Source organism: Aulonocara stuartgranti (genome assembly GCF_965226115.1).
Source record: "Aulonocara stuartgranti genome assembly, chromosome: 12".
NCBI lineage: Eukaryota > Metazoa > Chordata > Actinopteri > Cichliformes > Cichlidae > Aulonocara > Aulonocara stuartgranti.
This window is the reverse complement of record NC_138948.1, coordinates 11,805,529-11,923,632: the sequence shown is the minus strand read 5'-3', so window position 1 is coordinate 11,923,632 and position 118,104 is coordinate 11,805,529. Positions and strand designations below refer to the sequence as shown.

The following is a 118,104-nucleotide window of genomic DNA, read 5'->3' as shown; positions in this document are numbered from 1 at the left end:
GAGAGAAATATCTCAGAAGAGCTCAGTTATTATATTATTATTTTATTATTAAGTGTCACAGTGGAAAATAAGGGTGTTTTAATAAAGGTAAAAGCACTCGTTATTGTGATAATGTTGAATGCTTGTGGTGACAGAGTGAATTTTAGCTGCTTTAGTCAGCTCAGTAGCATGAAATGTCTTTTCTTAACCTAAAATAATTCAAAAGAATTCACAATCTAATCATTTGTTTGTTAATTGTGTTTTGTCGTACTGATTTGTATCTGCAAACTAATTGGAGTAAAATTGCAATTTGCTTCTCCGAAGGGCTGTATGAACATAAAACAGAAATATCCAAGATCACTACAACTTCCTCAGATTTGTTTTTAAGCATATAAACACCCCAAAGTCAAACTGGGGTTTCACTGCTCAGAGAGACTACAACAAGCGCGAGACTTACATCTCAGAATCTACACGCCTCAGTTAGCATGTCAATGTTGAAGTTCATGACAGTACAATTAGAAAAAGACTGAACGAGCATGGTCTTGGTTGGAAAGGCTGCCAGGAGAAAGCCTCTTCTCTCAGGAAAGAACGTGGCACAGCTCAGATGTGCAAAGCTGCATCCGAACAAATGACAAGTTCTCGGTGATGGAGGTGTGATGATTTAGGCTTGGTTTGCAGCCACGGGACCTGGGCACTTTGCACTCATTGAGTCAGTCATGAACTCCCCTAATATCAAAAGTACTCTAGAGTTGAACTGAAGCTTGGCTGAAAATGGGTCATACGACAGAAGAATAAAGGTGTTGTAAAGGTGCAGTGAAAGTCCAGAAATGCTGTGGGAGCTAAGAAAGCTGTGCATAAACGAACGCTCTATGAACTGAAACTGTGTTGTAAAGAAGAGTGGGCCAAAATTCCTCAACAACACTGAGTCCTACGAATATCTTTATTTGCACATGACTGTACGTAACCGCTGTCAGACAGTTTAAAACAGAAGAAAAAAAATATGTTTTTGATTTTTCAGCATTTATGTGCTCCTTATTGGCTCCTTATGGAATATTTAATATTAGACTTAATACATGCCATGTCTGGCGTGCATTAAGACACATAAACTATAAAATTATAAAAGTAGATTATAAAGAATTGTACACTTCAAATTATTACACATATTTAATACATGTTTGTAGTTTGCTATACAGAACTAGGAAGAGTCTAGAGGGTCGTGGGGTGGAGTGAAAATAAGTCATTAAAAACTTTATTGTCCTCACATTAAATTCTCCATTTATGTCATGATGGGAAAAAAATTGTCACGGTCTGGGTGTGTGGCTGTAAAATTCCGCTGAAGGTCTGGACCTCCCTGGTATCCACCCATGGGCAGGGCCTACAGCCTCCCTCACCTGAAGCTGATTGAAGCAATTAGGTTGGAGATTTAAGCTGCTTGCTGACACTGCTTCCTCGCCATTTCATCAACTAGCCTATTTACTCCTGGGAATTCCATCACACTGAACAACTCATCTTGGAAATCTGGTTAACCCGCCTGCTTTCAGAATCATCTCCTTGCCTCACCTGCCTGCCCTTACACCACCACAGGACCTTCACCGCTCAGGACAGCTGACACACACCACCAAACCCACCCGGGCTGCACCACCTCTCCTTCAACGCTTCCATCTCCCACCTGCACATGCGTACCTAATCACCAGCCAGCTGCCGTTGCTTTCTTGGGCCTGTCTCCTTGCTTTATCCCTCTCTCCTGGCCAAGACCCTCACGCCCCATGTGTCAAGCCTTAAGCCAAGTGCCATTGTAAACATCATCCTTGTGTTAGTTAATAAAACTTTGTTAAACCCTTTCCTCAGCCTCCGCTTTGGGTTCTCTGCATGTGGGTTTGATCTTTGGTACTCAGCCTCCGGCCGTTTTGTGACAAAAACATTTCTAGCCTCATGTGATCTCAATAAAAGGCCGACAATCGATTACTGTGTGAAAATACTCAAACTTTAAAAATAAAGAAAATCTTTTTACAGCTCTTTTTAGAACTTTATTAGGATTTAAATCATCAAAACATAGCGGGTGGCATGTTTTCCACATTGGTGTGCATGTTCTGTGCGTGCATGTGCACAGGCGTGTGCATGCCTGAGCTCATAATTTGACAGCGGTCTTTATCAGTGAGAGCCAGCTGGCAGTAGCACACACTCTGAGAGCAACTGTAAAAAACAGAGTCATCTCCCGAAGACGCGACGCACTGAAGGTAAAAGACTCTCCTCAGACCTTGTTTAGACTTTTCAGGTCTGCTGTGACATCATCAGTTTAATTTATTCCTCTCAAAGTTAAAGTTGATAGTTGATGTAATTACTGTGTTCTGTTTTCATTTACTCTACAGTGTAATGTACTTAGTATAAATGTGTGAAAACAGCAATGGGGTTGTGCAGCTTGTCATCAGCAGGGAGGTGTTTCCTGTAAATGTCAATGCAATTGACTAAAATTATCCAAAATTAATAATTTATCCTGTAAAACGTACAAATTTGTTATTTATGAGTCCACATGATGACCTCATTATTACCATATTCTAAACATATGTGGTCATTTTGTATTGTTTATGTGTTAAATTTGTTCAAATAAATTATGCCCTAGTTTTAGATCATGTATACATCACATGCAGTTTTACATGTTTTATAAAGTCTGCATGAAATTTACTGCTAATGTCATATTAATCAGGACAAACTGCTCAAACAATGTATGATCAAATACAAAGCAGATACTGTGACCAGTAAAATGAAAACACCTGCACACATGAATGCATTTTTAGCTACAACAACACAAAACTGCAGCCTCACAACAGAACCGAGACTTTGTGTTTTCTGATCATTTACGTTGAGATATGAGTTTGCAGTGGACACTTGTTTGTGACACACAAACAATTACAGGCAGAGGTAACTCTAGTTTTCGAATCATTATCTCAAAATGTTGAGTTCCTTCTGAGTAAGATCGAGTTTTTAAGACGCAATTTCAAGATATTTAAACCAAAACCTTCCGCACTCATCCACGCCTCGTTTCTGTTACCTTGTGTCCTTTCCTGATTTTCTCTTCACCGATTGGCTCCTGTTTTCTTTTGTCTTTTAACTGAACTCAGTTTGCACACATTATACAAGGACTACACTCCTCCATGGGGCAGCAGCTCAGAGTTTTTTCGGTTCATGTGCGTCTCCTTGTGCAGTTAAATAACCTTTGGTCTGAAGTAAAATAAACCATAAGTACTGATTGCTGGCTCTGTTTTTGCTGATAATCCTTTTCTTTGAACTTCCAAATTACATTTATGTTATATAGAAAAAAAACCCATAAGCTCATGTATGTCTGATTTTTTCCCTCTGGCACTGGTGTGGGCATCAGATCTAAAGATCCATCATCAGTCCAACCCTTTAGATCTGAGCAGCTCTTATGCAGGCTTTACTGCCTTAAGTTAGAAGAGTTTATCTTTTTGCACAATGTGGATTTTTGACTTTTTTTTATGTCAGCGCATGATGAGTTTTGCATAAACACACTAATGATCTTCATGGCTTCAATAATATACAGTGAAGAGATTGTTTCACACGATACATACAAAGGGCAGTTTTACAGTTCACCTCACTCTAATTAACCCTTGATTCCTCCTCTCTCCTCTGCAGTGATTAGGAACCATGAAGGAGTTTCTGCTCATGTGTCTGCTCCTCTTGTTTGGAGGTCAAAGGTCCTCCGCCTGTCCCCATCTCTGCTCCTGTCACGGCAGCCAGGTGGACTGCAGCAGCAGATCTCTCACAGCTTCTTCGCTGCCTTCCAGTTTCTCTGCTGGGACCTCCGAGCTCCGTCTCCACAATAACCTGCTGACCACCCTCCCTAACGGGCTCCTGGACGATCTGACCTCCCTCCGCTCCGTCTCTCTTCACGGTAACCCCTGGGCGTGTGACTGTGGCGTCCTCTATCTGCGAGCCTGGCTGCTGCGCCAACCTGCTGGCAGCACATCACACGTGGGCGTCAACTGCAGCTCCCCACCCAAACTGAGAGGTCGGCTGGTGGCGTATTTAACTGAGCAGGAGGTGCTGGACTCCTGCCACTACTGGTACTGTGACCTGGCTTTGGCCTCGCAGGTGTGTCTGCTTGTATTTGTGGTCGTGCAGGCGGCTCTGCTCGTGGCTCTCGTCTTCTTCCTCAAGAGGTTCGAGAAGGTGTCTAAAGAAGCAAAGAGAATAACAGAGGAGAGCTTTAACCCCGTGGATGGTCAGAGGGAGAACGAGTACATGCCTTTATAGCCGTGATGTGCGAAGGGCTGATCAGCATTTGAACACCAGGGATGAAACCTCTGTCACTGTGATTTTAAGTTTAGGTGTCAAGTTGAAGGAGTAACCTGAAAATAAATATATTCAGATATGTAGAAACATAAATATATTAAACACACCAAGTTTCAGCTTCGTTTCAGGAGAGAACTCGTGAGGAAGATTTTAGATCTGAAAGGCTTGGATACAGTTTTCCCCCTTTAATTTGTCACATGTCCAGTTGCAGACCACAGTAGACCACTGTAAAATGAACTAAACAAAAACAAAGATTATTTTATCTGAGAGTAAATAAACTAACGTGTTAATAATATCATTGTGTTTGCTCTTTACACGTATCTGATCAAATGATGTATGAAACCTGATTTATCTACAAAATGTTATTTAAAAATCATATTTTATGATTTTTAAATAAAATAATAATCCATGTGTTGTTATTATCTGGATTTAAGCATAATTGAAGACCAAATGAAGGGCAGATATGTTATTTGTATCTGTTTAGGGCAATTTCAAGTTGTTTATTCTTTTGAGCTTTATTTTAGGGCAAATCTCATGATGTCTTTTGCCATTTTGCATTCATACATTGTGTAATTTGTAAGAAAACAAAGCAAAAGAAATTATTCTGATTGATGTTTTGTCATATTTGTGTAACTTTTAAGCACAAAACAAATGGTTTGATTAAATTTTTTTCTAATTGTTTCAAAACATTGTACACTTTTTTCACAATTGTATTACAAATTTCATTGCTTCCTTAGCATCCTTATTTATTATACCAACCCTCTACATGTCCTCTGTCATTACATACATGAACCTCCTCTGAGGTTTTCCGTTTTTCCTCATGCCTGGCTCCATCTTCAGCATCTTTTGTCCAGTATATCCACTATCCCCCCTCTGAATATGTCCAAACCATCTCAGCCATATCTCTCTAACCCTTGTCTCATAATCTCTCAACCTGAGTTGTTCCATCTCTTGTGTTTTTCTCAGTTTCACAGTCTCCAAACCAAAAATCACAGCAGGTCTCACTACCATCTCTTAAGCCCTCCCTTTCACTCTTGTTGCTATCCTTCTTTGACAAATACCCCCTGAAACTAGCCTTCACCCTGCGATCTCAACAGAGTCCTCATACACGTCCTGTTTCTCTCTTGGCACCCATGTTTTCTCTAGAGCCACCAAAATACAGCTTTAAAATGTGCCATCAGAAGAACTTCAAATGTGTTACATCACAATTTGGAAGATTTTTGCATTCGTACGTCAAATAAACATCAATCGGACCAAATCATTATCATCAAAATAAGCTTTTTGCCATCTGATATTGGCTGACCCCATAAGACAAAAAGGACCCTTATACGTCATTTAAATGTAAGTATTTTGAGTTGATTAAATAAAAATCAATAAATAAAAAATATTATAGGTTATACAGTTTAGGTTATAAACAATATTTTTAGTTAGGATCACTAAACAACGGGACGTCGAACTTTTTCTATAGCGGAACGTTCCTACGGAGTCAATTTTTAGCGACGGACCGGTTTGGTTGATGAACACTTAAATGTTTACACGTGAGGTTAGTGCACTGCTTCAGTTTTTGGATCCAGGTGTTTAAAGTCAAATGCAGCTGTTCAGATAAGAAGGTTTGTATTTGGAGGTGTTCACAAACTTTTAATCGGTTCTGTTAATAACAATTTTAGGCTAACGATAAAGTTACCTTGTTAGCTGTCGATGTTTAGCAAGCAGTGTTTCAGACTTTTTTGGTCTTTCTCATTATAACCGGTGGCTTTGGGTTCATAGCTTTTTATTCACTGACCTACAGACTTAAGTTTAAAATGGGAAAACTAAGGAAAAAACACAACTGGAAGGGGCGACAGCAAAGTGACCCTCCGCCATCTGCAGATGAAGAGAAGACAGAAGTTGTTGTGGAACTCAAAGGTAGCAGGAAAATATCAAGAGGAGAAAACATCTTTGACACTTTGCATGTCGTGCATTCTGTGACCCTGACTCTTCTGTTTGTATAAATCAGATGGGTCCATACTGAAAGGTGTAGATGAGAGCAACGCCTTGGTCCTCCCATCCAGCAAATCCAAGAAGAATAAATCCTCGCTGCCACCAATCTCCAAGAAGAAGCCCCTCACCAAGAAGCAGAAGAAGGAGCTGCAGAAGGTCCTGGAGCGCAAGGAGAAGAAAGCTCAGGTTAGGAATCTTCGTACGTTTAGTTCTCTGTGAGGTTTTTCTATTTCATGTCGACATTAATAACTAGACTGATTACTTTAGTGACAGTGATCCATTGTTTCTAAAGTCCTGAAAGAAAGTTAATGATTTGGTTTTTAAAATGATCAAAGTGAAGTCAAAGTTGATCCTGAAGATGTGAAAATGTTTGATTTTCCTCAGTAAAGTGGAGCAGATATGTGTTATGTGCCGATAAGTACTCTGACTCTAGATATAGAAGCTGAGTATTGAGCACAGTACGATGTTGTCCTTATATTTACTGTAGCTTGTAGCTTAGCTTGTTCTCTAAAGTAATTTGAGCTATATGCTTGAAAGATTTGAATCATGTGAAAGTTTGTTGTTATCGTTGTTTTGTTATCAGCACTGAAACATGGATGTTTTTATTGTGTTGTAGTGATATTTTATTATAATAGTGATATTTTATATTACTCTCTGCTCTTTGAGGGCTGAATTTTAACAGTCAAGCTCACATGCCGTTTACATGTTGCTCTCTCTTCTGTCCAGAGAGCAGAGATCCTGGCCAAACTCGCTGAGGTGCAGCTTCCAGAATCCGAACTGAAGCTGCTGTACACCACTTCCAAACTGGGAACAGGAGAAAAGCTCTACCAGGCTAAACGGTAAGAGCACAACACAACGTGTTAATCAAGACGGAGAACATGTGTGATTGTTTCTCGGTGGAGAAGGTGGAGTAAAAGCATCTTGTCTTCTTTTTTTTTATTCAGGTCAGCAGATGAAGTAAAGAATGAAGACTCTGGCCCAAAGATCAGCAGCGTCAGCGGAGCAAACAGGAAGAGAAAATGGGAGGAAGATGATGATGATGAAGAAGAAGAACAAAAGGCAGAAGAGAGCAGTGATGTGGACACATCATCTGATGAGGATGAAGATGAGCAGGAGGATGAAGTTAGTAACACCACAGATATGAGTGAATGTAAGGAAACCAGCTCTGTCTGTCAGGAGACCAAACATGAAGTGAAGGTGGAGCAAGATGGAGAGAAAGAGAAGAAGATTTCAGATCAGGAGAAAGTTCAGAAGAAGCCGTCTGAACCAGCTATTTTCATTCCTGTTGATAGATCACCAGAAGTACAGGTGAGCACCTGAGACCGTAAAAGCATCCTGCAAACTAGAACTTAGAAAGGTGTTTTTGTGCATTTTCATCAATTCTGCATTACGATGATGCTGCAGGAGGCTCGTCTAAAGCTGCCCGTTCTGGCAGAGGAGCAGGTCATCATGGAGGCCGTGAGAGAAAATCCCAGTATCGTCATCTGTGGAGAGACGGGGAGTGGAAAAACCACTCAGGTGCCTCAGTTTCTGTATGAAGCCGGCTATGCCAGGTAGTTTGTCCAGTTTATGGTGTTGCCTTTGTAAATGTTTCATTGGAGGAAAAAAAGTGTGTGTAGTTCGCGTCATCCTGCTCACTCTTGATTCCTGCAGTGGCGGGAGGATGATCGGCATCACAGAGCCGAGGAGAGTAGCAGCAGTGAGCATGTCCCACAGAGTGGCCAAAGAGATGAACCTGCCCACACAGTAAATTAACCATTCTGTCTTCAGAGTAATTAAAAAAAACAAAACAAAACAAAACATACAGTTTAAAAGTATAACTTTGTGTTGTTAATTATATGTTTGTGTGTCTGTTATCAGGGTTGTGTCGTACCAGATTCGATACGAAGGGAACGTGACGAGTGACACAAAGATAAAGTTCATGACAGACGGTGTTCTGCTGAAGGAGATTCAGAAGGTATCATCTGCTTTCTACTGGGTCACCTAATAAATAATATGACAACAGGATGGAGGTGGAGGATCAGCCAGGTGGATGACTCGGCCTTTTTCATTTTTCACAAACGATTTCATCAGTTTGGACCAATTAAATCAGTTCTAATGAGGAAAGTTAATGCCTCACTTCCATGTGATTTGTATTAACCAGTAGTAACAAATAGTTTTTGAATTGTGTTCTGAATTAAAGGTCAAAAAATATTTGCAGTATGTTATTTTTCCCCATCTTTGAAGAAGCAGTAAAGGGATAAACAAGCATGGATTTAGTGTTACTTCAATTGTCTCCAGTTTTGTCACAGACTATTTTGTGTTGCAGGATTTTCTGCTCCAGAAATACAGCGCAATCATCATCGACGAAGCACACGAAAGGAGCGTCTACACCGACATCCTCATCGGATTATTGTCTCGTATCGTCCCCCTCAGAAACAAGGTGGGAATATCTTAACGTTTCCAATTTACGGGAAAAAAAGGGGGTTGTTTCTATAAAAACCTCTCCGTTTCTCCTCCATCTGTCTGCAGAAAGGTATGCCTATGAAGCTCCTGATCATGTCCGCTACTCTGCGGGTTGAAGACTTCACAGAAAACCAGCGGCTGTTTCGGACGCCTCCTCCCGTCATCAAGGTGGATGCTCGTCAGTTCCCGGTAACTATCCACTTCAACAAACGCACCCCGCTGGAGGATTACACTGGAGAGGCTTTTCACAAGACCTGCAAAATCCACCGGATGCTGCCTCCAGGTAGGTTTTAGAGTTTATATTTATTTACTACAGAAAGCGGTGAACAAAGAGGGGGATTTTGATGAAAGTAAAACTGAGGATATGGGTGATGGGGCGCCTCTTTAAGGGGCTGACCATGCGACTCACGTAAGGCCATCTCAAAGCCCTGGGTTCAAATCTACCCAAGGTGGTTTTCTGTATTTGCCTGTAAAAATGACTTGTGGTGTGTCTCATTCGGGTAAACTGCAGTTAGAGTTCAGTCTTTCCACAGATACAGTCTCCACTTCTTTTATAACATGTTTTGCATTTTAGGTGGTATCCTGGTGTTTCTGACTGGTCAGGCTGAAGTTCACAGTCTCTGCAGAAGACTGAGGAAAGCTTTCCCCTTCAGGAAGGGTGACACAGCTACAGGTGAGCGGTCGGCCTCCTCACACTCTGACGTATATCTGAGCTGGGACTGTGGTTCTGTGTATTTACTTGAGTTTTGTATCCAGCTGAAGATGAGGAAGCCGAAACCTCAGAGGCAATGAGGAAGTTCAAAAAGGCCAAACAGAAGAAGACTGTTGTAAGTCAGCTTTTTAAAAAATATATTCTGTCCACCTCAGTCCTCAACAGATATTGAACAGAAGTGTTTTAACTGTTGTCTCCAGTCTCTACCCCGAATCGACTTGGATAACTACTCCGCCCTGCCAGTGGATGAAGGTGATGAGGACAGAGAGGCAGGGATCGGAGACGAGGAGGATGGAGACTCCGATCTTGACCTTGGAGATGATCCTGCTGATGCAGGTAAGCCACTCTGAATAAATCTCCAGTCCAGGTGGATGCGTTTCAGATGAGCAACATTACAAATTCTGCCCTGTTTCCTCTCTGTAGAGGAAAAGGCGGACGCGTCCATACCGCTCTATGTCCTCCCACTCTACTCTCTGCTGGCCCCAGAGCAGCAGGCTAAGGTGAGATTAATATCTTATCACAGAACAAACTGATAAAAAAAAAAAATCATACATGACAAGAGAAGTGCCGGTGCTTGTGCGATAAAGTAAAATAAACGTTTTGGTTTTGCTTCTGATCAGTCAGACTCATCATAAAACAATACTTTAAAGAAATCTTTACTTCCCAGCAGATTTCTGTAGTTTTATTTTGAACTGAGTTTAAAATTTAAAGTCTAAACTTTCTGATTTAAAGTGCATGTCACTATAATTTCTAATAGCAGCCACTCAGTAGCTTCTGCTTTTAGTAAATAGCCATCACAGTTTTATTTATAGTGTAGGGATAAGTGCTTTTTGCTCATTTGGTTTATGTGCAAAATGAAGGGTTTAGGAAAACTAAAAGCTCCAGTTTACTGACTTTTCTAAACAAAATGTAGCTTTATACACCCTTTGAGTTCTTTTTCAGACTTTTTTCAGTAGTTTTGGAGTCACATGATGCTTTTATGATGACATCATGTATATGCGTTCTTTTTGGCTGCAGGTGTTCAGGCCTCCTCCTCCCGGCACTCGTCTTTGTGTCATCGCCACCAACGTGGCAGAGACGTCCTTGACCATTCCGGGGATCAAGTATGTGGTGGACTGCGGTCGAGTTAAGAAGCGTTTCTACGACAAAGTGACCGGAGTGTCATCCTTTAAAGTCACATGGACCTCACAGGCTTCAGCCAATCAGAGGGCTGGCAGAGCGGGACGAACCGAGCCAGGACACTGCTACCGGTCAGTGCTGTTAAACTACGTAACCCTAAAACCCTAATTAGAGAGGGTTGTTTTGTTTTTTGAGGGTTTTTTTTTTTACACAACAAGGATTTTCACCACAGTTTCTCCTTGTTTCTGCAGGTTGTACTCCTCTGCAGTGTTTGGAGACTTCGCTTTGTTCTCAGAGGCGGAGATCACTCGCAGGCCTGTGGAGGACCTGGTTTTACAGATGAAAGATCTCAACATAGAAAAAGTCAGTAAAATCTGAAATGCTGTCTTAAAGGGGAACAAAATTGTGATAACAGGGTTTTAACCAGAGTCATATTTTGTGTTTTCTGCAGGTGGTCAATTTTCCTTTTCCCACACCTCCCTCTACTGAGGTTCTTGTTGCAGCAGAGCAGTTATTAGTGTCGCTGGGAGCTCTGGAAGAGCCTCCGTGTACTGGAAGGTAAATTTTTACTGTTCCATTTAAGTGTAATTGATGAGTCCCCTTTTTTTCTTGGAACACAAAATATATTTATTAAAAGGGTGGTTTTACTTCAAAGATGGCTCCTGCATAGAGACATGGAAAAAATTAAAATGAAATCTATACTGGGCAGAATCCTGCAGGTATTGATATTGTACGTTTCAGTTTACTTTCATGCGTTTTAGCTCCTAGCTGGTGGCTCCTAGCCTTCACTGTCTAGAGCAGCTGTAGTGAGTCATAATGTTGTTTAAATGGACACTTGAGCATTATCAGGATTTCTGCTTTAATAAAAGCATAAAATTCAGTTTTATTCAGTTTTATTTAAATCAAATCACAACAACCGTCGCCTCAAGAAACTCTAAATTGTAAGGAAAAGCCTGTGTGTATATTGTGAGAGAAAACCCCAACAATCACACAACCGCCTTATAGCAAGCGCTTGGCAACAGTGGGAAAGAAAAACTCCCTTTTAACAGGAAGAAACTTTCTTGAACACACTGAGTAATCACTCACTACAGTTTAGAAAAAGTGAAAAGGTATAAAACAGTCTTGTGCAAACTTGTAAACTGTTTATTTCTTATAAGGTTGAAAGACATGCAGCGAGCGAAGCTGAGCTGTCCCATCACCCCTCTGGGCAGAGCGATGGCGTCGTTCCCCGTGGCGCCGCGTTACGCTAAAATGTTAGCGCTCGGGAAGCAGCAGGATTGTCTGCCATACGTCATCGCTGTGGTAGCAGCCATGACAGTTCGGGAAATTTTTGAAGACCTCGACAGGTGAGAAAAGTGTAAAAATTGATGCTTTGGAGGAGCAGATCACCACATATAGATGAGACTAACTTTAAATGTAGGATGAAATCTTGAAATACCCTTCAAGCTCAGTCTGTTTTCGAGCCGTATATATATGATTTTTTTTATTTATTTTTAATAGCTATAATTTTTTTTCCTTTTCCTCTGTTTCTCTCCTCAGACCTGCTCGTAGTGAAGATGAGAGCTCCAAGCTCAACCAACGTCGAGCTCGGCTGACCCAAATGAGGAGGTTGTGGGCTGGGCAAGGAGCCTCGCTCCTGCTGGGGGACCTCATGATTATGCTGGGTGAGCTTACTCTTTGTTCAAGTTGCACTAGTGGTCAGTATTGTACAACAGTGTTTTAGGCAGTCTGTTAGATTGCATGCTTAGTGTGTTGTATGGCTCCAAAACCATAAATTCCTTAAAGGTTTTAGCAACAAGCCGAATTTTGAGGTGAAGCTGAAACAGCAGGAGGCTCTTCATTAGAATAATTTTTACAGAGACAGATTTAACTGGGGTCCATGAAGCCTTTTAAAAAAATGTACTGCTTGAATATATTACATATGTTAATGACTTGCATTCCTGTGTCTCCAGGTGCTGTTGGTGCTTGTGAATTTGCTGGCTGCACTCCCAGGTTTTGTGAGAACAGTGGGCTGAGGTATAAAGCTATGGTGGAGATCAGAAAGCTCAGAGGACAACTTACCAATGCAGGTACATGCACACAGCAAACTCAGATAATCAACATGTCTGCCTCTGAAACACAGCTGCAAGTCATTTTTCTTCCCTCCTCCCAGTGAACGCTGTGTGTCCAGAGGTGGGGGTCTTTGTGGATCCCAAGATGACTCCACCGACGGAGCACCAGGTGGTTTGCTTGCGGCAGATTGTTCTGGCAGGTCTCGGAGACCATCTTGCGAGGCGTGCCCAGGGAGAGGATTTGGTGGACCCGAAATGGAAGAATGCATACAAGGTCTGTAATTGAACATTAGAAGTATATACTGTGTTATGGGTCTCTTCACATCCTCATCTTTATCCATTTTTGCTCATAGACGCCACTTATGGATGAGCCTGTGTTCATTCATCCAAATTCTGCGTTGTTCAAAACGCTGCCAGAGTTTGTGGTCTACCAGGAGGTCATGGAGACCAGCAAGATGTACATGAGAGGTAAATGAGACTGAAAGGGAATAAAATCACGTGTCCTCTTAATTCATGTAGAACTGACTGCCCGGATGTGTCTGATTCCTACGTGTGTGACAACCTTTTATAGTTGAATATATAAAAGGGACTACCTTGTGATTAAAAGGTTGTTACTGCATGAATCTGCAGGTCCATCTTTTATAGTCTGTGGCACAGTCCTGATTGTATGGCTGCTTACATGCTTGTTTTTAATCATTTTTACCTATTTTCTAAATATCTTCCTTCTTTAATCCCTAATTAAAGGACAAAGTGGCGCTGGGTTACTGAAACAAGATTTGCAGACTGATGCCTTTCCTTTATTCCTGTCAGGTGTTTCAGCTGTTGAAGCAGAGTGGGTCCCACAGTTTCTCCCGCAGTACTGTCACTTTGGCTCTCCGCTAGAGTCACCGTCCCCGTGGTTCTGTTCTTCTACCGGCACCATCAGATGCCACCGTTCAAGCACCTTCTGTGAGTTCTCCACAGCTGAGCACTAGAGCTGAAACCTCTTTCTGCCTACAGTGGATTAACTGCTGTGTTCCTCCTGTAGTCCGTGTGGGTTGGCAGTTGCCTGCAGTGGAGATGGAGTATCCAGAGGGCCTGGAGCGCTACAAGCTGTTTGCCAAGTTTCTTCTGGAGGGACAGGTACTGGTTTTTGTTTATCCTGAGCAATCCTTCCTGTAGTTCATCCATCCATTTTCTTCCGCTTATCCGGGGCCGGGTCGCGAGGGCAGCAGCCTAAGTAGAGAAGCCAGACATCTCCCCCGCCACCTCCTCCAGCTTATCCGGCGGAACACCAAGGCGTTCCCAGGCTAGCCGAGAGATATAATCTCTCCTGGTTCTGCCCGGTTTCGTCCTCCTGGTGGGACATGCTTTACTCTGAACCCCTCCCAGATGGCTGAACTCCTCAGCATATCTCTAAGAGGGAGGCCGGCCACCCTTCTAAGAAAGCTAATTTCTGCCGCTTGTATCCACAATCTCGTTCTTTCAGTCACTACCCAAAGTTTGTGATCACAGGTGAGGATAGGGACGTAAATCCATTTGGTTTGCATAATTATCCTTGTGACAAAAACAGTAATAGATCAATTAAAAACACGGGAAACCTTGCAAGGGCTGCACAATTAATAAACCTGCCAGGAGCAGTTATCTCACTCACTGTAATGTGTACTTTGTATGGTTAACAGGTTTGTCCTGCACTAAAGAAACACAGCAGTCACCTGCTCTCAAACCCCTCCATCATGCTGAAAACATGGGCAAAGTAAGTTGGTGCTCTCACACACACTTTTAATCCCTTTTTACTGCATTTCTTAATTCATTTACTCCATAAACCAGCGCATCTCGAGGAGTTTTTTTTTCCCCTCTTACTGTCACGTCTTTGCTGTTTTTAGGTTGCAGCCCAGGACAGAGGCTTTCCTGGGAGTACTGGTGTCAAAGAAAGTTGACTGCAGAGATGCACTCCACTCTGTCTGGAAGACTGAAGAGAAATGTAAGCATTAATGTTGTTAGTTTGCTTCTGATTTGGTTAGTTGTTTTGTCATCTAATTGTAGAATTTTTTTTCTCCTCCTCCAGTTCTGCTTACTGCATACTGCCAGTGGTTACCTGAATCTGTGCACCAGGAAGTAGCTAAAAGTTGGCCTCCTCTATAAAAGCCTGCGTCTAAACAACCGAGATAATACAACAGACTCTTGACCGGAGACATCACATGGAGCTACATTTTGGCAGAGCCTAAATCTTTTGACTGTGGTGTCTGTTTTTTATGGTTAATCAAAGGGTGTTTACAATATCACAACACTGCCTTAGTATTAGTTTTATATTTTATTTACTGTACCACTTGTAAAGAAGATATACAGGCACAGTTGAAATGTCTTTTAACTTGTAATCAGTGTGCTGCTGTTTATGTGTCTGATTTGGTCTTCATAAGACTTATAAACACTGACTGTGAGAGGCTGGCATTTGACCTTTTTTCATGCTTATTAATACGTGTGCTTGAAGGTTAAAGGTCAACTGAACCAATTTTGCACTGTATGGCATTTTATTTGTCATGAGGATTATTACCAGCTTATGAAGAAAATAAGACTTGATGTCAGCTTGGGCTACTCTAACTCTAGGATGGAGTCAGAGTCAACAAACTGTTAAAGCAAGTGGATGTTTACTAGGTGGGAGTGGTTGAGAATGAAAGCGCTGAATAAGCTTTGTGTAAAATAACTTGAAAAAAAGAGCACTACCAGGGGTGGATCTAGAAGGGTGGTGTGGGGTGGCATGTGCCACCCTAAAATGTTCCCTTGCCACCTTAACTGCCACCCTAGTTTTGTATATGACAGTGTTTATTAAAATAAGACAACATTAACACTTTGAGCCTAGCTACAGTTAACCCTGAATATAAATTCTAAAAGTGAATATATTGCATAGTGTTACCCTCCTCCCACTCACCATTAACAAATGGTTCAGCCCAAAGTGCAGACCGGCTTTTTTTCTTGTTGTCAGTAGGAAGCGATGCCTATGACTGTGCCAGAGCACATTTTAAATCAACACCATGGGCATTTCAGATTTTACACAAAAAAAAACAACAGTGTGAAACTTAATAATAATAATAATAATAATGGATTGGATTTATATAGCGCTTTTCAAGGCACCCAAAGCACTTTACAATGCCACTATTCATTCACTCTCACATTCACACACTGGTGGAGGCAAGCTACGGTTGTAGCCACAGCTGCCCTGGGGCAGACTGACAGAAGCGAGGCTGCCATATCACGCCATTGGCCCCTCTGGCCAACACCAGTAGGCGGTAGGGTAAAGTGTCTTGCCCAAGGACACAACGACCAGGACAGAGAGCCCGGGGATCGAACTTAAGTAAGACTTGTGTTTGTGTTGCTTTCTGGATTTTATACTTATTGAGCTACATATTTATTAATTATGCAGGCTATAAAGTACATAAATGATAAATGGCCTGTATTTGTATAGCGCTTTTACTAGTCCCGCTTAGGGACCCCAAAGTGCTTTACACACCCAGTCATCCACCCATTCGTGGAGGCAAGCTACAGTTGTAGCCACAGCTGCCCTGGGGCAGACTGACAGAAGCGAGGCTGCTATATCGCACCATCGACCCTTCTGGCCAACACCAGTAGGCAGTAGGTGAAGTGTCTTGCCCAAGGACACAACGACCGAAACTGTCCGAGCCGGGGCTCGAACCAGCAACCTTCCGATTACAAGGCGAACTCCTAACTCTTGAGCCACGGTCGTCCCACATAACATCAAAATTCACATATTTTATCTAATGGAAATCTTCAACTATGTGGGCTACAGAAAATAATTAAGTTATAGACGATATTTATATGAAATATATGTATACTTAGTGCATTTGAATCATTTTAACCATATGTAACACCTGCATATGTTTTTTAAAGGCTTTGATTTTGCCACCCCATTTGATTTCCATGCTACCCTAACAAAATTTCTCTCACTCTGAGTGCTACAGATGTGATGTTTGCTTAGAGAGTGTTGATGGAGAAGTATAAAGAAGGTCAGGAGTTGCATTGTGTCAGTTGTGCATTGTGTGTGTGGAGCGAGAGAAAGCATAAGGAACTGTAGTCAGGTATACCAGAGAACTACGTGAGGGTGGAGCAGGACATGTATGAAGGCAGTGAGACAGTTTTGAAGGTCTTTGTAATAGTTACAAAGTAGCACAGGAACAGAGCCGGAGGGAGAAAGAGAGCCAGGGACAACAATCATCCACAACTATTTTCAGTTGTGGATGATAAAGGATTCAGAAAGTTTATTCATGCATGCCCATATGACAGAGAATATGCATCTTCTTTTTGTTTTCATATTTTAATTTATATTTAATTGTGTTGTGGTTTGAAGAGTTTTGTGTTGTTTCACTTTAAATTTGTTTAATAAAAGGAAAAAGCTGGAAATTTAAATAGTTAAAAGTTGAAATGTGAATAGCTGGTTTTTGTATTATATGATTTATTTATTACATTTTATGTGGAGTGAATAAATAAAAGTATTTTTACGGTGGCCCCTAGAGACAAAGCACGTACAAACTTCAAAACACGTATGAACTCTGAAGCACGTAAAAACTGCTCCAGTGCTCCAGAATGCTAGGCGCAGTGTTGAGCTTTTGTTACCTAGTGGCTACACAAGCCAGCAAGTACCAATGACCTGATTTGGTGTGTGGTAATAACAGGTAAATGAACTTTTTTTTTTTTTAATTATTTGAATATATATGAGTGCTTGTGTATAAATACACAAACCATACACATATGCTTTCAATTGTGTAATTTAAGTGATCTAGATAGCTCTGTTTTGGACGTTCAGTTAACTCTAGGAATGTGTTTTGGAGTTTGTACGTGCTTTTTGGAGTTTGTATGTGCTTTGTCTCTAGGGGCCACCACATATATTTATATATAAACATATATAAATAAAACCACTTTTTTTTACATTAGTAATTCCTTTTGTGCATAATTTTATATTATTGTTAATAATAAATTAATTAAAGCAACAAAACAACCTGAAGAGCCGGTTCGGAGCCGAAAGAGCCGGCTCTTTTTAGTGAGCCAAAACGAAAGAGCCGGTTCTCTAAAAAGATCCGGAAATCCCATCACTAGTGGCCTTTTGCACATGCGTGGTATCGATCGGGTTTCCGGTACGGATCTGGTAGTGACTACAATTTCAGTTGTTTACAACGTTGGAAATTGTAAATTTTTCTGTAAATTAGAAAACTGAAGCAAACATCATTAAGCGGGCGTTTAGCAGCGAGGAACAGAAACAGTCAACATGGTGAGCACTGTGGTTTTTCTCGCCGGTGACGTTGTATCAAAACAAATCGTAGTTGCTCCAGTTTTAGTTAGCTAGCGGCTAGCAACAGGACTACAGCACAGCATAAAGATTCCCTGTCCTGAACAATTAAATTGTTATCTATTTGCTCTGAAGTATACACGTGACCTGAGTTTGACTGACAATCCTGATGTTTGTTCCACAGTTTTCCTTCCATGTGTTTGACCACCAGTTGGCCCGGGGCTTTCAGAACCGCTTCTCCACTCAGTACCGATGCTATTCGGTGTCCATGCTGGCTGGACCCAACGACCGCTCCGATGTTGAGAAAGGAGGCAAAAGTGAGTCTCATTAAAAGAATGGTCATGTTGGTTCAGACAGTCACTCAGTTCAAGGTTTCTGAACAAAAGATATTGAAGTACAGTATTTTCTCCCATACCACTCGTTCAAATCAAAGTATGTATGGGTGAAGAATTAAATGAAGACCTTAATCTTTGACCTTTGCAAATGCAGGATCTGGTGATTCTGTTTTGCTTGTTGGCATAGTTTGGGTCCACTGTTGCTTTTTAGAGGGAAAGGTCACTAGAAACCAATTTGCTCTGACTGATCACTTTTATCTTGTGATCAAACATTTTAATCCTGATGGGAGAAAATGAAACTCCCATCCTTAATCCTCAAGAGGTCACTATGAACATGTTGTTTTAGTTCAGTATGCTAGACAGTGCTCTCCACCATCAATATTAAAATATCAAAAAAGGGAATGTGTTTTGGAAGATTGGTGCATCATCAGTCCTCTACATTTCAGAGACTGGGGGAAATGAGTTTCCTTTGTAGGGTGTCTAGGCTCTCATTTAGAGATAAGGTGGGGAACTTAGTCATTGGGAAGGACCTCAGGGTAGGCCTTCTACTTCATCACATCAGTTTAGGTCGTTCATAGAGTTTGATGAGCAATGGTGTGATGTATGGCAGATTTACATGTAGCTAATTTTCTGCATTCACCACTGTATTGTGGGTGTAATCTGTGCCAACATCCACATGGTGTAACCAGCTCCCTTGTCCAAACATACATCCAGTACCGCAAACATATCTGAAGTTATTTAACTATTTATTGCTTTGTGGTACTTGTTAGAAAACACAACTGTAAAAAAAATATCCTCAAAATGTCCAAGTTTATGTTAATATGTATAAGGTGAAAGTTACATATCATATTTCTTTATATTTATTTTATGAAAACACATATTTTCCTTAAAATAACTGTTATTTTTCTTTTCTTTTCAGTAATAATGCCACCTTCTGCTCTCGACCAGCTCAGTAAGCGCATGTTAATTCAAAACCTTCTTACTAAATGTCCTTTTTACATCCTGTTTTTAGCATTGCTCTATATTCCTCTGTTCAGGCAGGCTTAACATTACCTATCCAATGCTGTTCAAGCTGACCAACAAGAACTCAGACAGAATGACACACTGTGGTGTCCTGGAGTTTGTGGCAGACGAGGGAATCTGTTACCTGCCTCACTGGGTGAGAAACAGTAATGAGTGTCTCGTGTCAGCAGTGGAGGAGCACTTACATATTCTTCTTGTGTGGAAGTGGATAACAATGTTTTAGAAGTATGGGTTTAAAAATTCAAATTTGTTGGTATACTCCAGCTTCCTTCCACAGTGAAAGTATTTGCATGTTAGGTTAATTGGTGATTCTGGTTGTCTGTCTCTGTGTCTTAGCCCTGTGATGGTGACCTGTCTAGAGTGTACCCCGCCTTGCACTCTTTCCCCCATGACCTGATAGATGGATGGAAATAGAAAAAAAAAAAAAGGCTGGAGTGACATTTGCTGTATTTTGTTCACTGCAGATGATGCAGAATCTCCTGTTAGAGGAAGGCGGTCTTGTTCAAGTGGAAAGTGTTAACCTCATGGTGGCCACTTACTCAAAGTTCCAGCCTCAGAGCCCCGACTTCCTGGACATTACAAACCCCAAGGCAGTGTAAGGAGTACAGGCTGAAATGTTTATTTCAACTTTAAATTTTTATTTTTTTGACACTTCATGTTTTAACATAAGTGGTTAACATTCATTACAGACTGGAGAACGCACTGAGAAACTTTGCATGCTTGACAACTGGTGATGTCATAGCCATTAACTACAACGAAAAGGTGAATCAGTTTCTTTAAGTCATTGTTGGGATTATATGTGACCAAGGGTTGTTCTTGGAGAGTTTCCTGGAAGATTAAACATAAAAATGCCATCTGGTAATCTGTGGGTTTCAGATATATGAGCTGCGAGTCATGGAGACCAAACCAGATAAAGCAGTATCCATCATCGAGTGTGATATGAATGTAAGATCCTGGACTTCACCACAGTCACAGTGAATTGTTCTGTTGCTTTATTCGCTCACGTGCTGTTACTTTGCTGTTCAGGTGGATTTTGATGCTCCCTTGGGTTACAAAGAGCCTGAACGACGGCCTAATCACCAGGATGAACCGACAGTAAGGAGCAAACCATCGTGGTAACTGTACGTTTTCTCCTTTGAACAATGTAATAAAACTGTTTTTCTGACAGGAGGAAGAAACAGATCCCAGCAGTTACGCTGACATGGACACAGGCTTCAGAGTGAGTTCAAGTTAATGTGTACTTACTGCTACTAAAAGTACTTGAATAACATAATCTGATTTAATCTCTAATCTGTGCTTTATTTTCAGGCTTTCACTGGTTCTGGTAATCGTTTGGATGGTAAAACTAAAGGGATTGAACCCAGCCCTGCTCCCCTTGCCCCAAGTGACATTAAAAGGTGAAAAGATGTTGTTTCTTACACATTCCCATAAAAATAACTCAACTGTTAAGTGGCCTAACAGACAAGCTATTTTTACAGGGAATGTTACACCTTTATTTAACAGCGTATTGCAAATTGATGAGGAGAGGGATGACAGTCAACTCAAACTGCTGTTCAGTATATGAAAGCCCCCAAGCAGGAGCTATTATATCTATTAGGCTATGTTAGATATCTCAGACTTGAGTTGAGACATAGAATGTGACACCTTGAGGCACATGAGTTTGTCACGTGATATATTTAAATAAAGTTCTGAGCAGTTTATGTATTTTTTATGCTTCATAAAAACAGAGAGGAATACCGGATTTATGCTCTAAGGCAACTGGGTACCCTGGTCTTAACCCTGAAGCCTAAAGCCTGAACCATAACAGAATTGTCAGAAAATTCTTTGCTTACCTTTTTAAAAAAAAAAAAAAAAAATTGGAGTGGTTATTGAACTTTCTGAATGGTCCACACGGCGTTGCACATCTGTGGTGAGTCTTTGTCTCTACAAAGATGTACTGAACACCAACGAAGTATAAAATATAGCGATGTAACTATACATTGGTGTTGTCCCACATATTTTTTTAAAGCTGTGACAGCACACAGCCACACCACGCAGACAATGGTTTTCCAAGCTGTTGTGTGTCTAATGTTTCGTCACACAGAGGGATTCCCAACTATGACTTCAAAATTGGCAGGATTACCTTCATTCGAAACTCCAGACCTCTGCCCAGGAAAATTGTGGATGATGTAAGTAATGCAAACAGTTCTCTTTCCTGGCTATTTTTAAAGTCCTACATTTAGTTCTCAAGCCATATTTTTCAATTTTCTTCTGAATCTTCTCAGGATGATGCCATAAACAGATTCATCGCCTTCTCTGGACAAGGGCAGTCACTACGCAAGAAGGGCCGAAAACCTTGAAGAGTTACAAACGAGGAGTCTGACTCATGTGCACAGAGCTAGCTTATTCTTTTCACCTTCAGCAGCAAAGTAAAATATTGGTTTTCAGATGCGTTGGTTTTGCCCCTCTGCCCCTTTTTAAATGGAGGTTTTGCTGTTGATTATAGCGTGTAATTAAAAGTCTGACAGTAATATTTTGCTCAAAAGAATCTGAGCAGCCTAAAATACTGTCTGCTCTAATTTGGTATTCACAAATTCAGAGTGACTGATTTTCTGCCAATATCTTATCAAGAACATGAAAAAATGACAGCAAACATCTTTCTTATATCAGATTGAATGACCTCTGACTCTGCGCAGACCCATCTTTTCCATAATTCTTTTTTTATTTTTACAATCCACTTTAAAATGGCTGTTATCCACAATCCCAGTGTTACTGTAAAATGGGAGCTTTTTGTTTTGATTATACTAAGAAAATTTTTATGTTTGAGGGTTTTTTTTCCAGACTTTTAGGAATTTTTTCTTTTGCTTTATTTATCAACAAATAAAATTGTTTTGAAATGAATTACACTCAGACCTATTTTTGAGGTATTATGCTCTTTCTGTGACATCACCTGAGTTGAGTATTTATATTCGAAGAAGATGATCATTGGATAAACTATTGGAATTGGTGAGTTTACATAAATGTGTAAAATAATGAATGGTTGAGCTCTCAATCAGCAAAAGTACCTACAAATTCAGATTTGAGAAAACCAACATTTTTATCGTTTCAGAAAAAATATTGTTGCAAATAATATATACTTTTAGTTCCAGTAAAAGCAGAATATCTTTAAACAAACTGTGAATTCACAATGACGTTCTTCAGCCATGCACACATTTTTTCGTTTTGATGCTTTGTGGCCTCGTGTATATTCAAAATAAGTGATACAGAAATGTGCCAAGAGCTTTTGTTGTGAAAAATAAAACCGGAAGAAGTACAGTTGCTAAAGCTGTCGCAGCTAGCGATGGACAGGGCTGTGGGAGAAATCGCATGGAGGGTAATTAAACCAGATATTAGGTTATTAATTTCGTTAATGATAACTTTTCCTTAGTTAATTTGATTTGCCTTGTTTATGAGAAGACTCAAAATAATCAAAGTCAAATCCTGATGACGTAGGTCGCAAGGTGATTAGCTTTAGATGCTAAACCGCAAATGTACCCTTCTGTACCATCTAGCAAAGTCAGACAAAGAAGATCCGAGGAGGCGACGTATATTTTTTTGATTCACGAAATGCACTAATATCTGGGCTTGCTGATCAAATTTAAAAACAGCATGTGTGTAGTTGGAAAGTCAAATGAGCCACTGACCAAACTGAGGGTCAGCCCATTCTTAATACGACCGCAGAGAGGCGCTGTTTAAATGTTGAACACTTCAGAGACTCAGGTTAAAACTCACCGGCCATTATATTGGGAACGTCATGCTTGTACTGGGTTGGACTCTCGTTGCCTTCGGACCTGTGTTAACACTTCGTGGCTCAGATTCAACAAGGTGTTGAAAACATTCTTTAGAGATTTCCAGTTTGGCACGACAGCATCACTCAGTTGCTGCTGACAGAGATGTGAGACGAACATCAATAAACTGCTCACCATAGCAGCCAAATGTTGCTGTAGAAATTTGAACTCATCAGATCAGGCAGTGTTTTTCCAGTGCTCTTTTGCGCTGCATAGGTGAACCTGTGCAAACTGTAGCCTCAGTTTCCTGTTCTTGGGGAGCGGCACTCAGTGTGGTCTTCTGTTGCTTCAAGGTTTGACATGCCGTGAATTTAGAGATGGTCTTCTGCATATCTTGGTGGTACTTTTGATAGTCACTGTTGATTTCCTGTCAGTTCGAGTCAGTGTGGCTATTCTCCTTTGACGTCAACAAGGTATTTTTGCTTAGAGAACTGCCCCTCACTGTATATTTCCTCCTTTTCAGTTGCTGCCAGTTGATTGGCTGATTATTTTATTAATAACAAGTAGTTAGACAGGCGTACCCAACAAAGTGTCTGATGTCAGTCACCAGAATCCCAACAGAAGTTTAAAATTTTATTCTGATTTTTGTTTGCTTTGTCGCCACAGCCACCACGGGCATGTGAAGACTACTGGAGCGAGTTTAGACACTGCAAAAGTTTTAAAAACTGGTTTCACCACTACTACACTTACGGTACCGTGCCATCCTGCCAGCAGTGGAAAGAGGACTACCATAACTGCAGAGAGTGGGAGAAACACAGAGGCACCGAGGCTAAGGTGGAACAGCAAGAAATTAAAATTTTAAAGTCCTAAACGGGTGACCTCTGTGATCCGCTCCAGGCTGTATAAATACACTCACTCTGTCTGTCTTGCAGGAGGCGTTGCGGAGAAGTGAGAAAATCAGAGTGGCAGAGCAAAGAAACTTCATTCCAGTGTGGCAGCTGAGGCAGGAGCCTCCTAGAGACTGGCACGTGCCACTGAACCAGGAGAAGCCTCAGGACTCCTGAACATCGAGTTTTGACAACATGCTTAGTTTCAGTTTAAGAGCCTGGACATTCTCATGATCACGAGATGTCATCAGTTGTATTCAGAGAACTGCTGTATGTAAAATGATATATATACAGTATGTCTAACAATGCTGGCAGCAGCTAGTGCTCAGCGATAAGGATTAGCTGTTTTATCAGTAAATATGATCCGTTTCCAGACAGGCTGGTGTCTCATAGGTACTAATTCTGCAAAGCTTGTGTAAACTTAAGCACAAAGACCGACTGCACTCAGAGAAAATTAGCTCTATATTATCCTTATGTTGACAGAATATATAGTCAGTACAGGTAATCAGTGATCTGCTTCATTCTCCTTGAAAAAGGTGAAGAGCCAGGTGTTTGCATGGTACCTGTAGGCCTATCTGTATTTGTCAGCTGCTCAGCAAATGAATTGACTTTAAGAAAGGTTAATGATGTAGGTATATGGGATGTTTAATCCTACTGAAAAATCGAGATGACAGAATTCAGAGTTGTGTAGCAGTTTTCTGCCTTATAACATGACATGTTCAAAAAGATTCTGAACACTGGATCAATAAAAAGATTTATTCCATTATTATAGACAAATATTAACGTGACACAAACTCACTGTAACTCTCACACAATGAATGACAATGAAGGAATAAAGACAGTGTGCTTAAAAGCTGCATTTTTGCTTAGTGAATAACAGACACACTAAACTACACACAGCTATTCCTCATTTATCACTGCGTGTAAACTTTAGTGATATCGTTGTATTTCCCATCAGGGGCGTCATAATTGGGTATTGCTGGCGTATATGCGGGACCTTCGTGAACAAAGGGAATAAGAAGCGGGTCAGGCTTCAGCGCTGCCCGGTACAGCTCCTCGGACTCCAGCTTCAGCTCCTCCAGTGCCTCCCTCTGTGCTTCCAAAGCCAGTTCAACAGCTTCCACTTCAGCCATGTGCTGCTTCTGCAAGAACAGCAGACAGATACAACCCACTAAGTGCATGAGATGTAGAGCCGGGGTCAGATGTAACATTTTCCATAAAAGCTTTAGTGACGCAGGTGCGATAGGTAAGTGGTAACCTGTTTGTATCGACACCACTCCTTCAGCAGCAGGGCTCGACCCTCACTTTCTTCAAATGACAGCCTTGGAGCAGTGCGTTCCCTTAGACAGAGAATTATGAACATCAATTTAAAGGACTTAAAAGCCCTATATCCAAGAAAGGTATTCAAATGAGCAATTTAAAAGTTTCAAAGCTGTTTTAACGTCCCAGAGCTTCACTGCAAAAAGACTGATAAAACCAACAACACATCAGATAACAATCACGTCTCAGAACTTCAGCCACCTTTTGCAAAGGCAATTTCTCTGCGAAAATGAGCTGTGGCTGAGGTGGTCGAACTGGTCATCTAGCAAAGCAGGCAAAGAAGTCTGTGATTCCTCCTGCCAGCAAAATGTTCTTGGCAAATTGCCCCTAATGCACCTATTGGAGTGTGTACGAATGATGAAAAATGCTTCGGGGTAGATAAAACTGCGTCTGATGGGTTAAATGAGACTTGTAGAATTGTAGTATAGTAGTATTTACATTATCTTGACATAAATAAGGTTTGTGTTAACACTCCTGGGGCATTATTGTCAAATCCATTCTTGACCAGTGAGATGTCATGAATAATAAAAATTCAAAAAAAGCACACAATAAGTGCTTTTGACTTTCTTTTTTTTCCATTTGTTTGTGTGATCCAACAAAGCTGATTTTAACACATGATATTAAAATAGTTCTTAACTCTGATGTGGAAAACAGAGTTGACATCAGCTCAGATTTTCTTCATTGGCTGTGGAGGACAGCGTTCTCAAAGGACGCCGTGGGCTGAGCCACGACACATTAATTTTACACCTTGGACTTATAGAGCTGCTTGATCTGTTGCCTGTTTATTTAGGAATAAAAACACATTTCTTTTCCCATCCATTGGTCTTAAAAAATGCCTCTGCATGCTTATGATGATCCATACCTGCCCAGTAGCTTTAGTTCATTTGCTGACAAGAAGAAATTTGAATGTGTGTTATCACACTGAGCACTATACATTAATGTTTCAATACAAATTTGACCTCATTATTTCAAACGACATTTATGCACATAGACTGAAATGAGCTCCACCTTGTTTCATCCAAGCATTTGGTTGGAGTGATGAAGTCCTCTATGGGTATAAGCTCTGGTGGAACTTTCTCCAGTTTCTTCAGCTTCTTTTTCAGACGCTCTCTCAACATCTGTTCCCTTCTCGGGTCCACTTTCTTCTTCTTTTTTGGCTCAGCTCTTGAATAACACAGATCAAACCTCTATGTTAATATATTCAGCCACAAGATAGAGCTTGCTGAGAAATACTGTTAGCACCACGAACCACCATAACATTGGTGGACTAAGTTGTTCAATTTAAAATATTGATGAAATGACAATTGTGGTAAACCTCGGTCATGACTTGGTTTGTGAGCCTGAGCCTGAATCATACCTCAGTGGAGCAGATGTCTTCAGGGTCATCACTGGTGCAAACCAAGGACTCTGTACAAGATGGTGATGTTCTCCGTACAGAGAGCTGCAAAATAGAGTACAGGTCATTTCTCAAGTTCTCATTTCTCTCAAGTTTGTGTATTCTTTGAAGAAGACAGTCTTAAGAGTGCTACTTTTTTTTTTTTACTCCCAGTAAAAATCTTAACATCTTCATCTCTGCCACCTTCGGCTCAGTCGCCTGTCTTTTTATTGGTGCCACCCTCTAACTACCATCTTGTAAACTTTCCCTTTCACTTCTGTCACAAATCACCCCTGATGCTCATCGCCACTCTGCCTGCACTGTCTTCTTTATCTCTTTTGTGCACTGTCATTTGCTTTGGATGTTTAACCCCAGGTATTTAACCATCCACCGTCACAATTTTTGGCTCCTTTCAGCATCACGAGCACAGCTGTCTGCCTCTCACGTGTTCTGTCTTGCTTTTGACTTTCATTTCTCATCTATCAAAGCATACATTCACCTCTCCAGGCTCTCTACTTTTGGTACAGATCACAATATCGTCTGGAAATATTATGGTCCACAGAGACTACTCACTGATCTAATCTGTCCATCTTCATTGCAAACAAGAAGGGGCACAGAGCAGATCCCTGATGCTGATCCAGGTCCAACCCATCTGTCACTCCTACCGCACACTTCACCACTGCTTCTCTGTCCTCATGCATGTCCTGCACCACCCTCATACTTCTCTTGGCACCCCATCATATGCTTTATCTAGATGCACAAGTGCACAGTTCAACTCCTTCTGACCTTCTCTATACTTCTCCATCAACAGGCTCAAAGCAAACATCGCATCTGTACTCTTTCTCAGCATGAAACCATACTCTCAACAACTACATCCCTCTGTAGTCACAACAGCTCTGCTCATCACCCTTGTTATTGAAAATCGCTATAAGCACCGAATAACCTTAGCTATATTAGCTCCACGCAGCTAACGCACTTCGTTCACATCGTACATCAATCACTCACCTCGACGGCATGGCCTGCCGCGATAAAACCCTGCAAAGACATCGCGAAAGAGCCAAAGACATGTTTTAATTACGTTTCTGTTTCCTCCTTTAACTCAGTTTTGGGTCCAGGACAACAAAAATTCACATGTCGTCCCCTGGAGTGACAGCCCCCCCCCACACACGTCGCTGAAAGATGACGTTTCAAACAAGCGGCCGCACACTTCAACGTGCGCACTTTCGCTTATTTAAAAATCCTGGAAATAAAATCAAAGACAGATATTGGGTATATTATAATCCGTTAATATATTACTTAATAAAACAATAAGATAAACAGTAAAAAAAATTGTAACATTGCGTTGTGTAGATATTTATGTGTAGATATTTTGTTGAATCTTCATGGAGGAGTAAAACGTTACCGGGCTGCAGTATTTGGGGGAAAGGTCACAGTGGTCCGAGGCTTTTATATGCTCCACGCAGCGAGATATCAGCCTAAAACTTTGATCCGGTCATCGCTGGATTGTTGAGTCTGCGCCATGGCACTTCTCAGAGGTAAACAAACACCATTCATTTCATTTCAGCAGTAAGACTGCTGGGACGGGATTTTCTGATGGGGCGTTTGAAAGTATCTGGGTCACACTGCTGTGCAACAGCGCTTTAAAAATCTACCTTTTTATTTATTTTATATGCAAAGAAGTCTCGTTTCCACATAATTTAACTGCAATGTAGGCGAAAGGTGACAAGATGGTGGCAGTATTATTTAAACAGCTGCTCCTTGCTGCTACTCAACTCAAAGCTGTAAATATGTATTTGAACATTTAATCAGAAACCTTTCACAACTTTGAGGACACCAGTTTGCTTTTGTTATGCCCACACTTTTTTGGTTTAGAAAATTACAGCTTTCAGCTGTAATATTCATGTGTGCGAATATTATAGCTATAAGTATATGCTATAGCATATGCTGTGATGCATTTACTTAAGCGAAGGTGAAACCGTGCTTTAAACCTGTTTTAATTATATGTTTAATAGATTACAAATATACATTTGTGCCTCATACATTAGTTAATTTGCATTATTGTGTTTCCTGATTTTGCTATTCATATTTCTCCATATTATGTGTTTATATATGATCGAGGACAGAACATCAAAAAAGTTGGGTAACAGTATTTAATTTGAGTTATTCTTCATATGGCAATTACATCATGAATATGGAGTAAATGTTTAAAGAAATTATCTATAAGGACTTTGGATTACTGGTCATTGAGCCATTTTATATGCATCATATCAGCAGCTCCCAACATTTTTTTCCCCATCTTACATGCACAGCCATTCAATCACTCCCTTGAGTTATTATTCCGTTTAAACACTAAGTAATTATCCACAAAAGTATTGCTAACCAAAGAGTTTCAACAGCTTATCACTATTTACAAAAATTTATCTGAAAGTCACAGCAACATTTTTGAGAGGGAAAAAAAATTGGTTTAAAGTTCACAGTACCTTAATAGGAATGATCTCTATTTTGAAATGTTGCACTGAGGGACCTTTTTCAGTTTTAGAGGGACACTGAACTATCGACTAATGTCTGCTACGTGTCAGGAAACGCAGGATGCTTTGACCTGGAATCGAGTTTGCAAATATTATAGTAACACCTGACGCATACAGCTGGAGTCTGTTTAATGTTGAGTAATATGTTCCCTCCACTCTGAATGGGGGCACTGGACCAAACTCACAGAAGAGCGCAGAGATTTGTGAATCAATAAAACTGTATTTATTTATAAATCCACTATAAAGCTTTTCTGACTAGTCATTTTGTTTACATTTTTTAAATTGATAGGTTTAATCAGAAAAGTTAAACATAAACTAAACGTAATGAATTTGCAGCAGAAAGTATTAAAGAGGACTGCATAAGTGATTCATTAGACAACAGTGTCTAATGAATCACTTATGCAGTCCTCTTTAATACTTTCTGCTGCAAATTCATTACGTTTAGTTAAACCTATCAATTTAAAAAATGTAAACAAAATGACTAGTCAGAAAAGCTTTATAGTGGATTTATAAATAAATACAATTTTATTGATTCACAAATCTCTGCGCTCTTCTGTGAGTTTGGTCCAGTGCCCCCATTCAGAGTGGAGGGAACATATTACTCAACATTAAACAGACTCCAGCTGTATGCGTCAGGTGTTACTATAATATTTGCAAACTCGATTCCAGGTCAAAGCATCCTGCGTTTCCTGACACGTAGCAGACATTAGTCGATAGTTCAGTGTCCCTCTAAAACTGAAAAAGGTCCCTCAGTGCAACATTTCAAAATAGAGATCATTCCTATTAAGGTACTGTGAACTTTAAACCAATTTTTTTTCCCTCTCAAAAATGTTGCTGTGACTTTCAGATAAATTTTTGGCAGATTATCAATCAGGCCCCAAATGCAGAAACAGGGAATTTAAAAAAAGAAAAACAAAGAATTGCCAAAGTAGCTCCTGAAAACCTGCTTCAGATTAGAGGACAGGTATGAAATGAAATGGCATCACTATTCCTGGAAGATTTCTCAGATCCCTGTGTGCAGATGGGTCTAAATTCCGAGTTTCAGTTTATTCCAAATTTGAATTCTGTTTAAATTTACTCTTTACTTGCTTTCAGACTGTTAAAACCTCACCCGGGCTCCAGCTGTAGTAAGTAAATATTACCTTGAATTAATGTTTCAGAGACAGTTTTAGATTTTCTTTCAGCTGCTGCTTCAGAGGCATTTAGTCTGAGAGCAAGTTAAAATGAAAGAAACAGAATTCAAACGTAGGCTTTCTCTAGATACAAATTTGAAATGCACTTAGCAAGTAGGCGACAAATAGGCGAACTGTTTTAGAATCATTCATTACTATAAAACAAATGTTCTACATGCAAGAATAAGTTACCAGCAGCCAACATGAAGAAATAACAAAGTTGCATCTAATAATTTATATTTCTTACTGATCCACATGGAAATGGATCACATCTTGGAGAAGCTCGCGGCTCTCCAACGGGAGATTGAGAGACCAGTGTTGGACTGTTAGAACAGCTTTGAAATTCATATGAGTTGTTCGCACTAAAGTAAAAACCACCATCACTTCATGCAGATACCCCTTTGGCGCCAGCTGCGGTCTCAAGGCTGGAGCTGAACAACAACACCTTGATAACGACTGTGTTTAGACTGTTCTTCCCATTCTATGCAAGGCCACCTGGGTTGGCTGGTAGACTGTTTACTTAACCTGGCAGGGCGAAGGACACTGTGTCAGCTGAACTCTGGACACGCACACACATACATATACACTAATGTGCACACACTCATCCCCCTCCCTTTCCAAACGCCTTCGACGCTTGTTCCCTCCTGGGGAACACGGCGGGTCTGAGCCCGCGCTGGAATGGTAGCGTTGGACAGGATGGCTGCTGTGTTTGCTTCGGATTACTCCTCACCCCCCACCCGACCCTGTGACTTGTCACGTGTTCCACAATGTTGTGCTGTGGACATTTATGTGCTTTTATGTGCAGAGGAGTTTTTTTGCTTCCTGTTCTCATGCTGTCCTCCCAGGAGCCCAGCATGAGTAGAGGTCTCTTTTTTTCCTCTTGTACTTTCCCATTGTAGTGTATATTTCAGTGTTTTTTCTGTAACACTACTGATCTCCGACCTGTATCCCCATGTGATGTCTGTGTTGTGTGTGTAAGGTCGGGGCGGGGGGGTCCCATTTCACTGCAGGGCAACCTGCACGTGGTGAATAAAGCCTTGATTGATTTATTGATTGATTGATTGATTGAAACAGAAGGACCAGGTTTCAGGAATGATGAGCAGCAAATAGAAACACGGGGAAGACCATGGCTACATGTACTCATCATAAAACTAAACATCAGAAAATACAAATAACAAATCCATACACAGCAATGAAGCAATAAATCAAAGTCACTGTCAGGAAATAAAAAACAGAAACATTATAGGAGAAAACCTAAACAGGAACTTTAATTTGAATACATCAATAAAGAATTGAAAACAAGAAATCAGGCGCAGCTTTATTTCAACACCCTGTAAATCATGTCGCTTTAGTGCTAATTATCCCTTCACAAATCTTCTCTCTCTGTTCGTGCTACAATCTGGCTGTAGCTCAGTGGTGGGTGGTGTTAACTCCAAACTAAAATGCTCTTTTTTCCTAGGTGTATTTATTGTAGCTGCCAAGCGTACTCCATTTGGTACCTATGGTGGAGTACTGAAGGATCACAGTGCAACAGACTTGGCTGAACATGCAGCCAAAGCTGCCCTCGCTGCAGGGGGTGTGGTCCCAGAGCTTGTAAACAGCATCATCATGGGAAATGTCATGCAGGTACTGATCACACATACAACACTGAAAGGATTCATTATAAATGATCTGACTATTGTATCTTACATTTTGTTTCTGATCCATTTCCCTACGTTCAGAGCTCAGCTGATGCACCCTACATTGCTCGTCATGTGGGTCTGAGGTGTGGCGTACCCATCCCAGTGCCCGCTCTCACCGTGAACAGACTGTGTGGATCTGGTTTCCAGTCCATCATTAATGGCGCTCAGGTAAGCACTAAACTAACGAAAATAAATCTATCAGACCCATAAAAGAGGAATTAGCCAAAGCAGAAAACAGTGTATTGAATGTTTTCCTATCAACATACAAACAAGGAAATTGATTTTAAAAAGTAATAACAGTGACACTACGAAGACAAACGGGAAAGTGAAGCCAAAATAGCAGAAGAATGGAAAGGTCAGAGTGGAAAACTGCAGTTTCACGTATGTGGACGGAATTTGGGTGGAAAAATGCAAAGTTTTTTTAATTACAGAAAGACATTAAGGTGTAGGAACAAATTGTTGGAGGTTTGGTGGATCATCAGTAGCTTATCATTACCATTTCCTTTGGGAATGTCCAGAACTTTAAAACTATTTTGGAGTGAAATCCACAAACATTTGAGTGCTGGTTGACGTGGTGAGTTAGTGAGATCCTCAGTACAGCACATTCATACTAAGGAAGAGAAATACTTAATGAGAGTACTACTTTTTGCGGGGAAAAGAAGCTCTGCAGCTTCTCTGTAAGGAGAAGAGTGAGTAAGATAAAGCAAAATGTAAGAGGTGGTTTCACATCAGCCCGGTTTTATGATAACTCCAGGAATCTATCGTATACGTTTCTTACTAGGAGTAGAGATAAGTGAAGTTGGAGGGTGGGGCACTGGTTGTGGACAGGCAGGTAACACGAGATGGAAAGGAATCCTTGTGGTGAATGCTTGTTTGAAGGTAGCAGGTGAGCAAGCTTAGGGAAGCCTTTTATTCAGCACACAATCACAGAGTTGAGAACACTGGAAAAACTCAGTAGGCATAACCAAAAACAAGCCTGTCTACTACTTTATGATGGCAAACATTTCAGGTGCCCCTTAAATACCAGCCACTGATGAGACCAATGAGCCACTGGTGTGCTCAGTGAGCAGCAGGAACCCGTGCTCTACCCATAGGGCACAGCCTGCATAACCCATCCAAGACCAGAGAAAGACAGAAACGACCCAAAAACAACAACCCAGTGCTGCACTATGACAACTGAAATTCATTGGATGAATTATATGCTGATGTATTTTCGTTCTGTACTGTATCTCCCCAAATGAAAAGGAAGATTAAAAGTTTCTGATCTTTTCCTGTCATGTATATAAGTGGAAAGTAATTGAAGTGATATTTTTAAGTCAGCAATGTGTGCAAAAACCATCAGTAAAATGATCATTATGTATCTTACCCTTTTTCTGCTGGTCTAAAAACAAAAAACCTGTTCCCCTTTGTGTTTGTAGGAGATTTGTCTCAGGGATTCAGAGGTGGTCCTGTGTGGAGGTTCAGAGAGTATGAGCCAGGCTCCCTATGCTGTCCGTAACATCCGATTTGGTACAAAGTTTGGCGTCGATCTGAAGGTTGGTAGATCAGATCTGTGAACACTTGATATAAATGTACATCACCATAACTACAATGATTTGGTATTAAACCTGCCTTCATCTGCCTACCAGCTAGAGGATACCTTGTGGGCGGGGCTGACTGACCTGCATATTAAAACCCCGATGGGCATCACAGCAGAGAACCTGGCAGAGAAATACCAGATCACCCGAGAGGACTGTGACAACTACGCACATAAGACTCAACAAAGGTGGAAGGCAGGTAAGGCAGACCCTGTTTTTTGATTTCTTTTCATGGTCTGCCTTTTAATTCACCCTCATACTCAGTTACTGTTTTAAACTCTAAGCTTTTACTGCTTTCTGTTTACAGCTCATGAGGGTGGTTATTTCACAGCAGAAATTGCTCCCATTGAGGTGAAAGCTAAGAAAGGCAAAGTGCCCATGACTCATGATGAGCACCCTCGGCCTCAGACCACTCTGGAACAGATGGCCAAACTACCTCCTGTCTTTAAGAAGGGAGGAACCGTTACTGCTGCTAACGCTTCAGTGAGTTTATGCTAGAGGTGCCGGCTGTTCTCAACAATCTGACATGATCGGGTTTTCTTAGTCTAAGTAAGACGGTCCGTGGTCACTGGGAAAAACAGACCACCTTTTTTTTTTTTAATGCATTCGAGTCCCTTTTGTATTGTGTGATATCACTCCAGCATGTTTTTGTACACTCACACTTAAAATACATTTAAATATAGTTCATTATAAATTTTATCCAACCTCCTCCTCTTTCCTGATTGTACCTATTATTTCTATCCCCAGGGTGTATCTGATGGTGCTGCTGCTTTGGTGATTTCAAGTGAGGATGCTCTGAAGGAACACAAGCTCACTCCTCTGGCCAGAATTGTGGCCTATCACGTGTCAGGCTGTGACCCAAGCATTATGGGAATAGGTTAGCAACACTGCTCTCTTAAAGGTATAATCTGGGCACCTTTGGATAAAAAGTAATGATTACCTAACCTTTCTTTTTACTTTATTTATTTTAGGTCCTGTTCCAGCAATCACGGGAGCACTTAAGAAAGCTGGTCTGACTCTCAAAGACATGGATCTTGCGGAGGTTTGTTCCCATACAGTGAAACAAATACTTACATGCTTTTTTGTCATATACAAAGCAGTAATGCAACAACTTAAAAATACTCCATTATAATTAATTAAGGAAACTGAAAATAATATGTTGGTGAAAGTGCACACAGCTGTTTTTGCCTGCTTCCTTATTGACAAGAGGTCACCAGCACATGTTTGATTTGTGTCTCTTCCTGCCGCAGCCACAAAGAGATCTGTGTCTCTTCCTGGGTTTGAACCAGAATCTTTCATTTGTTAGGCAAATATATAAACCACTATTATGAGTAAAATTTACATAACAACAGTTAGGCCCGTATGTATTTGGGCAGTCACATATTCTTTGTAGTTTTGCCTTTGTACAATGGATATGAAATCAAACCATTAAGTTGTGATTAAATGTTGACATTAGACATTGAGCTATAAAACCCCACATAATCCCACACTTTCAGAGGCTTGAAATTCATTGGACAAACTAACATCATTTAAACTAATTATTATTTTTTAATACTCAAATATTACTTTAATATTAATATTTTTTAATACTTGAAAGTTGCTTTTTTAAAATATAACAGCAACCAGCCTGTTGTGATTTATGGTGTTTGTGATTTATTTAGGAAGTGAATACTCAGGTGTTTTTGTTGTTTTGCACAGGTCAATGAGGCTTTTGCTTCTCAGTATCTGGCTGTTTCCAAGGCTCTAGGACTCGACCCGGAGAAAAGCAATGTTAACGGTGGAGCTATTGCCATCGGACATCCTCTCGGTGCTTCTGGAGCTCGCATCACTGCTCACCTGGTGCATGAGCTCAGGTAGCGTAGTCATTTAATAGTGCACGGTATCTTATATAATGAGAAGTGTTCTGCACGTTATTTAAAGTGACTTTGAATAATTATTTACTTTCTGACAGGCGGCGAGGAGGCAAGTATGCCATCGGGTCTGCCTGTATTGGCGGTGGTCAGGGTATCGCCATCATCATTGAAAAATGCTGAGAGAAGAACCTGCCAGCTGCTAGGTTTCCTGCAGAAGAATGACCTACACTCAACCCCACAGTCCGCTAATGCTAAATAAAATGCAAATGATACATTGTAAAAGGGATATTTTCCCACATTTTCACATCAGAACATGTGTGCTAAATGTTTCATTCTTGAGTTGGCTTGGAAGTCCAGTAAAGACTGAGTGCTAATTGCTCACTGACATGCCTGTTCCTGTTTCACATAAGTGCAAAAGACTTTTCAAGCACGTGCCTAAAATGATGGTACAGTGTGTAGCATATAATAACAGTGAAGTTTGTGGTACGACAGAGTGAGACTTGATGGAACTGGAATTTGCCTTAATAGCAGAGAGATTGAGAACATGTTAAGTTTTAATGCTAGAAAATTACCTGTGATGGCTCCAGCAAAAAATGATTTTGTACTTCTGTGTCAGAGAATCTCAAATTAAAAGAAAGAAAGAAAAAATGTGTTTTCATGATCAGTCTTTTATTGCAGCTGCAACTTTTTTTCAAACCCATTGGTGTCAAGGGCAATGTTCCCTCTAATTTTTCATGTGTCGAACACACAAACTCCCTGAGCGGTCCCTTGGACCACTGTGAGCAACAGCAGACGTGTGCACAGTGGGTCACGCTAGCATCAAATACATCCAAGTCACATGGTTTATTAAAATAATCAAATTACAGCATTTACATTTAAGTTAGACTACTTTTAATTAACTGCTTTAGCCCACTTACAGTGAAGATTTAAAAAAATCATGTTCATGACCTGTGTAGTATGTTAACACTATTGGAAATAAAAATAACTTGGACCCCAATTTTGAAAACGTGTTTTTTAAAAACAAAAAAAGAAGTTTTACAGCTTTGGGGTTTTTTTGTTTTTATAAAGCTCTGACTGGTATTATGAGTATAAGTCTGTGGTCTGGGAGAGAGTCCTGTAACTCTCTGTCTGCAAAATACAGTATATAATGACCAATGTTGGGCAATTAATTATATAGTTACTTCTTCAAAAAAGTAACTGAGTTTTGCAAAAAACAAAGCTTTTTGCAGCTGTTTACCTAAAAATGCAGCCGAGGCAGTTTTTTAAATAAACATTTCACACTATTTACAGAACAATCAGCTGTTCTGCATCAAATTTGATGCCACACAAATTATTTGTGCCGCTCCAAAAAATAATTTCTGTCCACTATGAGATAAAGGAGAACAACAACTTGATACCTGCAGGCCTGACAACAGGAGATGTATCACTCCTGTAACACCTGTAACATTCAGCAGTCGCTTCATTGTTCTGACACACAAAACAAAACTATTGTCTACACTACACACTAACTACACAAGATTTGCGCTAAACGTTGCAAATCTGTCACATCTCAAAACACCTCTGTCACTCCTAAAACTTCCCCCTTCCTAAACAACTAAATGCCATGTTGCCATATCATTTTTTTTATTGGTCCACATGGTACATGTTTCCACCAATAGGAAAGGCTGGGGGGCGCGGGGGAGGAGGGGGGGGGGTTGTTTTTGCTCACAGGCTGAGAGTGCTTTCCAGCGCTTTCCTTATAAAACGCCTTTTTTACTGTTTCTTCTTGCAGTATAAATATAAACAAGATAGGATTCAGGAAAAAAACCAAACATTACATATATTTTTATCATAACTCTGGTTTTACGTGGCCTATCAACACAATTTAAAAACTGGTATAAAGTCCACACTTTTGTTCACACAGTTGTTCCATCTGTCCTGCTCACATCTCCAATGGTTGTACACGTTGTCATTAACGTGGCTTCACTCCACATCAGCCACGCCGCTTTGCTAGATAAAACACCGGTGTCGGCACATAAGGATGCTGTCATAGCCTGTCAACGACGTTGATTAGCTATACGAATGTGAATCGCATCATTGGCTGGACTATGGGATAAGGTGGCATCGTTCTAATCCCATACTGGAGCAGCCAGTCACTTACTGACTAACACTGCAAAACAGAATGAATTGTTAACGTATTTATCTTAATTTCAATTCAGGTTAGATTTTTTTTTGGGTACGCAACGCAGATTTTCTGTGCACAGAGACCTTGCCAGCAGTGTGCAATTGCGGCAAGGTCTCTGTTGGTCAAGGGATTTATGTCCCTACCCTCACCTATGGTCATGAGCTGTAGGTAGTGACCGAAAGAATGAGAGCAGAAGCTTCATCTGAAAGGTGGCATCTGAAAGCCTCTCCCTTAGAGATAGGGTAAGGAGTTTGGCCATCCGGAAGGGGCACAGAATAGAGCCGCTGCTCCTCCACATCAAAAGGAGACAGTTGTGGTGGTTTGGGCATCTAACAAGGATGCCTCCTGGGTGAATATTCAGGCATGTCCCACTGAGAGGAAGCCTGAAGCTGGTCTGGGAACGCTTTGGTGTCCCCCTGGAGAAACTGGAGGAGGTCCAAGCCTCAGTATTCTACTGTCAGATGTGAAGCCTTCACACTGAAACTGGTTCATGCAACAGGACAAACTACCGGTACAACAGACTGGCAGAAAAAATCAAGTTGTTGGAATGGTTCAGTAAAAGTCCATATGTCAACCAGACTGAATTAATAGGGCTGTGCATTCAATGAAGTTAAGTGATAAATTAAAGAAGGGTAGAGAACGTTTTTTCCACAGGTATCTGACACGGGAGACTGAATATGTCATACTTAAAAGAAGATTATTTCAAATTATTACTCTTAAAGGAGATTCTGCAAGCTATTGAATCATGGACACTGGACAATCACCAGTCTATAGACCTGTACATGAAGCAAACTGGTAATAGAGTTGCTTTTTATTAAAGTTTTTGAATTTATACAAACACTTCCTTTAGTATGCAGTCTCAGAACACAGCATCGTGTACCCCAATTTTACTAGTGGAGAATAGATTTGTAGTCCGTCATATCAATGTAATGGCAGCCATCCTTTATGAGACATGTTTAGAGTGAAAAAATGCCATTGTTTATATCAACATGCTCTGTTTACAACGTCCACTGACTTTTTTTTTCTTTCTTTCTTTTGCTACTGAACATCCTTGAAATACACAAAGAATTAGTGTATATTTTTTAAATATACACTAATTCTATAAATATATATTTTTTCACCTAACTTTACTACCTGCTCTCTCCTTCTTCCTGTTCTTCTACAACAGGGGTGTCAAACTCAAATACACAGTGGGCCAAAATTCAAAACTGAAACAAAGTCGCGGGCTAACGTTAATATTTATTGAAATATATTTATTCCTCCAGATATAAGAATGAATCTTTTCTTATGGACTCAAACACGTTTTGCCGAAAAACTGAATCTGGAACAAGCAAAGCTTAATACTAAACAATATATATATTAGCTGTATAATACCAGTAGGCCAGCTCTAATAGTAATTTGGTATGGCCAAATTTGGCCCGCGGGCCAGAGTTTGACACCTATGTTCTACAACATCTCTCTCTTCTTCCTCACCACTCAACTAGAATTATATTCACAGGAAAAAAGAAAAATATAATCTTATAATAATTATTATAAGAGCAGGTTAGGGATCCATAATTGATAACAGTACAGCACACTACTTAGTTATGTGAAATCATCATCAATGAATGTAGAAAAATGGAAGCTACAGCTTTATCATTTTTGGTGAATTTCACCACAAGTCCATTCTTACCCGTTTCTTTTTGCTCTCTCTCTTTGCCGTTTTCATCTTGCTCTCTCATTCTCTATTCCCTTGTGCTGTCACCCAAAAGTTAAATGTTACAGTTAATAAAAGGTATAAACTGATCCATATCAATTTACAGCAATATTCAAACTGAATACAGACTGCTGCTGGACACTGACTTACAAACACTGAAGCCAAATTCAGCCAAAAGAGGAATAGAAATGTTTAACTAAAATAATAATAAAGTCAGGCCTTGCTAATAAACTCTAGTGATTTAAGCTACAACAGCATGTTTTGGACCCTATTTAGAGAAAAAAATAAAATTAAGCAGACGCTTTATAAGTCACAGCAATGTCCTCGCTTTACCAGAACCGTTTGGACTTTTGGTATATTTCAGTTAAAGTGTGTTTTAAATCTGTATCATGGATTTGTGACATTACTTCCTTATTGTCATAGTAGACTATGTGGCAGGCAAGGGTAGGATCCAAGCGCAGGACTCAGAGGCGGGAGAAATAAAACAAAAGAGGCAGCTTTCGTGCTGTGATACAAAAATGAGCAATGAGCAGAGGGAGATTGAGGATTTAAATACACACAGGATAACGAAAGAATGGGCGACAGGTGGGAACACAGGAGGAACAAATCACACATAATAAGACAGGGGAGGCAAAACTGAACATGCAGAACACAGGACGAGACACTGTTAAAATAAAACAAAACACACTGAGAGGTAGACTAAGACACACAGGCTTGACACTGGGGCCAGGGGAGAAACAGACATGGGGACGTGATTGACACTAAATAGACACAAAAGAACCACCAATCACTGAGATGAAAAAAAAACCAAACAAATGTAAAAACAAGACTGACTAACCACAGGAGGAGACGAGACACTAAGGGAAAGAAACATAAAAATCACAAGGAACTGAAGACTAACTCAAACATACTTATTAAAAGACTTAAAAGTTATCATGAACCTTGGAAGAACAAAAAAGTTTTCAATATTAAGCAACAAACTACACAAACTAGAAAACACTGGGTCATAGTATGTTATAGTTTCTTGGAATTTACTGGTGCTTAGACCAGCAGCACTACAGCTTAGAGTTTGAGATCTTGAAACATTGCTATTCTGCTGTAGTTGGTGCTGGAGTCCTGCTGCTAAAAACCAGTGTTAGAAGAATAATAAACCTAGGAACTTAATCCCATAACATCACTGTGGTGCAATAAACCATTGCTCATCTGAGACTCTACCAAACATCTACCTTCTTTTTACTTTGTGTCAGATGGCAGAGGGAGACAAAGCTGCCAAGAAGAAGAAGCACGGGAGCCGGAACCCGGTTCTGGCCCGGGGCATCGGTCGCTACTTCTGGTCTGCTCGCAGGGCTATATATAAGAAAAAGACCAAGACCACTGAGACCAAGAGGCAGACCTGTGGTGCCATACAATTTTTTTAATATTGATCAAAGACATGCCACTTTTTCTTTGTCACTTTTTTAGATGATAATTTTTTTTGCTCCAGGTGGAGGATAAGAGTAAGGCTAGACCTAAGGCAAGTCATCAAGACTGTTAGAAGAGACAACAGTTTGGGAGGCCAGTCGCAAGGCCAGCATTGGACATGATGGTGATCTGGAAGATGACAAAGCAGGCAAAGCAGGCCTAGGGTTCAACCATTACAGCGAAGACTAATGGGTAACAGCACTGGAAACCGACAACAGAATCCTTCAGGTGGCTTAGTTGGTGGCTTGCAGCGATTGACAGGTGGCCTGCTGGAGCGTGGATTCATTGGTGGCTGGCAGCAATTGAGATGGAGACCCTTGGGATATCCTTGGCAGGTGGAATCCACTCCGGCGTTGTGGCAGGCAGTGGCATGGAGACCATGGCAGGTACTGGCATGTAGTCTGTGGCATGCAGCAGAGAGGGACCAACAGGTTTGGTCCAAGAAGCAGCGGGTGGTGTGGCATCCGAGCGTCCCACAATGCAATTAACATGCAACATGAATGCTACAACAAAGGCGGACGTCGAGGCAAGAATATACTTGTTGTTCTGTTTGTGTCTTTTCGTCAGAATCGGGGAACACGGGATTGTTTTTCGTAGCCATTTCCCTCTTTTCCGGGTTTCGGAAATGGCGGTGTTGATATTTGTGAACAAAATGCTCTCATGAATCATCGAGTATCACAATTTAAGACCTTCTCGGACCGCTTGGAACTGTGGCCGAGCAGGTACTAAAAAAGTATCTGGTACCAGGTACTATGACCAAATGGAAAACCCTGAAAACTGAGGCAAACCGAACTGAGTTGATCCGCAGAGGTATTTATGGAAAAGGGGCTAGAGCAACAGAAAATCAATATTTGGACTACAAGTACCATCACATCCTGTAAACTTAACGTAAACGTAACGTAACGACGCTGGGCAACACCCTTCCCCAGCGTCCTTATATACATCACACGCCTGGATGTCGATCTTTTGGTCTTCGGAAAGGTAAGACAGCCGTGCCTTCGTGTTGCTGTAGGAAAAAAATCTGCTTTCATCCATGATACAGAATAAAAAACACTCTCCAATTATCATGAGATGATTCTTTATGTTTAGACGATACAGTACATAGCATTATTTCATAGAGAAATGTCTGGTTGGCCGGGAAAGTTGTAACAAGTTGCTAATGGCTAGCTAGCGATACTTGTCGTGTCCAGATTCATGGGCTGCATCCTCCTGAGGCAGCATTTGTAGACCGATTACGTCACAGCGACGCACCGAAGGCTGTCCAAATTTGTAGACTCCTCCGAATGCAGCCAACAAATGCGTCCTCCTTTTCCCCGAATTTGAAGGATGGGTCGGGTGTGTCCTTCGTGGCCTATCATATCCTAGAATTCATAGCGCGGCCCAGCCAAACTCCATTTTCCAACAATGGCGGGCTCTACTAAGTTTTAAAATTACTCTTACTAATCTTTCTGGGTCACAAAATAAACTTTTAACATATTTTCAGGCGAGAAAGTAGCTGTGTAAACATCAAATATCTGCTCGGTTTATCAAGATATCGCATATTTGCAAAAGTGCTTCGACGTTTTCAGAGACGTCTGCTACCCACCAGCTCGACAGCTAGCCAGGAGCTCGAGGGTCACTGAAGCCGCCGAGAACGGCACAACTCCCGGCACATCATTTTCAGATCACCGCGGACTACTCGGGTTAAACGTAATATATAAGTCACTTAGACAACCTAAAAATGTTATTGTTGGGCTTTTTTCAGTGTTTTGTTTGTTTGTGAGTAAATCGGTTTGGCTGAGATTAAAGTTATTAGATTAGATTAGATAAAATAAAACTTTATTAATCCCCCGGGTGGGTTCCTCCTTGGTTTTTACACAGCTGACTAAACGTCAAACAGAAAACTGATTAAACAGAAGTATGAGACGGTCGAGAATTTACGGCAGTGTCCTGTTATATTTTAGATAGCAAGGAGCAGACGGCTGAGTTCATTAAACTCCACCGAGACAGCGGCGACGCTAATCTGAAGGCTAGACCGTCCAATTTCCCCAGCCGTTTACTTCTGGCCTACCCGACCTTCTGAGGACCCGGCCCACGTAGACCGCGAAGGCCAGGTCCTCAGGAGGATGCAGCCCATGAATTTGGACACAGGGTTGTCAATTTAGCAACTTTTTTCTTTTTTTTCTTTTTTCAACTTTTCTTTGCCACTTGTTTTGATGATAATTTGTTCTGCTTCAGGTGAAGAAGAAGAATATTAATGCTAGAACAAACACCACTGTCCTCAAGACTGTTGGAAGAGACAACTGTTCAGGAGGTTGGTCACGAGGCCACCGGCAGACGCAATTGTGATCTGGAAGCCGACAAAGAAAGCGCAGCAGGTCTAGGGGTCAACCATTACAGCGAAGACCCATGGACGACAGGACCAGAGGTCAACGACGGGGCGAAGGCGGGACCTTTCAAGTGGCTTGGATTGTGGCAATTAGCAGGCGGCCAGCGGTGGCGTGGCTTGGCAGGTGGTCTGCTGCAGTGTGGATTAGCTGGTGGCTGGCACCCTTTGGAGGATTGGCAGGTGGACTCCACGGTGGTGTCCGCGGCAGGTGGCGGCGTGGAATCCGGGGCAGGTGTCGTGGAGTCCGTGGCAGGCAGCGGAGAGGGACCAACTGATTTGGAGTGGAGTCCACTGCAGGTGACTCTGGTGACACTGTTCTTTCTAATGCAGTCTTATAAGGATATTAATGACAAGCCACACTGTTGAAGTAGCAATGCCTCTGTAAGCACACTGTAACATCATGACATCAACAATACTGTACATAAAACCTGTCTTCATTCTGTCCTGTACTGTTGCCAGCAGACAAGTTAGGAAAATATAACATTTGAAGACAGTCAGAAAAGAATATTAAAATATGCGATCATAACTAGTTTAAATATAGTTATTTTTGTGGTGCTCTTATGGAGAAGGGTCTAAACTCGCCTATGCTACATAAGCTCCTTTTCCATTCGAACCTATTTGGGCCGACTCGCCACTAGACTTGGATCAAATGATTTTCTATTACAGTGTAGTACCTCGAAATGTGCATGGTCTCGAGACAAGGCAAGATGAATGCTACAACAAAGGTGGACGTCCAGTCAAGAATATACCTGCTGCTCTGTCTGTGTCTTTTCGTCAGACTCTGGGAACATGGGATTGTTTTTGTAGCCATTTCCCTCATTGCAGGATTTCAAAAATGGCGGTGTTGAACGAAATGCTCTTATTAATCATTGAGTAACGCCTGTGACCCAGCCAATCGGTGGCATGCAGTCTGACAATGTCACAATTTATGAACTGCTCAGATGGCTTGGAACTTTGGCAGAACAGGTACTAAATAATACCTGGTACCAGGTGCTATGACCTAATGAAAAACCCTAAAAACCGTGACGAACCGTGCCGAGTCGATCCGAGGAGGTATTTATGGAAATGGGACTAGAGCAACAGAAAATCATTATGTGGACTACAAGTACCATCACGTCATGTAAACAACGTAATTACGTCAACGCCATTGCCCAGCGTCCTTATATACGTCACATGCCCGGATGTCGGTCTTTTTTTCATAGCAAAGGTAAGACAGCCTTGCCTTCGTGTTACTGTGGGAAAGAAATCTGCTTTCATCCGTGTTAGAGAATAAAAAATACTCTCTCCAACTATCATGAGACGATTCATTATGTTTAGACTATACGGTAGACATCATTATTGCCATGATTTATTCTTCATGTTACTGTAGATATGCTTAGATGTGCAGGTTTAGGCCGCCGGCTAGCCTCCGTACAGCCTGTAACGTTAGCAAGGCTGGTGGTTGAAACGTGTCGTCTTTCTTCAGTCTTCGGTTTTATTCATTCCACTTATTCGCTGTCGTTGTTTGGGTATTTCATTTAAACTTGGAAATGTTAAGAAATCAATTTTGTCTAATTGTAAATGAAGACGAGAAATGGCTGGTTAGCCCGGAAAGTTGCTAACGGCTAGCCAGCGTTACTTGTCATGCTTCTGCATTTATGATGGCTCTTTGGTAGTAACCAGCCAAATCATTTTCATAGTACTTTATAGTTTATTAGTGTTTACTGGTGCTTACTAATAGTTTGTGCAGAAATGCAAGCAGCACAACAGCTTAGAGTTTAAGGTCTTAATACATTGCTGTTCTGCTGTTGTTAGTGCAATAAACCTAGGAACACATTCCAATAACATCACTGTGGTATCATAAATCATTGCTCATCTGAGACCCTAACAAACATCTACCTTCTTTTTACTTTGTGTCAGATGGCAGAGGGAGACAAAGCTGCCAAGAAGAAGAAGCACGGGAGCCGGAACCCGGTTCTGGCCCGGGGCATCGGTCGCTACTCCCGGTCCGCTATGTATGCTCGCAGGGCCATGTACAAGAGGAAGACCAAAACCACTGAGACCAAGGTAAGGGCAGACCTTTGACACCACACAAATTGTTTAATAATGGTCAAAGGCATGCCACTTTTTCTTTGCCACTTGTTTTGATGGTAATTTGTTCTCCTTCAGGTGGAAAAGAAGATCCAGGCTAGACCCAAGGCCACTGTCGTCAAAACCGTTGGAGGAGACAAGAACGGAGGCACTCGTGTTGTCAAACTGCGCAAGATGGTGAGTAATGCATATACATTTGTCCTTTCTATTAAGATTTGTTTTATGTAGGTAAAATTTGGAATTCTGTCTGTTCAAACACAGACACAGTTAATGCACAGTGTTTTTAATAGAGTATGTTTATTGCCTTGTGGTCATGTTGTGGTTTTTTGGAGGCAAACATTTGTCCATAAAGTTTATATATTGACAACAACATACAACAGCAATCTAAAGTTTTATTTTCTACTCCGACAGCCCCGCTACTACCCCACAGAGGACGTGCCCCGTAAACTGAAGAGCCATGGGATCAAGCCCTTCTCCCAGCACAAGAGGAACCTGCGTGCCTCCATCACACCAGGAACTGTCCTCATTCTGCTCACTGGGCGCCACCGTGGAAAGGTGACAACAGTTTCTGGCATATGCCTCAATAATGAGTCAGTCTCATCAATTAGCAGGAGCACTTGCAGCTTCACACAGGCTGACTTTTTCAGGCTGTAGCATCAGTTGATGATGTCACATTACAGATGAATATTCTGTTTCAATGTCACCTGGTTTATCTTTAGTGGAAAGTCCACTCTGGGTGTCATAAGAGCAAGGATCTTGCTTTAGGACCAAATCAGCTCTGCTTGCCATAAGTTAAAACTTGCTGGAATCACGAGGTGTTATATTTATTTATTTATTTTTAGGTATTATGTAATCAAAAAACAAAACAAAAACTGTCACCCATAGAAGACTTAGTCAACCCCAAAGGGCATAGTCATGAGTTTTGTTAATGTTGGTCTTGTATACTGAACCATAATGGACACTTTTGTTTTTCAAATGGACAGAAATGTCACTGGAAGTTAGATTGGTACCTATTTGTGGTTCCCTCTAAGGCCCATTCTGAGCCATGAAAAATTTAATATCGTGTAAATCTGTTGGCTTTGTTACTCTAGAAGAGCAAAAACAAATCCTCCACAGTTGGAAACTGCCTTCATGCCATATGAAGGATCCATAGCAGTGATAGCTTTGGTGTCGGTCATGTTTTGTTTGCAATTCATAGTTTAGTTCATTATAGAAGAATTTTCATAGTAATATTAATGAGTTAGTTTTATAGGGCTAGCAGGCAGTTCATGTCAAATATAAACTACATTGAACGTGAACTGCGTCACTGCATGAACACGCCAGTGAAGCACTCAGTCTACAGTTAATGGACTTTGCCAAAAGAACCCAAGCTGAGGCATATTTCAGCAGTTTGCTAATGATCTGTTGAGCATTATTTTCTGCCATGAATTATCATAGAACTTTAATTTAAAAAAACAAACAAACCAGTGAATAGATGCAAAACACATGGTATCAGATACATTTTTCCTGAAAATAAACCTGCTGAAGGTTGCTTATCAAACACACTGGGTACATCACCATAATCACACCCTCACTACCACAGACATTGTCGCTCCTACTCTTGAATGCTGCATGGGCGAGTTATGGAAGCGAGCGTTCCCACACACTTCAAACTGCGGCTGACCTAAATAATGCTTCAGCTGTGGAACTGAGAGGCAGAGAGGCCCTTCATTAAAATTAGGAGAGCACGTCAAAAAGATTACTTTTCTCCAATCTTAATAACTTGGCATTAAAGCCGACTGAGGTTATTAAACTGGTCTACCCACTACCATAGTTAAAATGGTCTTATTCATGTTGACACAGGATATATGGAGCAATGGATGCCGTAATGTTAATTCTTAATTCTTTAATGCTTAAATTGCACTTTTTATTTCAGCGCGTGGTCTTCCTGAAGCAGCTCTCCAGTGGTCTCCTGCTCGTCACTGGTAAGGATGGGTTTTGTTCTTCTTTAAATACTGTCATTACTTCACAGTTATGCACATGGCAGTAGAACCTGTAATAAATTAAATTACAAAAAAGATGTTGAGCATCTATTAAACTCTTGTAATCTTTGTTTCCTTTGCACAGGCCCTCTTGCCCTGAACAGAGTCCCCGTGCGCAGGGCCCACCAGAAGTTTGTGATTGCCACAAACACCAAAATTGACATCTCTGGTATGAAGATCCCCAAAACCCTCAACGATGCCTACTTCAAGAAGAAGAAGCTGAGGAGGCCACGTCACCAGGAGGGAGAAATCTTTGATACAGAAAAAGAGGAATATATATATATATATATATATATATATATATATATATATATATATATATATATTCTGAATTTTTACTGTACTGAAAATGAGCTTTTGGATTAAAAACGACTGACTCGTTGGTTTTCTTCACGTACAGAAATTCCAGCTGACAGAGCAGAGGAAGGAGGACCAGAAAGCCGTTGATTCTCAGCTGTTGCCCCTTATCAAGAAAGTACCTCAGCTGCAAGGGTACCTGCGCTCTTCCTTCTTCCTGTCTAATGGCGTCTACCCTCACAAGCTGGTTTTCTAAATGTGTTGAAATAAACAGTGACCGCTTCATGCCATGTCTCATCTGGTTTTTACTTAAATTCTTTGCATATGGTCCTTAATAATTAACCTGGCCAATTCAGTAGCACATTGTAATATACATGTCCATCTATATGGGTCAACTATCCAAAGCAACAAAGGGTGGAGAAGTATCAGAAGTGATGTGATTTTAAAAACATAGTAGCAACAATGAAAGCGAATGTTTACCAAGGTGGTTGAGGCCAGCTATGTTTGTGGTTTGGAGACTGAAACAAACACTGAAGACAGGAGATGAGGTTGATGAATAGGATTAGGGGTGAGTTCAACCTATGGACAACTCATGTTGATTGGCTATGAGGTGAGATCAAGATGATATGGATGAGCAGAGAAGTGTTCTAGCTGTACTCTTAAGGGGTCACTACAGTGGATAATCTCTCCATATAGCCTTTTGCCTTTTTGTTTTGTGTGCACTTTTCATCCTCCTTGGTCTCATGTTTGGCACAAATTTAACAATATATTCTCTCTCTCCTGGCATTAATGTCTTGCCTCTTATGTTCTCCAAACTATTCACCCTGTCTTGTATATGATACACCCCTCCTTCAATCTTCTGGTTGCTCTCCTGACCAGGAAAAAATCTTCACCTGCAACTCACCAGAATTTGAAGCTTGAGCCTACAGGGGTGTGGAAACTCCAGACCACAAGGGCTGGTGTCGTACAGGTTTTAGATCTCAACACATTTGAATCAAATGATTAGTTCATTACCAGGCCTCTGGGGAACTTCGAGACATGTTGAGGAGGTGATTTTACCATTTAAATCAGCTGTGTTGGATCAAGGACACGTCTAAAACCTGCAGGACACAGACCCTAAAGGCCTGGAGTTTGACACCTGTGAGCTACCAGGTGAGTGGAAGGACAAAGAGGTCAATGAAAAGGGAGGATTCAGGATCAACTGATTAAGCCATACTAAGAGCTTTATGAAGAAGATACGTTTTAAGCCTAATCTAAAAAGTAAAGATGGTGTTTGTCTTTCTAATTCCAAACTAAGTTGGTTCCACAGAAGAGAGAGCTGAAGGCTCTATTTGGGATGCTGAACAAATGTTAAAAAGCAATTCTACATATGAACATTTGAGGACATAATGATCAAAGTCATGGGTGCGGTCAAGGTAATGTTACTTAAAGTAAATGTAGACATTTCTAAGACTTTTTATGACTTAGTACAATAGCCTCACTTTTGTGTCAATTTAGAATAAAACCCTAAAAACACATGTACTTCAATTTGAAACATCTGGCTTTATGATTAAAGCTAGGCGTCACCTGAATAGTAATGGATATATATGCAATGTTTTCCCGCTTTATCCAAGGATAATGCATTGGAACAGAACCCTGTGACTCATCATTTAATGGATTTAATGAACTGAAAGACGCTTTGTCATATCAAGACCTGAGGAAGCACAGATTGGAAACCGCTCATCCTGTACAAATGTAACCCCATTACACCATCCTGGAAAGAGACTGGGAGTGGCACAAGTCATGATCATCTTGTTGATGGCGGGGTTATAGATGTGGCCTCAGTATGCAAGATAGTCACATTAACCAATCTGAAAACTGAAATTGAGTGAAATGACCACAGCAGGCATTGGACCCAAACAGCTTAACAGCTATACTTTAATTAAAAAAATGACATGTCTAATGTAACAAGACAAAAATAAATACAAGTGTTTCATCTCTTTAACATGGCCACGTTTTAGTTTTTAGTTTGTTTTTTTTGTTTTAAATCTTCAAAAACAACAAAGTAGAAAGCAGCACAGAAAAAGGCAGCGGCCCCTTGCCAAGGAATGATAAGTGCCTTTTGTGGAGTCAGTCCGTATTGTATATGGTCAGCTGGTGTCGGGAAAACGCTTTCCCCTCCCCTCTCAGCCAGACTTAAACAGCAGAATGGCCACCTGACCCAAGTAGAAGTAAATGAAATGCTTCGTCTCATGAGTCACGTAACTGCCAAAGTTCCTCCCAACGATGCAGTGCCAGGTTGGGTTATACTTCTTGTCAAACTCCTGAGTGGAACAAAAAAAAAAAAAAAAATTTTTTTTAAAAAAGTGCACAAATGTTAAGCGGGTAAGACAATGCCTGCAAATCCTATATAAGACAAGGTGATGGTCAAAAGTCTTGTTTTTTCCCCCCCCTCTCAAACAGGTGAAGATTTCTTGCACTGATTACATTGTAGTAAAAATTATCTGACCAGATCATGAACCATATTTTCAGATTATTCTTTAAAAAAAAAATAATCAAGAAATCCAATTTAAGCCTCCCCCCCAATCATTGGGCAGGGGTAACGGAAAGCACTGAATTTGGAGAAATACACTGGGTGGCCTAGTGTGACAGCTAAGTTTAGATGACATTTTCCACCCATTCAAGGTAAAATATCTGGTCAGATACAAACATATACAAAAAGAGCTGCAAGAAATCACTGATCCCAAATTCCTTATGATATTGGTTTCTTTCCCTACACCACAGAGCTAAAGAATGTGGGCATGAGGCTTCTGAAGGACAGACAGTTCGAGAGGAACAGGTTTCCTCAGGAAGAGAGGAAACAATTGCAAATACCAGGCAGGGTATGTAACTTGCAATGATGCACAGGATGGTTGAGTGCAAAAATAGCCTCAGTCTTCCAGATTTTGCCTGCATGCTTAAGTACAGCCTAGTTTGTGCTTTTTAAAAATGTTTTCTGTTTAGCTTTACCTTTTTAATATATGCAGCGATGTCTTTCTCGATATTGTACTTCTCCAGGGCCTGAGTGGCACACTCCACGGCGTCCTGCTGCATGTCCTCCGACATGTCGGCATTTTTGATCACTGCCTTTCTGTCAGACATGGTTGCCCTGGGAAACCAAAACACAGCGGTGAATTCATCATCCTCACAGGCACACTGGCACGCACACAATACCGCTGACTGGAGAGCCTGAGCATCCTAAGAGTCCTCATCATTGTCTGACTCAAGCCTTTAACTGCTTCAAGACTAGCGACAGAATAAGAAGGGGAAAAACGCCTATTTTAGTGACGACGCCGGTATTACATAATACCTGATACATAATATTTGAGCTAGCTTTTTCTACGAGTGTTGCATAACTTCAATCAGCTGCAGGCTCGCTGGACGCGCGCTCTGCGTAGTTTCTATGGATACGCAGGACATTGCGATTATATAGTCTCACATTTTCCGAGATTTCAGCCACAAGCCTGTGAAATCAGACTGCACAAATTAAACCACATTGCTTCAACTGCCCTACGTTAGAAAACAGTGAGAATGGACGCCTGTCGCTATCTACTTCGGGGCATAAGTTATCAAAATAATACATCCACAGCTCCCGTTAAAACGTAACGTTTGTCAAAAACAGTACTTAATCTGAAGTAAGGTGTCAACAGGAGAGTGGTTTCCTAGCAAACACATGGCCACATGCACAAGCGATGATGATGCGTTAATTAGCTCAAGCACCATAACTAGCTGATCATTCATCCCGAATAAGAAAAAAGGAACAAACATCAGTTAACGTTACACGCAAACATCACGGCTTCAGTAACATTTGCAAGATATTTAATTAAAATCAAATTTCTGCATGCGAATTGGTTGATTTACCTACTAGTCTCTCGTATACTGTTTCTCTAGTTTTAAAGAGATGACCGCTCCTGAAGTGACAACTCCCGCGAAGTGGTTGACACAAAAGTAACGTGGGTGTGTAGCAGTAAGAGACTGCTGGCTCGACGAGTTCCGATTGGCAGATATTAATGCACAAAGCGCCATCATTGGCTGACTCGGGCCTATCTTGCTGGTATTTCTGCTTGCATTTTATTTCAACCCATCATGCCTTGCGGTTGCTGCTGTTGCCGTGGCAATCGTTGTAAATAACTTATACCACTATTAGGATGTACAACAAATTAATTTACCTCTTTTACAAAAAAAATTCACAATTAAGTTAAAAAGTTGTATTTTTCTGTCGTTTAAATTAATTGTTTTGTAAGAGAAATAAAAAACAAACCAAAAAACTTAATGCCAGAGTACTTGAAATTTCTTTCTAGTCGTCTTATCGTCGTTACATTATTTTTAATGCCAGAGTAGCATAAGAAAAATAATATATCTCTAAATTATTCACTCATATTTACATTAACATAATTTAACTTAAAACCTACGAAATAAAAACAAACAAAAAAACAAAAACAAACCTGTTGTATATAAGGGGGAAAAACAAACGAACACAAATAGCCCATAGAAACAGTTTTTGGTAAATGCGACGTACCTGGAAAAAGTTGCCTGCAGTAAACAAACCATAATCGTTGAAAATATGGCTTTCAGCTTATATCCCAAGGGTTATGTCATGAATATGGTATATGAACTATTACCTAGTGATTTACATTAGATTTTAAATGTTATAATAAATATAAATAAATAAAAATACAAATATGGTTTTTGTATTGCATTTACTACACTCATACATACAGAAAATGAACAATTTGCATTAACCTCACAGATCCTTTTTTTCTTAAATATTTTCTGACACGTTTGCGTAAACATGTAAAACATATTGTAAGTTGTTAAGTTTTATCTTAATTCAAATATTCAAGTTTTGCATCTTTAGTCTATCCCCTTTCAAAAACAAAGCGTTGAAGATATGATTGTGGTAACCTTCACTACATAGATTTGTTTCACACAAAATAGATTACTCAACTCTACCAGTGCAGTCACACAGCAATGGAGTAAAACAAATATACAAACGAAAACCCCACCAAAACAACTAATTTGTCAAAAGATTTCAATGCCAATTTTGTCCCAAACCAGTTGTATTTGTAAATAACCAGCCTAGCCTGTGAATCATAAATTCCTTGCATGTTCCCTTATAATTTCCAATTGGTCTGCCCAAAGTAGAAAACAAAAATACAATAATATATAAAAAACTATAATTTAAAAACCTTGCACAACTAAAGCAAAGTGTTAAAGAGCACTGTTGTCGAGGGGAATGCTCTGATGACCACAGTCTTCATCGTTTGTGATGCTGAACAAATGTAACAGGAGCCAGTCAACAGTAATTACTTCTTGCAGGTCATTATCCTTTTTTTGGCTTATCAAAAATTAAAAGGTACATATGAGGTAAAATAAAGACATAATAAATTACTAATGAAGATGATTTTAAAAATCTGTTTAAAAACTGATGCAAATGCCTGACTGTGAAGAATTAAACCTCAGGTAATTTTTCTTTCAAAGCATTGTCATGTTTATATCATAATATCATGACTGGGGAAGAAAATTAAAACAAATTAAAATTGTTTCACATTATTTTCTATAAATGTCATGGCTAAGCAGGGATAAGAGTAACACACCAGGAAACATTTATTTTTTTTAGTTCTTTTCTTTTAGGAGAATTGTGGCTTTAATTCCAGATCTAACTGTAAAGCTGTCCTTTGCTTCACTCGCTGCGATCCTTCGGCTCTCTGTATTTGTACTGGATGTAATCAAAGATGTCTTTCTCACTATTCACCAACAGAGGCTCCCCTGCCATACCTACAACAGAAGCACAAAGGAAAACAGCTCATGTTAAAAGCTTATAGTATGAATCACTGGTTGGTGATGAATGATATATATGTTGCTCAGAGCTAGAGAAGAGTTCAGGAAATTCCGTTTTTTTCCTGTTGTTTTAGTCGTTGTTGTTGTTTTTTTGGAACTAACACTCACCAGTGACCCCCAGTGGTCGTATAGTGTACTCGTTGAGAGTGAAGCCCTTCTCCAGTGCGTGGGTCCTCATATTTTTGTTGAAGATGTCACTGCCAGTAAAATACAAAACTCCACAGTAGTACTGATCCTTGGGAATTAACCTTTGAGAATAAATAAAAGACTGTCAGTGAGCAGGAACAAACTACATGTTAAAATATCAAATACAAAAATAGGGTTGCCTCTTTACTGTCTGTGCTGAATAACTGGGAATGCCTGGTACTTGAAAAACAGTACTGGCATTGTTTTAATTACAGCATCACAAATAGATCCCATAAATACACAAAATTAAACATAAGAGCATAGTGCTTAATTATGATTACACATAATCTTGACAAAGAATCCTGAAGCAACAAAATGAATCCCATGAGCCTGTATAAATGTTTCAAATGTAAATGACCAATTTAAAGAAGGGCACCTAATGTCAATACGTCTGTGAAGGTATTCCTCGTCATCCTCATCATTCTGCTGCAGCTGGCAGACTCCCTAGAAAAACAAGATCCAAAACATCATGACCACAGTCATGCGCTACAGCGACTGGGTGCAGTTACAGTACTAACTACATTACAAATCAGTACCTCCTTCAGTAAGACAGAAAATAAACAAGATGCCTCACCATGAACTTGGTGTCTCCTTTGGACAGTGTGTCAGTCACAAACCCGATGGACTCCAAATGCTCAACCACAGCATGAAGGAGTTTTGGCTGCAAAACAGAAACAGAAGAAAAAATAAGATTAAAAAGACATGTCACCCTGTAATTAAACTGAGTGATGGAGTTAAGTCTTACCTGCTTCTCAGTCTGAGAGGTGTAGTTTGGATGGGTCAGCAAAATATCAATATCACCACTCGATGCAGCACCTGGAAGTTATGAACAGTATTAAAAAGGCTCAAGTGGTATTGCAACCTAAAACCTATGGACCAGTAACTTGATACGAATACCTCTCCTGTAGCTTCCACAGATTGTTCCAATATATTCTTGATCAACTTTCTCCAACTCTCCAAGAATAAGAGTCTGGGTAAATACAAGAAATCACAGTGTAAGGGCAGTCTGTATGAAAAAAAAGCATGTAAAGATATTAGAAATATAAAAATCTTGATCACCTCCATCTTTTCCATTTCAGCTCTTGGAATCCTTTTCTCAAACTCTTCAAAGTACCTAAAGACAGCAAAAAACAACTTTAATATCTGAAACATTTTTTCAAAATATTTAAAATACATCAAACCATGATCTGGATGACCAAGAACCTACAAGACAACATCTGGAGAACATTTAGTCACACTTACTTCAGGCCAATCTGTTGATGATGGTTTAGCTTGCGCTCGATCTTTTTCAAATCTAAAAAACAAACAAAAAAACAAAATCAAGAATCCTTCTCATTGAAATTTATTCTATATTTACTTATTTTTTGGTCTTTGCCTTTTTTTCTGGATTGTAAGTAGAGAGGACAGGAAATTAGAGAGAAAGAGAGGGAAAGAAATGCAGCAAAGGGCCACAGGTCAGCTTGAACCTTGCCTGCTGCGTTCTAGCCATGTGGCGTGTGGTTGCCTGCTCACGGCACTAAGCTAAAAAAAGAAAAAATTATACTAACCACACAAAATATGTATCAATTTTAATTTGAGGCAAATGCTACACAAACCTTCTAAAGTCTTCACCCCTTCTTCAACAAACTTCCTTGCAGCAGCAGGTCTGAAGTGAACATAAAGCACATACAATGTTACAACAGAAAGTGAATAATATACTTGGTATATTTTAATTCTGAATATGAACATATAATTTTTTTTATCATAAGTACAGACTGAACATCCAAACAACATACCCAATTCCAGTAACTCTGGTGAGGAAATTGATGGAAGAGCTAGTGTCATCGTTTCGGATCTGTTGGAAGATATAAATGTAGCGCATCAGTCAGTGTAATAACTCAGTACATATACATAAAAATAACTATTAAAAAAATATTTTTACAGTGTGACATCAGTAATGTGATCTCACATTCTTAGACTCACCTTTTCCAGTTTCCTAAGTTTGCCAGTTTGCAGAAACTCATCAATCTTCTCTGCTATTTTAGCTCCAACACCATCCTGTTGAAATGTGACAACAATCATGAGGCTGCTGCTCAGCAGTGTGATCTGCAGTGATTATGTAAGATGTGCAGAGAAGCTGTTGACAAACAGGCTACAACAGAGGCCATCACATAAACAGCAGCATGAGCACATTAGTGGTAGACAAGATAAATAATGACGGGGGTGCTGCCAGGTTTAACAATGTCATTGTGACAGTGAAAGTCACAGATTTTAAAGCACATGGAGAGGATCAAAGATGATCTCTGATTTGACAACATGCAAAGAGAAATCTGCTGTCCTATATGCCAATTCTTTTGTTAAGAAAGAAGATATTTCTTTCATTTATATTTTTTATCTATCAGTCTGCCTATGACAACATATACATACATACCAGTTTCTTGGCCTCTTCTCCATTTTTGATTTTGTGAGGGTACTTAGAAATCGTAGATGCTGCTTTCCTAAGCACAGAAAAAAGGGACCATGTAAGTCTTAGCAAAAAACATATGTAAAATTGAATTAGGCCACTTTTTCTTTAGGTTAATTTCTTTTAGATCATAAGTGTAAACATGACAATGCTATTCTACTTAGTGTATTGTATATTAAATTAACAATGTATCATGTACACCAAGCCAGTGATACAGCATACAGCAAAAACCTAATCATAAATCCAGAAAGTTTATCCTGCACTCGATGCTTTTCTGGTGGACTAGAACACTAGATCATACTTCTCCTATTATAGTTTATCTTAATTGGCTACCTGCTAAATACAAAATCAAATTTAAAATCCTTTTAAGTCCTGAATGACTGGACTCTAGCCTATTATTTCAGCAGAGTCCTTCACTCTCGGACTGGAGGCTTACTTGGCTTACTGGACCCTAAATAACAAAGTTGTAAAGACTTCAGCCATCAGCCCCTTTCCAGTGGAATCAGCTTCCAGTTTATTACTGAAGAGACAGTCACCCTCTCCACTATAAAACTTCCTTTTTGATAACGACAAGGCCTGCTCTGGGGCTTCCCATGATTCAGTTAACCTCTTTTAACACTTTATGTGTTATATCCCACTAATGCATGTTATGATTCCTTTTTTACCACCTCCAAGTTCCTGTTGTTGTAAACAGGTCACTACAGACAGGCTCCCCGAACCTAGTTCTACTGGAGGTCTTTTTGGAGGTCCCCCTGTTAAAAGGGGGTTCTTCCTGTGAAGTGCTGCATATCCGATCATGTGGGGTTCACTCTAATAATGTAGTTTTTAGCAACTAAAAAAAAAGGAAAAAAAATAGTTATTTCTCTTAACTCTAAGTGTTTTAAAGAAATTCTAATTCAATAAAATGTTTCTTTTAGCATGAGTCTATTCTTAGTCATATAAACGCTGTAATCTTTAATATGGGGGCGTTGTACTAACACCATCATTGATGGCTGAGTGGACGTAATACACTTGAAACGCTTGTTTTATGAAGACCAGTGACTGGGACAGGTTTTCACATAATTATGAACTTACCTGTATGCATTGTATTTGTGTATTGCTCTGTTGACATTTTTCTCGTAGTTGGCCAATTCTGGAAACAGAGGCAGTGTTAGGACAATGCAAGACTTCACATTTCCCTCATGCTAGTTTAATCTTCTGCCAATTCAGCTGAAGGTAGAAGGCATTTAAATGACAAGGCAGATAGCGAGCGAACCAAATCACACGTGTAAGTAATCCAGATAACTAGATCCAACAACTACAACTCCATATTTAAAATATTTTGATACCCGCTACTCGTGCAAAGTTAGTTTACCAGCACGGTGGGTATTTTTATTCAATAACAGAACCCAACTTCCATGCTAGCTACGGTTAGCTGAGTTCAAAAATCTCTTACGTACCGACGAGAAAGTCTGTTATTCCCTCATTTAGCGACTCCTGTGGCGCTTTCCTCTTGCTCATTTTGAATCTGACAGTCTCTCAAATAAACGCTGGAAAGATATATGAGCGTTTATGTAGGCACAAGAGCCTGAAGCTCGTTTTATTTCCAGCTAGCCTCCTACTAGCAGGTTGGCTTAGGCTAGCTCTCACGCCAAACAATGAACGATAATGTAGAGGGGGCGGGGCGTGCGTAAACCGTCATCGTTAGCCACGGCGTTCACATCTGCTTCAACTAGTATAATTATAGTATAAATGTGACACAAAATGAAACGGAACAATCAAAATTTACTGAGTTCTAGTGTGTTTCTCTATTTATTCATGAAATCAAAGTAACTTAAAAAAAGCTGTAGTGTATTGTTTGGTAGGTTTTAATATTCCACGTTACAAAAATGATGTAAGTACAAACACAATAACTTCACAAAAATGTTCTTTATTATAAATTATTAGCAGTCACAATCATAAGTCATTAGCACATCCATACAAAAGAAATGACATCTCAGCAAATGACACCTAAAGATGCTCCGATAGTAAGTTTGGACAATATCTGCCTCTCTTTTCTACATACAAGTGAGCAGCATGTATAAAGGACAAGTTTCACGTAAGAATCGTATCACTTCAATAATATTTAGTTTTTTGTATTTTGTAATAAGCTTACAAAATGATTTAATCACATTTGAAAAAATAAAAATTTCACAACAATTAGCGTAATGTTACCTAATGCAACTAAAAAATGAAAGTTAATCTCAATAAAGCAACACATTTACTTAGCCACTTCCTTCCCTCCTTTTCCTCGTGTGTTAGGAATCTATTTTTACAAAAACTCTGTCTCTGGAGAAAATTTTTATGGCTTCTTCAATTTCAGAAAGCCTACAGTCAAGTTGGGCCCGGCGTGAGCGAATACTCAGACTGTCAGCTTTGAGAGGCAGGGAGAGCAGCTCGGTCACCAGGGAGCGGTGGGCTGAAGAAAAAAAAATGTCAGAAACACATAATTAGTGAGGCAAATACTGATGTTCATTCTGTACTATTTACTGTACTTACTAAGCTGCTGTTATTATGATGGATGGCTGAGCACCGGAGGAAGAAATAATAGGCTTTTCAACAGACTGACAGCCCAGTCTTTTTTTTCCTACAGCAGTGGATTAGTTTGCCATATTTATAGTCCAGATTGTTTGGACTGGGCGAAACAATCGCTGACGAAAAATCAAACCAAGAAAAGAATTTTACTAGAAACAAAATTGTTTCTGCAACTTAAAGGTGGTGATCCAACAACAACTAAGCCTTGATACACGCTTCATAAAAGACTTCCTGGATTTCTCAACACACACTCCAAAGGCTCAGCCACCACATCCCATTACTAGATTTTAGGACTAATGTACAAGCAGTACACACACACAACACTGCCAAGTTAAAAGCACTGTGTAATATCTTTAGAGATCACGGGCATTCCCGTGGCAGTTATCTACATGTATGAATGTAAGGGAGGAATCATACTCTCTTTTAGGGACTTCAGAGTCTCCTGTCTCTCATTCTCAGGCATCAAGGTGTGTCCAGTTGGGACCGTAGGATCAGGAGTATTCCTCCTCCTTTCTTCTTTCTCTTTACGCCACTGCTCCTTCCTTTCCTGAAGGCTATATTAGTGTCAATGTCAAAGGGCAGAGAAAAAAAAAACAAGGGTGTCAGAAAAGTCAAAAGTATCTAGTGGTGAAATATCATGAGCATTAAGCACACTGACACTGAAGGTTTCAATAACACTCACTATTGAGGAACCTGGCCCTTGACTGCACTGGGTACAGGCTTATCTCTGAGGTTTGTCAGTGACTGGGACCGTCGAATCACAGTTTTTCCTGCAGTCCGGGCATTATGTTTTATGAAGTCTATTGTCTGACCTTGAACCTGTAACTGCAATTTAAACAATCTCTAGAAGCATGTTTAAAATGTAGATGTGAACTTCCAATAAAACTTTAGCAATTCTCACTTGCAAGTCCAGGTCCTGTGTAGAGTTGCAGGAGGCCCGACGCTGCTCAGCTACACGTGAAGTTTTGGACTGTGGCCTTTGTGGGGAAGCAGACCCACCATAGGAATGCGCCTTCAGAAAGTTTTGACACTGTGGCTTAACACTTGGACTGGAAACCTTCACAAAAGAAACAGACTGGTCAAAACCTAATGAGGAAAAATGAAGTGCTCACGGATGGGCATCTTTCACAGATATGCTTCTTGCCTGCAGCTGAGCCATCACCCTCGATGGGACATTCTGGTATTTTGAGGCGGTCCAAAGAGCTTTAACTGGAACAGCACGTGATTGTGCTCTCTCAGCCTCCTGCTCTTTGCAACGTTTCTGGATCTCTCGCAGTCGACGGACGTTCTCTTTACCAAAATCATGCATCACTCGCTGTTCTGAGGGTAAGAAAGGCTATCTTAATTTTCTTTTAACAAATGCAATGATTCAAATTCATTATTTTCATGCTTTCTATAATAAGATGCTAAAAAATACCAAAAGCTAATACATCAGTGTTCAATCTTAATAACTAGTAGTTTAAAAAAAAAACCCCACTTACTCTGTTTTGGAACAGGAGAGATAGAAATACTGTCTATTTTTAGTAATTCCCCTACAACCCCTTTCTGACCTCGTTCCAGGATATGGGTAGCATTGGGGCTGATGCGGGGGTGTTGTGCTGGGGTACGAGCACTGTAGCAACCTGGGTACAACACAGGATCTGGAGCAAGGGGCCCTGAAAGCAGGGCCAAAGTACCATCGTGGTTTCCCTCTAAACGACCCCGAGCTTGAGGAGAAGAGAAAAATAAAATAAACTTGAGCTAGAATTATTAGAGTTTAATATTTGTTGCAGTTTTTAAGTATTTTGGGTAGCTTTAAGCCTTTAATTATAAATATTTAGCTTTCCATTTTAGTTTATTTGAAATTACTGAAATTTTAATATCCAAAGTGGGCCTGGTCATTTCAGTTTAGTTTTTATTAGTTTCAGTGCCATTCCTGTCCTAGAAAACATGCACTAAAAATCCACTGTGTATTTAATTTTGATCATAATTATAGATTTTTTAGTTTTCTTTTCTTAAGTCCAATTTTCATGGTTATTTGGTCTGGATAAACCAAAAATATTGGTTTATCCAGACCAACTCACCCTATGGCTCTTTAACTTTGTCTCCAAACCATTCAGCCTGAGCTGACCCTCTGATGGACTCATTTCTAATAAACAAACATCTTCAGCTGTGCACCCTCGAACTTGGCCTCCTGTCTTTTTGTTAGTGCCACCATCTTCAAAGTACAAATCACAGCAGGTCTCATTACTATCTTATAAACTTCCCTTTTCACTTTAGTTGCCATCCTTCTATCACAACCCCCCAACTCATATCTCAATGCTGCAATATCTAAATAAAGGATTGTGTGGAAAAAAAAATATTACACCACAGTCACGTGGCTGCACCCCACCTGAAGCTGGTCGCTTGTAGTACTGGGGAAACAGAGAAGGATCCGGGGGAATTGGCCCAGATATAGACGAAGGTCCCTCACACATCTGAAAAAGACGATGTGAATTATTTGCTAATGTTACTTAAAAACACGTAAGACTGCTGATTTAATTTGGCCTGCACCTTTCTAATAAAAAGTAATTAACCCAACTCATATAGACTATACAGAAGAGCAGCTTCTGTACCTAATTCAGCTGATCGGAATACAGTGATTCTTCAGAATATAGTAGTGGAAATACATGTTCTTCCTCTGTTTCAGGGCTTGCTAAAGGCTAACTATTGCTATGTTAATTACCTCGTTGTAAAGTTATCTCCTCAACACCTTTTCTTTCGACGTATTCAGGATAAGATACAAAACACACACGTGTTTAGTCACGAATAACTTGCAGGTAATCTTAACGTCGCTGCAACCAGCTCCATTTAGGCTAAAGAAGAGACGGTAATCTATTTACCTCTGTCCCCTGTTGTTTATCAGTTGATTGTTTTCACGCACGCTGATGACGCCGGCACTTGTTGCAGTACTCCTCACCATGGCAACGGAGCAGGCGCACACAGAAATAGAGCTGCCTACAGCGATCAAATTCCTGAAAGAATAAGACAAATACAAAGCGCTGGGCTTCTTAAAACACAATAGTAACTGTAATCAGAACTAAAACCTCTAAATCCAATGGTTTCTGCAGTTTTAAACCTTTAATCCTGTCGCTTTGTATAAGGAGGTATAGTGACCCTGCGTGTTGTCTTTCAGGATCAGCAGTACTCTCTTCTAATTAATTATCGAGCTACACTCAAATCTTAACAATCCCCCTAATCTTAGCTAATGCAAAAATAAATATAAATATGACCAAATGTCTGTCAGAGCGTGCAGCCTAAGTACACAGGAGGTACCCAGTTTGCCTGACATGCTTAACTCAGGGTTTATAAACCCAATCATTCGAAGGGGACATTAGGTAGAGGTCATTGTCATTGACTCCAGAGTGCACTTCCTGTAAATATAGCAGTTTCACAGTTATTATTCTCCCCTTTTTTCCAGCACTACAGAGAATAAAACTTTTCACTAAGGTACTTGTACTGAGAGTATGTTTACCACATTTCTTTGTTACTGGAGTCCATGAACTTTAACAAAAATATGAAAGGTTAGTGTTTGTGGAATTATAGAAACAATTATTCAGTGTAGCAACCCTAATTTTCTAATATAGTATACACTTATATAAACAGAGTACTATAATAAAGCCACATGCCGTTTTCACCAAATATGACATGATTTTCTTCCCTATTTCTTTTTTAGATGTTTTCATTATTATTATTGTTATAATAATAATTGCCAAGAACAGACTAAATTTCGCCAGTATAAAACAAATTATTTGGATGGATAAATGAAACGTTTTGTTGTGATCTCCATTTTATACATGCCCTTTGTGAGTTCCGTCCATGTGCACTGGGTTCTCCTGTAATAATATCCATTTCTCAGTAACAGTATTTTTAGCACCCAGATCTCCATTCTGAAGGTATATACTCAGAAACATATAATCGTACTTTCTCAGGGAATTTCACAATTAAAGACCACACAGATCACCATGTGTCCAATAGTCTTTAATAAAAGGAAAAACAAAACAAAACATCGTAGCAGTTTGTACTTTGGGTTTTGGATTTTGGGTTTCAGCAGAAAGGGTGGGTGGGGAGTGGGGTTGAAGTATCGCGTTATTTCTGAGAGAGGTGTAATAAAGCATTAAATCTTATCAGATTCTTCCAACCAAAGTCCCTCTATTTCTGTGAGCTGGTACATTTACACTGAAATCTCTAAATTATTGTCTATTCTCTCTCAGGCATTATATATCCTTTCTCCCCTCCATTTTCTCTTAATGTATGAAGATGGCCGTGTTTAAATATTTTTAGACTCTTATATACACTGGAATTACTAACCTCTCAGACCTCTTAGTTACATTTTTCAACATATCAACATATTTTTCTCTATTTCAAATGCTGCTGGGCATTAATTTATTCTCTAATGAATGATTAGGCCTGTGTGCGTCATGGACACAATGTGCATATTGCAAACATTTTATAATAAAAGAGAGATTTGGTGCCCAACGTCACTTGCACAACGGCCCCGCCCTCTGCTGGAGGTCTGACCTGCGCCTGCTCAGTCTGGTTCCCTCTGCTTTTTTCTTCACTGTGCTCCGCTGCAGTGAGCAGTCCTTTGAAACTCTGCAACACTCCGCTACAAAACTAAAGGTAAGCTAAGCAAGATTCTTTTGCAAGTCCCTTATTATATTTTATTTTTAAGGTACTGTTTTGCGATTTTTTTCCTGCATTGGTAGTTGTTGTCAACAACCGCTTGATTTTTAGTGAGATATGAGTCACACATGGGTAGGAGTAGCCACCGCAGACGGCTATGCCAAGGTTTTAATGCCAGTTCGGGCCTGTGTGTTCCCATAGTTAGCCAAAATTAACTATCATAAAACATCCTCGAAAAACTGAAGTTTAGCCCTCTTCCCAAAACTTACCACGAGTGTTGACGGCATGCAGCGAAAACAACAAAACAAATTTTTATGAGCGATAATAAGTGCGATTTATTGCACTGTTGTGCTGCAACATTTGAAATACACAACTTAAAGTAGAGATTGTGCTTTTTAAAAAAACAAAAAAAAGGAGATGTATATGAAAGGGTGGACGCATCTGGCCATGAGCATGTTCGCTAAGGACCGGGGGACGGGAGACCATAAATCTATTTTAAACGTCTTATCTGAGAAACACAAAAGAACATTAACAACTAGCACCGCTATCTTTTGTCATTGATTGTAACTTGTTGTTCAGACTTTCCTTCCTGTTCAATTATAGAATCTTATCCTTGCCAATGGCCTAGAGAGACACAGTTTTATTAGGTTATTTGGATAAAGCAATCAGTGAAAGTGCTATCAGCCGATATTTTGATAATCATTGCTGTTCATTGTTATTGGCATCGGTGTGTGTTATGTAGAAATAAAAAGCATAACTGGGTTAATTTAGAAATGGTGTCCTCACATGGTGTGTTTAGCAGAGTAGTTCAGAAAACGTGGTTCACACCTATCTCAGCACTTTCTGCAGCACATGTAGCAGGAGCTGGTGCAAAGTCTAGTGATGTATTTAACTTAAGTTGTTAACTAGATAGTGAAAAGCACTGCTGGAAACTATAAAGATGGCCTTTAAATACCTTATTGTGTCACTGTAAAAAGGTTTATTAAGGCCCTATTGGATGATGCAAGCATTGTATAAACTAAGGCTACTTATAAACACATGCTTACACACAGCAGAAGTCTTTTTGTTGTCACTGTACACATTAAAACACCCATTAAAAGTGACTCTAATGCAGGACAGAGCTGCATATTTCACTTTACGTTTAAGCTATAACTTCACTGCACTTCACCTTATCTCTCACAAACATTCCCTACATTATGGTACACACACACACACACACTCTTGGTTTGGTTATCTGTACGCTATGCTAGAGTTGTGCAACTGCCTAATTGCATATTTGACACCCTTTTATGGCTTGTTATTGGATGCGAATGTCAGAATTATTCCTTTCATTTAATCCTGCAGACGATGCCAGTTCAACTTGAGGGGTTAAACATATGTAATATATATAAGTTGCTCTTCTCCACAGTTAATCTGGACTCAGATTAGATATTTAGATGTTTTTATATTTCACAGTGTATTTAAGAGAAGAAACAATACTCAAATTAGTCAGCTGTGCAACATCGGGGCGACTGTGGTTTAGGTCGTTGGGAGGTTCATCTTGTAACCGGAAGGTTACCGATTCGATCCCATGCTCTGTCAGTCTTGGTCGTTGTGTCCTTGACCAAGACACTTCATCTACCGCCTACTGGTGATGACCAGAGGGGCCGATGGCTTGATATGGCAGCCTCGCTTCTGTCAGTCTGTCCCAAGTCAGCTGTGGCTACAACTGTAGCTTGCCTCCACCAGTGTGTCAATGTGAGAGTGACTGAACAGTGCAATTGTAAAGTGCTTTGAGGGTCTCGAAAAGTGCTATATAAATGCAATCTATTATTATTATTATTATTATTATTATTATTATTATTATTATTATTATAAACATTGGGAATTTGTGCTGCTCGCAAATTGAGCAGTATGTACTAAAAGCATGTTGCGTTGGACAGTTCTATGGATTTTTAAGTCATTTAACATTTTGTTTGTGTTCAAATACGTCCATGTCATTTATGTGGGGTCATCTTGACCTTTGCGCTTACTCCAGTCTATCACCTGGCTACAGCTTGCATATAATTACGTATGCGCATTGTAAGTAATACGATGAGTGGCAGGTGTTTGTGCATAAACACACTGTGCTGGTACTTAAAAAAAAATAGGGATCTTAATAGGCTGAACCTGGAGGAGGACACATGTTAAAAGCCAAGTCACATGTAATTCAGTGTCATGTTCACATGGGCTAAATTTAGAGCTGCGACTTGGTGAGGAAACTAAGTGGGGTGGGGGTGGGGGGGGTGAGGGGATAGAGAGTGGAGAAGGATTGTCTGTCGGGTGGAATGACAAAGACAGATTGGGAATTGCATGTAGTTGCTGAGTGTCTGGGAAATGAATATTGAGACCACAGGTGATGGATTTGTATTATGTGAAAATGATGACAATCTTAAGATAACGCAAGCTAGGGCTGCACGATTAATCGTTAGAAAATCGCGATCTCGATTCATACTTATGTGCGATCTCATTTCCAAATGACAACGATTTTTTAAAAAAAAAAGAAAAAAAAAAGATGACGACGATTGTACTGCATTTTGATCCGGGACGTAATCTGCATGAAATCAAGCGCTCACTCTTCCTGCTCAACAAATGACAAGGGTGGAGCCTTATACCACGTGATACAGAAGCTATGCCGTGTGATGCTAAAATTAGCAGGGAAAAAACAACGGAGAGCAAAGTGACAGGAGAAAATCCGTCCCGGACACAATGAAAATATTAGAAAGCTAGAGGAGAATGAGTGAATATTGAACATTCATTTGTCACATAACACCAAAAAAAAAGACTTTTCCTATTGGATTTATCACAAAGTTGGCCATATCAGCCTAAAAGAAAAGTTGGTGCCTACTGCATTTGCTATTCCCCCCGGACTCTGTTAAGTTGCTTTGCATTATTCACACTTTCTTCAACTGGGCTTTGGTGCACACATTGAGTTAATCTGTTTAAGCATCTTTTCCCCATTTGGATTTGGAGAGGGGTTATTGTAAATATAAATCTCTGTAGGTGATGCGCCAGACTTTAAGGAACCTGGCATTAAAGTGCATATTTATCAATGTGATTTACTTTCATGATTTGTTCTGTTTTTCTGTACTTTTGTGTGCGGGATGGAGGAAAAAGTATTTCAAAAGGTCTTTTCACGTCTACACACAGGCCAGGTTTGCATGCAGTGCACAGAGTGCTCTGGTTTACATAAGTTAGGTATGGCTACAGTAGCTGTAACATGTTGTGAACCACTTTCAAACAAGAGTTTGTATTGTGTGATGATGCTGTTAATTAAAGTGGCGAAGGACTTCTTGCCAAAAGTTTCCCATTGTCCCTGCTTTTACTTCTCCCTCTGAAGAGTCATGGCACAGAATGTTGGGATTGTACTGCAGCAGGACATGCCAGGAAAAGGCAAACATGCAGAAAACAAAGACCACTGTGTGACGTGTCAGAGCCACGCACCAAAGGGACATGGTGAGTGGTGTTGGGGGTTACATGTAAAAACACAGATGGATTATCATCAGGGTCCCTGGATTGCATGTTGGTTTCATTACAGGGAGAGAAGGGGTCTTTGTGTCTAAGCGGTTTTCATCTGCTTTCAGTTATCTTTTTTTTTTTCTTTTTTTTTTTTCCCCTTTTTTCCCCCCAAGTGACAGTATTTGATCTGTCTGCAGTGGCTCAGTCATGCACGTGTTAGCTGCATTTCCCATCTTCTGTAGAAGAGACCAGTTAGGTGAGGGGTGCAGGAGCCACAAAAAGGTGTGCTGGTAGTAAAATATTAAACACTTATTAAACACTTATAGGATATAAGTCAATGCCAAGGCTGTCTTCTTCGCAGACACGTGCACACTGACCCAGGGGACACTGATGCCTCTGAAACACTACACTACAGTGCAGTGCAGTGGTGTGCAGGAGTGGTAGTTGCTGACTAACCAAACCAGCCACTGCTTGTGCTGGCTATGCTGCAGTGACCTGGCCGCAGTCTGCAAAAAAAATATGCTATGTTGATATTTGTTCCCAGTAATGATGCTATTTTTGTTCATTCTGCAACAGCTATTGCAAAAATAAGACTTGTATACTGTCCTCCTAAACTAGGGAAACAGTTTCATTGGTTTAACAACCTCTGCTGCTTGCTCATGTACTGCTGCTAGGCAATCAATAGGGTTTCTGTGGAAGATGGAGGGGGAGGAGAGGGGCTATAACCAGCACCCAGACAGCCCCCCTACTGGCTTGTATTGATGTGTAATGATTGTTGGTGAGTAGATGGTTGATCGAAAATGCTGTTGGCGGTGCTGTCAGCGTGTGTGTGGCCTCAGAAGTGCTATTTGCATTGCAAAGCACAGCTTCCAGTGCAGAGCTTTAAAATTCATTTTGTGTTAGCATCTTGATTTATTTTATTTTTAATTTTTTAAAGGGACACTCTGCTATTGTTTCTGTATCCATTTAATCTTTGTTAAAAAACTACACAATATGTGCTTCAGTAACGATTGAAAGCTCATATTGTGCTATTCTACATGGCACAAATGTTTCAGAGGTTGAGATATGAAAGGCAAATGTGTGATCCAACAGATTTGTACTTTAACCCAAACTGGAAAGCTGGAAATGTGCATATTTAGTGCTCTGCTGGACAGACTCTTAAATCTTACACTTTTACAACACTGGTGAAATTGCATTTCTAAATTGCTGGAATATCTCTTTACATAAAAAGTGCACATGTGTGGGTGTATGTGTGTCACTGCTGTGATTAAACTATTGGTACACTTCTTTCCTCAGGCACAATGGCTGTCCCTCCTGCATACTCGGATCTGGGAAAATCTGCCAAAGACATCTTCAGTAAAGGCTTCGGTAAGTGAAGAAATCTACTTAACATGCATATGTAACTGCTGCTCTTCTGTTGCTATCATACTGAAGCTGTTTGGGCTCAAACTATGGTGCAGGACTGATTTTCAGAGAATGCTTTGTGTGCTCTGTGCTGCAGGTGTCTATTGTTCTTCTGGCCAGTGCAAAGAGATTATTTTTACTGCCCTTCCTTGTAATATATATGTTTTTTTTTTTTTGTTTTTTTTTAAATATCCTAATTTCTTTTCCACAGGCTATGGAATATTGAAGCTAGATGTTAAGACCAAGTCTCAAAGTGGAGTTGTAAGTATTACTGTTGTCACTGGATGCGTTTAAATTTAGTTTCAAACGTCTTTCTAAGCACTTAGATGTAGAGCAAAGGTCTGACTCACGGCTTTGGAGGTCTTCATGTCAGAGTGCCTGACGTGCCTCTACATACAGAGTCAGCAGAGAAACACTCTGTCGAATGAGTTTATTCCTTACTCTCTCCTCTGAAGCAGCATGTTCTGTCACGAAGGGAAAGAGTTTCACCAAAACGTGCCATGTATCTGTGTTGCCATAAACCGGTTACCATAGTAAAACCACAAATGAGCTCTTGCATAGTTTTCCAAATCTGATCCAGCTTTAAGCCTCACTCAAAAAGCACTGAAAAGACATCCACTTTTACTTTTTGTAGCTCTGGTTTTCATTTTCCCAGCAAGCAGTCAAACTGTCACATGTAGACTGTGGTTTTCCCTAACTTCCTCTGTTTTCTCTTTTCTCTGCTTCTTCTTTGGATGCTCCTGTCAGATGGTAAGAGTGGGAGAGTGAGTGTGTGTGCATATGTAATCATTAAACACAGGTGCACTGCAGGGTGCAAGAGTGATAGCAGTGTGTGTTTGTGTGCAGGCTTTCTGCCAACTATTTCTTTGCAGTAACGGCTCACCTAAGTGACAGCATTACCCCAACCGCAGCTGTAATAGCACTGATCGTTAAACACTCATGACCAGCCTCTCCCTCACAGTCCTCAGTTTACCTTCCCAGCTCACTTCTCCATCTTAAAGGTCTAGATTTTTATTTATTTATTTATTTATTTGAATAACCAGTCATGCAACCCTGTGAGGGATTGTTTGGCAGAGGAAAAGCCAAAAACGTAATGCTTGTTATCCCTGTCTCAGTTTCCCCCCGGCCTCTAGTGTCTTTAGCTGTGCTCTGATGTCTCTTTCTACTTTCCCTTCCACCTCATCTTCCATCTTCCCCTCATTACTCGATCCGTCTCTCCTACAGGAGTTCACCACTTCTGGCTCCAACAACACAGATACAGGGAGGTCTGGAGGCCACCTGGAGACAAAGTACAAAATGAAAGATCTGGGGCTCACCTTCAACCAGAAGTGGAACACTGACAACATTCTTACAACAGAAATCACGTTGGAGGACCAGGTGAAGTCAAACAAACAGGAATTTTATTTATTGGGGGGGGCAAAATAGCATTGGTGTATCTACTAAAAACCTCAGATGTGTTTAAATCTCATTGACCTCTGCCTCAAGGTTAGAGGTCAGAGGTCATGTTTTCTGAAAATATTGTGAATGTGATATCTTAAGAACTAGGCAAATTTTGAAATTCATACCATAGGTGCATCTACTGGGAGGCTGACTGCCAGAATTATATTTTTATTTTTTAAGAAAAAATAATATTATTATTACTGATGGGTTGCTCCTCATGACAAGAAATTTGGATAGCAAGTGTGTGGCTCACGATTAAAGCTTTGTGTCTGTGATGATAATATTATAGACATCTGCTCTCATTGACATCAAAGAGTAGGAAAAAAAACATAGTTTTGAGTGTTTGGATGATGGTGATAAGTACCTACCTCTTTAAAACATATACGTATGACAGAAAATAAGGAAAGGTTTAATAATATGTGGTGGCTAATACTTCAGTACTTAATGTATTAAGTCTTCTGTCTGTCTGTAGCTGGCCAACGGCCTGAAGCTCGGTCTGGACACGTCATTTGTGCCGAACACTGGGTAAGAGTAACGCTCTGTTGTTCTCAGGGTTTTTAATAAATGTTCTCAATAGGACATGTGTCTAATAATTACGATCTTTAGCAAGAAGAGTGCCAAACTGAAGACCAGCTACAAGCGGGACTTTGTGAATGTGGGCTGTGACCTGGACTTCGACATGGCCGGCCCCACTGTCCACACAGCGGCTGTGCTTGGCTTCGAGGGCTGGCTGGCTGGTTACCAGATGGCTTTCGACACTGCCAAATCTAAACTTGTCAAGAACAACTTTGCCCTTGGATACAAGACTGGTGACTTCCAACTTCATACCAGCGTGTGAGTCACTACAGCATAGCACAAAGTTTAGGGGTTTTGTTGTTTTTGTTTTTTCCCCTCAGTTCTTAAATTGTTTGGTGTTGTATTTCAGTAATGATGGCACGGAGTTCGGTGGCTCCATTTACCAAAAGGTGAACAGCAACCTGGAAACAGCAGTCAACCTAGCCTGGACAGCAGGCAGCAATAACACACGCTTTGGACTTGGAGCCAAATACCAGCTGGATAAGGATGCATCCCTCTCTGTGAGAACTGACAAAACATCCTGCACACGTCTAACATACATAAATAAATGATACATTTTCACTGCTAGCTAATCACGCTATAACTTTTGTGGGACTCTGCTGGAGGTTTGAGTTAAATGTACAACTGTACTCAGGGGTGGCACAGTGCTGCAGTGGTTAGATCTGCATAACAAAAAGGTTGTGGTAGAGCTGGGCGATAGAACGATAACGATATGTATCGCGATATAACTTTTACTCGATAGAGAAATTAAGCTATCGCGATAGACCTCGCCGCTCTTGTCCTCTTAAAAAAAAAAAAAAAAAAAAAGGTCAGCCAATCCAAATTAAGCAGCGCAGAGCCGAACCAATCACAGCCGCAGCGTCACGTCGCGTGACTTGTTACGTACAGCACAAGTGCCAAGCCGCACGTGTGTTTGTTTGGGAAACAGCCAGCGGGTAATGGAGCCAGCGCGTAATGGAGGAAATGAGTGTGCCGACTAGAAAAATCAACCGAGCGTGACCGAAGAGAAAACAGATGATGGTTCCAATGCCGGAGAGATTGTCGAACGGAAGAGCCATAGAAGTTCCGTAGTGTGAAGGTATTTCGGCTATTTCAAGTCTGACAAAAACAGAGTAGCGTGCACTGTAAATGTGCCGAAAGCAAGTCTGGAAATACAATAAACTGGTGCATGCGTCACACTGTGCGCCACGTTATTGTTTCGGTGAAATGAATTTCTACAATACTGTTACTGTTAATTGTACTCTCTGCAGTGTTTAAATGCTTACATATACACACAGTTAGTCCCTCACACTTACGACTCGGTTCTGCTTCTATGCCCCAGCTTTGTTTACTTTTTCCCACCGAGGCTTCTAGACTTCTGATTGGCCAACATTTCTGCACGGTTAGGAATCTAGCGCCACCTGCTGCTTTGGCATGTTCATAGCAGCGTTTTCCTTCATTTCTGCCTTTATGTGTGGACGGGATTATTTTTTTAAAACGAAAACGGAAAATCTCCGTTTTCAAAAATACCCGTGTACGTGTGGACGTAGCCTCAGTCTCTGACTGGAAGCGCTAATTCGTCATTCGGCTTTTGTCAGACTAAAGTAACTGTTAAAACTGTTTGAAAAGCTAAGCTATACAACAAGGAGAGATTGAGAATTTCCTTTTAGTTCTCAGTATTTAGTATTTATTTATTTATTGTCATTGTCAAGAACAATGAAATTGCGTTTGGGGCTTCCATACAACCCAAAAAAAAAGAAGAAAATAATAAATACCCCTTAAAACCCAAGTGTACATATTTAACCCAGTGTGACTCCAATGCAATAAGACAATCCTTAGCAATAATGTTCGTAGAAATTCAGACAAAGACCTGAGAAACATGACAAAATACAACAATGCAACCCATTCAATTCAGTTTATTTGATATTGACAAAAGTTAGTCAGTTTTGTCTGTTCTTCTGTAAAACAAACTAAGATTTATTTTTAGAATTAATATTTTGTTTCTAAGTGGAATTGACAATTTAGTCTGTTTCGTTTGTTCTATTTTGAAACTTAAACGCTTTAGCGGCTGCCTTTTGTGTAGTTTGCAATATTTGCCTTTATTTATCTGAAAAAGTCTCATGTTCCTTAAGTACATCTACCCTGTTGAACTTATTATGGGAAATAAATATTTAAATAAAAACAAGCTGCTGATTATTTCACATTTTACTTGTGAGCAACGGCACATTTAAATCTTACAAATATAGTTATTTGGCTTATATCGTGATAGATATCGTTATCGCCTGAAATGAAAAGAACATATCGTGATATGAAAAAATCTCATATCGCCCAGCTCTAGGTTGTGGGTTCAAATCTGCTGTCTAGCTTGGGAGGTTCTCTATTGAGATTCCCTGTTATTTATGTCTGTGCATGCGTTGTCTCTGGATATTCCAGCTTCCTTCGACAGTCCAAAGACATGCATGTTAGTTTAGTTGGTGTTGCTAAATTGGCTGAAGGTGTAAGTGGTTGTCTGTTTCTGCGTTGGCCCTGCAGACTGGTTGTACTCTGCCATGTGCTCAGTGACAGCTGTGATATGCTCCAGCAGCTAAGAAAATTTATGAATGCATGTGTTGCAGTATGCCCACTATGGTAGTTACTGTTTTGGCACAATAATATTGGGTAGTAAGCATATGAGGCTGAAAACGAAAGGTGACAGAGCTTTTGTAACGGTGGTGTCCAGACTCTGGAACTCTCTCCTTTGAGCTTGAGATCTGTGGACTTAGTGGTCTGAGAAGGTCTGAAGCTTTTTGTGATCCTTATTTTTTTATTTTTTTATTTTTTTTTAAATCTTGAAAGGTGCTATGCAAATAAAATTGTATTTATTATATAAGCATTGGGTGGACTGTGTAAATAATGAGTTAAGAAGCAAACTCAGTAAGCGGAGTTGAAATAAATGATATTTGACAATAAAATAAGGGATTTTTTAGGGAATAGGGATATGATTAAGCAAAATGTGAATGCTCTAAAGATACCTCCTGCTAGACTTCAGATATTTTGATAATCACAAAGACCACTGAACAGATTTTTATTAGCATGAATTAACTCATGGATTTACCTAAATGCATTTATTTATTTATTTACTGCATCCTTGCTTTTCTGTGAGCAAAGGGGTGCCGCTTAAAGTCTTCATCTGTTGGTTGATCACACCAGGCTCACAAAAAATGTTTATATTGTTGTTAATAAGTTACAATTAACAAAAAAAATTACGATCCATACTTATTTTTTTACCAAAAAAGTTCAATGACAAAAAGGATAAACGTGTTTTAACCCGTCCCAGAATCATCAAGAGATTTATACAACTCTAAAATGCATGCTGGAGGAAGTCACTGGATACCATTCTTTTTATGAGCATCCATTCAATAGTTGTTCAAATATTTGAATGTGGAACCAGCTGCCTACTGAGTCATCCCTACAGCTGTGTGCTTCTCAAACATCATTATCTTACAGCCTGAGGCTGATTGATATTCATATTTATGATAAACTCCATATTATGTAACCTACTCCATATACTCTCCTAATGCAGTGTTTATGACTAACTCACCTGATGATCTGTTTCTCCTCTCAGGCCAAGGTTAACAACGCCTGTCTCGTTGGAGTTGGATACACACAAACACTCAGGCCAGGTTAGCCGTTTGACTTCTTTAAAAAACAAAACAAAAAAAACATCCAAAAACATGTATTCTGTGATAACAGCCTAAAGAGCATCTGTATGGTTACATGATACAATGTGACGCTCTTTCCTGCAGGAGTGAAGCTCACCCTCTCTGCTCTGATCGACGGGAAGAACGTGAACGCCGGTGGACACAAAATCGGCCTCGGTTTCGAGCTGGAGGCGTAAGGATTGAACAGGACTGGCAAGAGGAGAGGAAAGCAAACAAAGGAGAAGACTACACCACTATGGCCCCACTCAGCAACACATCAACAAATCTTCCCTCTGAGACACACACACACTTTGGCCTTAACCCTGAAACTCCAAACAGCCTCTAAGACCTCTAGTACTGTAATTCTAAAGCAAGGATTTCAGTGTTATTGACATGACCCACACATCAGTTTTTAGCATATATTACCAGAGTACTGCATACAGTCTCGCAGCCAGTTTATTCAAATACCCCATTCTCTAAATACTGTGCTACTTCTCGGCTGCTTTGGCCAGACAAAGTGCACTTTTAATAGCATGTCTGAAGCACCCTGTCATTCTGTGTTATTCAGGCAGGTTTTGTTCAGATACTCTAGGATTTAGACATCAGTGAGATTGTTAGAGGGTGCTTGTTTTGGTATATTGTAGTTTTGTTGCACGCTTTAAATGCTAAGGTTTTTTTTATTTTATTTTTTTTATTTATTTTTTTATTTTAGACTTTTCATTGTCATATTTACAACTGATGCAATAGAGGCTAGAGAGAAATAAGCAGGAAAAAACGGGTCATGTGTCTGAGTGGATTGCTTTTGTTTCCACCTAAATAAAACAGTTAAACACTGTGAGCCCTTGGTTACCTAAAAGTTTTGTTTTCAGGTTTTGTTTGGTCAAAAAATTAGGATCTCTATATGACCTCTTTGTTTTGTCATGTTTTATGTCCTGTAACTGTTAAACCTTGAGCACTACATTTCACTTTACCTGTGCTGTGCTTTGTATAGGAAGTTAGCCATCAGTTAGGACCTCAAACTGGCTTTATTGAATGAAATAAAGACTTTAAAAACAGATTTGTAGTGGGTTTTGGCTTGGTTTCTTGTTTTGTTTTTTTTGTTTTTTTTGTTTTCTTTTTTTTTCCCCCCCACCCTACTGATGTTAGTCATGTGAAAAATTGTTTTCACAGTACTCTACAGCCCTGTATCCTCTGCAAACTTATGTGCCACCAAGAGCAAAGTGACTTCAGAACAGACCACAAGACTCCTAGAACAATATCCTTTGGACCAGTAAGACCAAAGTGGAGATGTTTGCCCACAACACTACATTTGGGGAAAACGAAACGCAACATATCAACACAAACGCCTCATAACTGTCGAGCACAGCAGTTGGAGGGTGATGAATTGAGCTTGAGGTGCAGCCACAGGATCTGGGAACCTTGCAGTCAAGTTGAATAAACCTGTGTCTAACAAAGTATTCTAGAGTCACATGTGAGAACCTCTGAGAGCCAAAGCTTGGCTGAAATAGTCATTCAAGAAGACAATGATTTAAAAGAGTCAAAGTAGAGATCTATGCACAGAGAGCTGTGCAAAAACAAATGTTTTGCAAACCTCAGTTCCTCAAGAATGTGAGTGAGACAATTGTATAGAAAAAGATTACTAAAGGAAGTAAGATGGAATACCTGCATTACTAGGTTACAAATTATTGCTGCTAAAAGTTCTACAGCCTAATGAATCATGGGATGGCAGAGTACTACAAGCACTAATTCTGTATATTATTTTTCTTAATCGCAATAAAACAGTCAAGGCCATCAGCGTCCTCGTGTCCAAACAAATTATTTGGAAATGAAGCAAAGAAAACACCAGGTCACATTAAACCTGCTTACCAGAGTCAAGATTTAATTTTGTTTGACATTTTTACAATCTTAACAGCATAAAGTCTGTACACAAAATAATTCCGAGATACTTGATAATAAGCATCACCTTGTGTGATCTTTACAGTACTACCTCTAATTGTTGGGCTTAAGATGAAAACGAGAAGAAAAATGTGGAAACAATTGCGATGAGGCCAAAACACCAGACCAGAGTAATATGTTAGTTTTGTGGTAATTCACAGTTTTGATAAATTCACACATTTAACTTCTTTTTCATTGTTTCAAGGTAATGATTAAAAAAATGTATAAAATATTGCCATACCCAGCATGTCAAAACAATTCAACAGTATAAACAAAACACTTGCAGTTATTCGTGGCATACTGGACTGTGCTGCATTTGATACATGCTCCTCTTATTGAAGATATTCCTCATTTCCCCATGCATTCATAAGTGGGTTTAAAAACACATTCATACAGTTACTGAGCAAACGGTTAAAACAGACCTCTTTTCAATTCTAAATCACACCCTTAAACCAAATAAAACCTGCAATAAAAAGTAGTGTTCCAGATATGAACACGCAGCTCAAGGCACACATTTGTTAAGAATAACATCTGTGGTTTCCAAAGACCAACAATCACGATGAAACAAAATTAGTTCTTAAACTAAGAAAGAGATCGTCTTACAAATCCAGCAAAAGATTATTTACAATAATCATGCTGTATGCAGATATTGGGTCAGAACTGTGCAAGGTGCTTCATAAACCATAAGCCTATAGGAATGTACAAATATGTAATATGAGATTAAGATTTTAATCTTTACTGGAATTACAGCCAGAATGTTCTGTTTAAGATGAAAGATGACACTCCAATTAATCTCTCTGACATTAATCCTGAACATAGATTTAATTATTCTTTTTCACAAAGCCAATAAGGTGTTAGCGATCTCACTGATTTTTCTTTTAAACTGCTACACGTTCACTTCAGACTGTCGTCATACATCCCACGTGTAATTTGACAGCCCATCCACACAGAGGCAGCAGAGTACTACATATCTGCAAAGATGGAAACTCAGTTTATGAGAGGTCACTGGAGAAATCCTGGCCTCCACGCAGCCACGTCCACTCCCTCAGCATCTAGGACAAAAACAAAAGGCAATTGTTTTAGTTAAACAATAAAAAAATTAAAAAATAATAATAATCACAAAACACTTCCATGCAGCTGCTATGCATCTGTTTGCACACCTCCATACTGCTCTCAGATTCCTGGATGGTGTCGTGCAGCAAACTCTGAAGGCGGCTCTCAAATGTCCTGCTCTCCTCCACAAGAGACTCATCACTGCAAACACACCCAAAGTTATTCATGCATTCCTCTGACGACTTTGTTAGGATTCCTGTTATGTGTCTGTGCTATCTGAGATGTTCTGAAAAGTTGTCTTTAAACAAAATCCCACAATATATAATTAGTTTAAAATTCTTTTGGTTAGTCATCATGTATAGGCATGTAAAAATAAACGTAAGCCTACACCACCTCAACAATATTACAATCATTAATTTTAGGGTCTGAATGGACGCCTACCCTCACATCCCAGTACTCACGTGTGTGTGTGAGTGAGAGAGAGAGAGAGTGCACTCACAGTTGTTGTAAGCTGTGTCTGGGAGTGAGTACTGACGACGGGGTACGTAATCCATCAGGACTCCCACTCACTGGACTGCGAACTTTACTCTATGTAAGACAAGATGATGGACTTTAGTCAATATTAGCTGATAAAGTAAATGTAACACTCTTGATAATCACAGTAGACAGAAATTACACATATACTACTGGCTACAACTGTAAGCAAATTGTATTTTGTGTGCTTACTTTGTTAAGTACAACTATTCAACTGACGTTAACATAAATAAGTCGCAGCCAATCACACGGCAGCAACTCATTGCATTTAGGCTTGTGTAAGACAACCTACTGAAGTTTAAACTGAGCATCAGAATGAATAAGAACGGTGATTTAAGGAACTTTGAACGTGTCAGGCTTGCTGGTGCTGTTGGTGGGGTAACGGTGTTGGGATATTATCTTGGCACAGCATCAGCAGAGCATTGTTTAAATGCCACAGTCTACCTGAGTATGTTGTTTCAGACAGGATAATGCATCATATCACAAAGCTCAAATCATTTCAAATTTATTTACTGAACATAATAAAATCTCAGAATTCCAGATTCACATCACGGATCATGAGGAGCTGACAAATCTGCATCAACTCTGTGTGTGACGCTTTCATGTCAACATGGACCAAAATCTCCAGTGTTTCTCAAAATGTAATTCTAAATCAGCTTTAGCAAAGTGCACCTAATGAAGCGGCTGGTGAGTGTATATGAGTCTATATGTATGTGAGTGTACTGAGTCCCCTACTGTACACTCTGTACACACATGACTGTGTTAGTTCCCACCCAGACAACACAGTCATCAAGTTTGCAGATGATACCACCGTGGTGGGGCTCATCTCAGGGGGAGATGAGACTGCGTACAGAGCTGAAGTTCAGAGGCTGTCAGATTGGTGTGTAGACAACAACCTGGACCTCAATACCACCAAGACAAAAGAACTGGTAGTTGACTTCAGAAGGAGGAAGTCCGAGCTGCAGCCTGTCAGCATCAACGGGGAGTGCGTGGAAAGGGTCTCCAGTTTCAAGTTTCTGGGTGTGCACATAGACACAGACCTCCAATGGAGCTCTATCACCTCTGCGGTCTTAAAGAAGGCCCAACAGCGTCTCCACTTTCTGAGAATCCTCAGAAAAATGGACCTGAAGAAGGAGCTGCTGACCGTCTTCTACCGCTGCTCCATTGAAAGTGTGCTGACATATTGCATCGGTGTGTGGTTCTCCAGCTGCACCACAGCACACAGAAAGGCACTCCAGAGAAGAAGAAGAAGAAGAAAGTGTGTACATTATTGTACTTTATTGAGCCCCGTGGGGAAATTGCTCTCTGCATTTAACCCATTCACTCAGTGAAGCAGTGGGCAGCCATTGGGCGCCCGGGGAGCAGTGTGTAGGGACGGTACCTTGCTCAGGGGTACCTCAGGGTAGCTGTTAAGGGGAATCGAACCCCCGACCTTCCGATCATGGGGCAACCACTCTACCTACTGAGCTATCCCTGCCCTCAGAGGGTCATCAATATGGCCCAAAAAATCATTGGACATCCTCTTCCTCCCTGAAGGACCTGTACAGCACTCGCTGTCTCAAGAGGGCACGCAGCATCCTACGGGACTGCACACACCCAGGACACCGGGTGTTTAAGCTGCTGCCGTCTGGCAGGAGGTTCAGGCTGCTGAGGTCCCGAACAAATAGACTCAAGGACAGCTTTTACAACAGGGCAATAGCCCTGATCAATGCAAATAGCTCACCTGACTGGCTGCCTCCCTGGACTTTTTTAGGGGGGAGGTAACAATGTTTAAAACAATAACAATAATAATATTTATATTTATAACAAGGTGCAATAATAATTATTTTGCAATAATAACAGTGTGCAATACACATACACTTATTCTTCTTTTTTATACTAAGTTAATATACTGTGTTGTGTTGTTTGTTGCATTGTGATGTGTCATATCGTGTCGTGTTGTGTTATATGTAGTGCCGACGTAGGACAGTTTTCCAATTTCATTGTACTACTGTACTATGTATGACTGTGCAATGACAATAAAGAGTTATCTTATCTTATCTTATGATCAGAATTGGAAGTGTCTTTGTGTTTGTGAACAGGTCATTTTTGCTCACACAGGCGACTTTGAGCAGGTTCCACAGCTCCCTCTGTCGTCTCTCCTGCAGACTCATCAGCACTTGTTCGCTTTCCGCCATTTTCTGGACCACGCCCTCCACCTTTGGCAGTAACTCCATCACACGCTGGCGGCACAGTGCAGTCTTACTGCATAACACATAAAAACAGAATTTGAAGGTAAAGCACCCGTGTAGCTAACGTGCTGACACATATAACTGGAACATAGAGCATGCATGAAAATGACGAATATGTAGTGTATTTGTCTTTTTGCTTGATTAATACCCCAAATATTTATGTGTATCAGCTGTTCAGCACAGTAGGTGTCACTGCTGAGCTCCTGTTGATTCTTTAATTACGCGAGAGTTTGTATTCAAATTAAACTGAGAAGCTGCCACGCTTGGCACACATCCCCATTTATGTGCACAAGCAAAACAGCTTGAGTGTAATCAGTTTTTCCTCACATGAAACAGCTATTCTTCTGATTGGTTTATAAAAAGGTTTAAGGTTTGAAACCAGTTTTCATAAACTGTAAATTTTGATCACTTTGACATCATTTTTTCTCATTGAGCTGAGTTTGTGGAACATTTTTATTCTGCTAGAATTCTGGTCGTAGTGTTGGGCTTCATGGAAACATAGTGACTGCCATAGCACCAGAAGGCTTCACAGTACTGATTCATCATTAAACATTATTTCATCTGTACTTTTGCATGGGTCCAGTTTGACAGCCACCAATGGTTGGGATTATGTAAAGTAATGCAGAATATTTTTGGAAAAAATAGGAGTGGGAGATTGGTGCTTTGGCTGGAGTGATGTGGACACTGTATTGGTACGTCGTGGTGAAGTAAGAGCTAAGTGTGAAAGCAAAGCCTTTTCGATTTTCTGGTCAATCTACATCCCTACCCTCACCTAGGGTTGTCAGCTCGAGGTAACCGAAAGAACCAGATTGCGGATACAAGGGGCGGAAATGAGCTTTCTCTGAAGAGTGCCTGGCCTCTCCCTTAGGGATAGGGTGACGAGTTCGGCCATCTGGAAGGGGCTCAGACTAGAACCACCACTCCTCCACATCAGAAGGAGCCAGTTGTGGTGTTTCGGGCATCCGACAAGGATGCCTCCTTGGTGAGGTGTTCTGGGCATGTCCCACGAGGAGGGGAACCAAACACACAGCACCCTGGAGAGATTATATTGCTCAGCTGGCTTGGGAATGCCTTTGTGTTTTCCCAGCCTGATGATGAGTATCCTTGAAAACTGATACCAACTTTGCTCTTCAACACCAAATAATGGATCTTGAGTTTAACAGCAAAAGTTTCCAAATGAAAGCTCACCAGTGCATATTGTTTAATGATTTAAAAATGTGTTTGACTACCTGAGGTGTGTGTAGAAATCTCTGAGCTTCTTCTCATAGAACTGCACAGCCTGAACCACTAGACGCACCACCTCCTGACTGTCTCCTGAACACCTCTGGTCTGTGGAAGGAAAAGGAAGAAAACTGAAACAATGTCAAAGGAGGTTTATTTTCACAAGGAGATGCTGTGACCGCTGTTAAATAAAAAGTGAACTGAAGCATGAATAGTCCAAACCTCTGGGCTTCTCTCTGAGTTTTCGGAACAGCTCCATGGCTTTTCCTTCACTGAGGAACAAAGAGGGGAGGAGAGCAGGATACAAGATCACAGAGAAGTCACTTTTGTTATTTTTATGTATTTCTTTTTACAATAAAGCTTGGTTCAAACTTACAGTGTATCCAAGGCTTCTCCACTCCTCCATGGCTGCCGCTGCACATCCACTATGTCTGGCTGCAGCTGCATCATTTCCTCCTCCAACTCACTCACCTTAACCTAGAAACAGCCACACGTTTCAGTCTTATTGAAACACACATAAATACTCTTTATGCACACATGCACAGAGAGAAAAAGTCAAATCTACCTGACCACAGCTGACAGCAGTTTGCTCCATCTCTCTCCACACACCCAGCAGTTTGTCTGATGCTAAAAAATGTAAGAAGACATTAGTCATTAGTTAGTGGCAAACTGCATTGTTCTAGACAGACAAGTTTGGATAAATGTTTCCCCCTGAGGTAAAAGCCACAGACAACCAAATTAAGCCATAAATAACTGCAGACTATCTCACACCCGCTGTGACGCCAGAATACTGACATTCCCAGCCCTGAATACTCTGTACTACATTATTGCATGATTACTTAAGCATAGAGTACTCATGGGTCGGAGTATACCGATCCTTAAACTCAGCTTTCATTACAAGTGTAACGTGTCTGCATAATATCTCACTGATAATATTTCTTTGGAGACAGTGAGACATTTATAGACACCACCAAGCTCCAGGTTCAATACATGCAATGGATACGCACACTGAAGGGGACACATCCCCACAACATTCCAATATGATCATCGTGTTCCCAACAAAACCCTGAAATTACAAGTAAAAAAATTCTGCTGTGTTACAACAATTAACCACTGTTGTCCAAAATATTAATTTAATTCCTGTTAAAGTCAAATAACTGAAACTAAACTTCTGGATGTTGGCCTTAACTGAAACTAAGAACTGTTTATGCTCTCATTAGTTGTTGACTGGTCAATTTTATCTTTCCATTCATTTTCTGCCGCTAAACCGGGTATCACTACCTGGGGACATTGAGTTGTTTCCAATCCAGCTGTGTCCCAGGACTTCTCCCAGACACGCCTGAAACACCTCACCCCCAACCGCCTTTCGATGTGGAGGAGTATTAGCTTTAATCTAAGCCCTTCTTGAATGACTGAGCTCCCTAAGGGCACGCCCTGTATGTATGAAGCTTATTTCCACTACCTGTATTCAACAGAAATTAACTGGATAACAAAACCTTTATGTGGATTGTAAAAACTTGTCACAAGTATAAGTGGACAATTTCGTGTTTTTGGAAAAAAAAAAACCTCCGAAGAGGTGCTAATCAGTCAAACAGCAGTAACGTCTAGTATCTTTAGCCTAACAGAGCATGGTGGTGCACCACCATGGTTGTTTCTATCAGTGCAATGGCACAGTCTGCAGGCCTGCAGAAGACCGGGTGTACTCTGCCTTTTGTCCCATGACAGCTGGGATATGCTTATCCTGAATAGCTTAAGTGAAAGAACATGTAAGGATGATATATCTGACAATGTATGAATCCACGGTCTATTCTTACTATAAATTCACATTATCAGATACTTATATTTATTAGCTGTCTGAAAGTATCAATTATAAATAATTGTAAATAAATAAAATATAATGTCAATGTTCTATTGACCAATACCAGTTATAGCATTTCTGCTAGTAATTATAATACATTCCTTATCTTAAATCTGACTGTTCATAAAGAGAGTTAAAAAAGAAGGTGCATCTTTAAGGATAGATTAATGCAGTCCTGGTAGTGGCAGTGTAAAGTTGCTACTATCTACCAACATAATATTGTAACAGTACCGATCCCTGTGGCTGTCTGCTCCTGGTATTTATCCATGTCTATGTGAAGGCTGGTGGTAAAAAAATCCAGTTTGGCAATGAGTCTCTGGTACATGGACACCATCTCATTCTTCTGTTTGGACAGTGAAGAGTTGTGTCTCAGCAGGCTCATGCTGAAAGAAAAAGGATAAGATGTTTTTTTTTTAAATAAATAGAAGCATGTTTACGAGATTTGCATGTGCGCTGGTGTACATCTTACATGGCAGCTTTCTGCCCCTGCTGCAGTCTTTGCCAGTCTTCCTTGAGAGAGCGGATGGTGTGCCACGCTTGGCCACAAGTCCTCCTCAGAGGGCTGTAAGCCAGAACGTAGTTAGGGTCGGTTTCTAGGAAAAAAGAGAGGAAAAAAAGAGAGACAGAAGGATAGACTCACATATGAGTGGTTGTAAAATTGAAACAAAGTGAAAGCAACAGAAATGACACAATCACAATCATATCATAAGATAAAATAGGTTTTATCTTTGGACTTACGGACAAAGCGGATATTTTCAGGGAGAGTTCGGGGAGCAAACTGAGGTTCATAAACACAAGAGGAACGATCAAAGAGGAAAACCAGAGGAAAGTCTGTTCTTCTCCCATCTATCTCCTAAAGACAAACATTAACAAAAGCAACAAATCAATACATTTTCATAGTCACATGTAGAATATTCTGTGAAAGGAGTGTGTTTTTGTTTTGTTGGAAATTACTGCGTAATCTACGGCGCACTGTGTGGCCAACGCATGAGGCTCCAAGGCCAACCCCGCCTCGAGCAGCAGCTCCTGATTGGCTGCAGGGATGTTGCTGTCCTTTTCTATTCTTAGCTGCAGGTTGGCCACCGTCTCATCATCGGATACTGAATAAGTGAGAATCTTTGCAGACGACATGTTCAAGACATGAACCAGCTGAGGGAACAGAGGAGATCCAAAAGCATAAGACTAAACAAGTGAATGTTACATAAATTTATTATTAGTAGTATTATTTTTTTAAAGATTCACATCCTGTAAAATTTGAGCAGAAGTTTCCTTTAATTATAGCACTATTATGAGTCCCTGAGGTTATTTATGTAATGCAGGGACACTGTTGTATAAATCAGTCAAATAAATCAATTAATTTCTCTGTTAACCTTGATTTGCAATAAGAGCTCCAGCTGGGAGAAGCAGTCGCTGGGGGTAGCACTGGGGTCTTTGCCTCTCTCCTGAGGAGACCACTTTAACATCAGCTTCAGCCACCTCTCCATCTTCTCTAATAACAGACTGCCAAACAGTTATTGCATTAGACTGAGATACATGAGTTTAAATCCAGCACTTTCATGTGTCTGTCCTGTATGAACATACCTGTTGAGGTTGTTGGGCTGAGGGATGTGTTCGGAAAAGCGGACGTCCCCAGTGAGGTCCTCGTAGACAATAATAATATTGTCCAGCTTCTGCCTGAGTTTGTTGTGCCTAAAACATAAAAATCAATTGTATACAATTTAGTTTAATATTTTATTCTCTTAAAAGTGCAGTACTTTTTCTATTTTATCTTCACTTTGGTTGCAACTGGACACTAACACTTAGGTTTTCCAGCAATGGGAAGAGTATTTTTCCTCTCTATTTAGCAGACATCCCTAGAGTTTCATGTTATTCATTCATCGCAAGAGTGAGAAACAAGCCGCACTGGTATTGGCACAAGTGACATCCTGCAATTCTTGGACAACTGTTACTTATTTTTATATTCACTGTGTTAAAATCTTGTTACGGAAAAATAATATTTATCTGCAACAAAGCTTATCATTGCTTAACCCTAGATAACAACATTGTTTAAGTTATTAAGCTCGAGTATGGACCCAGACTGCCGAAATAAAGACTAAAAAGGAATGATAGGCTGGTTCTGCAGGTTTGTTGTTTTAAAATTTCCTTCCATTGTTTCCAAGTTCTTTTTCTTTTGATTTGAGATTAATTGGTCATATTATATATATTAAGCTGAAATAGTGAACATTTTCTGGACGCTTTCTTATTTTAACTGATGCAAATATAGAACAAATGACAACTTCAGATATAGGAGCATTTCAAATGTGGCAATACCAGGGAACAGGTTGCCACGTTGGCAGGAAAGGCCGAAATCCTGCGATACACTCAAACACCAAAGTCCCAAAGCTCCAGTAGTCCACAGTGACCGTGTACCTCTGCCTTTCTATGAGCTCTGGAGCCTGAAAGAAGTGAAAGAAAAAGCATTAAGGTTCAGCTAATGTGATGAGGAGGGTGCTGTAACAGTTTTAGCTGTTAGTACTTACTAAGTACTGCAGGGTTCCCACAAATGATGTGCAAAGACTGCTCTGGTCCAACTCTTTAGCATAGCCGAGATCTATAATCTTGTGGATCAACTGAGATTAGGAGTGAGGGGAAAGAAGAAAAGTGTTATTAGTTAGAATCATTTGTTCTTAAAATTACAGACAGACGGCTACATACGTTTTATTCTTGAACTCTTGTAGAGTTCCTTTGTATGATTCACAGTTCAAAATAACACTTCTTTATCGTAAACAGATCATCCACTGTTTGAAACATTTAAGGCAAACCTTTTGTTCATTCACTGCTTCCTTAAAAACAGAAGGTTTAAACAGGATGTAGGTGGGTGGGCCTGACATGGTCCATAATAAAGGTATACCCTCTCTTTCTTGTATTACAGAGCAAAATGGAGTGTTCAGATCACAGAGATTACTTTTACAGACACTGACTTCATAATTTCATTTGCCCATGTTTAACACCAGCGTCCACCAATGTAACAGTACATGTATGCCAAACAAAAGGGAAAAGCATGATAGCTCCACTCAAGGTTTAATGAAAGTTATTAAGCTTTTTTTTTTGCATCATTAGCACATTCATATGCAGCTGTCTGATAAGTGCTCAAATCCGAGAAATAGTCATGCAACCTTCACAGAACTGCAAATTAATGTTGATACTGTATATCTTTTGGGATCAACAATGTATAACATGATCGTTAGTGGTGATTTTCTTAGTATCCAACAGAGCTAGGGTTCCCGTTTCCCCTCATTTCTAGTATTATGAGCCAGCTGGCGTCATATTTAATACAAAGATATGAGTGCAGCATTAAACTCCTCATCTAACTCTCTGACAGAAAGAATATAAATATATTTCCCAAAATGCTGAAATGTTCCTTTAAATGCTGAGTGACTACATGAGTGAGAAAAATCAACAACTTGTACCTTAATAACTTCCAAGCCATAAACCAAGCCTGTATTCCAATTTTACAGTTTCTCTACCATGCATGAGGAAAACAAGTGTTCATGCAAATCTATAAACTTAACAGAATCCGAGCCAACTTAAATTTGGCTTGGATTCTATAAACAATAGTCTTTGCATAAACATGCATCTATAACATCTTTAATATGTCTGCCCTCGGTTATATAACATTCTTGACTTTCCTGTACCCTTTTGCAGAGGCGGAGGAGGATAACAAGCAATGATTTATTACATAATGGACAAAATAAAAGAGAGGCCCGTAGAGGAAGCTAAGCAGTAGGGCGATCCCAAAGGTTCCTTGTAACTCCAAGTTCAAGTATAAAAATGGACTTTCCACATTAAATATTCAGTACAAGGATAAATGCACATAACAGAGGCAAGTGTTTTGTACTAATTCAATACAAACCACATAGAGGCAAAAAGCCTCTTTAATGTGGTTTGGGTGTATTTATCCCACCAAAGGGCTTCACTGGGTCTTTAACTCACTCTCTTCTCTCCCTGCTGCAGCACAATGTTTTCTGGTTTCAGATCCCTGTGAATGATCCTCTTCTTATGGAGGTAGGTTAAAGCTGAAGCTGTGGGACAAAAAGCAACAACAGTCACAATTAAGTAAGAATGTAAAACTGTAGTTGCATGCATTACAGCTGATGGAAAAAAGCACAGCACGTGACGATATAGAGGAATGTTAGTAAGTTTATCAGAGGCTCATGGTTCACTTTTATATGTAAGAGTACAGTGCTGTATGGAAGACAGAACTATAATGAAAACTGAAAGGCTTTTAGTTGGTATTACGTCAATTAACATTATTATATTAAAGACATTAAAAGTGTATATTCATACTTGTGCATATGAAAAGTGATAACAGATAATTCCAATCACAAAACTGTGTTTCTCAGGTGCTGAGGTCCAAACTGTGTACATAAGGGAGCAGCCCAAAGTACCTTTATTTCCCCGAGGGGTTTCCACCGCGAATGAATCTCCTTATATGACCTGGTACAGATTCTTCCACTTCCTGACATGGTCCTCCCATTTATCTGGGCTTGGGACCAGCACTGGGAGTACACTAGCCTGTGACCCCACATTATTTTTACGTAATGCAAACTTCCTAAAAGCTACTTTCCTCTTTAGTGGAAAAGTTCTAGTGAATTTCATTCCTACACACGCCCTGCTGATATGCAGTTTTCTTCACTACACAACAACCTCCAGGACTGAAAAGTGAAGCGAGGAGTAACGTTTGGTGAGGTTGGTTCCAAAAGCGACTTTATCTTCTTTCCCCTTGGTCTTACTTTTGTGGGTAACTTAGAGCTAGTGCCTTTTTGGGAGATTTTCATTGGAGTTATTGAACAAGTAAAATTGTATTGGAGGGGTTTGTGTGTCCCAGGGATCCCAGGGGCTATGTTGTCTGGGGGCTCTCTGGTGGGGAAGGAGCCTGAGTTAGTGCGTGAGGTTGAGAGGTACCGGCTAGATATAGTCGGGCTCACCTCTACGCATGGCTTGGGCTCTGGAACCAGTCTCCTGGAGAGGGGCTGGACTCTGTCTCAGTCTGGAGTTGCCCCTGGTGAGAGGCGGCGGGCTGGGGTGGGTATCCTAATATCCCCTCGGCTTGCTGCCGGTACGTTGGGGTTTTTCCCGGTGGACGAGAGGGTTTGTTCCCTGCGCCTTAGGGTCGGGGGACGGGTCCTGACTGTCATCTGCGCTTATGCGCCGAGTGGCAGTTCAGAGTACCCAGCCTTCTTAGAGTCCCTGGGGGGGGGGGGGGGGGGGGGGGGGACGCTCTAGGCCGTAGGTCGATGATCGATTTTGTAATCGTATCAGCAGACCTGCGACCATATGTTCTGGACACTCGGGTAAAGAGAGGGGCTGAGCTGTCAACTGATCACCACCTGGTGGTGAGTTGGATCAGTTGGCGGGGGAGGACACTGGACAGACCTGGTGCACCTAAACGCGTAGTGAGGGTGTGCTGGGAACGTCTAGCAGAGGCCCCAGTCCGCGAGATCTTCAACGCACACCTCCGGCAGAGCTTCAACAGCATTCCGAGGGAGACCGGGGACATTGAGTCCGAATGGACCATGTTCAGCGTCTCCATTGCCGAAGCTGCTGCATTGAGCTGCGGCCGCAAGGTGGTGGGTGCCTGCCGTGGTGGTAATCCCCGAACCAAATGGTGGACACCAGAGGTGAAGGGAGCCACCAGGCTGAAGAAGGAGTCCTATCGGGCTTGGTTAGCCTGTGGGACTCCGGAGGCAGCCGACAGGTATCGACAGGCCAAGCGGAATGCGGCTCGGGCAGTGGCTGAAGCAAAAACTCGGGTGTGGGAGGAGTTCGGAGAGGCCATGGAAAAAGACTTTCGGACTGCCTTGAAGAGATTCTGGCAAACCGTCAGACGTCTCAGGAGGGGAAAGCGGTGCTCTACCTGCACTGTGTATAGTGCTGGCGGAGCGCTGCTGACGTCGACTGAGAAAATTGTCAGGCGGTGGAAGGAATACTTCAAGGACCTCCTTAATCCCACTGACACGTCTTCCGAGGAGGAAGCAGAGTCTGGGGATGAGGGGAATGACCCGCCAATTTCCGGGGGCGAGGTCACTGAGGCAGTTAAACAACTCCTTGGTGGCAGAGCCCCTGGTGTTGATGAGGTCCGCCCCGAGTTCCTGAAGGCTCTGGACGTTGTAGGGCTGTCCTGGTTGACACGCCTCTGCAATGTTGCGTGGAGATCAGGGGCAGTACCTGTGGACTGGCAGACCGGGGTGGTGGTCCCCATCTTTAAGAAAGGGGACCGGAGGGTGTGTTCCAACTACAGGGGGATCACACTCCTCAGCCTCCCTGGGAAAGTCTATGCCAGGGTGCTGGAAAGGAGAGTTCGTCCGTTAGTCGAACCTCGGATACAGGAGGAACAATGCGGTTTTCGTCCTGGTCGCGGAACACTGGACCAGCTCTTTATCCTCTCCAGGATACTTGATTGATTGATTGATTGATTGATTGATTGATTGAATCTTTATTTTGAACATGTTGAAAAAGTATAAAAAAAAAATAGAATTAAAAGAGACAAATGAACAAAGCAAACAAAAGGAAAACGAGCAACCACAACTCCAAATAACGTCCATGTTCAAAAAGGAGCAGGAAGAAGCATAAGCTTATTTAATCCCACCCCTTTTCCACTATCTAGTATCAATAGACTACAGAAATACCTCCTTGCAATTACATTATATGTTATGTGTAATTTTTTTTTTTAAATATATACACATATATGTTTCTATCTATCCATACATACGTATATACACACATACGCACATATACACATTTTCAATAACCCCATTAACACCTCAAGGATACACAACCTACAATTATATATATATATATATATATATATATATATATATATATATATATATATATATATATATATATACCAACAAACCCGTGCATGCGCACACACATGACAAGAACACCCTATCAAATCTCTACCTTTTCCCTGTACCCTGTAAAAACCATATCCTTAAACCGCTTTTTAAACTGCGCCATGCTTGGACATTGCTTCATATCTTTACTTAGTCTGTTCCACAGCTTCACTCCACACACAGAGATGCAAAAACTTTAATGTTGTACGGATACGAGGATGTTTTAAATTTAATTCCCCCCTCAAATTGTATCCCCGTTCCCTTTTAGAAAACATTTTTAGAATATTGTCAGGAAGCAGGTTATTTATTGCTTTTTTTTTTTTTTTTTATATTCTTTATTTCTACAATATTACCTCATAAAGATGATTACAGGCATTAATTAACACAGTTTACAAGAGAAAAACGAAACAAAACGAGAAGAAAGACAGATAGAAAGAAAGAGAAAGAAAAAAAAAAGGAAAAAAAATTATATATATATAAAATAAAAGGAGAAAGCTCTGTCGGGAGTAAACAATTAACTAAATTGGTGGTTTCAAGCTTTAAAGAGAAAATTCGGTTTATAGGTATTAACGTATTGGACCCACTTATCCCAGCACAGATGGAACCAGGCCATCCTGTCATTAACATGAGCTGTTACTTCCTCCATCCTATATATCTCTAACGTAATTTCCCACCATAATGACAAAGTCGGTATGTCTTGCGAGGACCATTTCTTTGTTATACATTTCTTACTTGCAACCAATAAAGCTCTTAACAGACATATGTCATTTTTGGACCAGTTCTGCGGTATACAGCCAAAAAAAATTTGTCTTCATATCCTGAGGGAATGTACAGTTAAAAATGCCTTGTAATATACCATGAATGTCTTTCCAGTAAGTCCGTAGCACAGGACAGTCCCACATAATATGGGTGTGATGGGCTCCTTGGTATCCACAGTTTCGCCAGCACACGGGAGGATTCCCATCATAGTGAGCCTTTTGACATGGAGTGATAAAGAACCTTATCAGAGTTTTCCATCCGAACTCCCTCCAGCTTTTGGAGGAAGTACTCCTCCATTGCCATTCCCACATCTGAGTCCATTCTTCCCTAGAAATACACATCCCTCCCTCCTTTTCCCATAACATCTTCACATAATCAGTTGAGTGTGGAAGCTTATTCATAAAAAAATTGTACCAAAAAAAAATGAGTCTTGTGTCAACATCCCCACTGTACGCCTGTCTAAATAAAGTTACCAATTCCGCGTTAGTATTTGACATCTGACCGATTGTTGTCTTTATATAGTGTCTTATTTGCAAGTATCGAAAAAAATCCTGTTTTTCTAGATTGTGTCTCTGTTTCAGCGTGTCAAAACTAATAAGGTTCCCATCCTTTATCAAACTATCATATGTAGATAACCCTTTAGCAGGCCAGCTTTTAAAACGTGAGTCCAATTTATTCGGGGCAAAGTCAGAATCATATGCATACCATTTGAATAAAGCCAAATCCTGTTCAAGTTTGAATTCTTTCACGACTTTTCTCCATATATTAAGTGTGCACGACACCCAGGGGTTATGAATCTTGTCAATATATTTTCGAATATTCGAGTCCATCAGGACAGCTTGTATTGGGGAGGAAAACATATTCTCCTCTATAGTCTTCCAGTGTGCTTGGTAGCTTGTATCACACCAATTAACCACCGTTTTCAACTGAGCAGCCCGATAATAATTTTTTAGTGATGGCAACCCCCATCCTCCCACCTTCTTATGTAATTGTAAAGTTTTAAAACAAACCCTCGGCCGCTTCCCCCCCCATATAAACCGCGATATTATTTGATCCCATTCATTGAAACGACTTGGATCAATGGATATTGGTAGTGTTTGGAATAAATATAATATTCTTGGCAAGATGTTCATTTTAATAGATTCAACTCGTGAGTGTAAAGAAAGAAAGGGGATCATGTTCCATCGCCTAATATCACCCACTATTCTCCTTTGTAGAGAACCAAAATTCTCCTCAGATAGTTTAGTTAAATCCTTGGGAATAACAACTCCTAGATATTTCAATGATTGTGCTTGCCAATTCATTGGATATTGAACAACCATGTGAGCTGGGGGGTTGTAGTTATAGCTGAGAATTTGAGTTTTAGACATATTAATTTTATATCCAGAGAGTTTCCCAAATTTTTGACACAGATTCATCAGCGAAGGCAAGGAGTTAGTGGGCTGATCTAAATAGATCAATATGTCATCCGCATAACAAGCGAGCTTGTGTTCCTGTCCTGCAATAGTGATCCCCTTAATGTCTTTATTTTGTCTAATTGATTGTGCCAAGGGTTCTAAGTACAATGCAAACAGGAGCGGGGACCAAGCACAGCCTTGTTTATTTCCTCTCTGCAGAACGAAGCTATTTGAGAGAGAACCATTAACTTTAATTCTTGCGGTGGGGTTAGTGTATAGTGCCCTCACCGTATCAACAATTCCCTTATGTAAGCCGAATTTATCCAGGACTTTATATAGAAAGTCCCAATTTACAGAATCAAAGGCTTTTTCTGCATCAATACTCATAAGCATGGCTGTACTCTTAGATGTCTGTATCTGATGTATTACATGAAGAGTTCTACGTATATTATCCTGGGTCTGTCGTCGTCTTATAAACCCCGTTTGATCATTGCTAATTAAGTCAGGTAAAAATTCTTCCATTCTCCTGGCCATTATCGAAGTAAACAATCTATAATCTATGTTAAGGACAGAAATAGGTCTATATGAGCCACACTCCATTTTGTCTTTCCCTTCTTTCGGAATAGCCGAAAGAAGCAGGTTATTTATTGCTTTATATATAATTTGTGCTGTGAGAAAATGAACCAGATCTGTGAATTTTAGAATTTTTGATTTTAAGAATAGTGGATTTGTATGATCTCTGTAACCAGTTTTATGGATTATCCTTATGGCCCTTTTTTGTAATATAAAGATTGATGATAGCGAACATTTGTAAGTATTGCCCCAAACCTCTGCACAGTAATTCAAATACGGTGCAATCAGGGAACAATAGAGAATGTGGAGTGATTTGTGGTCCAGAATGTGTTTTACTTTACTCAAGATTGAGACACTTCTTGAAATTTTGTTATGTATATGATTTATATGAGACTTCCAGTTTAATTTATCATCTATAATCACACCAAGAAACTTATGTTCAAGTACTCTTTCAATTTCCACACCATCTACATGAATCTGCACTTGTGCATTTCTAAGGGAATTCCCAAATAAGATCATTTTAGTTTTACTTAGATTTAGCGATAGTTTGTTCCTGTTAAACCATTTTTTAATTTTGCACATTTCTGAAGTAATTGTATCCAGCAGCTCCTTTAGATTCCCCCCAGAACAAAAAATATTTGTGTCATCTGCAAATAATACTAATTTTAATATATCAGATGCCTTACAAATATCATTTATATAAATAATAAATAATTTTGGACCCAGTACAGAGCCTTGTGGAACACCACAAGCAATGTCCAAGCATGATGAGGAATGGACACCCAGCTTCACAAATTGTTTCCGGTCACTTAAATAATTTTTCACCCATTGCAGTACAACCCCCCTAATCCCATACCGTTCCAGTTTATTAATTAATATGTCATGATTGATTGTGTCGAATGCTTTCTTGAGATCCAGAAATACTCCAGCTGCATACTGTTTCTGATCTATAGCATTCGTAATCTCCTCAATTGATTCGATTAATGCCAGAGATGTTGATCTTTTTGATCTGAATCCATATTGACTGTCAGAGAGTAATTTATATTTATCTAAGAATTTGTCTAATCGTTTATTAAACAGGTTTTCTAGGATTTTGGAGAATTGTGGTAGTAAAGAAACAGGCCTGTAATTTGTGAAGTGGCGTCTATCCCCAGTTTTATACAGCGGCACAACTTTAGCTATTTTCATTTTGTTTGGCACTTTTCCCGTCTGAAATGATAAGTTGCAAATATATGTTAGAGGTCCTACAATTCCTTCAATGACCTTCTTGACGATTTTCATGTCAATATCATTACAATCAGTAGATGTTTTATATTTACACATGTGTACAATGTCAATTATTTCTTTTTCCTCCACTGATGTGAGGAACATTGAGTTAGGGTTCCTATCAATCAGGTTTTCACTACATTCTACTGATGGCAGTGACTCAGGAATTTGTTCTGCCAGTTTTGGTCCAATATTTACAAAATAATGATTAAAGCTGTTGACCTTATCAGCAGTGTTTTCCATAATATTGCCATTATCGATAAAGTATTGAGGATAACTTTGTTGTCCAGAATTATTTTTAATGATACCGTTTAAAACGTCCCATATTCCTTTCATATTATGTTTATTGTTGTTCAATATTTTACTATAATACTCCTTTCTACATACACGTATAATATTGGTCAACTTATTTTTGTATTTTTTATATTTATTTTCAGCATCTTTTGTTCTTTGTTTTAGGTATTCCCTATAGAGTGTATTTTTCTTTTTACATGCATTTTGTAAACCCTTAGTGAGCCATGGTCTATCTGAATATTTGTGCTTTCTGTTGTATTTTATTGTTGGACAGTTTTTATCGTACAACTCCATGAATATTCTTAAAAATATGCCATATGCAATATCAATATCAGCTTCTTTGTACACATTGTCCCAGTCCTGATTTAATAGATCGTTCTTAAATGCAGTCATAGTTTCTTCTGTCCTTACTAGAGATGGACCGATCCGATATTACGTATCGGTATCGGTCCGATACTGACCTAAATTACTGGATCGGATATCGGAGAAAAATAAAAAATGTAATCCGATCCATTAAATATCACGAAAGCACCTCACAAAACTTGCAACACGCCGTAACTCACCTCAGAACGTTGGCACGTCGGAGCAGTATGCATCACGTGATAGAGCGGCTGTGGCATGCAGGACCTGTCGGTGGTCTGGATAGCATTTGGAGCTTCGCTAGCAACCCGGCATTTCATCTCCGACAAAGTTATCCCGAGAGAAGTAAAGCAAGTGTGTAAGTCCATCTCTGAATGTTTGTAAAGCATTCCTGCGTTAAGCTTAACAAACGACTGCCTCTTCTTGCTGCTACTTCAATCATGAAACTGCTTAACGATCAGCTGATTGGCTTTTCTGTCGCGAGTCCGTGTCTCTAGTTTGCTTTTGGCCCACTTTGCACCAGAAAGAGGAAACCAGCAGCTGAACAACAGCAGCACGTTTAAGCTTGATCAGCTGTTGTTAGAATGTATTTAATATTACTTTCTACTCCAGGATCTTTTTCTACGTAGCTGACGGCTGGTAACTGTGCAGGGGCGGATCTAGCAAAGTTTAGCCAGGGGGGCCGATAGGGCATTAACAGGGAAAAGGGGGCACAAAGACATACTTTTCTTTCTTATTCTCATTTAAAATGTCTAGCTTTTAATAAATAATTATCTGACACCCAAAGTTTTAATTTGATGCAAAATGAATAGAAGTCCATTATTGTATATAGTAACTATTAAGTCTAATATATATACCCTAGTAAGCTATAGTACTTTTTCCTTTGGGAAGGTACCATCTGTGCAGTCTGCAATTCTGTTGAAGAAAGATGTTGAATCTATTTAATATTTCTTGAAAAATAATTGATTTCTGTGCATTTTTTTTCACACTGCATCAAATTAAGGTTGATTACGGCGATTAAGCATCATGAGGTGGAGCGTGAGGGGTGGTTCCCTATTTTTTATTTATTTATTTTTGTTGTTGCTGGGAGTTGGAACCCTATTAGTTAGGTTGCTTAATATTTATGCTAAGTACTCTTTAAAATACCAGAATAGGGAGGATGGTGTAGGTTTAAGTTTATTAGATTGATCAGTATTGCTGAACTATGAAATATTTTTTTTTGCATACAGGTATAACAGAATAGCTTTAGTGTAGTTGTTGTTTTAAACTTGAGTATGAACTTATACAAAATGCAGCAAGATATTTAAAAAACAGTTTTGTTGATTAAAAAACACTATATCGGATTCATATCGGTATCGGCAGATATCCAAATTTATGATATCGGTATCGGTATCGGACATAAAAAAGTGGTATCGTGCCATCTCTAGTCCTTACACGTCTGTATCTCAGTTGTTCTTCATGCTGATTTTTCTTATAATTAGTGTCATAAACTGCAAAAACTGGTAGGTGATCACTGATGTCATTAATTAATATTCCGCTCACAATGTTGTTTTCCATATTGTTAGTGAAAATATTGTCAAGTAAGGTGGCACAATGTGGTGTAATTCTGCTAGGCCTGGTTATTTTAGGATGTAAACTCAAACTGTACATAGTGTTTAGGAATTCGTCGGTCATTTTATGCTTTTTTGGATTCAACAGGTCAATATTAAAATCACCACAGATAAACATAACTTTTTGATTTGTTTTAGAGAATATTTCCTCTATGAAGTCATTAAATACTTGAATACTAGAGCCAGGTGTTCTATATATACAGCTAATTATTACATTTTTTTTCTTTTTCCTCATAAATTTCAATTGTTATACATTCTAGTAAATTATCAATTACAGTTGTCATACTTTCTACCACCTTGTAGTTTAGGTTTTTATCCACATACACAGCTACTCCCCCTCCACTCTTGTTCCTTCTATTTACAAAATTCACTTCATATCCCTCCAGTCCAAAGTCCATTCCTTTCTCCGCATTGATCCATGTTTCAGAAATGGCAATAATTCCAAATGGATTTGTCAACTCATTTAGATATTCCTTTATATTGTTGAAGTTGGCATACAGACTTCTGCTATTAAAATGGATTATTGATAATTTATTTTCCGTGTTGATGGTGTGCTTAAACTGTTCATCAGTGAAGTAGCAGCAGTTACAGCTGATGTTGTAGAAGAAATTATTTTCCGGGTCTATATCCTTTTCTAAGTCTAGAACATTATGGTCTGTGTATCGAAATGTTCTCAGTTCCAGATTATCATAAAGAGAATTCCAATGACTTATGTTGATATTGTTGCCGGATGCAGATGAAGTTCTTTTGGACTGTGCCATGTGTTGTGTTGTGTGTCACGTCACATGTGTATTCATACCTCCAGAGTAAGTTGACCTCAGTATTTGTCCAGCTCTTCCATATTTCTGATGACCAACACTTTGGCTTGTTCCGGTGTTCCATTGAGTTTAATGAATACTTTGCAGTTGGTGGTCCATGTATTTTGAATTTTTCCCTGTTTCTTCAAGTAACGTGCTTTCCTGGCAATGTCCGCATTTCTTTTTATCAGATGTTCGTTCATGAAGACATCGGATCCTTTCAGTTTCTTTCCTTGTTTTAACAGTGCTGTTTTCTGTTTGCAAATCTCACAATGATGGCTGGTTTGTTACTGTCATTTTTTCGGGGTAGAGGGTGGCAAGCCTCAATGTTGTTATAATCCACTTCCACACCTTTGGACCGTAGAAAGGTAACCACTTGATGCTCCGTGGAGTTGACATCTTCCTCTCCTGGCCCTCCTACATTGTCAGTGGCGACCGCCCGGGCGTATGACCGGGGTTTGATGCGAAGCCCCGTGATGATAACATCGTTCATCTGGGTGTACTGCTCCAAATCCGCCACTCTGTTCTCCAGGTACGCCAGCCGCCGATCCTTCTCGGCGTTCTGGATGCGGAGAGCCTTAACTTCCTCGACCAGGTCCAGGATGGCTTTCTGCTGCAGTTTGACAGTAGAAATCTCCTCTGTCATAAACTCCAGCGACTTCTTAATATCGTCTCCTTCCTCGGCTGACAGAACTTTTTTCGGGCCCATGCTGAGAGACGCTCTTGTAGCTTTGCCGTGACGACCGGCTAGCTAGTTGATGCTAGCGTCCTTCCTCGCACTCCTTGAGGGTGCATGGGAGTTTGCCCAACCAGTCTACATGTGTTTTGTGGACTTGGAGAAGGCATTCGACCGTGTCCCTCGGGGTGTCCTGTGGGAGGTGTTGCGGGAATATGGGGTGTCTGGCCCATTGCTACGGGCCATTCGATCCCTATACAACCGTTGCAAGAGCTTGGTTCGCATTGCCGGCAATAAGTCGGACTCGTTCCTGGTGGGTGATGGGCTTCGCCAGGGCTGACCTTTGTCTCCGGTTCTGTTCATAATTTTTATGGACAGGATTTCTAGGCGCAGCCAAGTGGCGGAGGGCTTTCGCTTTGGTGGCCTCAGAATCTCATCTCTGATTTTTGCAGATGATGTGGTTCTGTTGGCTTCATCGGGTGAAGGCCTCCAGCTCGCACTGGAACGGTTCGCAGCCGAGTGTGAAGCAGCGGGAATGAGGATCAGCACCTCCAAATCTGAGGCCATGGTTCTCAGCCGGAAAAGGGTGGAGTGCCCACTCCGGGTTGAGTTCCTGCCCCAAGTGGAGGAGTTCAAGTATCTCGGGGTCTTGTTTGCGAGTGATGGGAGAAGGGAGCCGGAGATCGACAGACGGATTGGGGCTGCAGCTGCAGTAATGCGGACGTTGCACCGGTCCGTCGTGGTGAAGAGGGAGCTGAGTGTAAAAGCGAAGCTCTCAATTTACCGGTCGATCTACGTCCCTACCCTCACCTATGGCCACGAGCTGTGGGTAGTGACCGAAAGAACGAGATCGCGGATACAAGCGGCAGAAATGAGCTTCCTCCGAAGGGTGGCTGGCCTCTCCCTTAGAGATAGGGTGAGAAGGTCGGCCATCCGGGAGGGGCTCAGAGTAGAGCAGCTGCTGCTCCACATTGAAAGGAGCCAGCTGAGGTGGTTCGGGCATCTGACAAGGATGCCCCCTGGGCGCCTCCTGGGTGAGGTGTTCCCGGCATGTCCCACCGGGAGGAGGCCCCGGGGCAGACCCAGGACACGCTGGAGAGATTATATCTCTCGGCTGGCCTGGGAATGCCTTGGTATTCCCCCGGACAAGCTGGAGGAGGTGGCTGGGGAGAGGGAGGTCTGGGCCTCTTTGCTTAGGCTGCTGCCCCCGCGACCCGACCCCGGACAAAGCGGATGACGATGGATGGATGGCTGGATAAAATTGTATTCTCAGGTGTATAGCCCGTCCAAGAAGATTTGGTTAGTCAAATTCTAATAATTAATTAACCTCTAATTTGGCACCAAAAGAAGGCATGTGCAGCTGTGAATTTTAGATGTACAATTTATTTAGCTCTCTAAAAAACCTTGTTTTTCTACCAAACAAAGTCATATCTGGCACCAAAAACCACATGGCAGCCACCTAAAATGCTAAGCTTAAAAATCTGTAGCCTTGAAACCAATGGGTGGCATAATGGTGGCTCGGCTGTCTCTATTATATAGAGTCTGGGTTTCATATATAAACTTCAGAAAATGCCAGACAATAAGATCTGCTAATGTCATAACCTTCACGGCTGCAGTGCATGTGTGGAACATGCTGTGGATTTGATCTGAAATCTGTGACCCACACTGGGACACACTCATACTTTACTACAGCAAAGTGAGAAGTTAAACCACCAAAGATCAATAAAAACATTATTTTTAATAAACCAATAAAATAGTTTAATAAACAATTTAATTAGTTAGTCTTGAAACACCTGATCAAGTCTTAAACATCAACTGCAAAAGATTAAAGCGTAACAGGCAGCGCAGCTGAAACTCTAATATCACTTTTAATTGGGTGATTAACCTGCGGGTGTGTCAACAAAAAGAGGTGACTGAAGCGGAACATAAGTTTGGGGCGTGTGAGTGAGTGCGACTTTGTGGGTGTGGATACACATGACTGGGCCACTGCTTTCGCTCATGAAACAGTTTAAAGTGGATCACTCATTATCAGGAAATGTCCACAAAGTGGTCACAGGAAAAGGAGTTTCTGCATGTCTGTGTCCACTTATGCGCACGTGTTTGAGTGAAATATGCACTCGAGATATCTTTAATCCATATTATTTGTTTCTTAGCTCAAAGTCGTTTATACAGAGACAAACACAGAGTGCATGTTGATGTTAGTATTCATGTATAATGTTTAAACCAAAGAGCATGGGGGTCTGATTGTTGACGTAAGCCCAGCTATGAGTATGATCTCGGGCCACGGTGACTAAGAGGATGGCGGTTTATAGTCAGTGATGACATCACGATACTCACCAGCACCATTTCCTCCCTACTACAGAGAACAGATCACACTCCCAGCTAATCTATCAGTCTTTCACACTGACAATTTAAAAGGTTAGCGTAGTCATGATGGAGATGGCGGTGAAACCAAATACTTACAAATATCCCGTAACAGAATCAAAATGGACCCCTCCCTCATTCCACAGCAGTTTTCCAAAATGTTCAGATACTGCAGAGAGCACAAAAACAGACACTCGACACCTCAGTGACAAGAACCAGGGAGCAGAATGCAACGCAAGTTTACACAGGCAAGAATTCATTACTCTGTCCTTTTTATGAATGTTTTCTTCTTTATCGTTCTATAAAAACTACTTTCCGTCCATTAAGTACATTATCTTTATAAGAGATCAGACATATAAGCACCAATCTTTTTCAAAAGGCTCTCAGGCCCTTTTGCAAACGTACAAATCACAATTTTGGTAGTAAAAGCAGATTTCTTTCTTTCTTTTAAACAAATCATTTTACAGCACTTTGCTGCTGGTAACTTGTGTCAAGCCTGACAAAAAAGGATGGTGCAGTTTTGCGCTCCATCTGCTTAGTTTTCGACCATCTGGGATGCTTTGAAATTTTTATGACACTGCGGTTTGCAATGGTTGGCATTTTCCTCTTCTGCTGGCCTCGGGGTGAACACTCAGTTGTTTTCAAATTAAAAACTGCACCAGATTTATCCCACAGAATGAAGAGCAAACAGCTGAGTAACTGTTGGTCCAAATAAATCAGACTTAAAACAGAAAAAAAACCCCCAAAAACATACATGTACAGTAATTGTTACATTTGCCATTTTAAATTTGTGCTACTAGCATTATTTCTAAACTTGATACATACATGTGACTCAAAAGATTTCAAAAGACAAGCATATATTTCCTCATGTTAAGAATGAGAAAAAATATTACCAACCTAAGATAAAATTAAATAACTGTGAATGGTTATTAAAATGTAGGTTTACGGGCTCAAATCCAGTGACCTAAACCACATCAAATCAAGTAATATGAAACAGAAAGTACAACCCATTTGAGTTCCAAGGTTTTATCTAAAGAAAATATGTAAATACAACCTGAGATGAACAACACATAACATATACTAAGTCTTCATTTATTTAACAAACACTAAACTGAAGAACCAGTGTGTGGAAAACTAAGTACACCCCATGACTGAAATCACTGTTTTCTGTATGACTTTATTGGTCTCTTAGATTGTTGTGGAGGAAATCTGCCCTGCTTTCCTTAAAGATTTTTGCTTTAGTACATTGAGGTTTTCAAACATTTGCTCTCTGCTCTCTGAAAGTTGCACCACTTCAATCAGGTTGAGATCTGGACTTTGACTGGGCCATTTGCAAACCTTGATTCTTTTCTTTTATAGCCACTCTGTTTTAGATTTGCTGCTAGGCTTTGGATCATTTCTGTCAGAAAGTTGGCTTCCCATTTGATTGTTGAATTATCTGGTATACAGAGGGCTTCCTTGTAAACTTAGTGACTGCAAGTGCTCGGGTTCCACAGTAGCAAAACCAGCTAAAATGATCACCACTCTTGCTACATTCTCTTTACACATACAACTTCGACATTTCTACTAATAAATGACAGGATGTAATTCAGTAATGTGCAATAGTCTTGAGCCAACCCTCATTCCTTGAAATTTTGCTTCCAAGGAATCAGACTTGTCCTCTTGGCTTTCGTAGTCTTTCACAGTTTCACTATGGACACTGGTAACTTTTTGATGCCTCATCAATCTAGCACTTGTACCTGACATCTTAACAGTGACCTATAATCCATTCAATGTCAGCCTGTGTTATGTCTACACATAGAAAACTTTGTCAATCAAAATGCATGCACTTATTACTAGCAGGTATTGCATAAACACGTATGTTGAAGCATAAATGTAGTCATACCAAATATTGACTTTCAGGCTTGTTAGAGTTGTAAAAACTATTTTTTTTTTACCTTTTTTACTGCATTTCAGTGTATGTCTGTACATAACACTGGTGGCTCAGGCTTTTGCACAGTACTGTGTGAGATGTGTTGTTGTTCATCTGAACTTTAAGACCCACTAAGGACCAGATGACTCAGATTATATCCTGACGTGTAAAACCTTAGGCCTGAAAGTGGCTGTACTTCCTTTTACACATGACTGTATATGCATATACACACGCAAACATAACCGGCTTTTACCTTTCTCAGATCTCCACCCTGACAGTACTCCATGGCCAGCAACGGCAGATCATTGGTGGCCACCAGTTTCTGCATTCCTTGAGGAACTTCTCGGGCAGCAACCACATTGACATGATCCAACCTAAGTGAGAAAAACTAATTAGAAGAACTGTACAATGTATTATAGCAATATAATTCATTATCATTTTAACCACAAGAAATCATCTTTTGCTAAAATGTTCCTGAAACCGATCTGATGACAAAAGAAAATGACAAATCAGAGAAGGGCAACTGATCTTCCCAAGGGGGTTTCATGAGAAATTGGGAGTGCTGTGGAGGGTGGCACCAATAAGGTAAACTCAATTCTGCTCATTATTAATGCTATCTCTTTAGAAACTGTCACTGGTAAAAGGGGATATTAGAATTAAGCTATAATAAAATGCTAAACTTTTAATCACTATTTAATCAACAATCTCAAAAACACTTGTGAAAAAAGTTTCAGCAAACATTGAAAGATTTAACTCTGTACTAAGTGCTATTTCCATTTTGCTTCCAGTTGAATTAATGGATTTGCAGTTTTTCATTTCTTTTTCCATGTTTGGTGACATAAATCTAGTGGTTTGGTTTTGGTTAAGTGCGTTAAAGTCGGGTTCAGTGTCTGAGTAAATGGCTTCAATTCTGCATTTGAGAGCTCCGGAACATCCTTCCCTTTCCTCATACGAAACTCTCATTTCTGCTTTCAGTTTTTCCCCCTGCACAACGCAAAAACACCTGGGTACATATTAGTCTTTATCTTGCATCCACTTCCAAAGCCTAACATTTTTCCCCATCAGACTTGGACAGCCATTGGCAGCCATTTCAGCCCAGCCTATTCAAGCATGCAGTTAACTTCATGAATAAACTCCCTGTCTTGCATCACTGCACCAATAATATCCAGTAAGAACCAAGCAAATACACAGAGATTAATCTTGAATTACGCTCCAATGTTTCAACTGACTGCACTGATTAATTTCCAGGTTCTTGGCAGCTATTTCTAAGGAAGTTACGCATTGTGATATCTAAAAAAAATACAATTGGTTGTTTCTGCATTTTTTTTGCCTGGGAACTGCTCTTTTACCATATCCTGTCTTACATAGAAAACATTCGCCTCCACCTTTTTCCACATTAGACACAAAAATCTTCTCCACAGGCTGGGATTATGATTGCTTTTGATTGTAGACACAGTTCTGTGAGGACAACAAGTGCGCTTGGATCCTTGTAAACTGTAGTTCAGCATCTGTGTGGACAAGTCTCACAAACTTCTGCATGAAGTGCTGTGTTTAACCTATGATGACAAAATGTACCTCACTCAGACCCAGTTGGACCTTGGAAGTAGAACACACCACAACTCTTATATCACTTAATATATAACACAAAACATGATGCAATTGCTGATACATGAGTACTCTAAATTTCATATATGCAAACAATGCTTTTGTAATTTCATATAACTGACTGAGATAGATACTGTACTATTTACTCTTTGATTCTTTTCTATGTTTTTTGTATGAATTGCAGTGAAGACGCCTGGCATCAGAGTTACTCTACGCTACCATATGTTGTGCTGTTCTTCATTTAAACTTTATTAGAAAAATGTTTAAAACTTGGCTTGCATTAAAAATAACAAAACTGTTTATATCACAATCTCTGGATCATTAAAAGTCTTACTTTTTGATCTGATTCAATTTCCTCCTTTGCCATTTCTGAAGCTTTGTGGTTTCATAATGTGTCACTGAAACAATGTGTTTCAGATTGCCTCTGACTCAAGTATTCATTACATATAAAAAGCAAAGGAGAGTGTAAAGATAACAGACTCCAACTGATATCAGACTGACCAAGAAAATGATGTACTGCATGTAATCCGTGTTGTAGGAACTCGAATAGCAGAAGACTGATAGCAATCACTGAAATAATAAATGACTGTTATTATGAGTCCTCACACGTATGCAAGTGTTCAGTTAAAGCAATAAATAATCAAACAAAACGAAATACATTCAGCTGTATAGTTATATTTCTTTAATATAGGATGTTTTCTGCTTCTGGGAATACAAGGATTCATATGAAGTCCTTCAAGCTTCAATCCTTGGATCATTTCTGCTTTTAATTTATGTTACCATTAGGCCATCTATTTAACATCTTCAAAGGCATCTCCTATCATTGCTATGCTGATGACACACAGCTATACTTTTCTGTCAAGGCTAACAATCTCAGCAGCCTCTCCTACCTCAGCTTTACTGTCACTAAAGACTGAGTGTCTTCAGCTGTGACAAAGCCGAGGTTCTTGTGTTCAGCTTCTCTTATGTGGTCAGTCATTATACTAGCCTCCTCACCAGCAATATCGAATAAGCATCTAAGAATCTTGGTATTATTTTTAACCAGCATCTCCAAGCTCATCCAGTCTTGTTTCTTTAAACTAAGAAACATCACAAAAAAGTACATGCTTTAATGTTCTCCCAACTCATTTACTGTCACTGACTCTTCACTTTTGTTAGGCTGCTAACAAAAACAAGCCAGTGGTCACATCACCTCTACTCTTACTTGTCTTCAATGGCTTCCAGCTGAAATTAGAAATAATTTTAAAATTGTATTAATAACATAAATCCACATGGCCAAGCTCCTGCACAGATAGCAGACATCATGAGAATTTATTCCAGCAGACAACCTCTTCATTCTTCTAAGCTAGAGGGGTCCACACTTTTGAAGTTGTCGTACCAAAACTTTGTAACAGCCTGCGTCAGCCTGAATCAGCAGTTTGTTTTAAACAGCTGCTGAAGACTCATTTTATAGCTTAGCTTTTCTGTAATCTTTAATCCCTTACTTCTGGCTGTAGAGTGTGTATGACTGAATGTAAGAACGTACGTTTGACTGTGTGTCTGTCAGCTGGGGCAAGTGAACTTATGTTTAATGTATAGTTTTATCCAAACTGTAAGGCACAGTTTTTGGGGGTTATTTTTAAAGCTATACAAATAAAGCTATTATTATTATTATTATTATTATTATTATTATAACATATGAACTGGAAACTGTTGAATTTGAGAAAACGTTTAGAAAAAAAAATACACAATGAGAGAAAGAGTGGGATGAAGCCTGCATGAGATTTTGGAAATGTTTTTTTTCCTTGGTTTTAAAAAGACATTCTGCATTTGCAAAAGCAACAGAATACCAGATGTATAAACACATTATAACTCAAAAACAAAGTGATGTGTCTTTCAGTAGATGTTCGTGTGCAAATCTGTGTTAAGTAGCTGTAATAATATAATGGTAGGTTGCCATGTCCCCTACCCAGTGTTTTTTTCCCCAAGTTGAGCGTGGGAGCACGGAAGGGTTGCGGTTGTGACCGAGTCTGTCTGAAAACAACACGCTTGTTAAAGTAAGACAAGGGGGGGAGGTTTTATGCGTGTGTTTGCACTACCAAATGACAAAAAGCACATGCACTTCACATCTCAAAACATAATCAAACCCTGCATAAACTGGCATCCAGGGACCTGACACCAAAACCGAAGCCATTAACAGAATGGCTTCTGGTGTGGAAAGAGAATGACTGCCAAAGCAGAGCAAAATGAGGAGGTGGCACCTAGGACGTCAGAAATAACCAAAGTCACCAAAATAACTCACTTTCATGCTGTTCTAATTATCTAATGTGTGATTTTTACTATTTCAGGGCACAAAATTGGTTTTTATATTTTGAGAAACTTGTTAAACAGATGGGTACATAAAAGTCAAATGTCAAACTCATAAGCACCCAGTTTGTCATGGAATGTACCAAAGTGAGTCACGGCAACATGTCAGACTGAACCAGGCTAACATGCCAAAAACGGCCTTAAACCAACGCAGCAAACTGTTTCAGTTTGCACGGGAAAATCACCAATTTCTTAAAAACTGATGTGTCACAAACTGAGATGCATCACTGTGGAAAAAGAGACTTTTTCTTGAAGCTTCCTTGACAGTTTGCTGCTCATTCTGCACACAAGTGCAAGTCAGACTGGGACTTCCAAAAGCAATGGTGGGGAAAAAAAACTGTAGTTGCAAGGGAACAGGTGACTGACCACATTTTAAATGAGTTATAGTTTCTGTATAGGACTTGGATGGAGTTATAATACTGATAATCACTCAACATAATCTCAAATGCAGCTTCTGACCTTTTCATGATCTGGATCTCCAGACACCATCTCTCCTTGTTTCTGTCACTCAGCTCTTGCCGACATTGCTTTATAGCAATCTGCTCCTCTGTGTCCTGAAAACAGACAGACACAAAGTCAGACTTCCATCATTTCAGAGGACATTACACTGAAAAGCTGTTTTCACACATGAACTTTAGCCTTTTATTTGTCTACACAATATCCAATAGAGGTTCTCAATTCATTTGAGATGTTAAACAATCTCTGCAGTGCCTCAACATTCGCTAACCTGGCAGTAACCTTGCCAAAAGACAGTATTTCCCATAATAGCAATGAGGCTGACTCAGATAGTTTCCTGCTTTGTGCTGCAAGTCAGAGACAGCAACTGCAGACAATGTCTCAACCTGATTCTCCTGAAATGTTCAGAGTTCATATGTCGGGCACAAAAAGCTTAAGGAAAAGAAAAAAAAGAAAGGGCGGTTAGGACAGAAAAGAAGGAAAGAGAAAAGAGTAACAAAAGCAAAATAAATTATAAATACATCAGGATAATACATTAAACCTACAAAGTCTGAACCATTAAACCTGAAACTAAAGTCCAACTAGAGTGTTTATTGAACCTAACAAATTTAAAAAATACATTTAATATCAAGTTGGATACATGAGTTTTAATTCATATAATTTATATCCACTTGTATTATTTACTCCATCCAGCTTTTCTTGCAATTGATATAATAATATGATGCTGTTGGGATTAGATTTAAAAAATAAAAATCACAATAATGATGTAGGAGCCTCAAAAACTCATGTATCAAATATAATACACATGGCATTACAGAGTTAAAGTGGACATACAAATAAAAGACAGAAAAAAGCTTCATCTGAAGTGTGAATCATGCAAAGCTGCTCTAGTGGAAATGAGCGTAACGATCCTTTGTGCGATCTTCAATGTTAATTATATATTTTACCATGACTACTTTGTATTCAAGAAACAGAGTGGTCAGACATTCCTACTTTATGATAAACAGAAAAAAAATGAGGGGAAATGGGGTAAAAGAATCACAAATTGGTCATAGGTATGGATGCCCACCGTCAGCTGGGCCTAGCCTGCCTGTGAGCCTGGTTGGATAACCAGTTAAACAATAGATGGATGGACTGGACTAAAACAATGGAAAAATACACAACTATCATTACAACTTTGCAAACCACAGAGCAGACACTATATTAAATCACTTCCCTAAAAATGATGAGAAACAACTTCTTCCTACCTGTTTCTCATGAAGGCGTTTCACTTCCCATATGAGCTATTATTAGCCAACAGTATTGTCGCCAATGCAGGAAGACATAACCTTTCCTGCAGAAGAAGTTGAATCATCACAACGGCAGTGCCACGAGAGTCCTCAATCATTCTCCCTCCTAAAGGTCAATTTGCAGTGGCACCGATGATTAGCACTGTGATTACAATGCTAAACTTCTTTTTTTGAATGCTTCACTGATTATTGTAAACAGCAATGGAAGTAAATCATACAAATACGTTTATGGAAGACACACGCACTGGCCCCTCTGTTAGATACTCCTGTTCAGCACCTTATTTATGCAAATATCCAGTAAGCCAATTACATGGCAGCACCCTAATGTATTTAGGCATGTAGACGTGGTCAAGGTGAACTTCTGAAGTTCAAATGGAGCATCAGAATGAGAAAGAAAGGCGATTTAAGTGACTTTGTCGTGACTTATTTGTCATGGGAAAGTCTGAGTATTTCAGGAAGTGCTGATCTACTTGAATTTTCCCACTTTCCAGAGAACAAGAACAAATATCCAGTGAGCAGCAGTTTTCTGGTCAAAATTCTTAGTTAATGTGATGTTGAGGAGACAGAACAGGGCTCTAGACTAACTTTTTGCCATGGTTTAACTGGTGTTTCAACCGCATTGCTTAACACAGCAGTTTTACATATGCACTTTTTTGGAGGGGGGGGGGGGGGATTGCTGTCCATACAGACAATACTGATTTGTAAATGTTTAACTAACAATCTTGTGCTTAAAGTGCTTTGGCACTCTTTGGCAATATTGTAGACAATGTTAAACCTGCACTTTCAAACGTACACATGGACTATACGAATATCTGGACCACGACCAATCAGAGAGGGCCCGCCCCTGACTATTTTTGATTGGTTTAGACCACAATAGAGGCATAATGTGTGTCTGCTGTTGACCACACGGAGACTTTCAGAGTTGCGGAGTATTTCTTTTTCTTTTGTTAGTCGAACAGTTGGTCGCACCGGTGCGACCTAAGATTTTTTTTTAGTCGCACCATTGAAAAATTTGGCCGCATTTGCGACCTTATTGGTTACACTCTAGAGCCCTACAGAAATAACTAGTCATCATAGACAAGATATGCAGAAGAGCATCTCTAAAAGCAGCACATCACAGCCTCCACATCACCTTTCAGATGAGACGGAATGGAACGTGGATCGTGGATGTGCAGCCAAAAAAATCTGCAGGAACTGCATGATGCCATCATGTCAACACAGACTAAAAAGAGGAATGTTTCCGGCACCTTGTTGAATCTATGCCGCGAAGAGATAAAACATTTCTGAAGGCAAAATTGGGTCCAAGCCAGAGCTAGCAAGGTGCAACTGATAAAGAGGCCAATGAGTGTATATTATTAAATACACATTTTGCAAAATACAGGTGCAGCTTCAGGAAAACAATTATAAAAGCCTGAATTACAGCCACCAACAGAGAATTGGACAGCTCTTTATTTAATGAATGAGAAGTGCTGAAATCTTTCATAATGAAACCACAACAGAAATGATTTTAACTCTCCTTTGTGGATTGTAGTCACATGAAAAACTGAAGGGGAAATGGGGTAAAAGAATCACAAATTGGCCATAGGTATGGATGCCCACTGTCAGCTGGTGCTAGCCTGCCTGTGAGCCTGGTTGGATAACCAGTTAAACAATAGATGGATGGACTGGACTAAAACAATGGAAAAATACACAACTATCATTACACCTTTGCAAACCACAGAGCAGACACTATATTAAATCACTTCCTGGCTCAAAGCCAGCTTTAAAAATGCAACGATATTAAATGTGAGTCATACAACAGCACAGCTAAAGTACAATTTTAAAGATAGGAAAAGGAAGAGCCACTAATCGGGTGTTGTCAGGTTCCCAGAGTGCCCTCTTGTTCAGTGATGTAACTTTCAAATGGTTTCATCCCGTGACTTAGAGTGACATCATTACAATAGACACTATTTCACATGGGCTGAGTGCACAAAGAAGAGCTTCCTGGAGTGAACAAAACCCATGAAGGTGAAATCCCAAATGCTCTTTTGTTCAGTTCAAAGACCTTCATTCTTTTCATCAGACCCATATTTTATAAATAACACTTTCTGAGCTTCCATTAGTCATAATCTTTCTCCAGGTTGTCCTTAGCACATGTCAGTCTGGCTTGAAGATGACAAATTGAGTTTGTCGCGGTCTACAGCCTCACAGTCAATTCCTGTGCAGTGTTCTACTGATTATCTTCTTCCAGACGATAATTCCTGAGCTGGCGAAGTCATTCAGGAGTGTCTTCACAGTTGTTCTGGGGTCTTTGGAGACATCTCTCACTCAGTTTCTTTCCAGAATTGTTGAAACCTTATACTTCCAACCTCTGTCAGGCTTGTTCTGAACTGTTTGGTCTCGTTAAATTTTGGGAAAATACTTCTAACTCCAGTTATTTAAACTTGGGAACGCTGTGATAGCTTTGTGTATCTATCTCCTGCTTTGTGAGCATCACCAATTCTTATGATGATGACTGATTACATTTGTTTTTGGCAGGATGCTTTCCAAAGTGACAGCTTAAACCCGTGCTGACGTTTTGATATTGTGTGTAAATTGAACATTACAAAGTTAAAGCACCACAGTGCACAACGCTGGTTTGTGCTATGGCTTGCTAAAACATTTTTCAGGGTGGTAATCATGACCATAATAAATTAGTTTTTTTATGAAATAATAGTTCTTGTGTTCAAATAGAAATAAATTATGATTTCTAAAGAAAACTAGCAAGTTTAGAAAATCCCTTACTCTTTTAAAAAGTAAAAAGCTTTGAATTTCATAGGGGACCTAATATTTTTATCCTCAAGAGTTCTGTAGTATCAAAATAATCCAGTGAGAGTTGTTTATACATTCTTTCACGCAATTCCACGAGTGTGATCTTAGTGAAATACAAACAGACATTAGCTAAAAGATGAGTTTAATTTGTACCCTACAGCTAATCCACCTCCACGGTCATTATACTGTTTACATGAGCTTTCGCTGTAGGAGGAACAAGGAAGCTTTGCCTCAGCAGGTTGAGGAAGTTTTCCTCATCTTAAATCTTTACTAAACACAAAGAGGGAAACACACAAGTGAACTTTCATTTCTGATTCCATTTTAAAATGACTATTTCCCTCTAAACAAAACCTTAACTTTAAAATTTGATCAGCAGAGGTAAGAGCCGATGGCTTCCCAGAAACTTCAGCAGGACATGTATAATTATCTTGTCAGTGTAATAGTTTGTTATTCAAACATCCTCTTTCCTGTCTATTATGTCCTAAAGATATAAGATTCTCAAAGATGTAACAGTATGCTAGAAGTATGTGGAGTGAATACCTTGTTTTGCCATCTTGTGACATTTCCAAAGCCCCCGGTGCCGAGCCGCTCCTTCAGCTCCCAGGGCCCACAGCTCTGCGGCTGCTGCAGGGGGACTCGATTCATGACCTCCTCACCTACACCTAAAACAACAAAATAGTGGATCCGTCATGACCCATTACTAAGGCTAAAATGTTACGTTTGGCCTGAAAAATGTCATGGGAGTATGCATTTGTCTGAGCACGCAACCAGTACTCAAGCAAATAATTAACTGCTTCGTCTCGAACAAATGCCTAAAAAAAGCCTTGTTTGAAGCTTCTCAGCTCTGAGACCTACAGTGTTTTCTGGTTTGTACAGGAACCTTTTATATTTATACCTTTATACCTTTTAAAACTGATAATAGGTGCATTGTTTAAGTGAAACATGCAAACACATATAGAGATACAAAATAACATAACAGTTTGTACGATTCTGACAAGCTTGAAAGTATCTCGACCGATGGCTTCCTATCTTGTGTTTTTCTACCCAGATCTGCCTTTCCAGCATTAGCAGTGTTTGGGAGTACTGAAAAAAATGAAGCCATAGACAATTAGATTCTTTCCAGATGGTACAGTGTGATGGATCAAAGTCTGACAGTACTTGTCTGTGTTCATAATTCCATTAAATGCAGCCCAGAACCATGACTGACTCTCCACCGTGCTTTATAGATGGCTGTAGACACTCTATATGATGACTGGAACCAGAATTTTCAGATCTGGTTCATCACTCCATTGGAGCTGTTGCCACTGACTTTCAGTTCAGTTCTTGTGTTGGCATACCTCAGCCTTTTCTCCCCATTTCCCTTCCTTAAGAATAGCCACGCTTCCACTGAGACCATTTCTGATGAGGGTTCAGTGAACAGTAGATGGATCAACTGAAGGTCAGAATGCATCTCGCAGCTTCTGTGTCAGGTCTTTGCTGGAATATTACCCATTTCTAAAAACACGAGTTTTAGTCGTGCCACTTCATCTTTTGTCTTCCACTTGTCCAGTTTCCTCAAACGCACTGCACACTATGCCAGAATATGCCAACCTTTTGACTGATAGGTGTTTGGGAATCACTCAGTTGATGCAAAAACATTATATAAACATTTTATCTCCATCATTTATGCCCTTGTTTTTGTTTTGTTTTGTTTGTAAATTCATCTAAAGGAATGGGAACAAATGTGTTTTTGCAAAAGACCTTTAACGTCTGAATATACTATTTTAAGCTAGTTCTTTGCTATGTTATATGTAAACAAAACACTGGCTCATTTTTGGGTTAGGTGCCTTTTTGAATGATTCATAGGTCACTGTTAAGTGGCTTAACAAACCAAACATTCCCCTGAAAATGATCAGGTACAAGGACTAGACTAAAAATGAGAGAAAAAGCAGCGAATGTCCAAAGAGTAAGAGTAAAATGTCCAAGAGTAAAACATTAATTTGGTAAAATGAGTAACTTGCCTATTGGTCAGGGACAGTAAGAAAAGAAATGCTGTGTTTGTCCTGTAGGTGATAACATATGTATACAGAAACAGAAACAACAGTGTTGGTGGCTTCTAAACAGCAAAAAAGTAACAAAAAGCTGTATGAATTCCCATAAGCTAATTAACCTATTATAAAAAATGAAAAACAAAATCTCATTGGGAACTTGTTGTATTATCAGTATTGTTATAAATGTGACTGCAGGGGTCTGATGGATGAAATAAAAGCTCTCCAAACTGTGAAACTACATAAACACTGAGTTTATGTTTTACAGCAGCTGCAATAAAACAGACAAAACATACATACAAACATTCCTATAGGCGAGTCTAGCTTATTAAAAAAAAAGCCCGCTACGTGTATATAAAGAAAACTAACTGTCATATAGTCGCAGACTATTAAGAGGCCCATTAAACACTACAGGGGCGCTACATGCTTGAAGGGTTTCGTTTTAAGCTTCATCGACTGACTTACAGTAAATATACCGCCGACCTTTTACTCATTATAAGAATATTATTCACCGACACACAAAAATTTACTTTCCTTTTGTACTTCTCTGTTCATATAAAATGAGCTGGAACTAGTCTTCGTGTTTTATTTTCAAGGAGAAAAGCGTCAACATTTCAACTCCCGAGTCCTACCTTAGACTCCACACGCAGCGTTCACGCGTTTTCACGCCTTTTTTGTGTTTGAACGGCAGGTTTACTGTGTGTATCCGAGCTTTCAATCAGTAAAACTTTAATAAAAACTACTGCAGCAAATTTTGGCGACACAACAAATCTCCAAACACTCAACTTCCTGATACTGATATTTCCTGTTAACCTGACGAAGAAACAGCCCCGCCCACTTGTAGGGAAAGTCCTCGGATTATGTCCTGCTGGTAGGTTTATGCACTTTTCAACCACACATTATGAGTTTGATCACCATTAAACGGAAATTTTCTTTAATTCCCCAAAATTAAATTAAGAAACTCATAAGTGTAAACTCATAATTGTAGAAAGTCACTTAATTTAGAAACAAATACTACATTAATCCAAAAAACCCTTATTACATTTTTTAAAAATTGATTATTTTAGTTTAAAAGTTAGTTTAAATGTTTAAGTGAAGAATTATCGTAACCCCTAAATCATATTATGTCATGTACATTAATAATTTGGCGTCATTTGTGTCTTTCTACATAAGCAATGTGGCATCCAAACAGCCGTACACATAAAGGTCACTTTAGTGTCTCTCTTTAACTAGAAAAATGAAACACGGGGTCATCGAGAAAGAATGTGACCTAGCTAATCTTTCTGAGAAATAATCTTGCGGATCAAACGCTTTCAAAAACAATGGCCATCTTTTTTTGTGGGCGATGCCATCCCAGCTGTCATAATTCAAGAAATAAGTACACCTGGATCTGTCTGGGCTATCACATTCACACCTGCGCTCAATTTAGAATCTCCAATTAACTTAACTCTGTGCATGTCTTTGGAGTGCGGGAGAAACCCACGCTGACACAAGAAAAACAACCTGGTTTCAAATACAGGACATTCTTGTTATGAGGCAGTAAACACTGAACCACTGCATGAATGTATATATGATATCACTGCTAAGGGTGCAGCACCATTACTGTAGAATCAAACTTCCCAAACTGCTTGACTCACCCCTCTCATCTGCATCATGACCTGACAGCTCATATTAACCTACTGAAAGTCTCCTTCTTGGCTGCCCCTCTTTAGTTTCATTGGTTTCTTTTCTGTCTGGATCGTGCCCTTGTAGATCTTTAATCAAATCAGATGCTCAGATTCTGTGAGGCAAATAAATGACAAAAAAAGTAATATTTATACATAAAGCGCCTTTTATAGACATAAAGCGACAAAACAAGAACTAAGAATAATTACAACAAAATAATTAATAGCAATGCAGGGCCGGTTTAATCACAGGACAAAACAGAATGTATAGATCATTTAAAAACAGCTAATATCAATAAGACTACAGGTTTTACTATTTTTGGGGTGATCCAGTTGGGGCAGGCCTACTATTGCAAAGTTGGATATTTTTAGATCAGTTAAAATCAGCTTGTTGACGTCTGTTAAAGTGTTCATCTCAGTGTTTCACATGTTCTGACTTTGCAACATCATTGTTGATATAACGGGTGTTATATTTGGAGAAGATGCACTTCAGAGTTTCCAGAGTATACCAATGATGTTTTTTTCTGTTTAATCACCTGTTGTTTTTGCATGGAGTAATGTGAAAACTTCTGCTGCTGTAGCCCATCTGCTTCCAGAATGGACATGCTGTCTGTTCAGAGATGCTCTTCGGCATAGCTTGGCTATAACAAGTTGTTATATGAGTTACAGTTGCCTTCCTTTCAGCTTGAAGCAATCTGTCCATTCTCCTCTGACTTCTGTCATCAGTGAGACATAACACTAACATCAGACAATTAAATTTAAACTTACACCTAGTTACCTCAGGGACACAGCTGCGTCCCATACAAGAAGATAGATAGAAGTCTTCTAAGGCAAGTCTGTCTTGGCTTAGAAACAGCTGTATCCTCAGCTTGTTAAAATTATTCCTTGTCTATTGAACTACAAACACTGGAAAGTCAGAGAAAATTGAGGTACATGGTTAATATTTACAAAAAACATGGTAAGTGAAAAATTTAATATCTAGTTAACAGTAAGTAAGTTTTGATGTGTTCAAAGTTACATTTTGTATTCTTTAATGTAATAACATTTGTAACCATTAGTTAAAAGTAAAATTTTGTAACTGAAGGTTTCTATCAGCACAGAGTGCCTCAGAATATTTTAAAAAGCAAATAATCTGATCAAAATTAGGTAAACTATCTTGTTCCCACTGGTAGAGCTCATGAATGCACAAAATGTTTGCCCACCGGATTATGTTAAAGCTGTTTACCTTGTTATGTTTTGTTTGCTTCAGCCATAAAAACAAAATAAAAAACTGCTGGAATATTTCTATATTACAGTTTTTATTTCGTTTTTTTAAAAAAAACTTGTACTAAAACACGTCTAAGTTTTGCACAGTCGTCTTTTTCACTCTATCTCAGGTTTGCTGCCAAGGAAAATCAGTAACTGTGAACTGTGTCCGAGAAACCTTCTCGTATTCATTTTATGTGACACTCGATACCCTGATTGTGGATTTGCAGCATCCGAGCTCCAGGAATTATAAAAACATCTACCCACACATTAAGACAGCAAACTAAAATGTTTAAAACAGTGGTTTGTGCAGATGCTACAATTACTCTGCATGATTTACAAATACCTTACCATTTATAGCACAATGTAAATAAGGACAAACAAAATAAGAAAAAAGGTACGTATTTTTTTTCATTACTTAACACAAAAGAGGAAGAATGCCTTAATTGGTCAGTTTCATAAGAATTTCAAGGAGATAAGAGTCTTGTGTTGTAACATGACCTGATGTAACTTATTCCTCTGTAGTAGATTGTGTTCTTGTAATGCGTGTCTTTGTTTGTAATTTTCCTTAATGAGACTTGAGAGCTAATTGTAATCCAACACAGATGAAGACAAAGTGGGACAGACGCCAAACTAACTTCCCCCCCTAAGCCATTACACCCCAAATTGTTGTATTTTCAGCAATTTAATGTAGATTTAACAGCCAATAAAAACAATAAACATGGATTATTCCAAGAAAATAAAAACCTTAAGTGTTCTTAAAACGACATGGAGCTACTTTTCAGGCTAAATGATTGATTTCCTGAGGAAGGGATGGGTTGAATAAAGGGGATTGTGGTTGTAACAAAGGGCTCCTGGTGCCAGGTGGTTAGCCACAGTGATACAGTACCACCCACAACCCATCACAGCCTCCCAGAGGCGACCTACTGTGCGAAGAATGAGCTGTTTACTAGTGTTTTGTTGTTTTTTTCACTTTACACGTCTGCTTAAAAGCTTCAGTAGTTTTTGTTCGGTTTGGTTGCACTCCAACTAAAATAAAATAATAAAATAATAATAATAATAATAATAAAAACGCGGTAGCAACACATTTGCATAGCATTCACTAAACATACATCCTTTACATCCTTTAAATATGCCATCTATCTATTAAAAATGTTTAAAAACATTTATAACGTACATATGTCTCTCTCTTTCTGTTACACACACATTTTATGTGTGTTGTCCTGAAATGTAAACGCATTTTGATTCTCCTTTAAATAATAAATAGGCATACATTTGAAAACAATAGCATGTCGTTTATATTGATCTATTTTATGCAATAAAACGGGCGTATTTCTGTTGAAAGAAATGACGAATGCAGATTTCCTCATCAAATACCTTACGTATAGAATAAAACTTGTTAACCTGTTAACTTGGAATGGTCCCGCCCACCCGGCTGCATCATCAAGCATCATCCGGGCCGGAGCCGACATCCCTGACGTCAGCCCGCTCCCCTGAAGCACCGGTCCGACCGGAGCGCTTCGGTATAAACTTGGAGCGGAGGGACAACCAGCTCAGTCAGAGCGGCAAATACAAGAACACTCAGAGTTACTGCAAAGACAACGAGAAGAGATCCTTTCAGAAGATTTCGTGTCTGGTAAGAGCTTTTTTCCTCCTTTGTATTAAGATGTCACCGCGGTGGAGGTTTACATGCACCAGAGGATTCTCCTGCAACAAACTCCGTTTTACTACGTTTCCCTGTCGCTCGTTATTATGAAACAGTAATTATTAAAGGTTATTCAGTTAATTGGATCCGCTTTATGTGATGATGATAATGGTGTTGCAGGGATTTTGCGCGGTTCCAACTAAACGTGTCAATTGGAATTAATTATCATGTTTTATAAAAAACAATCAAAAGGAACTGAACATTTTTTTAACTGGTGTGTAGTCTTGTGATAGAGATATATTAAGGTGTCTCTTGGCATATAATGCCATAGATTAAAACAATTAGAATAATAGTACAGCATAAACAGCCAAAACTGTACTAACAAGTGTTTCAGCTAATACAGGATGTCGGTTAAGGTGTGACTTTTTTCTTTGTCTATTTAATGTCATGCACGTTGCAGCACCACTCATAAAAGTTTTGGGTAAGCTGTGTGAGGAAAAAAAACTATCTTGCAGCCTATGAAGTCATTTATGTGGAACATCTCATACTTTTCTCACCCTGACCTCAGCAGCTCTCTACATCCTCCTCCACCTGCTAAGTTTGGTGGGAGTCTAAAATCACATACAGCACTTTTCAATTTGCGTAATCAAAACTGACACAAATTGCTGTACAGCTTCTTTAAAACATGGTGATATCGTGCTTTGCTGCTGGACTGTGTGTGTATTATCAAGCTGGATTCCACAATGCCTCAGTATGTGTTTCTGTGTACCAGCTTGAGCCAAGCCGAGTGTGGCTAATGAGCTGGATCTGCGTCTGAGCTGGCGCCCTTGAGAGCGTTCTCCTCCTTAGCATCTGTCAGCGCTGATGTTCTCCATCGCACTGATAATCTGTACTGCTGTGTGCTGAGAGAAAGTAGAGTTTGTAACTGGTATCTGCTTTCCTGGCAGTGTGGTCAGCTGGATTTTTGCCTTACACTTATGTTTGTGAGTCATAGGATCAGCACCTGGGGTCTTACAGCTTTAAGCCTTCTTATATATCTGTAGTCTTCCTTTCTGACCAAACCTTCATTTACTTCACACAATGGCCTCGAGACTGGATGTAAAATACATCAATGCCTACATGTGTCTCTGCAGACCTCGAGCTGGTGTGACTCAGGAGGATTCATTCTCTTTCTGCTGACCTCTGGGATTTAATTCCCCAGAACACCCTACCGTTTTTTTGCCTTTCTTCGGTTTCTTTCTGAGGTCTTCATCCTTGCATCCTGTCCTGCATAGCTGTCTCAGATTCCACTATCTCGCCACTTCTAACATCAGCAACTGCTCCCATAACCTGCATTTCTTCATTTTAGGAGCTTGGGTTTCATTCCGATAAAGATTGCAAAGTATCATATTGCACACAGAGGGAAGGCAACAATGCTGCTCTCTGTTTTGTGGGAGTTTACGGAGCCAGATCACAGCTGCTTTGTTGAAGCTTGACTGAAATCCCCCGAGTAAAGAATGCATAATACCTTCGAAACATCTTACATGACATCACATGCCATGACAGATCCTAACAGTCACTCTACACACATGCAAACCTCTTACTCAAAAGAATAATACCTACTGAAAGTATGGTAAAGATTCAGCAAT

General features: G+C 40.0%; 13 protein-coding genes across 22 annotated transcripts in view; 8 read left to right on the top strand and 5 right to left on the bottom strand.

The window, feature by feature from the left end:
- Positions 1 to 1,164: 1,164 nt before the first annotated feature.
- gp1bb (glycoprotein Ib platelet subunit beta) lies at positions 1,165 to 5,720 on the top strand. The gene is made up of 2 exons (XM_082556117.1): positions 1,165 to 2,216; positions 3,631 to 5,720. Exon 2 carries the CDS (start codon positions 3,643 to 3,645, stop codon positions 4,249 to 4,251), a length of 609 nt encoding a protein of 202 aa, XP_082412243.1. The 5' UTR covers positions 1,165 to 2,216; positions 3,631 to 3,642; the 3' UTR covers positions 4,252 to 5,720.
- A 42-nt stretch (positions 5,721 to 5,762) lies between these two features.
- Positions 5,763 to 15,017, top strand: dhx37 (DEAH (Asp-Glu-Ala-His) box polypeptide 37). Its single transcript, XM_082556116.1, has 27 exons — positions 5,763 to 5,900; positions 6,080 to 6,195; positions 6,287 to 6,456; positions 6,997 to 7,109; positions 7,215 to 7,578; positions 7,675 to 7,823; positions 7,924 to 8,016; positions 8,131 to 8,227; positions 8,579 to 8,692; positions 8,782 to 8,998; positions 9,290 to 9,388; positions 9,472 to 9,542; positions 9,628 to 9,763; positions 9,851 to 9,927; positions 10,445 to 10,677; positions 10,798 to 10,909; positions 10,998 to 11,104; positions 11,704 to 11,892; positions 12,086 to 12,210; positions 12,499 to 12,615; positions 12,699 to 12,871; positions 12,951 to 13,065; positions 13,408 to 13,545; positions 13,625 to 13,719; positions 14,259 to 14,332; positions 14,463 to 14,560; positions 14,645 to 15,017. Exons 2-27 carry the CDS (start codon positions 6,093 to 6,095, stop codon positions 14,719 to 14,721), a joined length of 3,456 nt encoding a protein of 1,151 aa, XP_082412242.1. The 5' UTR covers positions 5,763 to 5,900; positions 6,080 to 6,092; the 3' UTR covers positions 14,722 to 15,017.
- A 2,668-nt stretch (positions 15,018 to 17,685) lies between these two features.
- ufd1l (ubiquitin recognition factor in ER associated degradation 1) lies at positions 17,686 to 22,113 on the top strand. Of its 2 annotated transcripts, XM_082555796.1 has the most exons (12): positions 17,686 to 17,857; positions 18,060 to 18,192; positions 19,130 to 19,162; positions 19,248 to 19,369; positions 19,698 to 19,828; positions 19,923 to 19,995; positions 20,110 to 20,178; positions 20,260 to 20,328; positions 20,402 to 20,452; positions 20,542 to 20,630; positions 21,317 to 21,401; positions 21,498 to 22,113. In XM_082555796.1, the coding sequence occupies exons 1-12, from the start codon at positions 17,855 to 17,857 to the stop codon at positions 21,570 to 21,572; spliced, it is 933 nt and encodes a 310-aa protein (XP_082411922.1). In that variant the 5' UTR covers positions 17,686 to 17,854; the 3' UTR covers positions 21,573 to 22,113. The 2 variants fall into 2 exon arrangements, with proteins under 2 accessions (XP_082411922.1, XP_082411921.1); XM_082555795.1 differs by lacking the exon at positions 17,686 to 17,857 and having other exon boundaries at positions 18,030 to 18,192.
- Positions 22,114 to 22,483: 370 nt separating this feature from the next.
- cUnh22orf39 (chromosome Un C22orf39 homolog) lies at positions 22,484 to 24,719 on the top strand. Its single transcript, XM_082555798.1, has 3 exons — positions 22,484 to 22,585; positions 23,646 to 23,813; positions 23,912 to 24,719. Exons 1-3 carry the CDS (start codon positions 22,553 to 22,555, stop codon positions 24,041 to 24,043), a joined length of 333 nt encoding a protein of 110 aa, XP_082411924.1. The 5' UTR covers positions 22,484 to 22,552; the 3' UTR covers positions 24,044 to 24,719.
- Positions 24,609 to 27,850, bottom strand: mrpl40 (mitochondrial ribosomal protein L40). Its single transcript, XM_082555797.1, has 5 exons — positions 27,567 to 27,850; positions 26,544 to 26,627; positions 26,195 to 26,350; positions 25,125 to 25,206; positions 24,609 to 25,008 (listed from the first exon to the last, which is right to left on the bottom strand). Exons 1-5 carry the CDS (start codon positions 27,626 to 27,628, stop codon positions 24,781 to 24,783), a joined length of 612 nt encoding a protein of 203 aa, XP_082411923.1. The 5' UTR covers positions 27,629 to 27,850; the 3' UTR covers positions 24,609 to 24,780.
- A 107-nt stretch (positions 27,851 to 27,957) lies between these two features.
- On the top strand, positions 27,958 to 36,302 carry acaa2 (acetyl-CoA acyltransferase 2). Its single transcript, XM_082555794.1, has 10 exons — positions 27,958 to 28,096; positions 31,721 to 31,887; positions 31,983 to 32,111; positions 33,362 to 33,478; positions 33,572 to 33,719; positions 33,828 to 34,003; positions 34,268 to 34,397; positions 34,492 to 34,562; positions 35,219 to 35,373; positions 35,472 to 36,302. Exons 1-10 carry the CDS (start codon positions 28,081 to 28,083, stop codon positions 35,551 to 35,553), a joined length of 1,191 nt encoding a protein of 396 aa, XP_082411920.1. The 5' UTR covers positions 27,958 to 28,080; the 3' UTR covers positions 35,554 to 36,302.
- Positions 36,303 to 44,933: 8,631 nt separating this feature from the next.
- rpl6 (ribosomal protein L6) lies at positions 44,934 to 47,735 on the top strand. The gene is made up of 6 exons (XM_082553945.1): positions 44,934 to 45,108; positions 45,211 to 45,309; positions 45,544 to 45,687; positions 47,048 to 47,096; positions 47,239 to 47,423; positions 47,554 to 47,735. The coding sequence occupies exons 1-6, from the start codon at positions 44,962 to 44,964 to the stop codon at positions 47,704 to 47,706; spliced, it is 777 nt and encodes a 258-aa protein (XP_082410071.1). The 5' UTR covers positions 44,934 to 44,961; the 3' UTR covers positions 47,707 to 47,735.
- Positions 47,736 to 49,338: 1,603 nt separating this feature from the next.
- dynll1 (dynein, light chain, LC8-type 1) lies at positions 49,339 to 51,453 on the bottom strand. Of its 2 annotated transcripts, none has more exons than XM_082553946.1 (3): positions 51,330 to 51,453; positions 50,439 to 50,577; positions 49,339 to 49,753 (listed from the first exon to the last, which is right to left on the bottom strand). In XM_082553946.1, the coding sequence occupies exons 2-3, from the start codon at positions 50,568 to 50,570 to the stop codon at positions 49,616 to 49,618; spliced, it is 270 nt and encodes an 89-aa protein (XP_082410072.1). In that variant the 5' UTR covers positions 50,571 to 50,577; positions 51,330 to 51,453; the 3' UTR covers positions 49,339 to 49,615. The 2 variants fall into 2 exon arrangements, with proteins under 2 accessions (XP_082410072.1, XP_082410073.1); XM_082553947.1 differs by having other exon boundaries at positions 51,334 to 51,443.
- A 696-nt stretch (positions 51,454 to 52,149) lies between these two features.
- polb (polymerase (DNA directed), beta) lies at positions 52,150 to 57,615 on the bottom strand. Its single transcript, XM_082553944.1, has 14 exons — positions 57,378 to 57,615; positions 57,013 to 57,070; positions 55,906 to 55,972; positions 55,458 to 55,532; positions 55,271 to 55,329; positions 55,091 to 55,140; positions 54,738 to 54,789; positions 54,555 to 54,609; positions 54,393 to 54,465; positions 54,241 to 54,311; positions 54,070 to 54,156; positions 53,872 to 53,939; positions 53,418 to 53,557; positions 52,150 to 53,246 (listed from the first exon to the last, which is right to left on the bottom strand). Exons 1-14 carry the CDS (start codon positions 57,436 to 57,438, stop codon positions 53,152 to 53,154), a joined length of 1,011 nt encoding a protein of 336 aa, XP_082410070.1. The 5' UTR covers positions 57,439 to 57,615; the 3' UTR covers positions 52,150 to 53,151.
- Positions 57,616 to 57,836: 221 nt separating this feature from the next.
- enkd1 (enkurin domain containing 1) lies at positions 57,837 to 61,462 on the bottom strand. 4 transcript variants are annotated; one of them, XM_082555636.1, is made up of 9 exons: positions 61,353 to 61,462; positions 61,196 to 61,227; positions 60,863 to 60,947; positions 59,973 to 60,197; positions 59,636 to 59,811; positions 59,393 to 59,548; positions 59,174 to 59,316; positions 58,909 to 59,045; positions 57,837 to 58,375 (listed from the first exon to the last, which is right to left on the bottom strand). In XM_082555636.1, the coding sequence occupies exons 3-9, from the start codon at positions 60,945 to 60,947 to the stop codon at positions 58,215 to 58,217; spliced, it is 1,083 nt and encodes a 360-aa protein (XP_082411762.1). In that variant the 5' UTR covers positions 61,196 to 61,227; positions 61,353 to 61,462; the 3' UTR covers positions 57,837 to 58,214. The 4 variants fall into 4 exon arrangements, with proteins under 4 accessions (XP_082411762.1, XP_082411760.1, XP_082411763.1 ...); XM_082555634.1 differs by having other exon boundaries at positions 61,196 to 61,462; XM_082555637.1 differs by having other exon boundaries at positions 60,042 to 60,197; positions 61,196 to 61,462.
- Positions 61,463 to 63,005: 1,543 nt separating this feature from the next.
- Positions 63,006 to 74,743, top strand: vdac3 (voltage-dependent anion channel 3). Of its 2 annotated transcripts, XM_082555405.1 has the most exons (10): positions 63,018 to 63,132; positions 66,494 to 66,609; positions 67,909 to 67,980; positions 68,228 to 68,277; positions 69,241 to 69,393; positions 69,929 to 69,981; positions 70,063 to 70,290; positions 70,382 to 70,532; positions 73,616 to 73,673; positions 73,797 to 74,743. In XM_082555405.1, the coding sequence occupies exons 2-10, from the start codon at positions 66,498 to 66,500 to the stop codon at positions 73,886 to 73,888; spliced, it is 969 nt and encodes a 322-aa protein (XP_082411531.1). In that variant the 5' UTR covers positions 63,018 to 63,132; positions 66,494 to 66,497; the 3' UTR covers positions 73,889 to 74,743. The 2 variants fall into 2 exon arrangements, with proteins under 2 accessions (XP_082411532.1, XP_082411531.1); XM_082555406.1 differs by lacking the exon at positions 66,494 to 66,609 and having other exon boundaries at positions 63,006 to 63,132.
- Positions 74,744 to 75,548: 805 nt separating this feature from the next.
- Positions 75,549 to 112,766, bottom strand: ikbkb (inhibitor of nuclear factor kappa B kinase subunit beta). The gene is made up of 22 exons (XM_082554550.1): positions 112,555 to 112,766; positions 110,436 to 110,557; positions 105,820 to 105,914; positions 101,663 to 101,783; positions 99,597 to 99,666; positions 86,496 to 86,584; positions 85,043 to 85,132; positions 84,834 to 84,958; positions 84,105 to 84,212; positions 83,894 to 84,023; positions 83,478 to 83,672; positions 83,262 to 83,376; positions 82,993 to 83,116; positions 82,755 to 82,906; positions 81,231 to 81,292; positions 81,042 to 81,142; positions 80,888 to 80,937; positions 80,674 to 80,773; positions 79,310 to 79,457; positions 77,179 to 77,267; positions 76,787 to 76,880; positions 75,549 to 76,678 (listed from the first exon to the last, which is right to left on the bottom strand). Exons 2-22 carry the CDS (start codon positions 110,538 to 110,540, stop codon positions 76,619 to 76,621), a joined length of 2,223 nt encoding a protein of 740 aa, XP_082410676.1. The 5' UTR covers positions 110,541 to 110,557; positions 112,555 to 112,766; the 3' UTR covers positions 75,549 to 76,618.
- A 3,523-nt stretch (positions 112,767 to 116,289) lies between these two features.
- The window catches only part of plat (plasminogen activator, tissue), a 12,300-nt gene continuing 10,485 nt past the window's right edge, over positions 116,290 to 118,104 (top strand). For 2 of the 4 annotated variants that reach the window (XM_082554553.1, XM_082554551.1), the window contains exon 1: positions 116,291 to 116,467. The gene's annotated coding sequence lies outside the window, so the exon portion shown is untranslated. Of the gene's footprint in view, positions 116,468 to 118,104 lie in introns of all 4 variants that reach the window. The other 2 variants (XM_082554555.1, XM_082554554.1) reach the window with 2 other exon arrangements.

Coding starts and splice junctions, on each gene's coding strand:
- enkd1 (XM_082555634.1), bottom strand. CDS start 60,947: ATGTGTGAGGGACCTTCGTCTATATCTGGGCCAATTCCCCCGGATCCT. Junction 59,046..59,173: donor AAGGGCCAGGTTCCTCAATA/GTGAGTGTTATT, acceptor ACACTAATATAG/CCTTCAGGAAAGGAAGGAGC. Junction 58,376..58,908: donor TCTGAAGTCCCTAAAAGAGA/GTATGATTCCTC, acceptor TTTTTTCTTCAG/CCCACCGCTCCCTGGTGACC.
- gp1bb (XM_082556117.1), top strand. CDS start 3,643: ATGAAGGAGTTTCTGCTCATGTGTCTGCTCCTCTTGTTTGGAGGTCAA.
- ikbkb (XM_082554550.1), bottom strand. CDS start 110,540: ATGAATCGAGTCCCCCTGCAGCAGCCGCAGAGCTGTGGGCCCTGGGAG. Junction 84,024..84,104: donor CAGCCCAACAACCTCAACAG/GTATGTTCATAC, acceptor ACTGTTTGGCAG/TCTGTTATTAGAGAAGATGG. Junction 81,293..82,754: donor GCAGACAGCCACAGGGATCG/GTACTGTTACAA, acceptor TACATTTTTTAG/CATCAGACAAACTGCTGGGT.
- polb (XM_082553944.1), bottom strand. CDS start 57,438: ATGAGCAAGAGGAAAGCGCCACAGGAGTCGCTAAATGAGGGAATAACA. Junction 55,533..55,905: donor GAGAAGAGGCCAAGAAACTG/GTATGTATGTAT, acceptor ACATTTCAACAG/GATGGTGTTGGAGCTAAAAT. Junction 55,141..55,270: donor ACCAGAGTTACTGGAATTGG/GTATGTTGTTTG, acceptor TGTTCACTTCAG/ACCTGCTGCTGCAAGGAAGT.
- rpl6 (XM_082553945.1), top strand. CDS start 44,962: ATGGCAGAGGGAGACAAAGCTGCCAAGAAGAAGAAGCACGGGAGCCGG. Junction 47,097..47,238: donor TGGTCTCCTGCTCGTCACTG/GTAAGGATGGGT, acceptor TCCTTTGCACAG/GCCCTCTTGCCCTGAACAGA. Junction 47,424..47,553: donor TCTTTGATACAGAAAAAGAG/GAATATATATAT, acceptor CTTCACGTACAG/AAATTCCAGCTGACAGAGCA.
- dynll1 (XM_082553946.1), bottom strand. CDS start 50,570: ATGTCTGACAGAAAGGCAGTGATCAAAAATGCCGACATGTCGGAGGAC. Junction 49,754..50,438: donor TCGCTGCATATATTAAAAAG/GTAAAGCTAAAC, acceptor TGTTCCACTCAG/GAGTTTGACAAGAAGTATAA.
- cUnh22orf39 (XM_082555798.1), top strand. CDS start 22,553: ATGGACAGGGCTGTGGGAGAAATCGCATGGAGG. Junction 22,586..23,645: donor TGGGAGAAATCGCATGGAGG/GTAATTAAACCA, acceptor TTGTCGCCACAG/CCACCACGGGCATGTGAAGA. Junction 23,814..23,911: donor ACAGAGGCACCGAGGCTAAG/GTGGAACAGCAA, acceptor TCTGTCTTGCAG/GAGGCGTTGCGGAGAAGTGA.
- dhx37 (XM_082556116.1), top strand. CDS start 6,093: ATGGGAAAACTAAGGAAAAAACACAACTGGAAGGGGCGACAGCAAAGT. Junction 8,999..9,289: donor CCACCGGATGCTGCCTCCAG/GTAGGTTTTAGA, acceptor TTTGCATTTTAG/GTGGTATCCTGGTGTTTCTG. Junction 13,720..14,258: donor AGTTTCTTCTGGAGGGACAG/GTACTGGTTTTT, acceptor TATGGTTAACAG/GTTTGTCCTGCACTAAAGAA.
- acaa2 (XM_082555794.1), top strand. Junction 31,888..31,982: donor TCATGGGAAATGTCATGCAG/GTACTGATCACA, acceptor CCCTACGTTCAG/AGCTCAGCTGATGCACCCTA. Junction 33,479..33,571: donor AGTTTGGCGTCGATCTGAAG/GTTGGTAGATCA, acceptor TCTGCCTACCAG/CTAGAGGATACCTTGTGGGC.
- vdac3 (XM_082555405.1), top strand. CDS start 66,498: ATGGCACAGAATGTTGGGATTGTACTGCAGCAGGACATGCCAGGAAAA. Junction 68,278..69,240: donor CCAAGTCTCAAAGTGGAGTT/GTAAGTATTACT, acceptor TCTCTCCTACAG/GAGTTCACCACTTCTGGCTC. Junction 69,394..69,928: donor AAATCACGTTGGAGGACCAG/GTGAAGTCAAAC, acceptor GTCTGTCTGTAG/CTGGCCAACGGCCTGAAGCT.
- mrpl40 (XM_082555797.1), bottom strand. CDS start 27,628: ATGTCTTTGGCTCTTTCGCGATGTCTTTGCAGGGTTTTATCGCGGCAG. Junction 26,628..27,566: donor CGGCAGGCCATGCCGTCGAG/GTGAGTGATTGA, acceptor TCTATTTTGCAG/CTCTCTGTACGGAGAACATC. Junction 26,351..26,543: donor AAGACATCTGCTCCACTGAG/GTATGATTCAGG, acceptor GTGTTATTCAAG/AGCTGAGCCAAAAAAGAAGA.
- ufd1l (XM_082555795.1), top strand. CDS start 18,045: ATGTTTGTTCCACAGTTTTCCTTCCATGTGTTTGACCACCAGTTGGCC. Junction 18,193..19,129: donor TGTTGAGAAAGGAGGCAAAA/GTGAGTCTCATT, acceptor TTTTCTTTTCAG/TAATAATGCCACCTTCTGCT. Junction 19,996..20,109: donor CCATTAACTACAACGAAAAG/GTGAATCAGTTT, acceptor TGTGGGTTTCAG/ATATATGAGCTGCGAGTCAT.